At 39.5% G+C, this 144179-nt stretch overlaps 4 protein-coding genes across 8 annotated transcripts; 2 read left to right on the top strand and 2 right to left on the bottom strand.

Moving 5' to 3' along the window:
- Positions 1 to 5628: 5628 nt before the first annotated feature.
- Positions 5629 to 7108, bottom strand: LOC119915015 (liver-expressed antimicrobial peptide 2). The gene is made up of 3 exons (XM_038734553.1): positions 6627 to 7108; positions 6360 to 6499; positions 5629 to 6003 (listed from the first exon to the last, which is right to left on the bottom strand). Exons 1-3 carry the CDS (start codon positions 6690 to 6692, stop codon positions 5970 to 5972), a joined length of 240 nt encoding a protein of 79 aa, XP_038590481.1. The 5' UTR covers positions 6693 to 7108; the 3' UTR covers positions 5629 to 5969.
- Positions 7109 to 9312: 2204 nt separating this feature from the next.
- Positions 9313 to 24049, bottom strand: scarb2c (scavenger receptor class B, member 2c). The gene is made up of 12 exons (XM_038733561.1): positions 23793 to 24049; positions 22947 to 23104; positions 21710 to 21854; positions 20805 to 20996; positions 20532 to 20623; positions 20106 to 20225; positions 15641 to 15819; positions 15353 to 15471; positions 13676 to 13749; positions 12754 to 12805; positions 11114 to 11266; positions 9313 to 10925 (listed from the first exon to the last, which is right to left on the bottom strand). The coding sequence occupies exons 1-12, from the start codon at positions 23913 to 23915 to the stop codon at positions 10887 to 10889; spliced, it is 1446 nt and encodes a 481-aa protein (XP_038589489.1). The 5' UTR covers positions 23916 to 24049; the 3' UTR covers positions 9313 to 10886.
- Positions 24050 to 26581: 2532 nt separating this feature from the next.
- On the top strand, positions 26582 to 70490 carry rai14 (retinoic acid induced 14). 5 transcript variants are annotated; one of them, XM_038733552.1, is made up of 22 exons: positions 26582 to 26831; positions 27593 to 27681; positions 28232 to 28313; positions 53107 to 53237; positions 54931 to 55019; positions 55320 to 55384; positions 56592 to 56649; positions 57349 to 57419; positions 60996 to 61102; positions 61248 to 61423; positions 61684 to 61709; positions 62121 to 62207; positions 62568 to 62657; positions 63715 to 63840; positions 64385 to 64486; positions 65362 to 66078; positions 66266 to 66759; positions 67134 to 67302; positions 67384 to 67551; positions 67684 to 67842; positions 67966 to 68031; positions 68490 to 70490. In XM_038733552.1, the coding sequence occupies exons 3-22, from the start codon at positions 28278 to 28280 to the stop codon at positions 68574 to 68576; spliced, it is 3024 nt and encodes a 1007-aa protein (XP_038589480.1). In that variant the 5' UTR covers positions 26582 to 26831; positions 27593 to 27681; positions 28232 to 28277; the 3' UTR covers positions 68577 to 70490. The 5 variants fall into 5 exon arrangements, with proteins under 5 accessions (XP_038589480.1, XP_038589481.1, XP_038589479.1 ...); XM_038733553.1 differs by lacking the exon at positions 27593 to 27681 and having other exon boundaries at positions 26582 to 26859; XM_038733551.1 differs by lacking the exon at positions 27593 to 27681.
- Positions 70491 to 105095: 34605 nt separating this feature from the next.
- Positions 105096 to 124494, top strand: fgf10a (fibroblast growth factor 10a). Its single transcript, XM_038734572.1, has 3 exons — positions 105096 to 106583; positions 120201 to 120304; positions 123265 to 124494. Exons 1-3 carry the CDS (start codon positions 106133 to 106135, stop codon positions 123463 to 123465), a joined length of 756 nt encoding a protein of 251 aa, XP_038590500.1. The 5' UTR covers positions 105096 to 106132; the 3' UTR covers positions 123466 to 124494.
- The last annotated feature ends 19685 nt before the right edge of the window (positions 124495 to 144179 follow it).

The following is a 144179-nucleotide window of genomic DNA, read 5'->3' on the forward strand; positions in this document are numbered from 1 at the left end:
TAACTTAGTTATAGTTTTATTAAATTACATTATACAAAAAAATCATTCCTGTTAACTTTAGCTCAAGTTACAGTACATTCTTTGATGCAACACTTCTTTGAAGGGTTAATGAACAGTAGAAGCTCTGGTGTACTAGACATTCTCTGGATCCCAGTTTGTACTTTGTATCCCACTATAACTTTTGCTAGGAAACAACAAACTTCTCCACATTCACCCCTGTTATTAGTCCTGATGTGAAGTATACACAAAATTAAATACTTAGGCCATCATTATAGCATATAAAGGGGGATACATATTTTGGTAGACTGCATGTCCAGCCTGGTAGGACCAGTAGGCTACTGTTATTGCTTTTTGCATATTAAAAGTGCTGTTTAAATGCAATGCATTATTAAATTGTTATGATAATAATTTACCCTTTAAGGAGGGGGACTCAGAACAATTTCCAGCAGTATCCAAAGGAAACATGGAGTACAAGGAGAAAATATTGTCTACAGTTTAATGTACATTTCGTCGCAAGGAAGATATATTACTATGATCACTGCAGACCAGGGCTATTCAATTACAGATTCAAGTGGGCCGGATTTTAAAACCAGGACACAGAGATGGGCCGGACATTTTCTCAGGAGTTGGGATTATTAGGATTTTATTGACACACTTGTATTGGTAATGCTTATTGGTTCAGTTATTTATCGATGCTCTTATCAGTCCTATTTATTACTAAATAATTGCATATATTATTTAAAAAAGTAATTTAACATTTTTTATGAACTAAATGTTGCTTCTAGAGCAGCAACAGGATTTACAACAGCAAAGTCACTAATAGCTCACTGGAAACAAATCTTACATGTCAGTAAAATAAATCATATTCCTGACATCAACATACTGAGTGAAGATCAGAAAGAATGAAGAGCTCCGTCCCTCCTCCTCCTCCCTCTGCTGCTGCTGGAAGAGAGGAGGGTCTATCTCAGTCACCAGCTCAGTTTATAATGTGCCATATTTTAATGTAAGTGGCAAACTAAGCTGAAAAGTCACTAAAGACAAAACTTTCACTTTAGCTTGTTTGTAACAATAAGCTATTATCTGAACTAGCACTGTGCTTGTGTAAAACCAAAACACAGCTGCGGTGGATGAGAGACTGAGCGTTTTTATGCTTATTAAACAGGAGTGTTGGTAAAGAATTGGGTTTTTACTGGCTAAGTCTTTAGTGCATGTAGGCCTACATACACAAACGTTCAGGCGTTCAGCAGGCAAAGATGGGAGCGGCCCAGTTGCATGGGTCAGAGAGCACCTATGCTGTATAAGCCTGAGCATCAAGGTCAGGGCCATCCTCAACCCTTGCAGGATTTGATGTGGGAAGGCGAAAGTGGCTGAAAGGTAATGAGTGTTTGGTCCTGTCTCTCACACAGGCAGTTGTCTTAATTGTGAGTGGACAAGATAGTCAAAATTTGAGGGTTTATCTTGTGCTGCTAGTTCATACTGAAGTTGTAAAGCATTTACAAATACCCCACCTAGAGTAGTAGTTCTACCCGGAATCCACTGCCAGCACGTGGAACTCCACAGAAAGTCAAGTCAATTTTATTAATGTAGCACATTTCATACAGCAAGTACACTTAATTTGCTTCAAAACAACAAAACAGGTGCATTACATGACTAATCCTAAGTAGAAGTTTGAGTTAGGAGTATGTATATGTGAACTGATGAGAAGATAAAAGCAGAAACATAAAATCATCAATGAACGTAATTGCAAAAAACATACATATAGAAACAGATGACACAAATACAATTAAAACAGAAATATAAAATAAAATAAAAAATCAATAAAAATAAAAGCAGAAATATAAAAAACTGATCAGAGATAAAAACATTAACATAAACACACAATAAAAGGTGGATGCTAAAATAAAGTCAATCAAAGCAATTAAAATAAGAGGGTATTACAATAAAAGGGAATCAGATGGAGAAATAAGCTTGCAAGAAGAGATATGTTTTAAGACTGCTTTTAAAAGAGAATAGACCTCTGCTCAGGTGGTAGAGAACTTCAGAGAGTGGGAGCATAATGACTGAAAGCACCATAGGCAAGTAGAGTTTAGAGTTTCCTATGGTGTGGAGACCTTTGACTGATGATCTAAGGGATCTGACTGGTATGGATTCAGTCAGCATGTCGGTAAAATAAGAGGGAGCTGAGCCAATCGTGAGAGTAATGTGATCAATATTTTTGGTCCTAGTCAAAACTCTGGCTGCAGCATTCTGAATGAGCTGGAGTTTATTAAACATTTGCTTCTAGTGAAAAGAACATTTCAGAATTTCTGGGAAATGAAGCATCTAACTTTAGCCATGTTTCTAAGATGATAAAAATGCAGCACTATATGCTTCTGAAAGTCAAGATCTGCATCTAAAAACGTACACAGTTTTTTGGCATGCTCACAAGGTTGTAAAGAGTGGGGGCTAACAATTCTTGAATCTGGCCATCCAGATTTTTATATCAGCAGTGCACTGGATGAGGTCACTCATTGGGCTGAAGTTATTCGTTAAAACAGATACATATATATAACTCATCAGCATAGGAGTGATAAGATATGTTATGTTGCTGAATGATGGATTCAAGTCTAAGCATATACAAATTGAACAGGAGTGGACCAAGAATTGACCCCTGGGGGACGCCAAACAGTACAACAACTTCATCAGATCTGAAGTTGCCAATAGAAACAAAAGTATGATTTTCCGGTAAGATAGGAAGAGAGCAATTTAAGAGTTGTACCTCTGAGGCCTAAAAAGGTGTTCATGCAAGGACAAGGAGAATATTGTGGTCAACTGTGTCAAAGGCTCCACTAAGGTCCAGAAGCACCAAAACAGACTTCATGGTTGCAGTTAATTTTAAGATCATTAGGGATTCTGACTTGACCACAGTTTCTGTACTGTTGTTAGCTCTTAAACCTGACTGACAGTTTATTATGGCATAGAAACATGTGCAGTTGCTGGTATGCAACTTTTTCAAGAGTTGTTCCCAGAAACAGAAGTTTTGAGATTGTTTGTAGTTCTCGCAAGCGAATGGGTCAAGGTTTTTTTAACAGTGGAGTTACTCAGCAATCACTTTATTGGGTACACCCGTTAACACAAATAGCTAATCAGATAATCACATGGCAACAACTCAATGCATTTAGACTTGGTCGAGACAACTTGACTTTGCACAGGCTCACCAACATTGGAAAACAGAAGATTGGAAAAACATTGCCTGGTTTGATGAGCATTTGATTTCTGCTTCGGCATTCAGATGGTAGAGTAGGGAATTTGGCGTAAACATAGAACACCTTTGGGATGTGGTGGAATGGGAGATTTGCATGGATGTGTAGCCGACAAATCTGCAGCAACTGCGTGATGCTATCATGTCAATATGAACCAAAGTTTCTTAATGGAATGTTTCCAACACCTTGTTAAAAGTATGCCACCAAGAATTAAGGCAGTTCTGAAGGCAAAAGGTACTTGCAAGGTGTACCTAATAAAGTGGCCAGTGAGATTATAATGGCATGTTCAAGACAAGAAGGGAAGATTCCAGTGAGTAAAGCAATTGTCATACTTTCTGCGTTCGAGTACATGAGGGATGTCTAGGGTCCGCATGAAGAAAAAAACGTCATCAGAGGGTGTATCTGTAGGGTCTGTGCAGACATCTGCATGCCTCCCATTCTTTGTGACCGCATGGACTTGCACACCCACTACGCTACCAGGGCACCAACCAATCTACTGCACATGTGTAGAATGAGAATAAGAAGTAGTAAATAAGTAAATAAATAATTAACACAAATGTGAATAAATAAAGAAGCAAATTAAAAGAGATATAGCAATTTATGTCTTATTGTATCATTTTATTAATACCTATCAGGTAGGCTGAGTGTAAATAGCAAGGAAACAGGAGTGTGGACCCAAAATGCAGATAGTGGCGGGGTGGATGCAGTTCAAGACGGTTTATTAAGAAAAAAAAAACAGGCTTACTTCTTAGCTCACGGTGAGTCCAAACAAAAGGGAAAATCCTACAAAGGCAGAATACTAAGTCCAAACACGGGTTAAATCCAACAAAAGGTCAAGGCAATCCAAACACAGGGAAGATCCAAAAATCCAGGGAAAGCGAGCACGAGACAGAACACTCAACATACGAAGATAACACCATAAGGACTGAACACAACTGAGGGCAATATATACAAGGACACACCACACACACACACAGGCAGGCAGGGCAATCAATCACAGGTGAGACACATTAGGAATCAAGGTAGACAGGAAACAAAGTTAGACAAAAACACCAAAATTAGATAATAAAACAGGAAGTAACGCTACAGACAATACACAAGGATATATATAACTAAATACAACAGAGAACAAGGAAGCAATGATCAACTAATAAAACCTAAACAAGAACACAGAGGCAATGGGAAAAACAGAAATGTACATTTAACAAAATAACAGAAAAACACCACACATAAATCCAAGGTCGTGACAATAACTACATTTATTTTTTATGTATTTATGTTGCATTTAATAGGATGTTTATTTATTTATTGAAAATGTATTCATTTCAGGATTCATTTTCAGTTGTGGCAGACACAGTCCTCCATACAGATCGCCCCTCAGTGGCGAAAATGAGCAGTTAGTGTTCATCTATTGATGCATCCATTTCCAAGAACAGTCTTACAATATGTACCATGTGGCCCCCGACTATTATATACTGTAGGTACGCTTCATATATAAATCTATAATCCACATGGTCGTAATGCTGTTCCATCGAAAAACGCATCCTCAGTAACCAAGAGTAAGAGTTTGTCTCCTTGTTAATAGCAAATGAGTGAAAGCTCCTTGAGGTCTTCTCTACCACTGAATGTCATACAGGAGCACTGGTGTCTTCCTCATCATTCAAAGTAGGCCACACTATCCACTTGCTTCCCTCTATTTGAGCTGCTCCACATCTGAGGGCCTCAAGGCCTCTTTGATGTGAACAAGGAGGTCTGAGAGCAGCCCTTCAACATGGAATATAATCCAGAGCTCATTGCATGTGAGCATACAGTATATACCAGCACGGGGAGAGGAAGCCTAACCACGTCTGCAATGTTAAACCTGTATATGTACTGAACTGAGCCACAAACACTGGTATTGCAGAGGACAGATATCAGAGGTCATCCATCTTTTTAAGTCTGATCAGCTCTCCTCATCAACACAAGACATTACAGAGTTGACAGCAGCTTTAACATTTGTTCTCTCCAAACCCACCACGAAGAATTTGACTTATTAACACGGTCAAAAAATCCTCACAATTCCCAACTCTACTATAAATTCCAGGACCTTTGACACAGTCACTGTGTCATTTTTCATTTGAATTTCAACATTTTTTGTCCCGGAAGAGCTTTGGGTTGGTGAAGAATTAGGAAGGAATCACAGGATTACATGGCCTTGGATGAATAAATACAGAAAAATAAATTGATTGATAGAGCAGAAGGAACAGTGAGAAAATTTTTAATTTGTTCTGAACCTGTTGACAAACACAATTTGAGCGATAAAACCTCTTAAAAATATTTAAAGTATATTTGAATATTTACATAGTTTACATTATGTACAAATAAATATATATATTAATAACATGAACCAATAAACTCAGAGCACCTCACAAACATTTCATGAACATTTATATTTTCTAATTAAAAACATGTGTTATAGTCAATAGTAAATATCACTATAGATAGAGATATTGACTGTTCATGCATACAGCATTTATGGCTTTGTTTTGCTGCAGTGCAGTGCCAGATCAGATTACTTTAACTGAATGTGTAAGTCTGATAAACGGCCAGCAGGTCTTCAATTCAGACCAGAATATCAGAGCTGTCATTTCATGCAGCGTTCGTTTTGAGACAGGTCACTTTGATCCATAAGGAAGATGTTTGTTGTGTAGAGTCACCCTGAGGGAGTTACGTTTGTGTATCCCTTTGTCAGACGGATTTCCAGAAGGAACAGATATTTCTCCTGTGAAGATAAGGAGCAACTTTATTGCAATGTCATTACTTTCTGACTTTGTCCACAGCATGCAACATGCATGTGGAACTACACAAACACAATGCAGCAATATTATTTCAAATAGTCTGTGAAAACTACATAAAGGAACATTATGTCTATTTAATATCATGTATTGTCATTTAAAGCACACATCTGGTTTCACATTTATGACAAAACATTACAGATTTTAATGTCAAAAGCCCCTAAAGTAATAGGTGATACCTATCAGAAACACAATCAGACTGTTTTCTGTGAATGTAGGCTGATGTGTTTGATAATATTTCTGATGAATTAGGTTTCAAGATCTATGAGCAGCTCTGCTGTACCTGCAGTATTTTGTGCCACACTCTAAGTCATCCCTGCAGCCGGCACCCACAGGCTTCATGCTGTTCCAGCGCCACAGAAGTGACCGTTTGGTCCGCTGGAGCAAACCTTTCCAGTCTTCAGGTACAGGCAGTGAATCAACCTGTAGAGGCAAATATAAGACTGTGATTGACTGACTGATCAAAAAGCCATGCTGTTCTCTATTAGCACAAAGGAAACTCTCCGGACATGAACAGTACCTGGTAATTGTTAACTGATAACTAACTTACCTGAATGGTGCAGATCAGAGACAGAAAAATGGAAAGCACAATGATTTTTTCCTGAAGAGTCCTCATTCTGTTTGCAGATCCAGACCAAGAGAGAAGCTGTTCTGTGCGTTATCTCGTGCCACCTGTATTAAAGGCTTTAATTGGGACAGGGAGGAGTTACTTTTTGACAGATATTAAAGATTAATTTTCCAATTTGTTACTTGACTAATGACTAATGAGTAAGGCTGACCTCAAGTCATAGCCAACAATGCAAACTTCTTTGGACAGTGGTACTTATCAGTTTTATAATGATGATCGAAGTCTGTCTGCAGGGAGCCAAAGTACACTTTAACCCAGTAGGACAATTCCACGTCAGAGGTACTTCAGTGAAACCTTAACATGTGTCATAGAGTGTAGAAATCTCTCCATCCACCCATTTACTTCAACCCTGTAGTCTCCAGCTCGGATCTGACCCCAGGACCTCCATGCTGAGATACCACTGAAGATACATGCATGTTCTTCTCGTGAAGGCTGGAGGTCCTCAGATAGCTTAAATTCTCAGAATGGATGAGGATTTCTGGTCTCCTCTGTGAAGATGCTTCTGGTGGGGGCTGTGCTCTAAGGGCAGTTTCAAAAAAATGTCCGTGTATCAACATATATGGATGGATAAAATCTACTAGAAACAGACATAAATGAAAAGAAAGTTAGGTGGAGCTTCCTGTCCTTCTCTTCCTGTGTTTTTCAAAAAACACACAGACTCATTCATATCTCCCTTTGAATAATAATATACTATTATTATACTACTGACATTTTACTGCAATCAGATGAATTTAATAGGAAAACCACAGAGCTGTGAGCATTTGATGTGACTCAAGAGCCAGTCACACAGACCCAGCTGAAATACAGGCAGCCAGTACTAGTTTGCAGTTCCAGGATTAATTGCCAGTCTTTATACTAAGCTACGCTGACCACCTCCTGGCTTTGACTTGTTATGTAGCATAACTTGTAGGCATGAGAGTGGCATCAAAATTTTCATCTGTCTGCAAGGAAGCAAATAGGCTTATTTCACAAAACAATTCTCCTATTTAACAAACTCCTATTTTGAGCCTTAAACATGGAGCAGAATGACCATAACTTGCATTTATTAATTTTTAAACAATTTCATCCTCAAAGTTTGTCCTACACAGTAATGGAAATGGGTAAACACAACTTTGAAAGTACTAGTGGTATTAAAAATGTAGGTATGACTCTTATAGGCCAGCAGCATCAACCCAGAACTGTGAACCCTAATCATAATAACCATGAGTGCATAAGTGCAAATGTAACTTGAGGCAGCTTTGATTGGGGTTAACCACAAGCAAAAAGTTTTGGAAAAAAAAATCCCATACCTCTGTAGTAGCTCCTCATCTCTGTTTGAGGCTAGTGAGGCTACATTAATCACTACTAGCATGACACATCTCCCATACATCTCAGACCGAATGGCAATCTGTCCAGCTGCATTATGGGTAATGTAGAATGCATGGAATAAGAAAGAAATCTCTTGTTCTGTTGCATTGATTTTTATGGCGGGCAGATGGGCTTACATTCTCCTGCAAAATTTCTTAATAAACCTTGGAATTAATTTTTCTGTTGATGATAGAAACTCTTCCAGGCCTTGAGGCAGCAAAGCCCCAGACCATGACCCCCTCCAACATACTTCACAGTTTGGATGAGGTTTTGATGCGATGTACCTTTTTTCTTACACACCTAGGGTTGTGTGTTCCTTCAAAACAACTGAACTTTGGTTTCATTTGTCCACAGGATATTTTGCCAGTACTGCTGAGGAACATCCAGGTGCTCTTTCCCAAACTTCAGATATAACAATTTTTTTTTTTTGTACAGCAGTGGCTTCCTCTGTGGTGTCTATTCTTGATTAGTGTTATTGTAGAGTCATCAACAGAGATGTAGGCATGTTCCAGAGATTTCTGTAAGCCTTTAGTTGACACTCTAGGACTCTTCTTAACCTCACTGAGCATTCTGTGCTGTGCTTGTGCAGTCATCTTTGCAGGATGGCCACTACTAGGGAGAGTAGTAACAGAGTTGAACTTTCTCCATTTATAGACAATATAATGAGAATAGCTAAATTAAAATTGATGTGTTTTTACAGGGCAGGGCAGTTCCAACCAACACCTCTAATCTCATCTCATTGACTCCATGTTTGCAGACTATTGACTCCATTTAGCTTTTGGAGAAGTCATTATCCTAGGGGTTCACATACTTTTTCCACCCTACACTTTGAATGTTTACATGGTATGTTACAAAAAAACATATAATTGTGTGCATGGTTTTTTTTAGCCAACTGTGTTTGTCTATTGTTATGTGTTTGTGTTTGTATGTATGTTATGATGAATTTATGCAGAAATCCAGATAATTCCAAAGGGTACACATACTTTCCCCTGCAACTGTATATGGCAGATTTAGGTTAGGTGTTCTTTCAAAATACTAAAGTGCTCTCTACAACTACTAGCTATAATTACAAAAGTTTTAATACCACCTTTCAACATCTGCAAATGATAAATTAGTCAGACCAACCCCTGAAGCTCATCATAAGAGAATTCATGATTTACTGATGACCTCTACACAAAAAGGAAAAAGTGTATGAAAGTAAGTGATAGTGCACTTTATCAAATCATTGTTCGATGTGTAATGGAAGAAATACAAACACGCCTTTGGTGAATATGAAGCAGGTTTATTGAATTTGTAAATGAAAAGATGCTGTGTAAATTGTTAGATATGTGACCTATTGAGAGTACGTAAACAGTCATTACAAATTGATTTTACTGTATGTATTGTAATGTAAACAAATTACTTTTACATATAAAATAAAGACAACAAAAACACAAGACAACCTGTCAGTAATGTGAGTGAAACAGTGGTTATTCAAATTACATTATTCAAACAAAAGTGACTATTATAGTGACATTCTGTGTAGTGTTGGACATAAAATCAATTGCATTTTAAGAACAGGTCAGCTCCAGCCCAATAAAAAAAACATGTTTTTAAATAAAGTCACAATAATGCTGATAACGCTGTTTTGAAGTGCAGACTTTAACCATGAGAACACGGACAACTCCTAGTGGTTGAAAGGCAAAACCTTTTTTTTGTATTTCAGCAAACATTTATCAGTAGTAGTGGCATGATCTTGTTCATCCACCGATTTTAGCATAATATCAGTAGAAATTCAATGAATGAATGAGGGGAAAGAAAACATCCTTCACACCATCATGAGGCAAGACATCATACACCACACCAGGAAAAAGCCTTGACTACTGCTGAAGTAATACTATTTGGATGTTATTCCACATTATACTAATGAGATGTATTGTGAGTAACAGGATTTCCACTGAAGGCTACGACACAGTACGTAGTTTTAAAAGGAAGCTGATCCGGTTCACTACAGAATCAGAGCTCCAGCCAGCCCAAGAGACTGAAAGGAATGTCTGAACAAAAACCATCAAATGTTATATTCTCACAAGATGCAACTCCTTAGACATTAAAATTACATGAGAAACGTTTTCTGACATTTAAGGAAACATAAATAATATTCATCACATTAAAATTAAAGCATTATGCCAGCAGTTGTTTTGCACACCTTGACTTTGTTATTCACTTTGCAACAATTCAGAAATGTCAAATGATGTTACAAAATTATTAAAAAGCATTTCTCTCTTGCAAAAGCTGTGTAAGCCTCCTTACTAACGCCTCAACAATCTCTCCAGATCGTATTGGCCCACTTTTAAAAACACATGCTGACGGTATTCTTTTGTCACTATTTCAGTTCTGTAGTCATTAGTCATTTGGATACAAACACAAACACACAGAAAAAATGGACTGTGTTCAAATAATGACACTTAAGAGTATTTAACTTAAATCCCCGGAGGTTAGTTCACTTCAATTCTGGCTCTCCAGATAATTCAAATTCAGATTTGGTAGTATTCAAATCATTCAGTAAAAAGCAAAATAGATTCAATTTAAGAATTCATTTTTTTAAAAATGGGGATTTTAGCATCATTTCTAGACTTGAAAGGAAGACATGACATTAACAACCCCAACTCTGTAAAGAGTCCTCTCCACTTTTTTTCCTAAAACTTTAGATAAAAAAAACCAGATTAAAAGGTGGAAAGGTTATCAATGGAAACTGTTACTTGGGGATTAATGGTAAATACTGCAGATCCATTGAAGCCTTGAAATATTGAATTATACTGCAAACATGGCAATTCTCCTTTCACATCCTGTTTGGTGCTATGACGAGAGCAGGGGCTGTCGTTCAGCAGCAGTGCTCTGGAAAATGAAACCAGACACAAAAATGTTACCTTAAGACAATGAAAAATATGCCTATGAATTGACACAGTTACATAAATATTTTTAATGTACAATCATACATATTTAACTTTAACATTGACCTTATTTATTTGCAACTATAACATTATCTCTGCAAGAAAAAGTACTCAAATTAAATAGGCATTCACCTCAGGCACCTTCTGTCGACACATCAGGAACATGAAGACTCCTCCCAGGACGATTCCTAGACCAATCAGCATGAACGGAATGTTCACCACGACATTCTCCTTGACACCAATCGCCTTCAGCTTCAGGACTGATGAGTCGTCGATGACAACGCTCTGAGAAGACGGCAGGAGGGCAAGATTAGAGATCAGCGTAACATAAACACGCTGCCCGTTAGTGGTGTTACACGGACATACACCACGTAAACACTACACCCATCATCACTTTAAAAAAACAAAAAAAAACATTTAGTTCATTTTTACTCATCAGCGCCTACGCTTATCAAACAAATTATAATTATAAGCTAAAAGTGTCTGCTCCATACAGCAGCAGCAACAGAGTAACAGGAGCATAGACAGAATATGAAGATTGATGATGTGTCTGCACTGTACAAAATGAAGCTAAAACATCGTAATACGAGCGCTGCCAACTTGCGCTGGTGACATAATTTGGAGCCAGAGTTTGCGCAGTAATGATCAGAGTTGGTCCGTGGTCTTGAGGTCCCACACATGCACCTAACCCCCTTTTTGCAGCATCAATTAACTAATTAAAACCTATCTGATGAAGGTGGCAGCATCTGGAAGCCACACCTCTAATCTACACACACACTGTGCGGTTTTAATATTGCAACCAGGTGTGTGCTTGAAATCATGAGCAAGCAAACCCCGTCACGTGGAGACAGATTCCCCGGAGACTGCTTCTCACAACATGCTAGAAACTCCCTGCAACATTATACTGATATTTTTATTAGCTTGAGGTTGAACTTATCCTTACTGGTTGAGGTGGAGTCTATGTTGTGCTGGGAGCCAGTTGTTTTGTGGTGTTAATGGCCTGCATTTCATTAGCTGCGGTGTTGTCACTGTAGTCAGAAAGAGACTCGGGAGCGAGCATGCAGCTAAATCCTGAACCGATACCTTCACATAAGAAGCAATATAGTGGCTGTTCCAAGCAACAAAGAAAACAGGCATGTGGTCCATTTCTAAGTGAGGCTATAGCCCACTGACAAATAGCCAGTAAAAAATGTAGTAATAATAATAAAAAATTTAATTGAAAAGCTACAAGTAGCCCCTTTAAATATCACAATTAGGCAATCAGTCAAATTATGTTGACCTTTCTTTGCTTTCATACTAGTTAGGTGTTTTCATAAGAGTGTGTGCTTCACATTAGCCGCTACTTACAAACTGTCAACTATCCAAAAAGTTTTATTCTCACATCTACAGTGTGTCTGATAAGACACAACAGCAATTAATTCCCAGCTAATCTAAACAATTTCAACATTATTATTATTGTTTACAGAATAAATGCATTTTGATGTGGGACAACTAGTGTAATGTTTAAAATGTGAAATTCAGTAATGAGATGTGTCCCTTCAAAAACATGTTAATGATGCAGACATCATCACATGATATTAAGTGTCATTCCATAACACAGACACCGTTTGTGACAGACAGATGGAGGAACCAAGTGTGGAAAAGGTCAATGAAACTTAGGGTCAATGAAGAATATGCGTATTTTGATTTGATTTGGATTACGGGTGGTGTGTTTAGTCTATCGTAAAACTGTGTGTGTGTGTGTGTGTGTGTGTGTGTGTGTGTGTGTGTACCTCATTGAGATAAACCACAGGAAAGACCACTGTCCTCATGTTTCCTGTTTGACTGAAAGAAAAATGTAATTATTCACAATGTCTTACCTACTATCATAATAATGCATTTCATGGTCCTTATTAGTAATCTGCACATTCGCCTTTAAATTAATAAATAAATGCCAAAAAGACAAGTCTGCGAACGACTAAATCTTTCTGGGCATCCTGTTCACTATGTACATATATAGTGTACATTTAGTTTGTCTACCAATAGTTTAACAACATGTACATCTGTTCTTTGTCTGGACTCAAGACTATTATCGCCGTTTGTTCCTTCGGATACAAAATAGATGCATAACAACTGAGCCATGACTGGCCAAAAGTCCATTCAAAATGATGATGGTGGCATAACCACTTTACACTTATCTTACTGGCAACCCTTCCTAGACTGAGGTAGTCATACAGCTAGGACAACTTCATCAAAGCCCATAGGGCAGTGAGGTTTATGACAAAAGGTGCAGCACCCAGTGTCAGCGTCCATCATTTGGGGCCCTACCCAACCCTGTGGTAGGACTGGTTGGCTGTACAACATGACTAATGAGGAATCACCTAATTTTAGAAAACATGTGATACATTAAACCATATTTATTTACAGTAGATAGCTTAATCTTTCATGTGCTGCTGGTTAGAGTATTCTTATATAAATTATTCCAGAGAAATATGGCAGAAGGAAAAGTGCGGCAACCAACTCCAGCCTCCCCTTCACAGGAGAAGGTATTCATGTTTTTTTGAATGGCCAGGATAACATATATCTAATAGTTATTTACAAGAATTTGTCTGTCACTGTAAACAGAGACTCCAGTCTGCTCTGTAGTTCAGACACTTCACATAACAATGGCAGTATCTTCACTACAGAGATGGATGGAAGCGATGAGTTGATTACCTGAAGGTGGGGATTTTCTCAACAAACACGTTGACCTGGAGTCGCTTTGCTGCTTGCAGGATGATTCCTGTAAGCTGCAAAACAGAATTAAACTTTTTTTGGGAACCCGTGGTTTGAGGGAAACTTAACAGTGCTGACATGTGCGCAGGACTACACCACATCTGTCACTCCTGATGTTTGAACATCACCACCAATACCACATGTGGTCGAGACACTATGTATTATGTCCAAGATCTTTATGATATTGTAATATTTTATACTTTATGATATGAGAGCTAATACACTAGCCTACACATACCATCTATACACACACACACACACACACACACACACTAGTGAATTTTGCAACAGAGATGTATCAGAGTACATCTTTATTTTAGGCAGCCCAAGTGAAAATCACAGCCCTGAAGGTGGCAGTGAAGGCAGTTTTCTCCACTCATGAAGTTGCACAGGGCACTCCAACCCAGCATTTATGACAGAAGGCGCAGGACTTTGACCAAACTCAATAATCTCATGCAGTGGCACAAATTACAGTAGAGGAGGGACGATGAAACAGACAAAACAGTAGCTTGTTTACTGGTTTCCAAATTGATTTCAACGTATAAAGCCACCAACCTTACACGCTGGTGTTAAAGTGTACGTGACTAAAATGAAAGAGTGTGTGTCACATTTGCATGCTGGGTTAGGCAAAGGTTCTTGTCAACATATTTTTTAATAACCTCAAGACTCAAACAGAGCTCTGTCTAATAAATAGACTTTAATTTATTTATGTCTTCAACTGTCTGTCTTTGTAGTCCATCTGATTTTTATTTACTTATTCTTATTACTTATTCATTTCTCAAATGTACTACATTATAGTAATAGTAACACCACTTCCAAATTGCCCTAACTCAAAGTATAAGGCTGAACAACAAATCTCCAGCGACATATTGTGCTCCTGAAAGTGTCTGCTTCCCTTTATCAAGGATTTACTACAGGCTCAGCCAGGTTATTACAGTATTTCACATGATAAGAGCTGTTAGAGCTTATCTTTGGTGACAGCTCCGTTCCATGTACTGCTTTAATTTTTAACCATTGTAAAAAAAGAAATAAAACTTGCTGTTTTGTGGGTAACAAAGCTGAGAAAGTTCACCATCTAGTGGTAAACGTGAATATCACTGTCACCAACGTTTTCTACATGGAAAAAATTAACATGCGAGTATAATGTAGAGAAAGGCTCAACAAATGAGTCTCCCTTTGCTCAGAAACATGTTGCTTATCGTTTCTTAACGTGGATGTTTGACCTTCACTGTGCAGAATGACGTATGTGCACAGTCTAACACTAGAAGGCTGTTTTCCCATTCATCTGCTAAAGAGGGAAAGTTTGAAAGAGGGAAGTAGAAACTTGAACTCTTCCAGGTCACAAACACAGAGTGGTCTTTTCAGTGATGTAAGAGACATCTTATTCCAGCAGTTCAACTTTTAAAATGCAAAACACATTACCATATTCTTAGATTGTGGATTTTTCAATGTGTGAGAAAAATAGATGTAACATTAAGAATCTTTAACTAGCTCATTTAATTTTTTTGAGGGTAAAAAAAAATATCAGATACAAATTATTATTCCAAGTAAAGTATTTTCGTATGTCTTAAAACATGTCTGGGGATGCTCTTTAAGAATTAAAGTTGTAATTCCTACCGGATTGATATCAATCAAAGTCTGGTGCTGCTCCTTGTTAGGCCTCATGCCAAATACATCCTGAACAAATTTCTCATCTGCCTGGTAGAAGTGTGGCGAGGACATTATGATGGGAGCTCCTGATCACGCAAAAAAAGATTCAGTTAGAATAACGTTATGAAAGATATTCAGCAGAGCAGATTTAAAAAAACAACAGTTCTGATGAAGATCCAGGACTGAAACAGCTTCCCATGTGACAGGATGATACCTTTTTTTGTGTGTTTTTCTATCCAAACCAGCTGTTCTCACCTTGTTTACATGTGCTGACATTCAGAAGGCCAGAGCCCAGGCAATTTCCAGCAGGGACACAGAAGCCCGCGTTGGCTGGGTTCACGGTCATATTAGCAAACACCATGCTAGGGGGACTGAAGCGATACCCAGGGATCCCCTTCACTGTCACGTCCTCCTCATACTTGGCGTACAGAGACCTTGGAAACAGAGTCAGATGCAGGTTAATCTTTGCAGGCCCAAATGAATTCTGTAAAGCTGAAAGTGCAACAAAAAGGGTTTGCATAAATGTTGCACATGAGCTCTGTGGTAAGCTGATTTAGGGAAAACCTGGAAAAAACAGGTTTAAAAGTGTCTAAAAGGTTCTGCTGGTCTTTGACAGGCTACTGCCTCATGAACCTTGGCTGCCTTTCCACAATCTCAATTGAAATCCACATGCTGCACTATCAGTTCTGATTTCAAAGAGAGCTGATATTAGTTGTTTAAAGCAGCACTAAATACAGTAGGTAGTAAGCTAACAGTGAGCCTTTTCCAAGAGGCCAACACTGGCCAGCAAAGCAAACAGCCGGGCTAAATTGGTATCATTAATCCCATTACCAGACATGAATAATGCTGTGGAAAAAAGCTTAGGAAGACATTCTTAGGACGACTGAGGGGAGAATCAGTTCACTAACCAACTCAAGCCGGTCAGGTAAGATCAGAAAACTGACAGCTCAGCAAAAGAGGAAGCAGAAAACCATCCTTTGTTGCTTTATGGTCAACTGTGCTCAACAGAAATGAATGACAAAATTCAATGAAGTGTCCAAAGCTGTTGTTGAACATGAGCACATCCATACGATTTGGAAATACTAATGGCTACAACAACACATAAAATATATATACTGTATATAATGATGTTAGTTCATGCCCAATTACCTTCGTGGATACGTTTGATCTGACTGCAATCATTTTGTATAATTGTTAGATTCCACAGTCAAAGGAAGTTTTGCAGTTTTGCAATTATTTACATGTTTATATTTAATCATATGTGCTTCTATTCTTAATACATTATGTTTAATTCAGGTCTACTAAAAATTACAATTACATTTTTTTTGTTTGTTACCTGTAATGCGAAATGAAGAAATACACACATCACTTTCAGCACTGACTGCCGACACTCAACAACACTAGTTCAGGGCTATGAGTAGCTGCAGGTGCACAGTGGAGCTGCACAGTTTTCCAACTGTGTTGTGGACTTTTGGAATATACAGATACAAAGAGGCCTTTTGTGTTGAAATGGGATGAGGCAAATCAACTTTCAACCTAAGCAAAAGGTACAATAATGAATAAAAGTCCATGGCTATCTAGACCAGTTGTTGAATTCTGTCACTTCCATTCAGCTTTTCGAATGAGATCATTTGCATACAAATTAGAGCCCGACCGATATGGGATTTGTAAGTCCGATACCGATTTTAATATTTGAGGATTTCAAAATCCGATAGCCAATATATCACCCAAAATTATTTTTCTCCATTATTTTAAGAAACACATAACATAAACAAAGATTATCCCTAACATTTGTTATATTGAGACCTCTCCAAGATACCATGACATAATGCAGTTTAAAAATAAACTTTTATTGTTAGAAATAGAACTTTGAACAAAAGTACAAAAATATATATTAAAGTTTTGATAAATAAGAGTCAAATGTATAAAACTACAGAAAGCATTTTTAAAATATATGATTTTTTATAAATAATAGAGTACTACTACAAATGAACATTAAATTAAATATTGTATGTATTGTGGGGGGCAGCGAAACAGAAACAATAAAAAATACCAATATAGTACTACTACTGAAAATAATAATGAAACCATATATCATCTCTCATGTCATTGCTACCATAATAATGATAAACAGGGCTCTCCTATATAGGCAAATCATTTTTTGTCTTGCAGTAGTTACCTTACATATAATCTGCCATGATGACTACTTTCTACATCTAGTTTATCACCTGCACTCTGTTAATTCCATCCAATGCTACAGAAACCATTTCCTAACAACCTTCTGGCTCTATGATACAGAGACACAGAGGAAATGCTGCCCTTGAATTAATCTATTACTACATGATTACATGTCTTCAACGAGGACCTGCAACTGTGTGTAAGATACTTGTTCAGCTCATGTTTATTCACAAGTCCCCTCTGGTTTAATAATTTCTGACACACCGACTGTAACTAGAGACACTACAGTTTAATCGCTCATTAACGTTAGCGGTACTTCATTGATAAGCACGGCATTAGCTTTGTGGCAAATTTAGCAACAGGCAGCATTTGCTTCTATTGGTGATAATATTTAGAAGTAATAAATTAGAAAGAAATGAGGACTGGTTGCTAGTACTGCCCAACTGTTTCAGAAATAAATCTACAATCACGTCTGTCAGCAGCGTAGCCTCCTCCGTAACATTAAACACACTGCTGTGAGCCCAGAGAGGGCAATGAAAAACAGGATGGTTAGCAAGTCTGGTCTTTGAAGAGGAGAAGTGATGAGGGCTATTTTTATTACTAATTAAGTTATGTAATTGGCGTGACAACTCACCGGGAACACTGAGTGTGAGGGCTACCAGCAGCTACTCACTGTAGCTCCGGCAGAGCTGGTTTTCTGATGATTTATGCTGCCTTGTCAAAAAATGCTACCTTAGCGCAATAAGTCTATTGAGTTACTCTGCCCTATCGAAAAATGCTACCTTATGTGTTCCCATTTCCAGTCCCATAAAGGTATAACTCTCACAGTATTATGACATCTTCTGTTTTTTGATTACATTGTAACATCCTTTCAGGGGTAGCGTATTCTGATCGACTAATATCCCCTATCAAATAATGCTCCCACAACAGAATCATTTTATATTGCACCACTGCTCACTCCATGTGTGCTGTAAGGAGATAAGCAGTATGTTCAAACCTTATATTATGCCATCTTTATTTAAGATTTCAGGGGTAGCATATTCTGATAGACTAATAATTATTTTTTGCTTTGATATTGCTGACGACCAGCCACTGTCTCGATGGCATGTCCAACAGCAAGGTTGCACAGATTTATGGGCGTGGAAACAGACCACGCTTATGGGTCATGCGCATGCGTAGAACCACTAAGTAGCACATCTCGATTGTATGAATGCACCGATTGTTTGGTCACCGAAATTTATTTGCCAAAAATAGCAAAAAACAGCACTTTCGGTGTTCGGCCTAATAAGTCAAAAGACCTTTTACCGATCAATTACATTGACATGTCGGCAGTGTGGAAGCATTCCAAAGTGTCAGAGAAAGACGCAAAAATCGCTGTTTGCAGACACATCCACACCATCTGTGGCTGACTTCTTAGAAAAGGCAAAAAACGTTCTGACCCTCTTTGAGTGTTTCTGTCACTCATTTCTGAGAAGGCGATTAAGCTAGCCGCACCTAAACTTGGAGTGCACACATATTCGAGCGTTTATGGTAACTGAAACGGACCACTGCGAGCTGACAGGCAGGTTAGCGACTTTATCATGTCAATTTCTCTCTTTACAAAGACAAGTGTTGCAGTATGAGAGTTCTACCTGAAGAGAGGCTGTGAAGCCTCCATGCTGCGCGATACGAGAACCACATACGACATTATTTATCAAATTGGTTCGGACTTGATGAATTTAGCGCGAAATACACATGTGACAACGTACAGTTTTCAAAATAAGGTGTCTGTACGGTATGGAAATAAGATTAATTGGATTATATTCACAGAAAGTATAAAACATATAACATGTGTACATTAAAAGTGCATGGACACATGTAATTTACTTTACCGGACCCTCTTGGGCCTCGGACCCACTCACCATAGTCTCTCCAAATCCTGTGGGAAACACTGAGTAAAAATCACATTTTGACTATTTAATTTATACAATGGTAAAAAAAAAAATAAAATTGTATAATGTGAATGTACTTGTTCGGCAAATTTTTTCATTATATTCTGTTTCGGCCAAGAATTTTCATTTGAGTGCATCCCTACTCTGATGGAGATATATCTGTAAGTAGCTTACATCGGCCGATAATATCTGCAAAACGATAAACTGGTCGGGCCATAATAAAAATGTTTGGCTTTGTGTTTCCCTGTTGCATATTAATGTTTAAAAATAAAAACCAAACATCCTTCAACATTAATTAACTGTCTTCACTAAACTTTATCGTTACAATATGTAAGCCTACACGACACTGTTAGAACAAGCTATTTAAAATAAATCTATGTGCAGCAGAGCAAGAGGTGAAACACTGTTTCATAAAGTGCACGTGCAAATTTTTTTAAGATTGACAGTCCTTTGCCAAAGACCGCATCATTTCGATGAGCAGCCACTGAAATTAACATTGATTGAAATTGTTAATCGCATTTGTATGTATGTATGTATGATTGTATATATATCTTCAAGTAACATTTCATGAGTGCGACAGACCTAGACGTATGTAGTCTTCGTCTACTCACCTGCAAAGATCGGAGATGAACATGTAGAGTGTCTCGTTCTTGGTGACGATTGGATGGAAAGACGCTCCATTGGTTCCATTGATCATATTGCACTCATCAGATGTCCACCAATTCAGTGAACTGCATGAGTACACACAAATATTTTCTTTTTTTATCAGTAATATATCATCTATGTATTTAAAAACCCAGGAGTTTCAGGCAATTTAAATGCACAGCACACACCCACTGAATATTTTTTTATGTGTCTATGCTTTTAATCATCATATATAGTGTGGGCTTGTAATATATTAAAACCGAATATCTTTGTAGGTCCGAAAAAAGCTGCAGCTGCTGTTGCAAGTCCATTTAAATTGCATGTAATCAGTGATTTACACAGATTGGTTCAGTCATTGTCGTTTTGTGCTGGAGGTGAGTGGAAACAATTACCTTTCACCGTTCCATGTATCCACTCTTGCAAAGTCCTTGTAGTTTTGCTGTCCAGTGAAAAACACATATTCACCGTCATTGGAAGCATTGTTCTGAAAGAAAGAAAAGGAATATTTTCAACTAACAGCTATCCAAAAAACAAAACACAGACTCTTTACAATAATCAGAAACTTTGGATTTGATGTAATTCTAATAATGTTTCTGTTTTTATGAATAAACACACTTCAGTCTGTACAAAGTACACAATAACATATTCCTAAGCTTAAATAAGACCTTGTAGAAGAGCCCGAAAACATCATCCAGATCAGGTTGTATAACTCTGAGGGCTTTGAGCAGGCCGTCTTCATATCCCCACAGCAGCTCCCCCACTGTGCGGGTGGTGAACAGGCGTTCACCTGTGCCCCTCATGTAGGCAGAGATCACATTGGCCACAACAGAGTGATCCTTGAATTTCTCCATCACAGTCTACCAGGAAAAATAAGGGAAGCACTAAATTGTATAAGTTCTATAAAGAAGACTAGGTAATAGAATTAATCATTAACTAATTAAAATGTAAAAAAAAAACAAATAAAAAACCCACACACACAGTATAGGGTAGTTTTTGTAACAGTAAAAGGAAATCACGTGTAATAAAGCAAAATAAATATTAACGCTGAAGAGTACAGAATAGGATTACTAGATAAAACCGACTCAATTACATGTACTAAACTTTAAAGGGTACAATTTCTGTGCCAAGTAAAGTTTAATTGTTATCAGCGGAAGATAGAAAAAAAAAAAGAGACAAAACATGAATCATTTGAATAACACACAATATAAATGTAACAACACTTTTTAGACAATCCCTTTATTCTTTTGTGGATACCAAAATCATCTCATAACCTTTAGGGAAGGCAAAATGCCTACTTATGTTATAAATAGCTATTATGTTGTGTGTTGTTACTCCATGGCATGAAGTACTTCTTATTTGATTAACAAGTACTTGTTGTTCCATAGAAAACATATTAATTTATTGATCTCTGAACTTAAAAGGATTACTTAAAATATTAATAAAACACAACGTCCTTGTCTGTATGTTGCTGCCCAATAAAATAAATTAATTAAGTGAAATAAAGTGAAAATAACACTACTGTGACTCAATGGTGTATTTTCAAACAACTTCGTAGATTTCTGAAGCTCACCATTGCAGGGATGTTGACTGTCCTGATGAGGTCACTCTCTGGACCTCGGGACATGTTAAGCTGGAATATGTAAGTCTTAGTGTTGACAGCTGTTACTTTAGTGCCATTATCTTGGAAGTTTACTTGCTCCATAGGCCGGTACTCTCTATGTAGAAAAAAACAGAAGAACTGGGTTAAGGTTGAAAGAAGTTAGTTGTGTGATAGTTCCTCAAAAAAAAATCTTAAAAATGTTTGTTCGGGATGGCCTTATATCGCTATTTTTCTAGATATAGTATCAAGCCCCATTCACAACAATAACAAAATGTTGCATTAGCAACATATAATACACAAAATTAGGAATGGTATGATTCATCACCTTTTACAACAAACAAGGATCTCACATTAACTATACATGCAGTATCAGCACCTCAGACTGCAGAGAATTGGAAGTTCTGTATTAAAAATCATAAACATATATGTATATATACACATTTTTTCAGCATAAATGTAAAAAGTTCAGAAGTGAGTAATAATGGCTGCATGAGGTGACTAAAACTGGCAGAGTTTAACTGATCAGTGGTTCAGAGTAGAACATGTGTTACTGTTGCTCAATGCCAAAAAAACATAAGAAACCCATCTCAGGTGTGTGGTACGAAATCTACCAAAGTTGGGTTTATACAATAATATGAACTTCAAGATTCTACACACATGTAAATGACCGACAGGGGTATTTTAACTATTGGATTGGCAAATGAAAACTTGTGCCACTGTTACAATATGTTAGGGACCTGCCTGCTGGCACAGTAGAATTCTTATTGGCAGATAAGAGGGAGGTAAAAATAGACGTAACTCAGTGATGCAGTTCTTATTTCTCAGCGAGACAAACTGGCAGCTGTACAAAGCTACTGTGTCTGTCATTGCTGAGAGTGAAGAGGCAAGCTGCCTCAAGCTAGCCAGAGACAGGGCAGCACTATGATCTCTCTGCTTCTGCATTCTGTCTTTTTTGAAAAGACAATACTTTAGTGATGGCAGAAACATATTGTCCCCTATTTACAGTATATACTTTATCTTACTGCAAAATGGAACAAAATGCAAAAAAACATTCTGAGTGATACCATTTGCACTGTTGGGTCCTGTTTTTCCTCTTGTTTCAGTTAACCCTAACCCTAACCTAGTCATCAGCTTTGTGGCACCTTTATACATTAAGTGATGACAGAAAATGTTTCCATAGCAAGTCGTTCTCCTATTCCTCTCTCACCTATATGTATATGGTCCAATCTCCACCACCGCGGGCCTGTCCCCATCCAGCACCTCCAGGGGATTGGTCAGATTAAAGAAGTAAAACTGCATGTAAATCGGGGCTGGTGGATTCTCCCAGGCCTCAAACGCCTCTGTGCCATTCTCCAAAACTATTTCCTATGTGGGACAAGGGGCAGTGGGTTACTTGTCCTGCAGAGTTGAGAAAAACGACTTCAGACAAACAGTTAGTCTGCTGCTGACTAATCTATCATGGAATCATGTGACAAAATCAGCCGCTGCACAAATCTGCTGAATGTGGTGAAATCCTCGGGTTACATACAAGGACATATAATTTTTTTCACATTAAACTAACGTTAGGCTAATTAGCTGAGGACATCACGAAGCAGGGAGAGAGAGATATTTCATCCCCAGCAGCTAAAAGTATACATTAGCTCATTAAAATGACTAAATAATTGTCCATGTCTGTATCGGCAGCACCATTCACAACATGTCTAATTTAGTGAGTCGGTTGAAATAATATTCCCAAATGTGACTCATTAGTATAACATTCACCTTCACCTTCGTCAGCTAAAGGCCTTAACGTTACTTAAAGCTGTCCAGCAAACATTTTCATTATTAAACTCAGCGGCGAAATCCAAACAACTTTGCTGTTTTGTCAAAGCACGCTAGCTGACATTTACTGTCACCAATACAGTTTATGGTCTAACGTTAGATTATTAGCGACCAATACAGTTTATGGTCTAACGTTAGCTTATTAGCGACCAATACAGTTTATGGTCTAACGTTATTAGCTACCAGCTAACGCTAGCTATTGTAAAACATTAGGCTGAATAAGAATGCTCACCTTTTTAACCTCTGACTGTACGAAATGTGGAAACACATTAGACAACACCAAAGAAATACCCGCGATCAAAGTCAGCATGGAAAAAAGTCCGACACTGTAAATACAACAGGATTTTAGTTGCATGATGAAACAGCAGCCTGATATCTGATAATTTATTAATCTGATAATTTATTAATCTGATAACAGCAGTTGTGGCATTAGCTACTGTGTCTACGCTGTGTTTGTTTTGTTTTCATCGACCAGGAACTTGCTCGACGGCACAAAGACACACATCCGGAATGAAATAGTGGCATACAAACACTTCCGCTTTCCCTCGAGAGTCGACGGCTTCCTGGAGCATGCAGCCGTGACGAATACACCACAGTGATATATTTAGAGTAGCCAAATTAGTGTAAGTTGTAATTTATTATGCTAAAATGTGACTGTGCTCTAACGCTCACCAGATGTGGGCAGAATAATATTTTTCCACATTAGCTGGACGTTGAAGGTCAAATGCAGGGAAAATATCTGTCTTGCAGATAACAACTCTTTGTTTTAATCACATGGGCGTAACGTCATTAATGAAACAGCCCTTTGTGGACCATTTTGTTACAAACAGACACTATTGATTTGAGTATACTGTGTAGTTATGTAGTATTTACGTGTGAGATACATCACTGGCTTTAATTCATTTGTCGATGTACTAAAGTAAACATAAGGCAAAAGCTGAGCTACAATGCTTGCATGTTTGCTGGAAGTCTGTTGGAGAATATTTAACATAAAAACATAAAACTTGGGTAGAATTAAATATTTCATTCAACAACATAACATCTGAGCTTTAATATGTGGCAGGTTAACAAAGTCCAACAGTATGAATGTTAGCATGTTTTAACCCTGAAAGGCCTTTCAGGTGGTCGCATAAAATTGAAAATCCTATAACACATCTTTTTCATACTCCTTTGCATATTTAAACAATGGTGGTGATATATATTACATAATCCTATTCACCTTTAGTGTCTTGAAAGATGTGTGGAATTTCACAACACATTTAAAATCTGTTTAATCAAAATTAGTTTTGGGTTTTTTTTCTTTATCACACTATTAACCAGAAATTTCCAGTAGCACAAACATTCCAGTTTTATTCCCGTCAAATATTCTGAAGGTTTTTACAGAGGGGTTTGTTCAGAAATCATTCATTTAAAATAATATATATAATATATATATAAACAAAACATTTTTTATGGCTGTTGATACCTATTTTCTGATTTATGGAGTGATAAAAAGAAATATCCAAAATTCCCTCTGTAAAACCCTTGAGGCTAATAAGTCAACAAGATGAATCAAGAATTGTGAACCATCAGTTTTGCTTAGAGTTCTTAATAACCATGCACCTAGAATGAGGTATTTTGTCACTTACAATAAGTGAAGCGTGTGTGCTATGCATGCATGCACTACATATTTCAACATAAACAGGAGTATACCAAGTCAAATGTTTTCTCACATATGCAAAAAAGCCCATGTTTCTATGGTTTGTGTGGAGCTAAACAGTTTTATTACATACTTTTTATTTGGCTATTAAATATAGCATTCATATTGCAGACCAATAATGTATTAAATAACCCCTCCACTAGATGTCACTGTCTTAACATGTAGTAAGACCTCATGCCACTGCCTACATTCTTTGTTGAACTATAAATGGGCGTCATGGCACTTGTTGAGTCAAAATTTCATATAAAAGGGGGCCACGCCTTGGCGAAGCACACTAACCATTAAGCAGGCGTGTGTTTCTCTGCCTCACACTTTTACTTTTTCTGATAGTTTACACAGAAATGACCAAATGACATAATTTCAAAGATAGGCATAGGCCTACAGCTCATACTCATTTTGGAAATAGTAGTCTACTTTCAGATCTGCTAGGGCAATCTGAGCAGATCATCATAGACTGTGTGATACTGAACATTTGCTTTGAATGGATGGTTTTGGCATTATGACAGACACACAGACAGTGAGGCAGCCTTGGTATTCCATCTTAACAAATAGCATTAACATTACAAGGTTACAGCTCAGACACGTTCTTACCTGCGTTAATGTGTTTCATCGCAGTGCTGTTGCAACATAGACCCATTTCATCAGCATGACTTCTCTGACTGGCTATTTCTCAACCATAGAGATGATACACACTGATTTACACTTGAAGACCAGTGAACACATTATGCCAAGCCTAATACAAACCCCGTAAAGACAATTGAGAAATGTGTTCCTTGGATCTGGAGGAGCTTTGTGAAGTCTAAGGTGCAATATGGGAAAAGTATAATCCAACTTTTTGGAGCTTGGCTCATAAGGAACAAACATCAGAATATATTGCCCCCTGCTGCATTAGGTTTTTTTTTAATTCTGTCTCTTGTAATGCTATGCTTGAATACCACTTTATGCAAATACAACCATTCACTCAGTTTAAATTGAAAACACATTAAATGTTTTGAAATATGTCATAGTTGTATTAGAACTTCTTCAACTCACCACTCGCCAGTTATTTGGGGGTGGGGGTGGGGGGGGGGGTGTTCAGGAGTGGCCCTGTGGTGAATTAACAAAAGGGTATGTCAGTAAAAGAGTAAAATGGATTCTATTCTATTATAATTTATTCTATTCTAGCTGTGTGAGTGTGTTTTTGAGGGAAATACCCATGTAACCAGAACATGAATGGGAATGGGGCACACTGGAGAACACAAGAGGGCTCGCTCGCCGCGGTCACGAGAGCATTGGGAGAGTGACGTCACTTTCCTAAACCGGGCAACAGCAGTTGAGCTGAGTCCCGAGCGAGAGGCAGGCAGTAGTCGGCGAGGAGCTCAACTTTTAATGTATGCGGGCCGAGTCGGGCCAGTGTGTCGGCGCGCACTGCTTTCTCCTCCTTTATGCATCCTCCTGTTCGACTTGGCTCAACAACTGCTTGCTGGTTTCTCACCGGCTCGGTAGCTAAAGCTGTTTTTGGCACAAAAAGCGGTTTTGTGTCAGTTTCTTTTATGTTGTCCAGCCCTCCTGCGACTCCCAGCACGTAACAGGGTGAGTGTGTCCAGCAATTTCATATCATGTAAGTAGTTGTTGGTGGGAATTATGGCTGGTCATTTTGACAAATAGCCTCAGAAGTAACTGTTTGTAAGCCTCAGTGGCAAATGAAACTGCTTGTATGTACGGCAAAGCGTCCAATCTGATATTCAGGGGTTTCATGATAGGCGTCGCGCGCATTTGATGTGCTGAACGAGTTTTACTCATGTTTGTGCATGCATTCATGCATAACTTCCATTTTCTAAAGGAGCAGTATACACATATGCATAGCTAGCTGTTAAAAAACCGTGCACTGAACTGTTTGTTGGTAGCAGTTGACTTAATTTGTGCTTTAACAGTGGATTCAGTAAGTGAAGTTTGCTGTCCCAACAGTGAGACAACAGATTTATATGATATCTCTGTTCATTTTTCTGATACCTGTAGAGATTTTCACATTCCACTACCACTTCATAATTGTTTTTTGGATCTGATTTGCCTTTGATAGACTGTTGATATTCTACAGCAAGTCACATCAGGGGTCCCCAGAAAATAAATATTCTCCTTATGAATGTTGTAGGCAATTATTGGCGAATGATCTGAATGGCTTGAATGTTGCCAGAGGACCCCAGACATGGCTGTCCTTGATGCACCCACATACAGCACACCCTCTCTAACACACCACTATTTGCCCATGTAAACAGTTAAAAACTCTTTGAAATCTGAACAACTCTTCCTAACAACCTATTATGAATACATAGTATAAACTATTATTCCTTCAGGAACTGCCAGTAATCATTGCAAAGAGGCTCAGCTTGCTTACATGGTGCTCCTGGTATACACAGAAGACCCTGGAAATATTAATAATAAAGTAAGTAGACTTATTTTGACTGGAATGCTCACAAGGGTATTTAGGGAGTAAATCACTGACAAGGTCATTTCAGGAATGGAAAAACTGGAAATCGTCAGAGACAGTTAAGGCACAAAAATACAGTCACCAGAAATCCCCAAGGGTTCTGTGGTGATTTAAAACATCCTTATAGGAAACAATACAATTCCGGATACCATTTCCAGGTTTAAATTAGAATCACATGTGGTATGCAAAGTTCATTCCCAAAACTACCAATTAATTGGAGAGGGACTGATACTAGAAGTCATGATGATGATGAGGCTTTGATAAGCAGCATCTTTTAGTTTTTATAAGGAAAATGTAGATTTACTATGGCTATAGACTATTGCCACTGTAAATACCTGCTGCTGCACTGGTTATTTACGCCTCATTGATTGTAACGTGTGTGGGGAGACACAAAATACCTGAAGAGTCAGGTAGTTTTGTCTTCTCCGAAGCACTAAATCAAATTTGAAATGAAAGCAAACGTCACTGATGCCGAGTTTAAACATCTGTGTTCTTTTCTTCACAGCCTTGACTGAGTGATTGAGTGAGTGACTGCATGGACCGGACTGAACATGAAGAGCCTTAAAGCCAAGTTTAGAAAAACTGATGTAAGTACTGCAACATATGTTCCTGGCTATGTAATGTGTGTGTGTGTGTGTGTGTGTGTGTGTGTGTGTGTGTGTGTATGCCTCCATGGCTGAGTCAGTGTCTGTGTATGTATGGCTGTAGCAGTCGGGGATGATTTCTGATAGGTTTCTTCAACCTCGGGGTCAGCAGCACCCCGTGGCTTGTTCATATTTTGCAATTCAAGAATTTTTTTGAATTCTTGAAGATTTTTGAAAAATATAATAAATAGGTTTGAATCATGATGTCGGTGTAATCCATTTAGAGCTTCCCCAATGCCCTTTTCAACTGAAGGAGTATGCCATGGACCATTTTACATGACAACTTGTCAGCTGTAATTGCGGGTGTCATGAGATCTTCAGGACCTAAAAACAGGATCGTGAGGTTCAGAAACCATGATTTATGGTGTTAGCGATATGACACAGACTTTTATTCAGACATGTTGAGTCAATTTGGAAGGTTTCTGTAGAGTATTATGCACTTTTTTTTATTATTATCACTCCTACATAGACCACAAATGTCTTCAGAGACTCTGCGTCGCTCCTGATCGTGGTTTGATCTTGCTGACTATGAATCAGTCTTTAGGGAGGAATTTTTTTATGGCTGTTCAGTCATTCATTCATTCGGTCTAAGATACTCTACACTCAGGAAGTGAGGCTCTCCACAGCGTCTGACTCATCTGTTGTCACAGTGACCGTAATGACACAGAGCCAGACGCCAGACAGGAAAAATCTGGAGGGTTGCTGGATGAATGGGATAAGTTTTAGGGGATGGAGGGAGTGTCCAAAGTAGAGAAGTTGGCGAGTGGAGAGAAGAATGCCAATTATATGAGACACTTGGTTTATGTAGACAGTTTCCATGAGATTAAGTGTGTGTGGCAGGGCGGGATGATGATCTTTGGTTAAATGCCATGCTCTGTTGAGAAAGAAACTGTACTGCGGAGGAAGAATTAGGTGGAGTACATCCCTGATTTTACTCAATTATAGCCACAAGATACTGCAAGGCATAACTACTGCATGGATTGTAGAGAGCAAAATCAAATCATCAGGAACCCACCTGTATCTCATATTGAAGAACTTTTAAATGTAAAGTTAAAACCGTTCATAAGGAATACAGACGCAAATTGATGTAAATAGAAAATTGAAAAACAACCAATTCTTCCTAGTGTTGATTTAATCACTGCACTTTTACATGGCCCCACTGTGTAATATTAGTAAATTATTGCAAATAATGTCAGCTGTGTGGGGGAGTACAATAGTGTCCATTGTTCTAGAAAATTTTGAGGCGAGCACTGGGCTGCAAGGTCACAATAGTCCCACCCATAGTGCGTAAAATGGTAGTGGCTGTCTCACCTTTACTGGGTGTTCTCCAGTCAAAACCCGCACTGTTACAGTAAGAGATGTGAATTGTGTGAGATAGATGCTTTTGGAGTGAAATGCACGTCCTCACTGAAATAGCCAGTCGTAGGCGGCATGAGAGAAGAAAGGGAAGAGCAGTGGATGGTGAATGTTGCTTAGAAACACGACTGAAGCCACTTGCAGTCATGCATGCCTTTGTAGACCTCACACCCACATACAGTGTCACACTTTGATCGCTTGGATGTCTGAAAATCTTCCAGTTTTTTTTGTTTTTTTTTTTAATTGTAGTAAATTGTATAAAATTTGGGAAACGAAACAACAGAACTGTGGTGCTGCACTTGTCACAGACTGCTGACAGCAGTTTGGACTGATGTACCAACTCTTGCACTCACACACATCAGTAATGATGCATTATTGTTTTGCTGTAGAGAATTACATAGTTGAATAACTGATCTGACTGCAAAAGCATGTTTATTTCTGTGTATTTTGTGTTTCCTGCAAAGCCCTGCCTGTTGTCCACCTCAATACCCTTAGTGTGTGTCACGCTGTGTGTATTGATTATGTACTATAATCAGAAAACAGTGTATTTCAAAAAGCCTATTAGATATATAATTTACACATTACAGTAAAATAATACACTCTTTTAATTATAAGAAAGATCCACTGATGTACTTTTAAAGACAAGGTATGTGTAATCCCTTCTTTTTTTTTATGCACAGGAATCCTGGGTTAAAGAGTGCCAGCACTGTATTGCCCACATGGTGATTAAAATTAGTGTTCATGATTAATATATGCAGAGAAAAAACATTTCATAGGCCAACATGTTTATCCTCTGAGCCAGTAGTCATTCCATTGTTTTTTATAGTAACCCAGAACAACCGTAATAGAAAGAAAATATCTCCTTGGTTCTATTTTAGGCTGTGTGTGTCAGTGACGGATTACCCAGGAATGTCCCCCCCCCCCCATTTTTTAAACAAAATAACAGAAACTTAATGCCTCTGTAAATAGCTTTTCTATGAAGTCAAGATATTTCCAGATAATGTGTAATGGAATCTGTGTTTTAAGTGTCAACTCTTTACTGAATGCTTAATGTTGAGGATCCTCCTCCAACTGAATGCATCAGGCTGCCAAACCTTTACTGAAACACCTCCACAACTTGAGGCCTAAATAAGGTAGAAATGTTAAAAATGGGACTGGAGGAGAAAATAAGATGTATTATAATACTGTAATATAACACAGGCAGTATAAGGGCTAAATGTTGATCTGGATGAAATGGGCTTATAATAATACCTTGATTGTATCATTTTCAAATTCCTGGCTGGCTAATGTTTTTAAGAGGTGTTTTTGTTTCTCTACTCTTTAAAGACCACAACATAATTCTAACACATATACAAATCTTCATCAACCAGATCTACCCCTTTAAAAACAGCAGTATAAGAAAATAATCCACGTGTTTGTCCACGTCATAGATAGATACTGTGGATGGCTTGCTAGCTTGCTGACAGGACTGGGGCATTGTTTGTTTGACATTGCACAGAAAAAGATAACTAAGGCTTTTTCACAGCAGACCTTTTGACTTGTCATAGCAGGGAAAGCACAGGTCTTACTTAAAACATTAACAATGGCTTTGTGTCATAGTAAGCAATGACAGTGAGCCATCAAGCACGTACGAGACTGTGCAGAAAAACTGAGCTCACTTTTAAATTCTATTGCACATCATGAATTTTCCTAATGAAAAATATTTAATGCTGAACTGTAGGAAATGTGTAACTAATTATGTACAAGACACCTAAAACCTTCTATTTGATGTAGTAAAACAGCCATAAATTATATATTGTGGTTGGAATATTAAACTTAATATACAGTAAGGGTGAGAGTTACTAATAGGGAGCTAAAGAACATGCATACAACACCAGGTTGTCCTTTTATACCATTAGCTAACAAAAGTCAAGTTTATTGTGTAAAAGTGTTTTATCTGACTTTATAGGCACACAGAGTATTTACTGTAAGGTTAGGAGGTAAATTTAGCTTTCCCCACACTATACTTTATGTCATGAGGTGATCTATTATTGATAAGACTACTGTACTAGATTGTATCAGAAGCTCGCAGCTTCAGAAGTTTAGCAAACACAATGTCTGAGAGCAACCACCAGCAATGAAAGAACTGCCCATCCCTCCTTTGCATCTACCAGCAACAACAGTGTATAGTACAAAACACGTGTGTGATCACATCCCGACTCCACACAGAGCTTTGGGATCTTTGTGTTTGAAGCCATGGCGCTCATATCGACAAGTGGCAAAGAGGCATGATGACAAACAGTGGGGAATAAGTTTTTAGGGGGGACAGAGGTGTGCTAGCCTCTCATCCCACTGTTAGACATTGTTGCAGCTGCCTATGAAGCCTGGGTTGCTCTGCTCTGGGCTGCGAAGCGTTGGAGGGGCGTCTTCGAGAAGACTAGTCAAAACGAGAGGGGCCGCAGTCTTAGCGCCAGGGAAACCAAGCCCAACGCGGGATGAGGTTTTGAAGGGCAACCAGCTCCTTCTGTTGCGGTACAATTTTCATTTGTTATAGACTGCAGCTTTAACTTTGACTGACAGTCTGGCTTCTTACCAAACTGCTACATGAAAGGAGGCTTTTTGATACCAAAGATGTGAAGGTCAGGTTGTGTATAGATTAGTGTGATCAGTGTGATCCTCTGAGACTCACAAGGGAAAGAAAATTTATCGCACACCATACATGCACCCATTTGCTGTTGAATGTGGAATACTTTAGTTTTTGTGATGTAAGGGATGATTGAGGCAGTAGGCTGCAGAATGCAAACTTAATCATCAATATGCATTGAAATTAAAGTGGCAGTTTACGCAGTGCTTAAATGACCTTCCACTTCACAACATTAATTTGCCATTCTCCACCATGACTTTACTAACTTGATGCAGAGCAGCTAAAATGTATCTCCTCATTTTACCTTCCTTATCACAATATGTTTTGGTGAGCTTTTTGACCATTCTGTATATTTAATTGTTATGAAAATATGTTTTGCTGTAGAAATACCTTGCAGACTAGCTTACAGCCAGACACTCAGCACAATGTGTCACCAGGTTAAGTAGATCGGCTTTCTCAAATGCTGCACTGTGAATGCACTGTAAGGCTAAGCAGTGTGAAAACACCGCCTACGCTTAAGGTGCTCATGCATTTCCAACCTTACATATTAAAAAGCTGAATTGCTGCACAAAAGATGAACCTAGAACACCACCGAATGTGTGATTTTCTTCACAGATCACACAGCATTGGTAAAAGCACTGGGATCATCACGGCTGTGTTGCGGTCTGACGGTTTTCCACATTAAATTTCTCCATCAGAAGGCTGTACATGTCAGTACCCAAAAGTTGAGTAACACCAGTGTTGCTTTATCAGACACTGTGAGCAGGTGTATAGTTAATGCAAGGTCAAACTGAAATGGAGGAATTCTGAAAGTGTGTGTGTTCGAAAATGTTTGCATTTCTGTGTGCTAGACATAAGTGTCTGTTTGACGGTGTCATGTCGTGCGTGAATATCTGTCTTTTGGGATACATCATCGACATTTCTGGGTTTTGTTTGGGGATAATTTTGGCTAAGCCTATTTGACCAAACAGTCAGTATGGTGTGTGTGTGTGTGTGTGTGTGTGAGAGAGAGAGCAGTGTTTAAGACAAGCACACGGTGCAGTCTGGTTTCTGGGAATAGGGTTGGCAAACAGCCACAGAGAGAAGTGCCGGCATTCTGCTTCAGCCATTAGCTATCAGAAATGGGTTAGACGTGTGACCTGCACATGATGTCAATCAGAATGATTCTCTTGTGTTCAAGCTACACCTTATTTATTAAATATGAATGTCTGTTCAGCCAGTTCACGATCAATTTCACTTTGTTTTGATACGTGAGAAACTGAGGTGTGCACACAACCTTTGCAAAGTAAGACAGTGTAAGACTGCAAATGATACTGTATGGTGTCTAACGATTGATCACCAATTCTTCCCCTGTAATTATACTAATTTAAAAAATTCATATCCCGATATAGGCCATTTCATATCCCAATCACAATATATCCCGATATAGAACTTTTTGTAAATTCAATTAAATATGGCATTTCCAACTGTAACACAGAATATTTCTCTGCATTATAAAGGTGGGGTAAGTGAGAACTTAGAAGGGAGAAATCCAACACCATGACAAATACCATGATAGTGAACGAACCCACAGCAAGTAATGTAACTAATGTTAGGTAGGTTGTGGATTAACACACTGATGCTACTTGCTGCTGCAAAGCAAACATGAGAGGACGAGACGGTCCCAGAGCAGCACAGCAGCTCCAGACAGCGACACTCACTACTCTCATGCTACTACATCTAAGATCACAACTTGGTGAACTATACAGTAAGCTGAATGTGGGCAAGTCATTTAATGTTATGTTAAATTTGACGTTAACGATATCGCACACCCCTAAAACTAATATGAGCATAATTGTAGGAGATTGCAGTTATTATTATGGGAATATATTGTGTAGGCCAAACAGCACCATCTGTATTTATGTGAACATTTTTTATTAGATTTAATTGGAATACAAGGCTAAGATTTAGTGTAGTTTTAGTACTACTAGATAGGGTATATTATTACAATACCATATGAGTTTCGGTACTGATACCAAAATGAAAGTTTTTTTCGACTCATAAAAATGTAAAGAAATATAAAGTTCTCGAATGTTCAGCTGTGCAAGTAGTAACGAGCAGCCTAAAGTTGACATGAATTTTGATTTAAATCAGGAAGTATCTGATCAAAGAACAAATTTCAAAGCTTTCAATACTTGATAGTTTTCAATACTTGGTACTAAAGACACATTTTGGTTGAGAATAAGAAGTTATTAAAGTTTAATAACCAGACCTAAATATTACTCAGTATACATAGTATACAGTAAAACAATGCAAAAACCATTCTAAAATGTAGAAAGCCTTTTAAAAACATAATAGCTTTTCTTGAGGGCTTCTTGAAATGACCTTAATGTGAAATGTAATGAAAAACAGTCATGCGTAATTAGTTTGAGAAATGTTAATTAAATCCTGTAGTGTGCATCGACCCTTTGAAACCACATTAACGACTCTGTCCCTGCTGTTTGAGCAGAGCTGCTCTAAATTAGTTAATTTGCTTAGACTTTTATCTTACTGTCAGCCTTTTACTACCACCCCACAGTAACTGAGTGGCTGCGTTGGTGTTCACACATGCACACAGATGCTTACATGTACACCTTTGTTGGTTATTGTGTGTGTATTCCTGTGTTGACATTGGTTCTGAGATTAAACCCTCAAGCAGCCGTTCAAACTGTCCCATTACTTAAACCTGCTCCCCCAGCTGCTAGACTAAGCAGGATTACTCAAAGCTTTCACATCCATGTGTATAGACCAGTGTCCACAGCGTATGCACAGACACACACCCTCCCTTTGTCATCCAGTCTCTCTGCGTGTAATTGATGTGTGAATTATGTTGTCTCCTCTCACTCCACACAGCTGTTTCATAGCTTCAATTCATCCGAGCTACATGACACTGGAGACTAAACTGTACATGTACTGTGCATTTACTGGTTGCTGCGTTTTTGGCACATATTCAAATCTATAGTCTGAATTTAGCTTTGTAAGTAGTAGAGGAATGGAGTCCCTCTTATCAGGAGTTATGAAATGTGTCTGCTGTGTTAACTGGAGCAGCACTCCAAAGAAAATCACATGCCGGTCATCTGAAAACATTTCTGAATAGTGCATTGTGTGGTTGAAAATATTTAATTGATAGTCCTTGCTTTTTAGTATACCAAGGGAAATATGACCAAAAACCTGAAAAGATGTTGCACCCTACTTTTATCCATGAAAGTCAAAACACACTGCAGTCACAAAGTAAAACACAATAATGCAGCAGTCCTTCAATTATAGTAGGATTCTTTTTTAACTGAGGCACAGCCTGAAGTATCCACTTGGCTGTGTTTGATTTGGCACAGTCTGACTTGGTTTGGCATGGAATGGTTTGCTCTGGCTGGGTGTAGTGAAAGGGTATTAGTACTGTGAGAGACTGTAAAACCTCAGGGGCGACCCAGCATTAATCTGGGGGAGGAGGTGGAGGAAGGGTGTACGTCTGTGTATGTGTTGTCAGCAGGAGATAATACAGCAGTCCAAGGGATAACTATGGCCTTGTTCACACTTAACGTAGTATTTTATCTCTAGATATACAGAAAAAAAAATAGCTACGTCATCCAGCTAGGGCTGGGCAATATGGCCAAATCAATATGGTGTGTATAAAAAAAAAAGTAAAATTAAGTAAAAAAAATTTCAAATAAATATCTTAATAGAAAAATTGAGTGCTGATTTAGTTGTTATTCAATTAAATTGAATATTTATTCAACATTGTTATATATTGCAATAATTATTGTTATAATTTTATGGCCCAGCTGAAAGATATTGCAGAAAGTGTCAACACTGATTCAAAAATACATGTGTAGCCGAGAAGGAACATTTTGGGGTGAAATGACCCACCAGCCAATCACATGGGTGTTAAGCAGTTTCATGGGTTTTAGAGCTGAAACGATTAGTTGAACTATATTAGTTGAGCAACAGAAAATTAATCAGCAACTGTTTTAATAATCAATCGTTTAAGTACATTTAAGCAAAAACATTCTCTAGATCCAGCTTCTCAAATGTAATTACTGGCTGCTTCTCTGTTTTACAGTGGGTACGGAAAGTATTCAGACCCCTTTAAATTTTTCACTCTTTGTTTCATTGCAGCCATTTTCCAAAAATCAAAAAAGTTCATTTTATTTCTCAGTAATGTACACTCAGCACCCCATCTTGACAGAAAAAAACAGAAATGTAGAAATTTTTGCAAATTTATTAAAAAAGAAAAACTGAAATATCACATGGTCATAAGTATTCAGACCCTTTGCTCAGTATTTAGTAGAAGCACCCTTTTGATCTAATACAGCCATGAGTCGTTTTGGGAAAGATGCAACAAGTTTTTCACATCTGGATTTGGGTATCCTCTGCCATTCCTCCTTGCAGATCCTCTCCAGTTCTGTCAGGTTGGATGGTAAACGTTGGTGGACAGCCATTTTCAGGTCTCTCCAGAGATGCTCAATTGGGTTTAAGTCAGGGCTCTGGCTGGGCCATTCAAGAACAGCCACGGAGTTGTTGTGAAGCCACTCCTTCGTTATTTTAGCGGTGTGCTTAGGCTCATTGTCTTGTTGGAAGGTAAACCTTCGGCCCAGTCTGAGGTCCAGAGCACTCTGGAAAAGGTTTTCGTCCAGGATATCCCTGTACTTGGCCGCATTCATCTTTCCCTCGATTGCAACCGGTCGTCCTGTCCCTGCAGCTGAAAAACACCCCCACAGCATGATGCTGCCACCACCATGCTTTACTGTTGAGACTGTATTGGACAGGTGATGAGCAGTGCCTGGTTTTCTCCACACATACCGCTTAGAATTAAGGCTAAAAAGTTCTATCTTGGTCTCATCAGACCAGAGGATCTTATTTATCACCATCTTGGAGTCCTTCAGGTGTTTTTTAGCAAACTCCATGCGGGCTTTCATGTGTCTTGCACTGAGGAGAGGCTTCCGTCGGACCACTCTGCCATAAAGCCCCGACTGGTGGATTGCTGCAGTGATGGCTGACTTACTACAACTTTCTCCCATCTCCCGACTGCATCTCTGGAGCTCAGCCACAGTGACCTTTGGGTTCTTCTTTACCTCTCTCACCAAGGCTCTTCTCCCCCGATAGCTCAGTTTGGCCGGACGGCCAGCTCTAGGAAGGGTTCTGGTCGTCCAAAACGTCTTCCATTTGAGGATTATGGAGGCCACTGTGCTCTGAACCTTAAGTGCAGCAGAAATGTTTTTGTAACCTTGGCCAGATCTGTGCCTTGCCACAATTCTGTCTCTGAGCTCTTCAGGCAGTTCCTTTGACCTCATGATTCTCATTTGCTCTGACATGCACTGTGAGCTGTAAGGTCTTATATAGACAGGTGTGTGGCTTTCCTAATCAAGTCCAATCAGTATAATCAAACACAGCTGGACTCAAATGAAGGTGTAGAACCATCTCAAGGATGATCAGAAGAAATAGACAGCACCTGAGTTAAAATATGAGTGTCACGGCAAAGGGTCTGAATACTTATGACCATGTGATATTTCAGTCTCTTTTTAATAAATTTGCAAAAATTTCTACATTTCTGTTTTTTTCTGTCAAGATGGGGTGCTGAGTGTACATTACTGAGAAATAAAATGAACTTTTTTGATTTTTGGAAAATGGCTGCAATGAAACAAAGAGTGAAAAATTTAAAGGGGTCTGAATACTTTCCGTACCCACTGTATATTCCATACCATTTGTAAACTGAACATCTTTGAGTTTTGGGCTGTTGGTTGAAGAAAAAAAAAAAGTCATGTTGAGCTTTAGGAATTTGTGTTGAGCATTTTTCCGTATTTTCTGATAATTTAGTTGTAGCCCTAAACAGAAATATCAACTACCCCACTTATCAAATTCACAATTTCAATTCAAGAAAAAAAGAGAAACAAGTTCAAAACTAAACAGTCAACAGTCCAAACTAAACTAAAATGAAATTATAAATGGGATTTCTTACTTTCCATTATTGATTTTATTAAAGGGGCTATATGGTAAGTTTTAGATTTTAATAAATCAAATTTTCATTGCATTGTCAATGGGCTCAAAACTCACTTGTGTGAAGCACACGTCTGTTTTCTCCATTGCTTGCATCAGCCACTATTCTGCTTTTTATGCGAGGTCTCCGGGTCGGATTCAGCCCTGTGTGCGCTCCCGAGTCTCTCTGACTACAGCGACAACACGGCAGCTAACGACATGCAGTCCTCTAACACCATAAAACACAGGCTCCACATAAGGATACAAAACAACAGTACAGGTTTATGTGCTGAAGCCCATCAGACCAAACAGGTTCAGATGATGTCGAGTAAGAACAAAATGAGTATTAATAAAGCTGGAGAAACACAAAGTCATGTTAGCTCACCAGCTAACGCCGAGCAGTTGCAAATGTTATCCGGTGCAAAGTTATATCGCTTTCCACATTAATTCACCAACTAACGTGACCCATGTTACTATCCTGTGTACCACAGATATTATTTCAAAGTGTCATAGCCTGCAAAAAAAGATGTAACGGTAAAAAGTAAATGTGGAACGATTTGTTTACTATCCTATAGTGATGCAGCCAGGAGCAGCCAGCTAATGCTACATTAGCTTGGCTCTGCCACTGTTTGCTTCCTAACATTCAATTCAGATTTATTGCCTTTTACCGATATTCAGGTACACAGCTTCTCCACCGCTCAGTCGCTGTAATTAACATGACCCACATAATATACAACCCAGAGGAAGAGCCATCCACTGACACTACAGTAAATTTTTCCTTACTGCGGTCTTATTATAATGTGCAACACAATCTCGTTAGAATATTCAGCCTAGCTCACTAACTGTTTCGTTATCATCCAATACATGTAGCTGTGCTGACATTGCTGAGCCTCCGGTGAAAGATTCACAGATAGTAAAGACAGTTACTGAAAGCTGCAGGCGAGCTAACGATGTAAATGTACCGTGATCATGTAACGAGCATGGATTAGTTCAACCTGCAGCAGATATTACTCTAATGTTGCAGTGGGAGTTTACCTGAGTTTCCAGCTCTGTCTGTTCTCTAGCCGCGGTCACTGCCTTTTTCCCTGGGAGAATTGTGCCGAAATGCGTCTGGCAGCGCTGAAAAAAGTAACGTTACGGCGCCGGTGTTGATCTGCCTCTGAGCCGGGAACGTTGAAGTAACAGAGCCTGAACATGTCTGTGTGAAAAGCCACAGCCTGCATGCTGGTGTTTCTGCGTTTATTGTAGGATTTCTGTATGAAAGTGGTTGTGTTTCGGATTATGCTCGCTCATGGGTTGGGGCAAGCACGCGTATTAGCACACACCTGGTTGCAATCTTAAAACCGCACCGCTAGTGGCCGCTGGAAACTACATAATGCCCCTTTAAATGGAAAATTAAATTGATAGGTGTTACACAGACTGATACAGCCCCACAAGGTAACCTGTAATCCTCTCAGTAGTGTATGACATTACATTATTACAGTTTGAAAATACATTCCTAACCCTTAAGCTTCTCACGTGCTTCATGTGGCACATTCAAAGGTATTAAAGCAGTCCTTGTCATAAGTACAGTTTGTCAATCTTGACATAAGGCGTATGCAGAAAGTAAATGTCAAATGTTATTTTTGTCTCCTTCGTTGAACACGCTAGATAGTCTCACCAAGGAGAGTATTTTCCTCTGTGTTTGTACTACCCTTGCTTACGGCAAGCATGGGAAAAAGCAGGCAGTCCTCCGCCGCTCACACCAGCGTCCAACACAAAATCTTCCCATGTACAGCCTCACTGACTGTTCTTCATATCACAGCATGCAGCAGACATCTGAGATCCAGCACACTACTGCATTTAGAGGGAGAACTTAATTACTGAATCAACAACAGCTGTGACAATTTGCTCTCCCTGGCTCTGCTCACCTGAGCCACCTCCCCCACTGCAGCTGAATGCAAACCATGCCCACCTCCACAGTGTTCATGTGAATTTGTTGCTGAAGGTTTATTTATCAGTTGGAGTTAAAGTTCTTTAGAAATCATCCTTGTAGCATGACTCACTAGACTGAAGTGTCTGTTTACATAGTTGATGTAGATGAAGTAAGGATGTGAGACACAGCTAATCACTGATGACGGCGGCACCAGAGAGACGGACAAAAGCAGATATGTTGGATGAAGGGGGGTTCAGTTGGAAGGTTGTGGAAAAGGGGGGAGGGGTTGTAAAGAATAATGAGAGAAGAGAAACAAACACGAAGGAATAATGAGGAACAAAAACCGGATAAAGAAAGAGAGATGTGGGAAGACCGTGAGCAGGAGAGAAACCCAAGTTTGGTGAGAAGGGCAGTCAGGCCCCTAGTTTGGTTTAGACGGGTTGTTTAGTTTGGCCTGCCCTGAACAACTGAAACAATATTCAAGCTAGGAGATGGATGGAGGGGGGTGGGGTTAGTCCCCGTTCACCTGAAAAAAATGAGATTTGATGCTTAATGAGATTTTGGAATTGCCCCTGCTAGATTTGCAGTATACTTCTGAGAAGTGTTTTTTTTTTCATTAGCAAAAGCTAATGAGGTGTGTTTTTAGTCCTTATGTGTATGAACTAACCTATCCTGACTGAAGTGAGGGATACAGTATATTTTTTTGCCCTACCCCACTGACTTTATGAGCGGACCTAGAGCATAATGAGGCTGGTTGCTTTCCAGCTCCAGCAGTTTTTTATTTATAGGGCAGGAAAGACTATTTTTGTCTGGAGGAAATGTTGCATGAGGGCTATTTTTGACTGGAGGTTGTCTTGGACCCATAAATGTCTTATGCCAGACGCCTGCATCAATTATTCAGCTTTAAAACACGTACATTCAATGAAAAGAACTGTGTAATAACTTCAATGTAAAGAGTACCAGCAGTAATATCATGTACATAGTTTCTTTTTGCATCTCTAACAAGGTGCAGCCCATAATGCAATGCTGGATATTGCCACAATGCCTGAAATCAAATTTTAATGTGGCTGTAATTTTACATATTTAATATCTGTGGAATGAGCACATGGGTACAATGGGTTTCACTTCCCAGAGTCACAGTGGCCTACAGTATTCCTGTAACTACACAAGTTGTTTATGAGAGGAGCACTAGAAAAGCAGTAAAGTAAGAGGTAATTAGAGAGGTCAAAGGGGAATGTAGACTAATGTGAGTTTTTCAAGCTCTGATAGTGTAGTGAAGATAGGGCGAGGGGAGGCTGATGGATGATGAGTTTTCTTATTTTTGTTTTTTTTTGCTTTCCTCTCTGTAAAATCTTAATGTTGATGTCCTGTCAACGCTGAGACAGAGGCTTTTAAATATCTTTAGTTTATTCAGTTAAATATTAGTTTTACCAGCTTTAGGACAGAACAATCTTCAAGTGCTTATTCTTTGAAATACTGTTTGTGTGAAGCGAAAACATTCTTCCATCTGAGAGGCATTTAGCATTCCAGGAAAAATGATTCTCAGTATTAATAAACACAACTGGAGGAAAGCTAAAAAATAACTGAAATGTAGGCTTAAAGGCACTATGCAAAGCACTACTTTATCTCACCTTAATCTAATCATAACATTCCCTTTTTTAAGTATTATGGCATGATCTGCTGTTAGCAAATTTCATACTAAAAAGCTCCCTTGGCAGACATTGGGTGCTAATAGAGGTGCCAATCAACTTGGTTCTCATTGATGCACAGGGGAGCTCCACCGATTTTACACATCAGAGTCTGTTTACAGGCCTTGGGGAGTACCACTGCTTATGTGAAAACAGTTGTATAATGCAATTTGTGTCTCCAGAGGAAGTGGAGGAAAGTCTGAAACAGTGCCTCATGTGACATCACTTAAGTCAGAGTTGGCTGGTGCTGAAGACCAGAAATTTGAAAATGTAAAAAAATCTGTTGGTGTGGAGTTAGAAAGAAGCGAGTTTACCAGACCTCTGTAGCCTGCTCCTCATCTCTGCTTGAGGTATACAGCTCAAGCCTACATTAGCCGGCTCGAACATAACACACCCAAACCTCTCAATTAACTTTTTGAGTTGCATTGTAGATAATGTAGGCACCAGGTTTTGACAAGGACGAAGAACGTGTGGCATAAAAAAGACAACTTCTCTGTTTCTGCTGCATTGATTTTGATACTTTTTTCAAACTGTCCATTGTGAGTCCGACAGTGTTATAGGAGTGCGATGCTAAATCAATGGAGTACTCTTACTTATACCATTGGCTAATTTTTTGTATATGGACCGTACCAATGTTCATTAGTTTTGAGAATAAAAATTGCCGTTAATCTAAAACAAAGTTGCCAAATGAGAAAATTGTCCTGATGATGTAAATTTATTTCATCATCTAAATGTGCGGCCCAAATTGGGCAGTACTGTGACATACATGGCAGCATCTTTCATTATGAGAGCGACCATCTGGTCTTTGTTTAATAGTTCTGTCTACTAACTCTCTTATTCTGGGTTTGAGTTTCAGACTCTAGTAAACTATTGTGGTGTGTGTGTGTGTGTGTGTGTGTGTGTATGCGTGCACGTGTTGATGTGTGTTTGTACTACAGAGGGCAGTAAGCGGTTTCAGCTGTGGCCCCAGAGAAAGGATGTATTGTTTGAGGACATTTGAGCATCTGCTTTGTTGCAGATAAGGGGTTTGAAGTTAACGTCCACTGCTGATCAAAGGGCAGAGATATTGTAGATGTGTCAGTCTCTGTCTTTCCTTCTTTTTTTATTTTCCTTTTTGTTTTGTACATTGTTCACTCTTCTATCCTCTCCTTTACTTCCCGTCTGTACTGCCCTCCTCTGTCTCTTAACTTCTCTCTCAAACAAAGAATATTCTTTTAACCTGTAGAGAGCTTAATCCCCTTGGGAATTAAATCTATGTTGCTTATGTGTTTTACCTCCTATCTAACCTACTTTTCTTTCTGCATTGATTTAGCTCTATCTTTCGTCTCTGCATGTAATCCCATAGACAGCATAATTCTCATTTAACACAAAAGACTAATCTGGTTTAGTGTTCGAATTGGAGCAGTGGATTGTTTTGGATTTCGTGTAATGTTCAGTGAAGAAAATGCTTTAATAGAGTTTCTCTGTATTTTCATCCTACTAATCTTGTGCTGCTTTGGTTGTTTTTTCCTTTTCTACTTGACATGACCTGGCTTGGTCTGTTTTATTTCCTTTCCATATTTTAGCATTTTAGTAAGTCAGTCTTTCTGGGAATTATATATAGAAATAAGACTTCCTCATAGGGTTGGCGATGTCTACAAAATTTCCATTGGACGATGTTGGTTTCTGTTGTTTGATAGGCTGCGTCATTAACAAGCCCACAAGCGGCTCACCTGCTGCCGTGATAACAGATTGCGGGTGGAAAAAGACGGAAAAAGACGAATTCTGTGTCTTTTAGGCGACTTTATAAAACGTAATGCTGATGGAGAAAGTGGAGTGGACAGGCAGGGGGGAGACAGAGAGGCGGGGCAAGCCGGTGTGTTTGAGGTGTAGGCCTCTTGTGGGGAGAAAGGTGATTTAAAATTTGTAATAATAATGTTTGTGGTGATTAAAATCTGCTTTCACATGTCGGTATTAAGTGAAAAATTTGGGGTTTTTTGCTGGGGGGGGGCGGGGTGTTACAATCCCGATGCCTGCTCAACCATCGACCATCTGTCAGCCATCACTGATGGACAATGGCATCGTCTATTGGCCCAGCCCTACTTCCTCACTCATTCTACTCTGTTTTCCCCCATCTATTTCCCTTCTGTTCTCTATTTATGTTAAAGGTTTTCAGTTTTTCTTGCCCAACTAACAGCAGGGCCTAGATGGTTGCTCTGTCTAACACTTCAGTCCAGAGCAAGATTTCCTGGCAATTACTGGCCAGATCACCATGAAATTTGTTAGGGATACTTTTCATCCCCAGAGTATGATTATTACCAGTGATTTTGGTGCCACCGTCAGGTCAAATTTCCTTTAAACAACATTTCAATCAATCACAAGGCATCTGGAAAAGTAATTTTACATTTCATTTCTGGAAAAGTCATATTACATTTGCTGTGGATATGTATAGTCCTGGTTTTGCCTTTTGCACATTTTTCTAATCTTTAGATTTCCTGGGAAAGGATTTGCTTAACATGAGTTTTCTTTTTCATTGTCACTACAGTTGTGACACAAAGTCTATTTTGGAGAGAATAATATAGGTTTTCTAAAGTAAATGTTCTCCAAATGTGATGCAGGAATTACTGCTTCCTGATCTCAGTTTGTTTTTCCTTCAGAGAACTGAGAAAGCTGAAAAAGCACTCTGGGCAGACATGTTTATGCAGAAACCATTAGGTTAACAAACAGTCACTAACACTTGATGAGCATCTGTTTTCTTTGCACTTTATTCTAAAACTGTAGTAATGACTGTATGTTTGAAGTTGTGATCCCATTATTTGTTTTCAAGACTTTACAAAAAGAGAGAAATTAAGGAAGAATATAAGTGTAATGCAACACACAGAAGATAAATATATAGAACAATTCTTCATACAGTCCAATATCTTCCTGTTTCTTTTTGTCTCTCAGCATGTCTCTACCAATTCATTAAGTTCTGTCTCTTTTTCTAACCTCTTTACCTCGCTTGCTCTCTACTCTCTGTCCTTGTCCTCACAGCCAGCCTCAGGCCTGGACAAACAGGAAACACTTAGTGTTATCAGCCGACTCTTTGTGTGTCTTAATGAGTGTCAGGCTAAAGACAGAGAGGGAACAAACCCTACCGTCCACACCCTGATCCCACTGTAAACACACTTATCGCAGCACAAGAAACAGAAAGAGAGGGAAAACCTGAAAAAGAGGCAGGCAGACAGAGACAGAGCCGGAGAGGACGGGGGCAGTCAGGGAAACACAACTGAAAGCAAGTGAGATCCTTTTCACTTCCCGGTGGTATGCGCAGACCAACATAGTGCTGCGTCGTTCAAGGAATGTTTCGTTCATTTGACCTAATCTTGTATATGACTCAGGAGGAACGAGTAGTCTGAGGGAGTAATTTGTTCATTTTCATGCATGTGGAAATAGTCTTGGACTCTTACGTTCACTCGTCACACAGCTGCTGCATGGGCTCCGTCAGCACAGGAAACAGAATTGATTAGTTCGCAACTCATAACTGTGGGTCTCTGGATTTGAGCTGTTCATTTGTCACGTGACAGCTCGGCTACAGGGCTGTGGTTAGCAGGCAGCACAGGAAACAGAAATGATTAGTTCACGACTGTCAACTGTGGGTCTCTATGTTTGAGTCGTTCGTCACATGACAGCTCGGCCACTGTGGAGCTGACATGAACTATTCATTCACCACTCAGATGGGTCCTCGGAGTCTTTCGTTCATTCGGCAGGCTGAGTTACTGCCAGCGTCGGAGAATGAGAGGCAAGTAGGTTGTAAGGTAACAGTCACTGGACTGACATTATATATCTATTTTGTTAATTATGTGACATTTTATAAAGCATAACGTTATTACAGCGTATGTTGTGCTATAGGTTTAACACAGCCGTTCTGTAACTTTATTCCTGCTAGTGTTTAGAGCTAACAGCTGATGAGAGTTGTTATGGGTCCGCTCCACTTCAGTGGAGCTGTGTTAATATATAGATTTTACTCATGGATAGGGACGTTAGGCTACTGTATAAATGAACACTTTAGAGATATAATGATAGTAATTATAATTATATATGGCTGGTCTGGTTGTAAACTAAAGATTGTGAAAATGGACGGATATAGCAACAGTAGTGGCGATTGAATATTTACAACATATTTCTGTAGTTTTTACATGGTTTGAATTTGGTTGTGGCCCTTGGGGCTTTATAGAACGATGATAGAGAATGAGAAAAAGATGAATTTGTGCATTATAATTTGTCAATTAAAGCAAACCAGGTAGCCTTCCGTGTTTGAGAACTGTGCTGTTTTTTTTACATCGGCCACTAGAGTGCTGCAGCACCGCAATAACCAGCCTTGTTCAAATGAACAAAATGACTCAAAAAAAGATAAGTTCATTTTAATGAATGAAATTTGAAGTTTTGAGTCAGTCAAAACAGTCAGTTTTCCCATCACTAGACTAACAGCAGTCGTACTGGTTTATAATCTTGAACTTTGATGTATTGCTGGTGCGAACCAATGTGGGCTAAACCCTTGCTGTCCAGTGCAAGTCAGTGTAAGCTAGCTAAGCCTACAGTATTCACTGTGATCAGAAATTATCCAAAGTCACTGAGTTCATGTGTTGCGCACATGTTCAGCAATTTTTAAATATGTGGTATTTGGGCAATATTTGACCTGTTGTATCCAGATTATTTATCACGAGAAGCAGGGCTGCAACTAATGATTATTTTAATTCAAATATAATCAATATTTTTTATAATAACACTGTCAAATGACATTGTGAAGACCATGTGAAAGGGGCCGCTCACATTGATAATGAACCTACAGAGAATTACTTTTCTACTAGTTTTTTACTTCCATAAATGGCTATTTTACATTGCAGGGTCTGAGGAATTCTTTCAAACCATGGCAGAGATACATTACATTAAACAAAACAAATTATTTCCACTGTGTACCTGATTTCATCTCTTGTTGTCGAGAGCTCGTATGCATACAAGCAAGCTCCACAAATTTTCATTTTCACTATTGGTGCACTGCAAAGTTATGGTACACTGTTTTCTCTCTCAGAACAGGAGACACTTACCTGCATTATGGCCCATGTTTGGTTTAGAAAACTTTTAAATACACTTTGTGTAATCACGTTTGTTGGAGTGGAGGCCCTCCCTGATTTTGCACCATCTCTGCCAGCACATGATTATTTCATCAGCTTCCCTGCGACGACACGATTTGTGTATGCGGCCGAAACTGGAGCAGTGCATTCCGCTCCACTTAAACCTGTCCATTACATTGTAGTCTAAAGCTATTGGTGTCATGCTGCTCTATCATGACAGCCCATCATTTTTTGTTCAGCCTATTAAAATCACAGAGGCCATTAGGCAGGGTCATGTGATACAGTACATCAGTGTTTCCCCTCTAATTTTTTCTATTAGTGCTGGTAGGGGGTATTTGTGTTGGTATGGGTTCAAAGTCCATTCCAGTTTTTCTCCCACACGTAGTTCTTGTTAATGAGTCCATGATATGAGCATTCACTGCACTTTGGTTTTTGGTTGGAGATGTTTCTTTTACTGTAATAAAAAGAAACCAAGTCAGATTGACCCACAAACTATTTACTTTGATAAATAAAAAAGTCAACCACCCAAATTGTAATTACTCCCTGGATATTTGTAGAGCTGCAACAGACAGAGTAATGATCGACACAGAAGGTTCCAGCTTCTCAAATTTGAGATTTTGCTGCTTTTCCTTGTCTTGCATTATAGTAATTTGAATTTCTTTGGGTTTTGGACTGTTTGTCGGACAAAACAAAACAATTTGATGACTTCACCTTTGGCTCTAGGAAACTGTGAGAGACATTTTTCACTATTTGTTGATGTTATATTGTCCAAACGTGTCGTTAATCAGGAAAAAATATCAGTAAATGAATTGATAATGAAAATAATAACTATTTGCAGCCCAAGATATATATTTTTGCTTTTGTTCCTTGCTGCAGTCGAGCATGACCAGTGTGACGCTTCAGTGCACATAGGGGAAGTCCTGCTCAATATGAAACAAATAATTCAAGAACACTGGAGTGCACTTCTAAGATGCAGATCTATGAAACTCTTTAAGTACACAAAGTTGTGCAGATGTTGTAAGACTGGTTTCTCCGTCACATATGTAAATTGCTTTGGGTAATAATAAATGGCATGGTGATAAACAATGACAGTACATATTTCTATTTGATAGAGAAAGGGACGGTTGACTCTACTCTGTAGACATAGTAGATGTTGACATGGGGTAAAAGCTTTTGAAGAGTTGCCTACTTTCAGAGTGAAACTTTTGCCATGGGCAGTGGGCCTTCCTACCCTTTTCTTTGCTCTAAATACTCAGTAGATTCAAAGCAACTGACATCCAGCGACAGCATGAAGAAATCTTTACTGAAGCGAGTATACACAGAGCTGGTTGTCTCTTGTTACTGATAGTGGTTTTAATGATTGTACAAAGGTCTGAACCCAGAAACTGTACATTATCCAGATCCCTGGATAATGTACATAATGAACGCCGCACTAGCTCATACCTTGTTTTTTCGTTTTCCATCTTAAATCCACACACTAAATTTCTAATTCCTCTCACTGCCCTTTTAGGTAGGACAGTTTTGTTTGTAAATCTTGGGTGGGTTACATCTTAAGGATACATTTTTTTAGTAGTTTCATTGCATGGTGTATTTAAACACCTGTATCTTCTCTCTGCGAGACATTTTTCATTTTGGAATTCTACCAGTGTTTTCTTTTATGGGATTAGGGTTGGGCCGATAGACGATGCCATCGTCCATCGGCAGTGGCTGACAGATGGTCGATGATTGAGCAGGCATCGTGATCGTAAAACCCCGCCCCCCTGGCAAAGAAATCAACATTTTTCACATAATACCGCCATGTGAAAGCTGGTTTTAATCACCACAAACATTATTATTATAAATTTTAAATTACACCTTTCTCCCCACACTCGGACATACAAGAGGCCTACACCTCAGGTAAACACAACGGCTTGCCCCGCCTCTCTCTGCCGCCCCCCGACCCCCCACTTTCTGTGCTGCTGTGCGCTAGTGTGTGGAAAGTGTCTCTGAGAAAAGCTTATTCAGCTATATGAACAGATTGACAGATTGGAATATATTTATAATAGTCTTTCAAACTGGAATAGCCAATGATGCAGGATTAAATTATTTAAAAAAGGTACAGAGTCTGGTTTAATCAGATGGGTAACAGGGAAGCTGGAACCAACCCAAGTGGCAAGTAAGTGAGGACTTCACATATACAAGCAATGTAGAGTTTACTTTCACGGTTAGATACAGGAAATCCATCTATTTTAATAAGCTGTGTTGGCAGACTTTTCATGCAAATATCAACAAGAGCGTCAGTTCCCTGTTATTTAATCTGTCATGTATAGGAGTCCGTTGTTTTGCTGCTGTTTCCGGATCACAAAGGCACTCAATTACAGCACCAAGTTCCACCCTTCCTGATGTCCACAAAGCATGATAAGAACAGTGCTGGGTAGATGGTAAATGGACTGTCATCAGATCACTCAAAGCGCTTTACACTGCAAGTCAACATTCACACACTGATGGCAGTGGTTACCAAGTAAGATGTTCATCAACAGAAATGAATAAATTCACATATACTCATAGCTTTCTGGAGCTATTTGAGGTTCACGATCTTGGACACACACAGACTGGATGAGCCAGGGATTTAACCGCCTACCTTCTGATAAGTAGACGACCCGCTCTACCTCTAAGGCACAGCCGTTCTGTACGGTGCTGAACAATATAAACAAACCACCCTTTAAGTTCCTTTTACATTTTCTTTGAAGACTGTGGTCAAACTCGGACAACGGACATATTTCTTTCCATTGTCTTCAGTTATTCCTCAGTTATATTCATCTTTTTTCTCAGTTCCTCTACCATCTCTTAGTGTACCTATTTTTAGTTTTGATTGCCTCAGTGCTCTTCACGCTGACTGAACAACTCATGACTGTCTGTATGAAAATCATGAGACTTTTCATACCAGCATACTGGGAGGTAAATCTAGCCCACCTTAGTGAAAACAAGGAATCCTAACCAGTAAACCATAGGTGATGTGTCCTTTTATAGCTTCAGCTATCTCCTGCTGTGTCAAGTTACACTGCACACCAATCATTGTGATGGACAGATTCACGTTCTCTGACATTTCTGTTCCACATTCACTTACCCTCCACCACAAACAGTACCTTTTGTGAATGTTTTGCTCCAGACCACAGGGTTTCCTCCTGGAAATGGCCTAGCAGAGGTGGTGAAGCCACCCAGTTCCTGATTCATCTTATCTAATGATCAGTTCTGTAGATTACATTTGTAAACATTTGCCACATTCATTAAAAATATGGCTTTTGCTGTTTGAAACAGCTCCCCCACTGAATTTCCTTGGCGTTAAGTGTTTGAATTCATAAAATTGTATTATTTTATTTGTTTTCTTTTTTATGCTTGCAGAGGTGCTCAGGTGGTTTGTGTATTTTTCCTGCACAATTTTTATTTATTTTTTTATTTTTTTAAGGATAAAAGTAAAGTGGTAGTTAGTCCTCAGTGCACTGCAACTTAAAGGAGTATGGTACTATGGAGTAGTAAATAATAGTCAAATATTCCCCATTATTGGCAGAATTCTTTTTTTTTTTGAAAATGGAATATGTCTCATTATCACAAATAGGGATGCACCAAATATTCGGCCACCAAAATAGCAAAAAAATATCACTTTCTGTGTGACCTAACAAGTCAAAAGACCAAATAAATTTTACCGATAAATTACGATGACATGTCGGCAGTATGAAAGCATTTTAAAGTTTCTGAGAGAGACGCAAAAATCGCCGTTTGCAGACACTGTTCTGCTGAATTGTCTCCTAGCACATCCACGCCATCTGTGGCTGCCTTCTTAGAAAAGGCAACAAACTGTCTGACCCGCTTTGAGTGTTTCTGTCAGTTGTTTCTGATAAGGCGATTAAGCTAGCCGCACCTAAATTAGGAGTGCACACGTATTCAAGCCTTTATGGTAAATCAACTGAAACGGACCACTGCGAGCTGACAGGCATGTTAGCGACAAGTGTTGCAGTATGAGAGTCCTACCTGAAGAGAGGCTGTGAAGTCTTCATGTTATGCGATACGAGAACCTCATACAACATTATTTATCAAATTGGGTCGGACTTGACATGTGACAAAGCCCGGTTTTCAAAATAAGGTGTCTGTATAGGATGGAAATAAGATGAATTAGATTATATTCACAGACAGTGTAAAACATATTACATGTGTCAAATAAAAGTAAATGGACATATGCAATTTACTTTACCCGACCCTCTCGGGCCTCGGTCCCACCCCCAATAGTCTTTCCAAATCACATTTTGGCTATTTAATTTATGCAATGGAAAAAAAGGCAAAATAAATGGATAAAATGTGAATGTATTGGTTGAGTATTCTGCTAATTTTTCATTATATTAGGTTTCAGCTTTAGCCAAGAATTTTCATATCGGTGCACCCTAATCACAAAAAATTAACTAAACTAAAATTATGACTAACTAAAATGATGACCCTGGTCTTCAAAATGAGTTGAGGAGTTTTCCTGTAAACAAGCTAAAGTATTCTTCCACATTGAATATTTAAAATTGTGCAACATTTACATCCATGTGTGGTAGCTTACTGTGTTGTTCTTTTGTGCCTTTGTTGGCTCATTGCTTTGCTTAGTTGTGCATTACTGTCACCAACCATCAATCAGTGGAATAGCGTGAAACCAGCGGCATGAATGTGTATCATGTTCCCATGAATCTCGTCTTACACTGCCTCCTAAATAGTGTCTCACCTCTTACTTTAGTAGTGCTTTGAAGCCTGGATCACAAGGGGTGTGTGTGGGTATTCTTATACTTTTTTTTTCCAGAGCTCCTTGCCAGAAAGCCAAAAGTGTTTCTCCGCTCTCAGTCATCTTAGACTTTATTTTCTTTATTAGTATTTTTCATATCCCCACTGGTCCACATTCATGACTCTGTGGCATAGGCTGCACAGCTCAATGGCATTAGCTGTTTCAGTGACAGAAGGGGTTTTTATAGCCCTGCATTTTTCCACCAGCTGTGCAAAATGTATTGCAGTGATTGCATCTGGGTGTGTGCCACAGAGTATCACCATGTTGGCTTATTGCTCTTAAAATAGGGTACAGTTTGTCACCACAAGTATTTATGGTCAGAGAGTTCACCCCCTTATCATGTGTAGGTCAGTAGGCTATCAGGTCAAATCTAATACTCAAGGGAGAGCTGACGAATGAGCTCGTGCTGCCAACATGTTTGGGGTGCACGGGTTCAGTTCTCCCCCTCACTCTGCTATCAGGTTATGGAAACAAATTGATTTACAACCTGGTCCTTTTCTTTAAAGACATTTTCTAATCCATCTTTAATATAATATGTTTTACTTCAAACTAACAGTTATACAGTTATATGTTTATGGCCAGGCTACCTCTTTGCTAGTTTGACGGTACTGATTTTGTCCATCGTCCCTTTTATATAGTTATTGTAGATGTGTGTTCATAATGTTTTTAGAAAATAGTCTTAGAATGTTGTTTTTGGCTAGAGGTAAACGCTGTAGCAGGCAGCTCTTAAAACCTACTGTGCTGTATTTTGTGCCCTCAGACTGCAGTGTAGCAAGACTGTCTGTATGAGATCATGTTTGAAGCTTTCAATAGCTGACTTTTCTCTATCTGAACAGCCTGTCAGTGATACAAGTGGGGCCATTTGGTGTGTGTGTGTGTGTGTGTGTGTTCCCACATATGGACACAGACGTTTTGTGTGGGCCATAGCAGAGCCAAAACAACATTCTCTCCCTCTGAGAAACATTACTCACATTAAGGACATCTCAGTCGTTTGGCTGCAGTATAAGATTTGATAATGAGTGTGTCAGTGATTAATGAGCTAATTGTTAGGAATGTATACATTATTAGAGACAAGGTACTTTCCTAAAACCAGGGATACATAGGCCTACCTCACAATGATAACAGCAGTATCTTAAAGAGATAAGATTTACATGGTATTGTCTTCCACCTGGTTCCTGAGTGCATTTGATATCAGCTTTTTACATCTCACTTATTTTCTCTGACCTTTGCTCCTTTTTTTTTTTTTTTTTCTTTTTACATATTACAAATCATCCCATATAGGTCAATGAGTGGAACAAAAACGACGAGCGTCTGCTTGCTGCGGTGGAGCATGGCGAGGTGGAGAAGGTGGCATCGCTTCTTTCCAAGAAAGGCGCCAGCACTGTGAAGCTGGACAGCGAGGGCAAATCAGCGTAAGCATTGTTACTATTATCTATACAGGAAAAAAGGCTACAGAAATTTACTTTTTAAGCACATGTTTGTGCTGTATATTGAATATAAACTGTATGCTTCCCAGTGGAGGCCAGTTTCCTCATGGGAACAATTGGGAATCAGAATCACAACATGCTTATAGCTAAAAATTACTTGTGCAGAGTAATTATTTGACAGGACAGACTACGAGGCTCCTGTAAGATGTGTACTGTATGACCACTGGGAAGCAGCTTCAATCAGAAAAAGACTAATTTACATCTGCTACACTGACAAGTCTGCAAACCAGAGTAGAATAAAATGTGCTAATCTCCATTTTGCTGCCTGGTTTAGTAATAGCTGACAAGGAAATACAAATGCAGCTACTTAGGCACTATCTGGGACTTTGCTCACACTTTAACAACAAAGGTGTGATAAGAAATGGTTTGACTGTGGTAAAATAAAAGTGTATCTTAAATGTCAGGGAAACATTATCCAGTCTTGGTGTTTTGCTTTCAGTTCAAGGATTTTATATATATATTATGAAACTACATCAACACACCACAGCACAATGTTAAAAATGAATGGCCAGTCTAAAAATACAGTATGGCTGTTTCGACATTTCTCAACCAGTCATTCAGCCTCCCTGACTTTTGAGAGCCAGTTCATTTCTACAGAGGCGGTGGAGCTTGTTGCTTCACTAGCTGAAATTGTTGATAACACAGAGGCTCAGTGTTAATATTTGACCTCTTTCTTTTTCTGAAACACAACACCCGCTGACCTCGATGTGTTAAGAAGCTCACGCAGAACCCGGACCATCAAAACACAGGAACAAATGCAAGGAGAAACAAATGTGCAAATTCTCACATGCCGACACAAACACAGGCCTTTTTTGTTCCACCAGTATGTCAAATCCTTGACCCTTTTGTGTGTGTGTGTGTGTGTGTGTGTGTGTGTGTGTGTGGTGTGTGTATCTGTGACTGTGTGTTTGTGACTAGAAGGCAGAAACACATATGCAGATGCATACTCAGGGATCTCAACTCTCCAATCTTTTCAGGATCCACAAAGGAGGAGTCTACAGTATCTCTATGGCGATAAAACCTGATTGAAAGGCATGCGGGCATAGTTGTGTGCGTGTGTGAGTGTGTATCCTACACACACCAGGGGAAGGCTGGGCATGTGTAGAGTTTTTTTTTTCATTCTGCTTACTGAGCTGGAAAGGGCTTGTATTGATTGCCTACTGCACATTTACACACAAACAGACAATGAAGTGTAAAAATGGCAAGTTGTTGTTGACTTTTGTCTCCCCCTTCTGACAGTGAGAGTAATTACACAACACTGCCGACGTGCTTATGACGTATAGGCTCGACCATATTGAGCTGCTGCTATGGCTAAGGTTGCTCCCCCCTTCAGCTCTGACAAACCAATCATTGCTGGTTGATGTAAATTGCATCACTACCGGTTTGCCAATAGTATTTAAAAACTCCAGTATACTGCGAAAAACAGAGATTTACCTGGCGGTGAGAGGCTGTGAACTTGTTTGGCAAGGACTGTAACGGATGATCATTTATATGTAAAAGTCCTACACTCTAGCTTTAAATGTTAAAGATAGGGTAGTTGCAAAGTTGTTGTCCTTCAAACATCTCTATTACAATTACTGCGTTTCTGATTTGTTCTTTGCTTTGGGTTTGTGTATAGCCTTCATGTGGCAGCTACACGCGGCCAGACAGACTGCCTTTCCGTCATTTTGGCCCATGGAGCTGACCTGTCAGTCACTGATGCTGCAGGTATGTACTGTAGTTATACACAGTAGTGACAGAACATGTGGGACTTGTTTAGAATCTTTTTGTATTTCTGTATAAATGTGAATTTTTTTTCTGAATAAATACTATGAATAGGAAAGTATACTGTTGTTGTGTTACTTGTTTAACTGGTGGGGGGGGGATCTGTTTTCGGCAACAAAGGTCTGATAAGATTTGATCAAATACAGAAAATTCAAAAGCATTCTTTCTTCTAAGATGCTTTATTTGTCATTCAATTCTGTGATCTGAAGATCTTAACTAAGTCTTTTCTTAATTTATATCCAGGTTTGAATCCGTTGCACCTTGCTGCAAAAAACAGTCACATCGAGTGCTGCAAAAAACTCATTCAGGTAAGGTGGATCAAGTAAAGGAGGCTTTTATAAATATGGTCCCACAGTGATAAGCTACTACATGATATTTGATTCAATATAATGGCTGTACAGTATTTTAGGTCCAGTTAAATGTTTTCAAGATGTGTTGTACAACACAAATATGGAAGCAAGAATCTTTTAATGGCAGAGCATCTAGACACCCAGCAGGACTTCTTTTTGGATGCATTACTTGGTGTCGCAAACAAGGAACGTGTTAAAGCAGGAGCATGAACTGTATGAAACGTACTGTCTGAATAGGCTTACTGTTCTGTTAAGATGTCTGGAAGCAGACCATTTCACTGCTTCAGTTCTTCAGTCTGCTGATTTTGTGTATATGTGTGCACAGATCAGCAGATCTCAGCAGCAGGAGACACACACACACACACACTCCCTGCTTTGATCTGCTGACCTAACTATCCCATGACAATCTGCAGCATCTCGGCAACACACATCTGCCTGGTCAAACATCTACGTTAATCTACTGGTACATGGCAACATTTTTAAAGCTCTAAAATCCTTTTTGCCCTTGTGCCATAAATTGTTTTGTACTGTAAAGTAACTGAAAAACCCATTGGTCTGTGCTATTCATGAAGCCAAATAATGTAACTTTGCTGCTTGCAAAATGTAAACTACTAACAACAAATAATGCTATTATTCCTAGGAAAATATGGGGAGAAAAGACCAAAAACACATTTAAATGCAGTTATATATTATTTGCTGCTAATGTGTATATTCCCAGTGCATTTACAGTGTTGTCTAAATCTAATTACAATAATCTAAATTTGATAAACATTTAATCTAAAGCACGACTGTCAGACAGGGTTCAGTTCCTCAGAAAATAAACACCTCTAAAATTATTGCTGATACTCAAGCCACAAGCCACTGCAACCACAAGGCTTTTTGACTTTTGATAATTATTAGGACACATTTTGGGACATAGTCAGGCACATTCCCTGAAAAGTTTTTGAAAGTAATTTAGGGAAATGTAAGAATTAATTAAATTAGCAGCACACAGGGCAGAAAGATAGAGAGTGGAGATTAAATGTAATCACAGCAGTTCATCACATAAAAAGCACAGAAATGTATTTACATTGTATTTTAACAATGGAACTTTCCTTTCATAATCATTCATAATTTATGTGTGACATTGATCTGCACGTCTAATATGTTTCTGTTTCCCCTTCAGAGTAAATGTCCTATCGATGCTGTAGACAGCTCAGGAAAGGCTGCTCTGCATCATGCTGGTAAGTGTCTCAGTGTTCTGACAGTTAAAAAAAAAAGTGCTTTTAATGACGATTACTCTGCTTAGACAAGGACGTGGGAAAAATATTGCGATTGCGATTAAGTTTAAGCTCTATTTGTTGTGGGATGAAATCATTACCATATTTGGAATTAAGCGATTAAATGTGATTTCAGCCCTGTTTGTTTCAATCAAAAGTTCATAATACTCTTACAGGTTTTCATTCAAACCAAACACTTCACTGTCTCTGAGTAATGGGAAGATTTTCAGACTTCACATTGGTTGTTATTTCATGAGGCTGCCACTTTCTACCCCCGAAAAGAGTGCATTTCAATGTCTGCCATCACTGACCATATCGCATCTCTTTTGAGCTTCTTTACAGTTTGTGTTACAATGCTGGTGTTAGTTGACACGGCTGTTTGGGTAAATTATTGGACGTTTTAATCAGTGTTGGACTACAGTACTGCTACCATAAGCCTGCCAATGTTTTTTTGATGAAAAAGAAAGTCGACAGTCGAGTCATGTTTAACTCATCTTATTTTTGTGATTAATTTGGTCTTTTGGAAATCAGAGAGGGAAACAAAGGAGAGACATTTCCTGCTAAATTCAGTCCTGGACCAAACTGATCTAGGCCACACTGATGATCTCTAGACCCCTGTGTGCTTCTTTTCATTGTTTGACTGTTGTTTTATTTTATCCTCAGCTGTCAGTGGGAACATCCAGACCGTCCAACTGCTGTGTGAACTCAAAAGTCCCATCAACTTGAAAGATGCAGTATGTACTTTCATTATTACTTCCACTCTTTCTTTACCAGACTTATTTTTCCTGGCAGGAAAGTAAGGGGCTATGAAACAAAATAAAAACCACATAAATGTTCCATTCAGTCTCATTTATACTGCTTCCTACTGCGTTATTTCCAGAGGAATTTGTTCAAGGAAGAGTAATCACTGTTTGTACGCTTTGGATTTCCTTTAAGATTTACCTGTCTCTTGTTCCAGTGTTTGCAGCAGGATGTTCTCTGTATTTATCTGCTGTCAAATATTTTATTTGCCTTATTATAGTTTTGTCTGCTGCATCCCTTTTTATGTTTAAGAAAGCAGAGGAATAACTATTATTATATAATATTTTAAAACATAAATTAACTGTAGTTGCCTCTAACAGTTTACAATATTGAGGATCCCCCTTATTTAACTGACATATCCTTTCGTTTGTCTTTCTCTTTTTAAAGATTGATATTGTACATTGTGTGTGTGTGTGAGTTGGAGGGTCAGTGTACTGTGGGAACTCTGCTCTCAAGCTCCAGACATGTGGTCTCCATTGCAGTGACGCTCCATGCCTGTGGTTTTTACCCAAGTGGGGTGTGTGAGCATGATATTTTGTGAGTGTGAAAGAAAAAGAAATGGAGAATGTGTTGCCAATTTATTTCCCTTTTTATTGTCACGCCACAGGTGGCTTGGAGATAAAAACACACACACACACACACACACACACACACACACACACACACAGTGGTCTCTTACCCTGCATGTTAAGATGTTGTGTTATTTCTACTTAAAATGTATTGCCGCCTCGTGCTTGTTTAAGCCTGTGACAAGTTGTATGTTGTGGCTTTTGGAACTGGTTCATGCTACCACTTTGTACCAGTGGCTGTAAGGATTTTAATGCTAAAGTATAGGATTTATGAAGTCCTGTTACAAGCAGACCCAACCAGACATTTTAGGTTTAAGCAAACATTTAAGCAAAATGATTTCACTCAAATGTGTTAACAATTAGAACTTTGATTTACGTGTTCTCCACAAAGGTTTTATACTAGTGAGACGACAAACCATGTTGTCGCAGCTGTTTTCTGTTGACAGGGAGACGAGTCATTTTCATCGAACATCATTGACTTTTCCAGCCATAATCATCTGCACGTGTGTGTGTGTGTGTGTGTGTGTGAGAGAGACATGAGCAGCTCTGTCTGCTTTTAGTCAACATAAAGAAAGAGAACCACAAAGTTGTCTGGGACATATTGCTGTTTCTGTGCTGAGCAGAATGTACCAGCTTGTTCCCTTAAGGTATACATCATGGCTGTAATATCTGTACTTGATCTATATTTACTTAAATAAACACACACGCAATATAGAACAAAAACAGAGATACATCTGCCAGGTCTTACATATGCTGGACAAAGAATGTTTATAGAAAATCAAGTAAATGTAAACTTTAATTCCGCTCAGAGACAGTTGTACTATGTAGTATAACAGCTTCCTTATGTTGTCAGTTGGAAAGAAATATATTTTTACTTAACAGAAAATATATGTATATTCGCCTGGATGATTTATCTGCCTAGCTCTACTACAGAGGGTTGAATAAAGTATTGCAATAAAATATAACCATTTAAGCTGCTGAAAATGTGATAAGGTATTATGTGAGCTTCTAGTATAAAGTGCAGCACTAAATTCTACTAATCAAAATGTTAGCAGTCACGTTAGCTTAGCAGTTCATGGCATACAGTGCTCAGTAAGAACATCTCTGTTGGAGTGTTGATTTCATTGGTGCACATATATGCTACACAAAGCTCTCCAATCTTTTTTTGTATTAGTGATAGTTTGACCTCTGCAGGCCTTATTTAAATGACACAATCTAATGGCTCTTTGTTTCAACAGTCCACAACCCATTGACATATGTAACATGTTTAGGGGTCCCAAATAGACATTGCTTCTTTTTACAAAGCTGGATGTTTGCAGCCGGATCCCTCACCCTACTCCTCATTCAGCAGCACATGAAGTGATGAACTAGCACCACTTCAGTAATTTCTCCTCTCATTTTTCATGAGTAAGAGGTGGTATGAAAAAAATGCCCTTTCTAAAGTAGTCATTCTCAAGGCCAGTACGCCCACACAGACCTGTGTGTGACTGTCTGCATCATGTAGCAACCACCACAGCTGAGAGTTACTGAGAAATGATGGTCAGGTTTTATTAGGTCATAAGTGTCTAGTTTACATGTTGGGCTCTTTTCCATCCATCTTCAGCACAATAATGCACGGTCAGAGGACAACATTTTATTGCACTCCACACAAGGTGAAACATCACACAATTAACACTATCATTTCTGTTATGTTAGACCATGAAGATCCAGTTGTTCACATATACAAAAGACACAGTACTTTCTTATAGGTGTCCAATACATGTTTAGGTGTTTTGATAATTATTGTCCCATTAATGTACGAAGCTTTAAACAGGGTCTTTTTTTGTGTGTGTTTGTCTTGATTTACAGGCCTCTCAAATTATCACACTTAGCTGTGATGGTTGCCTGTTCCACTTCAGCTCTGCTGAACAGTTTCAGGCTTTACCTTGCCGCCCAAATGTGGTATCCCGGCTTTAATCTGACAAGTCTGACAAATTGTAAACATAAGTTAACAAGTGTGTACAAACACATTTTATACACCTGTGCTCTCACATTCATCCGCACAGACACTGAATCTAATACCGAGAAGAAAAAAATGGTTTCTGTCTTTTAGATACCAGAGAAAAAAACAGTTCTGTGTAAACCCAGACTGAGCAGAGCAGACGCAGGGCTGTTAAAGCCTTTAGCAGAACCCAGAGGAACCCACAACATAGTTTTGTTCTCTGTGGCGTGTGGAAGCAGCAGCCTTGTAATATAAAACACAAAGCTGTGCTGACACACTTGACCGTTTATTGACATTCTTTTATTCTTTTTTCCAGTTGGACATGACTTTTTTATTTTGTTTTAAACTTTGTTTCACTTTTAATAACACGAACGACGTGTGAAAATATGTATTCATATAGTTTAATATTGAGTTCCTTATCTGTTGTCCTAATGTCATCTTAGTGAAGGAGCCTTCTGGGCAGCAGCTCCTTCCAGACTCCACAAGCCCAGCCAATGAAATGTTTGTTAGATGTAGGTCATAGATGGTTGAGGTTAGGGTAAATGTCATGCTTGGGATTAGGATCTGTCAATCCTAGTGAAAAATGTGGGACCTCTATGTTGCATGAAGTACTGACGCAGTCGCCCAACTCGGGGCAATAAACTCTACTGAGCCAGGCCATTCATTTCGAAATGTAAATATATAATTTGGGGGATTTTACCAAAATCTACGCCACTCTAGAAAGTGGAACAACTTTTGGCTTTTCTATTTATCTGCTTGGAAATTCCTTAGATCCATGTGAAAAAGGAGTGAATGTCTCCTGAGATTTCTCTCACCACACAGACACACACCATATTTCATGTATAGGCCCACGTCCTGATGTCACTCCAGATAAGTTATGTAGGTGTGTTATGTTGGTTTGCGGTCCCTCCATTGGATGATTTCTGTCATATCTAATGTTTATAATGTCTGTCTCAAAGGATGGGCTCACCCCCTTGCTGTTGTCAGCCAAACACGCTCATGCTGAAGTATGCAGCACTTTGCTAGACTGCGGCGCTGAAGTAAATGCAACTGACAACAGTGGCAGGTACAAACACAGTCAAGACACACAAAAAGGAAATTCAGTAACCACACGTGCAACAGTAGTGATGACTGATTAAAAACACATATATTCTTCGATGATGGATAGATGTCGCGTCGATGATCAAGTTTTGTACTTTTCCGTGTCGCAGGACAGCCTTGATGCTGGCCAGCGAGTCCAACAGCGTTTCTGTTGTTGAAGTCTTGGTTCAGCGAGGAGCAGATCTGTCGGCTGTAGATTCACAAGGCCACGATGTCGCACAGTACGCGGCCAACTCTGACATCAAAGCTGCCCTCACTGCTGCCCTGAAGAGACAACAGGTCTCAGGTAAGAGTGATGCGCGCGCACACACACACACACACACACACATAAATGTATGGCCTCTGTGTGGTAAAGATTCATACTGCTCTGGTTTCAGCACACAGGTAACACTGCCATCTAGAGTTCTCTCGTCAGTATTACTTCTCTTTACATGTTTGGTGAAAGCTGTTCTCTATGAATGAGATATGTTACCTGTAGTAGAAAAAGGAATGCTGTAATTATCACTTTTATTTGATTTGTGATGTTCTTCATGTTTCCTTTGACAGATACAAAGTCTCCTAGAAGTCCTCAGGTAAGACACTAGTCTCGTTCTTCAATACTTTTCTTCCTCGCAAACAGGCAATCAAAGATTCTAAAACACCTGAACTTACAACAACCAATCAACTATTAATGACTGTGAATTACTTTTTAGTACTTAAATGTGATTCACAGTGACAAAGAGATAAAAATAATGAACAAAAGTTTCTGTTGTGTAGCTAAACCTCATGGACAGTGGTGTCAGCTTTTCTAATGTGTCAAGATCAAATTTCTCAGCTTTGTCAGAGATCTTTTAGTTGTTATTTTTGGAAAACAAAACTTAAATCTTAGTGTAGCACTCATTGATCGACTCTCCTTTCACTAACCAGCACTGAATCCCACCTTTCTTTTTCTCTCTTTCTCTCGTTCCGTTTTTTTTTCTTCCAAACTTTTGCTGGCTCCTCAGCATGATCAAGTAGCTAAGCTAAGTGATGAACGGATCACAACTCCCAAAAAACGAAAAGCACCTCCACCTCCTATTAGCCCACTGCAGGTAAATGCATGTTTCTCTGTGTGTCTGTCTGCATGGATCAGTATGCCACTCTTTATATTAATGCATGTCTGAAGTATATTCATTAAATGAGTGTTTGCCTGTTTACATATTATCTGTTATATTATTGCTCTCTCTGTCAGCGAGTCTTCAGTTAATGAATGTACCAATCTGTCTTCCAGAGTGTAGGAATTAAAAATGTACTTTATATAAACATATTTAATTGTTGTAACAGGACTAATATTTTGAATCTTACTTCCTGTAAGATTTCTGTACAAACAGATTAGAAAAACAATTTACTCATTTGACAAGGGTTTATGACGAAAACAAATCCAAAAACTAATCAACTTAATCCTTCTTCAGAGCTCTGGACCCTCTTCTCCTGCCACTGTTATCTCCACTGGGACCCCTGCATCCAACAAAAGTGACACTCCCAAAAGATTCACCTACAAGGTAATATAAAAACAAGTCAACATAAAAAATATAATAACTTGAACAGGAGTATTTATGACAGATATGCAGAATAGACTTAATCCACAAGCTGAGGTTTCAACAATGTGCCTTTATTGCTGCAGGAACATCCAGAAGTACCAAGTTATAAAAAAGTGAAAATTCAGTTATATACAATTATTTAATGCTTTTACACAAGGCATTTAATAACCCCCAAACTTGCAGTAAATACGTTCGACCCTGAATGGTGTTAATATTAATGGGAATAAGAAGACCCACAGAATCCATAGAAAAAAAGCATACAGCATATTATGTGGTTATGTGGAAATAAAAAGCCTTAAATACACAATTAAGTATGATCCATCTGGAGCGCAGGTGGCTCAGTCAGTGGCCCATGTACAAGGCAGTCCTTAAAGTTGCGGCCCTGGGTTCGATTCCAGTCCTGTGCCCATGTCATCCCCTGTATTCTCCCTCATTTCCTGCTTATCTCTATCCTTAAAAAAAGCCCAAAAATATCTTTTGAAAAAAGTATGATCCAATTATAAATAGGTTAAATCTCATTACACAGTTAGAAGTGTATCAGACAAAAAATAAATAAATAATAAGCTATAAAAGAGGGGGTGTATGGAGGTTAACTATTCCTGACACTAAAAATATATAAATATAAAAGTATTAATAATATAAAAACAGGTGGAGCAGCATTAACATTTTGTATATAATTAATTTAGATGTATCATATAGTAGCATCTCATGCTACTGAGCTTAGGCTTCGGCCTACACCATTCAGATATTGTTTTATTTTTTTATATGATTCATGTTTTATTATAGTATTTATTTGACATTCATAACTGTATGGTCAATTTGTTGTTACGATGTATAATTGACCAAAAACAATAAAAATAAACTAACTAATGGTACCAGTTAGCTAAATTCTTGCCCTCATACCGTTTTCTCCACCTCCCCTCACCTTTTACTTTCTCTCTCTTTGCCTTATCCATCTTTTGCTCGTCTCCCCTCCCACTTCTCTTTCCCGCCACTCCTCCCCTTTGTCATTTCAAAGGAGGATGAAGTTCAAGGAATGGCACTGAAAGAGGAGGTTGACAAGCTCCATGAGGAGAGAAACATGTTGCTGGAGACCATCGAGGACCTGAAGCAGACGGTGTCTGTTCCTGAACTGGATACAAAGGTGATTAACGACGCTATAGTGATGTGTTTATATTACATATGAGCAGATCTGAAAACAGATGTGGTGAAACAGAACACTGTGTGAGTTAATAAGGTCTTTTAGTTTGAAAAGTAGAGCATTAAAATGCTTGGTAGAGTACATCACATGTATTGAATATAGTCATTGGTGGGTAAATGAATCATCTACCATCCAATTAAAAACTTTTTGAGGAGAATTAAAAAAACATTCAGACATTTTTACAAGCTGTCTTTTGTGACTTTGGTAAATTTTTATGTTGACTTATGTCTCACGAGTTTACTAAACGTCTTTCTGGTTATTAAAAACGTAAATCAAAACTACTTTTCTTAGTTTAATACTCTGACAACAAACAGCTTTGTACTGCTGAACTTTTTCACCTTGGGCATTTTTGAAGGAGGTCTAACCTCTTTAGACGTGTCACAACTCGTTTTTGTTTTTCAGTAGAGAGCTAGTGGTCCTTAACGTTGCTGTTATGTGTGTGTGTGTGTGTGTGTGTGTGTGTGTTTGTGTGTGTGTGTGTTGACAGGTCGAGCACAGTTTTACAGCATCTGCAGCTCTGGTTTCCGCTCTGCAAGCCAAGATTAATGCTCTTACTTTGGAGAACCAGCAACTTGCAAGCAAACTCAAGGTATAGAACCCATTCATTCATGCTCATGAGATAAACCATAAACCAGCCAATGAACACACTCAAGGTGATGGCAGCATACTGTGTATATAGGGTAAGAACTTAAACAACAGAAATAATTTACATAAGAATTGGATGGTGTTTTTGAAATTCCGTTTATATTTGTACATAACAAGGCAATCTAGTAGTGTAGTTATTATATATTAATACAACAATACTTCACATGCCCATATGTACATTTAAGGCCTCTGTTATAACTCATTCTGTCCATATTGGCTGTGAGCTTCAAATTATCTTTAGTTAAACTTAAGAATGCAATTTTACACAGAAGGAGAACTGTGGATTTTGTCCTCTATCGCTTACATTTGCATCCTGTTTGGAAATGATCTCTTCACGGCCAGTATGGACAGGAGGATCAATCTACAGCAACCTAAAACTTCCAGTGGGTAGATGGGTAGATGAGCAGTGTATAAAAGTCATGATTAAAATGTGTAGGACAATTAATCATTGATTATCGTTAAGTCTTTGTTTTAAGCAAATACACTGAACACAATTATAACCACTTTTGTTTTTGCCCCACTTTCAGCATGAGCTGAACTCAAAGATCTAAGACTTTCTCTATGTACACAAAAGGCACATTTTCAAGTGGCCTTTTATTGTGGCCAGCCTCAGGCACACCTGTGCAATAAACATGCTGTCTGTTCAGCATGTTGATATGCCACATGTGAGGATTTGCTGTTGTCTTGGCCCCCTCCATGAAATGGCAGACTCACTCATTCAAGTGGTCTGTGCTTTGCTAGTTAGATTTAAATTTTTCAGTCCCTTGACCTCACTCTAAACCCTTTTTCCTCTTCACCCTGCACCCTCTCACCTCACAGAAATATCCGTTCCTCCAAGGAAGCGAGGACCTGAAAGAGACCAGTCGTCCAAACAGCATGGCCTCCAACTCCTCCTTCCACTCCACCAGGGATGAGTTTGATTCACTTCCGCCACAAGTCCCTTCCACCACCCAGGTGGAAAGAGAAGACGGTTCAGGCGTCAGACGGGAGGAAGAAGAGAGTGAAGGGAGCAAAGAGGAGATCAGACTGTTGAGACAGGCGCTAGAGGGCGTTCAAATGAAACTGTTAGAAACCAGAAAGGAAAACCGCTCGCTGCAGGCCCAGCTGAAACCTGAGCGAGACAGGGAAAGAGAGGAATATGAAAGTGTGCGGGAGAAAGGAAGAGAGGAAGAGTTGATGGAAAGTCTAGCAGAGCTTCAGGCCAAGCTGACAGATACTCAGGAGAGATACCACCAAGCTGTGGAGGACGTGGAGGAGCTGAGAGCGCAGATGGGAAGGGGAGGAGGTGAGCTGATGGAGGAACAGGAGGTCCTGAGACGCGCATCATCCGAACTCGAACGTGAAGTAAAACAGCTGAAGGCCCAGCTCGCCCAATCAGGACCCGAGCAAGAGAAAGCAGCAGAACGAATCAGACAGCTGGAGGAGGTGCTGAGGAGGGTAGAGGAGGAAAGACACAGTGTAAAGGAGAAAGAACAGAGGACTGCACAGATTGAAGAGCTGTACAAGGAAGCGCAGGAGGAGATTAGGATGCTCCAGGTATTCTGTCTATTTCTGCTGTATTGATTTTGACTCCCCCACCTCCCCTTTTTTTTTACTGTCCATGAGTCTGACAGTGATATTTTTAAATTCTACTTTTTGTGTCAAATCCTAACTTTGCTCTGTAATGTGTCATATTTCCTTTTATTTAACCCATTCAACCTTTCACTTATTGCCTTTTGTTTAGGAGGCTCTAAGGGGTACAGTGCCAGTTGAAGCTGCAGCCAAAGACTTTGAAGAAATGAAGGCTGAGCTAAACGAGGTAATTGCTGGGATGCAGCGGCGCTTGCTGGAACTCTCGCACTCCTACAGTGAAACAAAGAGTCAGCTAAGTGCTGTGCAGAAACAGCTGGCTGAGGCCCGAGCTGAGAGCAGCGCAGCCTCATCTCCCTCCTCCGAACAACAGCAGCAACAACAACAGGTCCCGCTGCTAAACAGCAAGGTGGAGGAGCTGCAGACGACGCTAGCTGAGACGGAGAAGAAGTACTCTGCTGCTCAAGAGGAGATTTCACTGCTGAGGCAGGAGGCGGAAGCTCAGGCACAGAGCTCTGTGGCACTCGCGGACCACACACAGGTGATGTCATCTCTGGGAAATGCCATCAAAGAGTTGGAAAGCCAGTCAGAAGCCCTGAAGGAACAGCTGCACCAGAAAACACTGCAGGTGGAGGCTCTTCAGAACAGGTGAGAAAGAAAACTGTGATGCCACATCTCTTCCTGCTTTTACTAGAGACGACAGCTGGACACTGGGGTGGAGGTGGGGCTCATGAAATGGTACGTGAGCAATTAGAAAAGCAGTGGAGGAATGTAACAAAGTACATATATGCTACTGGATACTGTATACTCCACTATTGGATACTGTATACTACACTACAAAAATATTCAAAAACAGTCCAGCTTGTGGAGGCTAAAAGGCAATCAATTCGATTGTTTCTCCTGTATTGGTAAGCTGCTCAAGTTGACCATGCATCAGAACTTTGTGGTCACTAGTCCAACTGCTTTATGTTACTCCAACACTAGTTGTCTTCATGTGGTTCTCATGTCTATTTCACAAAAAGGCTGACAGTAGAGAAGGACGTCACACCAGATGATTCAGTCTCCCGTGTGGAATATGAGACCACGAGAGAGCAACTGGAGGGCGAGGTGAACCACCTGACGCAGCTCCTCCAGGGGGCCCTCAGGAAGCAGGACGAGATGGCTCTGGAGGCTGCTGATGCATGGCAGAAGGTGAGATGAAAGATGAGCCTGAGAGGGGACAAACAATATCTTTCTCTTCTTTTTTTTATTTACAACCCCTTCATCCATCAGGCACGGGAGAATCGTGCAGAGCGGGAGGCCCTGCAGGAGCTGGTGATGTCAAGGGAGAAGGAAAATCAGGCACTGACCTCTAGGCTGGCTGAGTCTCAGGATTCTGTGTGTCAACTCAAACAGCTTGTGGAGAATCACGTTGCCTCAGAGAGAGAGAAGAATAAGAGAGTCAGTAATAATCTGATCACTTGAGACATGTATTTATCCACTCTAACTAGATTGTTTAATTTTTTAGACAAAGAAAATCTCCTTAAAGTTCATTATTTCATTAACTGCAAGTGTTCTGTTTTTCCCTCTCAGATAGACGACCTGTCACGAGAGGTGGGGAAGCTGAAAGACGCCTTAAACAGCCTATCACAGCTCTCCTACAGCTCTGGCTCTCCCTCCAAGAGGCTGCAGCAAAACCAGCAGCTGGAGACGATGCAGCAACAAATCAAACAACTCCAGTACCAGCTCGCTGTAAGATTTATTTAACTGTTTTTTATTTTTTAGATTGTTCACAAGAGAGTGCATTGTACTTTGAATACTCAAATGTGATTCTTGAACACTACCTTTAGTATTTACCTCTTGTTTTCTTTGTAGGAGTCAAAGAAGCAGCACAATGAGATCGTGTCAGTCTACAGGATGCACCTCCTCTATGCTGTCCAGGTAAACCCCTCCATTAGTTTGACCAAAGCTTGCAGCTTAAGTTTTCACCTTAAATTTTAAAGGACTGATTTGCCCAAATTATGAAAAAAAAATTCTCACTTACTAGTTGTGTTATCTAGTCATGCAGATTGTTATGGTGTTTATTTGATATATTTCCAATACTATAGAAGTACATGGAATTGTGTTTTGGGGCACTCACAAGACTGAAAAATGACTTTCCACAACATAAGGGATTATTTCTTTGGTACAAAGTAGTTCCATTATGGGGACACTGTAATTTTACAATTCTATTCCCCATTGTAGTGGATTGGTGGCAGAAATCTTAGACAAAAATCTTAAATCTGGACAAATCAACCCAAAAATGCCCGTGTGAGTAGATACCACCAGATGTGAAAAAATGGCCAGTCAAATCCCTGTAATTTTAGTTATTTAACTGAACCTGTGGCATGTGCCTTCAGGGTCAGATGGACGAGGATGTCCAGAAAGCCTTGAAGCAGATCCTGATGATGTGCAAGATGCCAAGCCAAGCCAAGGAGGCCTGCTGAGACTCACCGGGCCTGGTTTCACAAACGCATGGCGTGAACAAAAGTGTAGCGAGCTGCTGCCTGTCCTCCCATCTGAATTCACACAGTGCTTGTACATAACAAGCAGGGCCAACACATGGTGCCTCTGGATAAATCTTGAGTATTTGTTAATGAGGAACAGGTTTACAATCATTATGTTCATTGCCTTTGCTTGTTTTGATCTAAAGGTCGTCAATGTTGCGGTGGATGATGTTTTTGGGAAACCCAAACCCGAGCATACAGATACTGTGCATCGGCCAATTGACCATTCATTTGAATGGTATCTTCTGTCTACCAGCCAAACTTATAATCTCAGTATGTGCACGCTAACACTACACTGTCGATGTGCAGTAACCTTAAATCACATGCAGTTGGACAAGTGCGATAATGCAAACATACGTGTGTATTCTGACATAAACATGTAGGTTGGCACTAATCAGTCCAATGTAAACGGTAAGATTGATGTGGTTTGTTCCTGTTACAATGTGCGCTTTCGGAAATAAAGCCTCAGTTAGCGCTGCTTTTAATAGTATCTATTTTATGATACAGCTGTGTTTTTACTTGTCTAAATGTTTCATGGTTGCCAACATTTTCCTGATACAATCTAAATTATTTGTGCCCTCGTAACAATGCATGTGACTTTTGCTCAACGCCAGCCCAAAAATCACAGAAATCTTTTTTGGCCGCACTTCTTGGAAGGAAAAGCACGATACTGTTTGTATTGCTATTTTCCTATTAGCACAAAAATGTATTTTACTGAAATGTATTATCATGCCATGTTTTCTAAGTTACTGTACCTTATTGAAGAGGTTTGATAGCTGTATTTTTGATGGCCTTGTTTTGTGTCTGCGTGTCTGTTGTGTGAATGAGATTTCGTGGAGTAAAAGAACGCACTATTTGGTCTAGTAACACCGTAATTAGTTTATTTTCCAGTTAAAGTCATTTTACATTTAAGGGTTTGAATATAATTGTTTACTCTAATGGAGAAAAAAAAAAAATTCAATTGTAACAAATGCAACAGTATGGTATTTTTGAGTCAGGATAGTTAGGAGGTATGATTTTTAGTTCTTACATTTCCTCTGCTCTTGTCTACTCTTATACTTTGGTTGTTTGTTTCTTGAAAAGCATGCAAAATGTGTTTTATGAAAGGAAAGTGGTTGAGTTTGTCGTCACGTGCCTCTAATCAGACAGTATTTTTCTGGCTCGGCAGTACTTTCAACTGAGTGTTACCATCATTAATCACTAATTCTGGATTTATCATGAATGACAAATTCACCAGGTTTCCTTGTACCATCTTATTAATTTATTTACATTTACCAGGAATGCTTTTTTCTGTCTTCCTGTTTGTGATACTCCCAATCTCTTTTCAGTGTTTCTGCGTAGGTACGGATATACACTCTGTTTCAGAATACATTTCTTTTAACATGTCTTCTAGAGGCTTCTGAACTGTTTTCACATCACACTCCTTTGCCTTAGTACTGTACTTATAGCCATACGCCCTGAGATATCACCTTTCTTCTGAACAGATTGACAATATACCTAACACTAATGGGTCTTTTTAACTGTAGTCAGATGAAATTAAAGTGATATCTGACTGACTGAAGCTCATTTGTCACTCAGGAACGTTTTTACTGAGCATGATTTACACCTGACTGACATTTGTTCGACCCTGAGTTGAGCTTCCGCTTTATTTCATAGGTTGTAGGATATCCTAAATTACTTTTCTCTCCTTTTCTCTCTAGGCCTTGACTGAAATGTTTTGTAATGAAAAAGGGAAAAGAAAGGAACACCTTTTCTGCTGGTTGTTTCTTAACTAACAGTTTTGTAGCGACATGAAAAATGCTTGTTTGCCAACTGCTTTTTCTGCCCACATTAATAAATTTCCAAGATACTGAACCATCGTATGTTTTATATTCACATCTTATATATCAAAATGTGTGAAAATTACCTAATTGTTGTAAGAAAGAAAATGTTACTTTATGTGAAACCTTAATAGCCTTTTAGCAGAAAATGGGAAGTTACTGAATGAAATAAGTTTTCATTTTTGTTTCATATGTACACCTACAGTAGGCACAGCCTGCATGGGTTTACAAGCCACCACAGATTAATATAAGCCAGATTCAGGTTACCAGATATACATTTTTCCGGGCTGTAGATATGAAGGCGGCAAACATTAACACATAAAACTTAGAACTGAACTATCTGTCAACTCAGTGTCCACAGGAAGAATACCAGATCAGTTATCAACTGTGCAGCTACATTTATAGAAATGAAATATAACATACAGTAGAGGAACTAAGGCCAATAGAAGTTAAGATAGACTACCCTTATGCGAGATAGAACAAAGCTTTTTTTCATTACTTTAATAGTTTAGTTTTTGAAATGGATGGTTGTATGAAATATTTACTGCAAAATTAATTTATTTGGTTGATGTTGGGATCCTCCCCAAAAACTGAAAGTACAGGCCTCTCTTTAAAAGGGACAGCGTCTGCTTTATCACATGTATCTCTGGAAATAATAATCAGAATGTCACCAGATTTGAACTTGATCTTGATACACAGTTATTGCATAAAAGAAAGCAAATACTTTATAAATCCATTCATCCATCTTTGAAATTTAAACACTTAAATATGCATGAATTGTAGGTGGAAATTGAATGGGAAATTAAAAATTCACTATTAAAGTCAGGAGGCCAATCACCACAAAATTTTACCTACTTTTATGGAAAGTTATCTTATCATAACCAGCCAGCACAGTACAGCTATTCTAAATACATTTTTTATATTTATTTTATCTTCGAATAGCATGTGGTATGATGATACTATGAGTTTATGATTAAATACAACCATCCATTCAAAGAAACTGGACAAATTAAAGTTATGAAATAACATGGTTGTGCTTTGTTCTACCTCAGGAAATGGTATCTCAAAAACTAAAGCCTTTTGGGGGGATTTGTTCCTCTACTAATATGATTCAGGGCTTTTTGTCAGATAGGGATTGTTTAAGGCCTGTTGAATGTTCAGTGTCATTAAGCCTTTACTAGCACAGATAGAAGCTGTTCCTCTCTTATCCCAAAATGGGCCACAAGGTGTCTTTCCTCCTTTGAGGGTCGTTGTAAAGTCAACGCAAAATGTATTTAAGCATACTTGTGGAAAATGTTAAGTGAAGCAAGAGCAGGATAAGACCGAACAGGGGATAAATGACCACTAGATGGCAGCCTATGTCAAAAGTGGATCTCATATCGCTCCCATAGGGCCGTCCCGCTCACACAATTTACAGATGAGTGACAAATTATAAGGTAAAAGCTGAATAAATGATGCAAAATTAAATGAAATGTAAGAAACAAAATGGTTTGATGATGGGGATGAAAATTACATTAGTCATTCTCTGTGGCCTTCACTAGATCTCAACCTAATTCTCCTCCTATGGGACATCTGGGACAGATGACCATCATTTAAATGCCAAATAAGGGGATTTATTTTTTTTAGAATGCTGTTTTATCCCTCCAATAACATACTAGGTCACTTTATGCGGTTTTTCTTCTTTTAATTTGTCCCTCATCTGTACATACATACATACACAAGATATAGTGTCTCCAATTTCTGTGGTCATCAAACTCTAAGCACATTCTGCTTGACGTTACTCTGACTTCTTCCAGTATCAGAGTTAGAAATAAACACTTTGAGTCTGAAATACTGGTAGAATTTTTAAAAATCAGATGCATTGTTTATCTTCCTGTTGGGTTAGGCACACCATCCTCCATGTCAACACTCTGTCCTCTCTCAATGTCCACTCAGCTTTGGCTCTCAGAAGTCCTGCCAGCCCAACTCTGGGTAATTTATCTGCCATTCTGCTTCCTCTAACCGGTGGCACAACCGCTTCGTTTCCTGCCCTGGCCCTGTGTTCTGCCCGCTAGTCAAACACACATGCACGCAAGACACACGTCTGCCTTTACACGACAACTTCCTGTCAATCTTGCTTTCCCACACGTTCTGCCCTCAGGCCTCGGGGTTTAGTGGAGAGAGATCTAGCGCTGTGATCCTAATCCAGCCAAGGCCCATATTTGTCAAGCATCCCAGCCTGCAGTAAAAACTCTGTGAATGGCAGGATGAACTCTGCTCGACTTGACTGAAATATTCAATTTGATGTTATTTTGCGAAGATGTTCAAACATGGGACCTTTTTCTTTTTTGTATTTCTCTTTCATTTCTCTTGGTTATTTAATGTCAATTTAAGTTTCATTCATATAAGGCCAATTTATAACTGAAGTTATCTCAATGCACTTTTCATATAGAGCAGGTCTAATCCGTATTCTGTTATATTATTTGCAGAGACCCAACAATTTCTACTTTCTTCTATGAGCAAGCACTTGGCTACAAGTAAAAACTCCCTTTTGGGCAGCTTTGGGGGAGAGAGTGAGGGACAGTAGTCCAACAGAATATCCATATAGAGATGTAAAGCAATAGTAATGGTGGTTGTGGTACGGATTTAAAGATTAAATTGACCTTTTCAACATATTCTCTCTCCGCTTAGTCCAATGGGAGGAGAAATTAAACAATTAGCCAACTGATTATTAATGAAAAAAAATGAATCGTCAAAAATGTTCATAATTAATTGTTTAAATCATTAGTCAAGCTAAAATCCTTGATTGCAGATCCACAAATGTGAAGATTAGCAGCTTTCGAATTTGAGTTTTGGACTGTTGGTTCAGGTTATTTTTCAGACAAAACAAATAACTGAATTCATGACAAAACAATCTGCAGATTAATCTGTGATGAAAATAATCATTAGTTGCTGCCCTATGAAGCAATAGTGTCTTGATTTAAATGTTTGAAACCTGATGTTGTGATTTGTATTACACCCAATCGAGAATTGTAAATATCTTGCATGTAATTTTATGAGGGGACCCAGAATTGAACCCTGAGCACAGGTATTTTGTGATTCAGATGGATTTTTTTTAAAGGACAAAGAAAGACAGCTTATATTATATGAATGCACCAAAAGCACATGCATTGATTCTCCCTTTTGAATTATAAGGTTAAACCAAGGATAGTGGACAGTTCTGTGTAAAGAAAAAGAGTGGAGAGTTCAGACGATGTGAAGAAGTCCTAACAGAAGGTCAAAGCCCAGGAGAGGAAGAGTGCGGCTGCAGGAGCCCATTCGGGGAGGAAATGAGAAGAGGTTGTGGCCAAGAGAAAAAAAAACATGGAGAAGCATTAGTAGCAGCTCAGGAGAGAGGGACAAGTGTATATGTTGAATCACTGGAAGGGTGACTAATCTGCGACTAAGAGACTCCTCTGAAGTAGTGTACAAGCCTGTTTCAGCTGCCAGAAGCGTGAGGGGAACATGCTGAGGAACCGAACAGAAGAAGAGCTCATGAAGAGGTTACTTTTCTTTGGAGGTTTTTTGAGAGCCATGGCTCATTAGTGATTGAACACTGGAGCAATAAAGTAGTGCAGTTTCAGCTGCCACTTTTAGAACATGTTTTAAATTTTCCCTCCATGTCTTTGCTCACTATTTGTATATACTGGGTATTTCCTAGTAATCAAGGTTTGTGTGCTTAGTAAATACTGTTGAATGGTTTCTCACTAATGTGCGTCATAGCCGTGTTCTCAGTCCCAGGCCTGCGTTATCTGCTCAAGTGTTGGTACTTGTGTCTTCCAGAAGCGTGTATGTGTTGTTGTTTCTGTTGTTGTTTTAATGAAGTATTTCCTATTATTTTTGGCTGCTATTAAATGACATCTGGACTGGGAATCTCTCTTAGCTAACTTTAGCACATTTACAGAAATATTTATCAACATGCAGAGCTGACTTCCAACCAGCTGCTCCAACCTACATCTCAAGCCTTAAAAGCTGAGAGGTTCCTCTGCCTGGTGACCGCCGTCAACATATCTGGGCTGCAGCAGAACTCTGCCCCATGACTGATCAAACTGTGGTTAGTTGCAACCACAATTAAATGTAGTGTCAAAAAGACTGTTGAGCGCATCGCTCCGCTGTGGCTTGCATTTTTTCACCCACCATGGGAAATACACAGATAGACATCTGTGCATAAAAAGACACACACACCAACTCATGTCTCTGTGCTGTATGTCTGTGATTTTACAGGACTCAAAAACATTTAACTCTGGTGAATAGGTGGACTCATCTCACATTGTGTGTAAATTTGTACAGTGTGTCACTGTCCACAATTCCTATATCATGGACCAGTGTCAACAGACTGACACTTTAGATGTGCAATATTTTTTCGGATTCCAAAAAATGTGCACGCTCAGGCATTTAAACCTACACACACCCCAACGAGAATTAGCGAGGAAATCCTTTTTGATTTCTTTACTTCGGCTGCTGTTTTTCCCCAGTCCAATCACTTCCCCCAATTGCCATCGTAACCTTCTACGCACTAGGATCACCTGAGCGAGTTCATGCTGCTCACAACATGCAAGATGTGCTTACTGAAGTAAACTGTGTATTCTACCAGATCTGCCACTCCTATCAGAGTGCCGGATATTATTACCATCTTTTTAAAGATCTGTAGCTGACATTTGAGACTTGAAATTTACTTTCAAATGTCACATGTCTGCACTTGGCCTCCTTCATTCGTGTATTTACTACAAATTAAAAATAACAAACCCCAGTGCGAAAAAAAAATCTCTAGTGCAGGCTCTACGGAGCCAGGCCTTACTGCCCAACATCAGTGCCTGACCTCACTAACACTCCTGAATTTGAGCAAACCCCTTTAGCCAGGTAACACAATCATGTGGAAAACTGTCCCAGGAAAGTGGAGGCCGTTATAGAGGCATATCAATGCCAATGTTTTAGAATCAGATATTCAACGACACATGGGTTGTGCTCTTCAGGTGTCCACATACTTTTGGCCGTGTAGTGTAGCTCATAGTGCATCAGTGTGTGCAGAGAGCTAGCAGAGGCCATTTCAGTGCCCTCATTGTCCCCATAAACAATACTTGTGTGAGACTACATCTACAAGAGATTATTTTGTTTATTCTTGTTGAACTACAGTTAAGAATAATCATATTGTGACATGTAGCTGTGCTAAGTGCCTTTCGGCAATGTTTAAGGGACAATTGGTCTTTGGCATCCGGGCCCCTGTAAACAGGGGGAGGTTTCAGTAATCAGTAATCTCTGCCATGACATCTACTTGCATGGTTACAGTTATGTTGTCGTTGGGGAACTCGATGTTGGAAAAAGAGAGTGATTGTCACTGACCCGTGGTTCTCTCCTTGGCAGAACATCAAGACCACAGGGGTGTTTGCGTATGTATTTTGATGGGAGGTCTGATGGTAATGAACACTGTGGAAGCAAAGGAATGAAACCGAGAAATGAAATCAGCAACTGTCACACATATTACAGCCTTCACCTAATCTCTCACTTCACCTATACCCTTTACTCCCCTTTGCTTTCCCTCCTCCTCTCCCTCTTCCTTTTAATCTCCTCCTTCTGCTGCTTTATCAACACTGTTAACATGCTGTTACGTTCCATCTAATACAACCACATTTTATTGTCAAGTAATTAGCTGATGTGTGCAACATGTTGTTGCTGTGTTCGCCCATCCAGCCCCAGCCACCAAGCAGTCAAATGCTCTCGGTTTGTCTAACGCAGGCTGGCCTTGAAACAAGACCCTGCACGACGAATAGACGAATGGAGGGGCGTAAGAGACGCATGCAGCTTAATTGCTGCAAGATGTAACCTCGCCTGCAGCCTACTGTGGCCCACAAGCCCACAAACACATTCATGTACATGAAAGCATGCACATGCACACATAGAACAGCATGCAAACACAAAATCAAACATGTGTACACATGGTATATGCAGTAAAGAAAACACAAACTGTTGCAAGTGTATTACTAAATTACAACGGGCCAGGATTTTTTCACTCTGCGTCACAGCACCGGCCCAAACTTCATAGACATATTTTTTGTTTGTTTGTTGGTGAAAAACAAGGTTTGAATTCTACTACAAGGGTTTCCTTTGATGGAGAACATTCAAAAGTCCTTCTCTCTGAAGCAAACCAAATGGAAGCAAACCAAATCAAAATGACTCAAAATCTACTGGTTTCGTTTCCTTAAGGCATCTTAAGACGGTCTTTGAACCAAAGTCTAATGGATAAAAGATGATTGATGCAAAGATGCTTTTGAGTAATCTGCATTTGGCTCTTAGAAGCACTGGTGAATAGAAATGATGAGAGGGAAGAGAGACAGAAGAGAGGCTCTGGCCTGATTTGGTCTTATATAGGAGGAGCGTTCTGAAGCCACAAAGGGAGCTCCTCTGAATTCCACCATTACGATATAATATTGCTGGGACTGCTGAATCTAATACTGCATGTGAACACTTAATGCAGTCAGAAACGATAAAGAATCTGTGACCAGCGCATGGGTCCATAAAGAATCAATTGGAAAAGTTGGAAAAGGTGGCTGTAACAGTATGCTGGAAAATCCCCTCTAGGCAAAAAAACATACATTTTATGACTCAAATCTAACATCCCAGAAAGATCACAAAAACAATGCACCCTCATCTTGATTGTCTTTCTAGGCGGCACCCCAGGATGACATCACAGATTACAGCCTCAGCTCTCTGGTTTCCTGTTTTGGGAGAAAGGCAATTCGGGTCCCTAAATAAAAAGAGATCTGACGGTGCTACGCCGTTGACCATGGCAGATGTGATTTCTTGAAATTTAGTGGTATTCCCCTACAACCACTACACCATCTCCAGACACACTGGTGCTTTTCCCTGACTGCTGGCCTGGGTTACCGAGATACAGTTACAATCATGACTCTGGAAGACCACAACACAGCAGACCACAGAGAGGTTCATCGGTCCTACACAGAAACACTTCAAGTGGTGTACTGTGAATAAGCCATGCTTATGATAATATGATTTAAAATAGTTAAATTGGGAATGTGTCTGTGTCGATTTAGGATGGAGGGAAGTTAGAGACAGGTGTTTAAATGTGATTTCAGGTTGCATAATTCTTCGTTCCTTAACATGATTCATGACCCACTGTCATCTTTCTTTTTTCCAATTTTTGCATACGCACTGCTGGTATTCAAGAATACACAATCATGTGTTGCATCCCGGATCAGAAGTGCTCCTTCCTCTGCATAGATGTGGGATAGTTGGATAAAATCCCTGATCTGAGAGAGTTTTGGCTACAGATCCAAACCCCAGAGATGTTTATTTCTGCATCTGATTTAGCACAGAATGATTGCAGCAATACTGTCTGGAGGTGGGGTAATAGTGGTGGGTAGAACAAGGCCTTTGATCAGGCTATTTTCTTGTTTGTGCTTTACATTATGGCATCTCACAAATATGTTGAGTGATGTCAATTTACTCGTGTCCCAGGGCACCTACACTTTACCTTGTAAACCAATCATGTAAAAAAAAAAAAAGGCATTTATGTAAACATTTGGTCCATGAAACAAAAGACTCTGGAAGGAAAAATGTTTTGTACAGTGTGTCCATGTTAGATCATGTGAAAGATGTCAGGAAAAAACAACTTTATTTGGCAATTTATTGTTCGAGCTGGAGAGCAACTTTTTTGTGGGTCATACTATCTTTCCCATGAGTCCTTCTTATTCCAAACAGACTCAGTGAATTTCCATATATCACCGATGTGTATACCTGAGCGCTGAAATAGCTGAGACCCTGTGATTTAATTACCCTACCCTGTGTTGCCGTTCCCACTCTAGGCCAAGCATCCCCGTTGCAGTCCCTTTCGTTCACTCCAGGCTCCCCACATCAGGTTCTGATGAGCTTAACTGGAAACACGTGCTCCACGCTGGCTCCCCTCGACAGATGGGACAATATCATATTATTAATGACAGAAAGAGAGAGATGGAGGGAGGGAGAGAGAGAAGTGGGGAAGGAAAACCCTCCCTCCTCAAAGGCTTGCTGGTCTTAAATAGCTCAACACTGAGCTGCCGTTGCTTCTGAGGAAGTTATTATGGGAAGGCAGCACGTCTGTGTTTGCAAATGGAATATCCTCTCAATCTAATTCAATCCTCTGCAGGCTTAGCCCCATGTCACTCCTCTCCGAGCCGATGAACTCTGGACCTTCATGCACACTAGAGAAAAGATGCATACTACATGCCCGAAACTATGTGGACAAGCCGTTTGGGTGCTTTTGGTGTGGGTCTGTTTTCAGTTTAGCTTAGTACTAATTAAGGGAAATCAAAATATCATAGCTTCCAAAGACATTTTAACAACAGTGTGGTTCCAACTTGGTGACGGCAGGTTGGAGAAGGGCGTCTCCTTTTTCAACATGACAAGGTCTGCCTGCACAAACTATGCCTTGGAAGAACTTGACAGGGCCTCACAGAATCCTGAGCTCATCCCCATCCCAGCACCTCTGGGACGAAGTGGAACGCAGACTGCAGCCAGGGTTTGCTTTCTTTCAAAAAGATATTTTAGACTGGTCGGTCATATTAGGCCAGTCATTATTTTGTTCATAGATTAGTCTAATGTAAGTTAGACAGTTTCACAAAAACAAAGATTGACTTATTCTAAGCCAAAAAAGACATTATCCAAATAATGATATATCAACATGCAGATTCAGCCACCTGGCTTGTTACAAAACCACCGTCTGAGTCTCTGAAATGTAGCAATCTCCTGCTAGCAATGTTAGCTAAGGCGGCATGCCCAGAAACGAGGAACACACAGTGCAAGACCCTTGTTCTTCCACTGTGATGGGAATACACTTTGGCATTCTTGTTTGCCCAAAGAAACTATCCTGACTGACAAGTTAGCAGAAGTACTGCTCAGACCTATTCGCACAGGTCTGAGCATGCACTGAGAGTTTATGTAACTGGAAGGTTTTTTGTATTGTGATGCTGTTGTGCTGACTTTTCTGACTCTGAGTAAACAGGGCTCAGCAGTTTGATACGGATGCTCAGTCAGCCATGTTCTTTAGTTTGAAAATGTTTTAATATACTTAGAAGTCATATGAAATTACACCTACTTAAGATGTTTAAGAGCAAGACAGCTTTGCGCAACAGATGAATTCAGATGTCTGACTATTCATTTAATCAAAGCAATAGTAAAAACATCAGTCCCTTAACATCAGTGCTCAACCTCATTTATGCTCTTATGTTTGTACTGGAGCTAGGGCTGGGCGATAGAGCCAAAAATGTTATCACGCTAAAAATGTTTGTATCAGTGGATAAATGTCAAATCATTACTCCAGTTTGAAGGCTGATTTTTGCTCCTGTGTGAAAGTTGAAGAAACTTGTTGTATATATTTGTGGTAATTGTGGTAACTATTCTTTATTGTCAGAACATGATAAGCAATTGCCAAACAGTGGATCATTTCACAAATCTGAGGTAGAACATTCAAAACAATTATAATGATAAAATATTTTTTCACTAAACGTGCATGAGGAGAATTAAGAAAAATCTTTTTTCAGAAAATTATATCGCAATAATTATTGTTTTATTGCACAACCCTAATTGGAGCAAAGGTTTCGACTACTTTGATGCAGCAAAGTTTGAGCATTAGAGACAATCATTTTGGCTTTTGGACAAATCACTGCCTACGACGAGTTTTATCTTCCACAAAGACAAAATCAAGATGAAGCGGAGAAGCGATTTCATTATCATTTCATGACTGCTATCAGGCAATATTCATCAGCACCCTGTGCTAACAGCTTGCAGCAAATTACTCCATGAACCAGAGGTCATGCCAATTTGAGCTCTAGTGGCTGAAAGGGAGCAACTCTCTAATAATGGCTATTAATTAATTTTGTAATACGGCTCGCTCGCCCACATATGTGTATGTTGGTGCAATAAACAGACAAATATTTTCTCTCGAACTGAACTGCACAAAAGCGCACATTCCGAGCGACAATTATGGGGTCTACTGCTTTAATGGCTTTTTTTCACGCACAGTCACCACTGATTCACTTTGTATCAAAGTACTGGAAACTACATTAACACTGAGTCAAACCAACAGAAACCACCTCTGTCTTTCTCTTTCATTTGCCCTGTCTTTCGCACACACACACGTGTACCATGCCACAGCACATACACAGGAAGGGGTCTCTGAGTTTGCAGCCAAGTGACAAAGAATTTACAGGCGTGTTGTAAGAACCTGTAGAAGTGTGCATGTGAGTGTGTGTGAGAGAGAGAGAGAAAGAAAGAAAGAAAGCAAGAAAGAAAAAGGTCAGACACTTGTCTATGAGAGCCTTATTAAAAAGGTGAGAAGTGAGTGCAGTGTCTGGAGGAGAGGGTTAATTGTGCTCTTAAAAGAGGACTTCAAAGGGAGGCTGGTGTCAGGGCTGAGGGGCATGAGAGCAAGAATGGATGAAGAGGAAGAGGAGGAGGAGGAAGAAAAGATACTGCGGCTGATGTTGGGGGATCAGGGGAATGGTGGGGAAAAGGGCAAGACTCAGGGGAAGGGAGTGTTGGGGTTATACCAATGATTTTGAGATGCTATGAAGGCAAAGTAGAAGTTAAAGAAAATGAGCAGGGAGACCAGGTAAGAGCACATGCTGTGAAGTAAGAGCTGATTTAGTAGGAGTAGGGGCAGAAGTGTGCTGGGACAAAAGAGGTTGTATGAGTATTATAAATGACTATAAAATGACTACTAATCAACAAACAATCATCTCAGCACTAATTTAGACTTTATTTCACTACAGATACTTGAACGGCCAGAAATGTGCAGTGTGAGAATCACACACTAAACAAACTGAAGTATCTTCTGGTCATTGGATCAGTATTTATTAGCAAAGGCTGCTCTCTATGATTGCAAACAAAACTTTTCTATTGTTTAACATTGGTTATGTTACAAATCTTAACCGAATCATTCATTTAAACTCTGACAGTAACAGCTCCTCCCATGAGCTTTGAGCCCTCATGCTCCCTGACCTCCTGATTGGTTGCGTTAGATGTTAGCTTAATGTAGCATAGATGATTGGACATTATCATTGTTCTAATTAGACCCTCTAACAGGCAGCTGTAAAGCAGATGGGGGAGTGCAGCTCTCAGACTAAACACTCCAGAGCCAGAGGAGACGGATTCACATTCTCCGATATCCCTGCTGTCGGGTGAAAACCTCCCATCTCCAATGCCTAAACTTTTTAGTAAGTAAGACACACAGCTGTGCTTCTGCCCTGATGCCCATATGCTGGATATTTCTGTATATCCAACAGCTTTTAAACATAAATTAGATTATAAAAATTTAAGTAACATGAAAGTAGCAAAGAAGATACAAGGTTTTATGCTCAGCAGAATTGATAATAATACTTTTCTAAGCGGCAGAAGGATTGCAGATAAGGAATTACTAAAGCACATGTTGTTATTAGTCACTAGTTTGCTCTTTCCAAGTATGCATCTGTTTAATTTTTCGGAAGTTCTTGGCAAACTTCCTCCCTTCCCTTAAAATATTACATTTCAAAAAAAGAGCTGTTTGGTATATGTGACAAGGCTTCTTAGAAAATTGATGACATATAATATACTAATAATATAATAAACTAAGCAAGAGAGACGCAGATGCACACTTGAAGACTTTCAACTGATTACTATTCCCTTTAAAAATTGTACAAATAATGCATAGTTATAATCAGATAATATTATGGGAACGTAAAAGCAAAACAATAAAAGGAACCGGTTACATTAAATCTCTTAATGTTCTGGTGCTACAAGCCAGCAACCAAAATCCCCTGTATATTGCAAATTGTGTCTTGCAATCACAATTGAGCAAAGCCCACAATGTCTGTATGTGTACTGTTACCGTTTATCAGTGACAAAATGTAAGTACATTTACTTAAGCACTGTACTAAAGTAAAATTTTGAGACAAGTGTTACTTCACCAATAATAATTATCTCCAATAATATGTGTATGAAAATGTAAATAACATGCTGCAAGGGGCCATTCAGCATAATGAGTATTTGTTGCTTTTGATACTTAAAGCTGCAATAGCAGATTTTTTGGCTTTCAGGGCGGACATGACCTTATAAAGTTGATATAGTACATATTTAGCAAACAGATGTGTATTTACACATGCAGCAGTTACAGAGCTACATTAACAAGTCCAATATAAATCTCCTTTCAGCTCTGGTTTCGGGAAATGTCTGTTTCTTTATATGCTAAATGCTCCACTATGTATCCCGGCTAGTTGCTAACTTTGTATGCTGTTTGGTGCTGAGAAAGATTTTTTACATTATAGTATGGCTTTTTTTCATGTAAGTAAAGAAAACACTTTTTTAAATGCATGAAGAAAATTTATGCATGCCTAAATGTACCTTTAAAAAAAAATATATATATATATTACCAGATAAATCAGCAGCTCATCTTCATCATGTCAGGGAAAACCAGTAAAATCACATGTTGATGTGTTTATTAGAGTGACATTCATTACAAAGCAGTGTGTTGACAATGAGGGGACAAAAGACTGTGTTTGTATCCATGACTTTCTGTAGACCAGTGAGGAAGTGTGCTTTGTTTAGGTCTCCAGCAGCAGATTTATTATAGAATGTAAACTCTATCATTAACCATTCAAATCACAACCATTTGAACCACACAAGCAAGACAAACAAATAAAAGCTGCAAATTTATGGCTGAAAAATAACACATGTAATTCGTATCCATTAAGAAAATTATGAAACCCTCTCAAGCTTATGTGAACCACCTTGTGCGCCACATAAATTGAAAGAAACCCTGGCAGGCTCAAAAAACTCCAGGTGTTAGACCTATAAACTGTCATATTCTATACAAAACGGCACACAGTGGCAGGTAGAAATTTCCAAATACCAAAAACTGAGTCACATGAGTAAGAAAAAAAATCCTGAAAAACAGAACCCTTTCTCCTAAGAACTGCCCAAAGCAATGCTTAAGATTTCCAATACAAATTTTTAATCAGCATTAGAACTTTTCCAGTGATTCATGGTCCATCCATGTTATTTCACCTGACACTGATTACTTTCCTCTTAGACAGATGGTTCTGCAGCAGTTGCGTTAAGGGATTTGACCCAACTGCAGCGGCGAAAAATGAAAATGAAAATATCATTTGTAGCTGAATCAACTTGGTGTCTTGTGTCTTTTTCTATCTTTGAAAAAGTATTTCATCACTGTTTAAGCCATTTGTCTCGTAGAATGATTATGTTAAGCAGGTATGTTATCAAATATCTAGAGACTTTCTTGGAGCGCAGATCATATTATGAGGATAATTACTGTTCATATTCTTTATTTGCCATTTGCTTGACACCTGCATCTAGAGCACGTCATTGCTTTAATAGCTTTTCTTTATACTGTATAAACACACACACTGAGCTTTAAAACTACAGCGATGCCTGTGCTTACATGACACTGTAATGTTGGCCTCTGAGGTATTTCCTTCCAGCACCCGTCTGACAATAATTACAATGATTCATTTAGTTTTATTATACAACAGACATCTCTCTTTGTGTGTGTCTTGGCCTGGGGAAACCTAAGTGTCTGTAAGTGACAGGTCTTTAATTATAAGCGCAAACAAGCAACACCACATACATATAGTCTGGTTTACTGTAATGAGGGAGACACCAGCATGAAAATAATGTTGTCATCGCACAAGGATTACTGAGAAAGAGATATCAAATTCTCTTTTTTTATCTTCCCCTGCCTATTTCTCTCCATCTCACTGTAAAAAGCAATCATCATTACTGTAAGTTCGGTAATCTAATCTGCTGATATTACTTTGATCCATTGATGTTGCTGAGGCAATGCATCTACATGTACTTACAATAATGAATTTGTTATAGAGTATCTGGCCCTTAGATTCACTTCTCATCAGGGACTTACAGTTCAACCATGTGTTTCTGATCAGTTAAATTAATAACAGTTTGTCTGGCTAAGGTTAATTTCTCACTGGGAAAAAGAAACAACAACAAGACTCCAGCTTTTCATACCGCGTCATGCTCTCTGTCTCTGTCACCTGCTGGAGCTTTGCTTGTCAAATGTTCAGAGGAGAGAGGAGTTGAATTACAAACCAAACTTGGTCTGCGAGCTACAGTCAGATAACAGGCCAAAGGGGCCTGAGAGCTGTGTGCGCAAATGCACAATCTCTAAGCAGTGCTTTTGTGCATGAGGGTATGCATGTTTTTCCGTAAGTGTGTGCACCGCCGCGCACTGTGTGTCAGTGTGTGACCAGAAACACCAAGCAGTGTGAGTAATTCCTTAGCCTTTGGATGTCTCTCATATGAAGCGACGTCAGAGCCTGTTAGCAAATGATTAATCAACAACGTTATTTGGGCTAATGCTGTCTGATAGCATTTTTCCTGGAAGCTCTGGAATTCGTCTTCACAGCTGGACTTTTACAAGCGCTCTCTGCTCTGTAAGGGAGTGACAAAGGAAGAAACACAAGAGCGCTGCAGTATTGCAACAGTCAAGAAACCTCTTAGACAGAAGAATTAAGCGGATACACAATCAAAAACTAAAGACATCGTTTGATCTTAGCTCCCAAACTTTGTAGAACACTGTCACTGTCATTAATAAAACTAAATGATAAAAATGCCAAAAATAAGCATTTTGTCACACAAAACAAAATGAAATGCGGCTTTTAATCGGTTTAACGATGCATGACAAGCACATGTTTTTTCTGCCTCAGCTGAAATCAAGCTAGTGCAAATGCTGGTTTGATGTATCTTATAATGTATCTAAGTGGTGATATATTTTGTGTCATTTAACCTCTCTCTCCCTCTCCATCTTTCTTAGATAACAACTTCACCACTCGTCTTTATCTCCCAGACAAATTGTTCCCATGACATCATGGCTTGTTGCATATATCACAGCCCACCCACTCTTCTCAGTACTCCCCCTCCTAACGCACATCTACCTCAGAAGTGTATTTGAGCATAAAATCTATTGAAGATGTTTCAAAATGTGATTACCCAGACTTTTGCTTAAAACAAATTCTAAATCTGGGTCAGTTCAAAGTTGTGTTCATAGACGTATGAGAGTTGGGGAAATTGTGAATATTTTTGTGGTAAAGCAGTGCATTCCAGTTTGTGGTTTTAAGCTACTGTTGGGACAAAAAAAACATGTTCCATTCCATCACAAGCTGGCACCCTTTTTCTACCTCCCAACATCAAGTAGACTCCTCTTGATTTCACGCTGGTGGCTGGATATGCTAGATGTAAGGGACAGACATATATAACATCAGACATATTGACAGATTTACCACCTCAAGGATCCCTTCATCTGCTGGGTTAACAGAGGACAACATGAACAGGCTAAGAATTGCCGTTTAGGGTCGCTTTATGATTTGACAGGACCAAACTATTTTAGGAAATGAAGACTTTTGTAACTTTTTAGGAACATGACAAAAATTTAACAATTTTGTGTTTGTGCATGTGCATGAATGAGAAAAAAGGAACAAAAATGATGGAGGCAGGCTGACAGATATGCTGTAGGCACAAATGACCAAACAAAATTCAGATTTTGATAGATAATAAAGAAACATAACACTTCTGTGCAATTTCCAGGCTTCATTTCAAGGCACTACAAGCCGGACACTTATAATAAAGCTCAACCCATGCTTGTATTAACAACACTATCTACTTAGTCAGGAGTAAATTGCCTTTTACTGTAAAAAACAAATCACATTTTCAGGGCTGACTGTTACACAAGGAACAATAACAGTAAGGTATAGAAATGCACACATTTCTGCTGAAAACCATCTGAAAATACTCAAAAGAACAAAACTGACATGAAGGCAACTAGAAAGACATACAAAATGTGGGTCACCCTTTCCTACTGAGCTGATCAGGGTGGTATGACCCACTGCTGGAGGTGCTGGAAAAGTGTTATGTTATTAGTAACCTAAATCAAAATAAGAGGTAATATTTACCATTGGACATGTAAAGACATTGATTTAGCAGATGCTAAGTATATCTTCTTAAATAAAGTATATCTTCTTCTATGAAATGTTTGCTCAGCACAAACAGAGGAAATAGACATTAATATGTCTATTTTATGTAACTAACAGTAAACTGGAATGGGATCAGATAGAGCAACTTTTACCAGGATCAGCTGGGTTTGTAATAGGTAGAACTTGTCAATGGGGCTGCTCCATTACAAATCATTTATTTTGGTCAATATTGACATGATTATTTAACACAATTAGGCTACTTACTGACATGAAACATCATGCATTTATTGAACTTTTAAAAATGAATTAGCTTCATTTAAAAAAAAAAGATGATTACATATGCATTACCCCCCAAATACCAAATATTACATTATTAACTTTAAACAGCATCTTAGAGGGCAAGAGGATGACAACAATGCAGTATTTGCCCAGGTTGACTGCTTTGGGGGGTGGATAGGCCACCAAGGGCACACACTGAGGAGAGACTGGTGAACTACCTAGTAGACGTCAACTCGTTTCATTATGCTGGGAGATATAAGTATAAATAAGTATAAATAATATGTCATTTGTAAAGCTATGAGCAGAAGAAAAGTCTGTTATCCACTGGGCTATTGCATGCAGTGTAAAATGCCGTAGGCTTAAACTAACAATGGTGACTAGAAACTTATGTCAGTTATAACCCCCGGTCATCTTGGCTCGAGTTGAACTAAACAAGCCTGGCTGCGAGTGAGTTTGGGCTTTTAGGGAGGTGCAAGAGCCACTGCTGTAAAGAAAAGGGGTGCGCTGGATTTATAACACAAGACAAAACAAGAGCATCATTGCGAAACAGAATGCAGCACAATATTGTTTTATAGTTGTTTTTATAATCGTTGTAAGACAGAAATGATAACTGAAGATTAAATATGATAAATCGCCCAGCCCTACCTACCAAAAGAGAGTGTAGAAAATTCCCCCATCATGAGACTTTAGTAGTCAAACCACAATGGTCTTCCACCATTACGGAAATAATGTGCAGCTCTAGGCAGCCAACACCTACAATGCTTAACTATTAAATGTTATTGTAACTGACCTTCTAAACGACACTTACAAGCATGTGTCTGACTTCCACATATGTCTGGTACCTGACATCGCTATGGTTAAGGATCGCAAAAGCCATTTGGTTAAAGTTGAGAAAACATTGTGGTTTGGGTTAGAATTACAACTTTGTTAAGGTTAGGGGACCTTTGTCGTCATGGCTGCAATAATAACCATGTGGTTCAGGTCAGGGAACCATCATGGTTATGCTAACAAGAAACCAAATGTTGACTGTCAGAAAGAAACAGGAACCAAACAGTTGACTCCCATGCCGTTTGGTTGACCCATTCATTCACCCCTCCCTCTGCATACTTTATTGTCTGTGATAACATATATAAAAGCTATTTCCTCCTTTGCTCCTGACTGACAAGTCATAGTTCCTATTGCCGCTAGAAGGCCTTGCTGAAACAACTGCTGTTATTTTTTCACTTGAAAGGACAGACCTAAAATGTTCGATTACAGGAAGTCCCAGTTCGATTACAGGAAGTCCCAGACGAATTTTCAGGATTGGCACTCTAATGCCTGGATTCCAACGGGCACAGCTCTTTAACATCACATCTGCAATCTGGTTTTGTTCCCTCTTCTGCATGGCTTCATAACCTGCTGGGAGCGTTTTGGAAGGGGAGCTTTTTGCCTACCTGGTTTTGCTGACTTGTTTAGCTTTTGTTGATTTTGTCATTTTTCCTGGATTTATGTATTTCTACCCTGGGTAAATTGGCTACGTAGATCATGCGGTTTCTCTTTTTGTCTGTTTTAATGTGATTATTGTTGATTTACAATCGAGTCTGCATAGGGTGTTTTATTTTGAAAATTGACCAGATTCTCTATGCCGTTTCTGTGTCCAGTTCGATCTGCTCTGTACAGCTTGACGTGGCTTCCGTCAAAAAATAGACTAGCTGTGTATTCTCTGCAGAGCAGAGAGGAGAGCTGCTTCTGGGACACTTCTGAATCGTGCTATGGCGCATCTGGTGGAATCACAAGCATGGTCTTGCAAGGCCCTGATCAGCTGCGGCAGCTGGAACGCGACACAGCTGTGCTTGGTGAAATCCATGGGTTCAGGATTGAGCCATTCAGCACCTGCTGTCAGAGTGTCACTGCACCTGCAGGCAACAGGTAGGAATTATGGTTGGGTTTCTCTATAAGACATCAGAGACTTCATGTAGCGAGCATAAAGATGTATGTTATGCACTATTATGTGTGCAAATGTAGTATTTAGTATAATTTTTGCTATAAAAAAGGCAAACTTTTGTGCAAGAGTGGTGGTGGAGAAAATGTCTATGATGACTTTCCTCAGCCAGTGTCTTTCACTGCCTCTACTTTTCTGATTTAACTTCCCTCAATCAATGCCTGATTTTACACTTCAAACACTTCACTGTAAAACCCCTTAGGGATCTGTCTTTGGGCTGAATTTGTGAACAGTGGTAAAACATTAGGATTATTTTTAAGAATTTTGTGCATTCTTCCTAAAATGCTAAATTATTTAATCAGCAGCACGTTTGTCATCTTGACAGGCGAGAGACGACTGATTTTGAGAACTCGGTTCGAGATGAAGTTTCAGTGGACCATGATCCAGGTCCCTCCTGTTGAGAGAGCGGATGTCTTGTCTCGGCCCAGTGGACCAGTCAATGTCAGGTCCAGGATTAAATCCATAATTAGACACGATATAATGAGGTTTCAAAGTACTGTAATCCCCACCAGTGAAAGGTTGAGTAATCATCGAATCATGCGTGTTTGTTTTAGGCTCAGCGGGAAATGGCTGAGTGTTCCAAAAATGTTATTTCTCAGATTGGTTTGTTGCTTCTCGACAAGCAAATGTCATTAATGCAATGTTCAAAAACTTACGGCCCTATTTAAACGATCTATAGTGCATGGCACAAGTGCATTTAGGGCATGTCCAACTCCACTTTTGCTAGTTATGTGGTGCATAATCTGGGTGCAAAGTAAGATGCAAGGCATAAAAGGGTTGGATTTTACTCCCTTAATTAATCATTGGGGTGTTTTGGGCATAAGATAATGTCATTGCATGTATGGATGAACTTACAGTAGATTGTGACATACCTCAAAAAGAGCAGCAGTGACTTTGACAGCAACAGGGAGTACATAGGGACAGCTGGCACTAGTCTCCAAATCACCTGTCAGGAGATTACAGATGCCTGTTACAGCCTGGCGGGATAAGTGAAATGTTACCCTACAGTTCTGTGGTTTATCAGTAAAGTATATGAACTACAGAGCAGACTGGAGTCCTTGTTAACAGTGACAGACAGACCACGTTATATATGCTCATCTCCTGTAAGAAAAGTCTGTATCCTTACTGCACTGCATTATTATAAACTTTAATGAACTGGTCGTGGGTCACATCTCTCTCTCGTCCAGGCGCTGTCTCTCCCTCTTCATCTCCTTGCAGTTCCTATGCATCAGTTCCTGTTGGTGACTGTGTAGTTGCTATAGCTGTTTTGACATACATTATGTTGTTGTTCAAGTTTGCAGTCTGCTGTAGTGTAAAACATCAAATTGTTGTAAATTGTAAACTATTAGATATAAGTTATCCTGGCCATTCAAATGAATACGATAAACATTAATATTGCGCACCATTTAGTATGACGTCGGCACCCCTGACTTACAGCCACCTTGGTGAATGGTCAAATATTGACAAACATTATCAAATTCAAAAAAGTGTAATAAAAATGAAATCAGCCTAAACACTTAAGATAAATTCATAATGTCTGTGTTTTATTTAATGGCTTTGCTGCACTGGCATTTGGCCTCAAAGAATTGACAACATCAAAATGCTAAGTGCTCTAGCAACAAAAATAATTAAATTCTAGGCCTGGACGTAATATACCGACATTGTGTCCCAGTGTTTTCTCCTCAGTCTTTGTCTATTCCACCAACCACATTCACATCCAAAACAACCCAAGTGACATAAATGCACCCAATAAAACTTAGAAGCAGAATTCTTCTACAGGATTCTCGCTTCCGCCTCCTGTAAGTGGTACATTTCCCACCAATCCACAGCTTGCTTGCACATTAGCAGGAAATTCTGCCTTCACTAGAGGCCTATGATAGGTGTGAAAATGCACACATGCACATGTCTCTTGGCAGCAAGATTACAAGTGTTCCTGTTGAGCACGCTGAGCTGCTGGAGAATGACAAACAGCAACGGTTATGAAGAAGAAGGAATCCACTTCGTCTGCAGAGTTTGTTGTTGAAGAAAAGACCTGTCCACGACAGCAGCAGGTGGTTAATGTGTCTCTGATGAGTTTAATTTTGTAGCCCGCTCAGCTGTCTCAGTCTGTCAGTCCACATGGATAACAAAGATGCTAAGCTAATACTGGCTTGGTAGTCTCCCCATGACATGCCTTACTTTCACCAGATGCTTGACAGATCACATCAAAGATACACTGCTGACTGCGTCCAAGCTGTTGTTTTATCGATATCCTGCCACATCTTAACAGAACATGTTGAGCTGATGTAGCAGACTGAGGCAACAGTACAGTATTTCTCCATTATCTGTGTCAGAGGCCAGAGGATCCTAAGTACTTGGCTGCTTTTTTTTCACCACAACAACAGATCTGTTGTGTTTTTTTAAAGTGTTTTTTTAAATATCACATTCAGTTGTCAGATCAGTTGTCTTATATGGGTGTATGTCAGTTAAACAAGCCTGGATACAAAATGGATACAAAGGGCCATGTGCAATTCAGGTAAAGATGCAAAAACTAAGAATGAATGGGAGGTAGGGCTGAACGATTTTGAAAAAAATACCTAAGTGCCTAATTATTTTGACTGATGTTGCAGTATGATATGGTCATTTTTACATCATTATGCTCATTTTCATTTTAACATTTTTAAATGATTATGGTGTGAGTTTTGCATGTATCTGTACCTGTAGAATATCATGTGTAGGCCAGGACGTCTCAGCAGCATGACAATATTTAATTTGAAATGTTATTTTGACACACATTTTGACTTTAACAAATATTGCACCTCCTGCAATTTGAAAACCATATATACATACGATATTGTGATTTTGGTAAGATTAATATTATTATACGATCGATTAATTGTTCAACCCTAATGGGAGAGCTAAGTTTTTTCACACAGGGCTCAAGTTGGTCTGAACCATAGACTGTTTATAAAAAGGTCTGAACGCAGCCTTACATGACAAGAATAAAGCATACAAATAACCTGATGACCTTAGTTTCTGTGAAGATGAACAAGGATTGTGAGGGTGTAAATGAAAGGTTATATAATGATGTAGCCCATTAGTCCTAAGATTTCTGTATTGTATTGTCATTTTGTTGCCTTAAAATTAGTTACAGGTGCTTGGTAATGTATTACTGGTTTGGCAAAGTATGCCATAGTCCCTTGTGAAGAGCCCACCGGTGATGTGAGTTACCTAACTTTGCTGATATAACACACAAATGCGAGCTCTACTGTACCAACAACACGGTTTTCCTCCCTGGAAGCTCCCATGTTGCCTCACCATTCATCAACATCTCAGACATAACCAACAATCAAAACCACTATACAAACAAATGTGACATGTTTTTTTTGTTGTGTATAAAGTTCATGACCTGTTGTGGTGATGTTTGTTAATGCTTTTCTGTTCTATTAGCCATTACTCATCTCTTTGGGAAACATGTGGACTCAGCTGGGTCTGCATCCAAAACATCAAAGACATTTGTGTTGTTGCCTCCATATGAGGGAGTTGGCCCCAGCAGACACTTCTTTCACACACTGCAAAAGGGTACTGCAGACTCAATGTGTGTCTGTGTGTGAGACAGTGCAAGAGAGAGAGCGAGAGTGAATAGTTAATCTAAAGTTGACACATCCTGATAATGATGACAGAGAAGTCAACATGCCGGTTGCACTGGCCACCACATGGAGAAGACCCTTTGAAGATATGTCATAGCTCCAAACACTGTATGTCAATGTCATATCTATAAAAGAAAACGTGCAGATCTGTAACAGCTCACAATCCTCAAACTGCTCCAATAGCTTCACATAGATTAGTAAAGGTATAGTGAGGAAAAGCATTGGAATACATTGTTCACTGTTTTGAATCCTAGCTGACTACAGCTGCTGTCCCGAAAGAGCAAGAGCACAAGTTTCACATGTACTCAAAAGAAAGTTTATTCGTGAAGTGTTACTTTACGCCCTACCTCCTGAGCCACAGCTGCCCCAAAATGTTAGCAGGTGGCTCATTTATGTGTTTATGTACTGTACTGTTAGTAGTTTTTTACTTTTAGTTTGGACAACAATGGAGGTCTCTGGCACAGAGGAACATGCTCTATCAGGCTTTGGCTACACAGACAAAACGTTTTTTTACCCCCACAGGATTTGTTGACAATAAGTAAAATATACATATAGAATATCACCAGACATTTCCCAAATGAGCAAAATCCCAATTTCAATGCTTTGAAATTATATTATTGAATAGAGAAATGTTTAAAATGACTATACTTAAACTCCAACTTTCTTTTGGCTCATTTGATGCATTCAAACAAGGCAATGTCCCCTTGAGGCCCCTCACACGGTATTTTTTGATCCAATAAATCACAACATAAAAGCAAAGATGAGATGCAAGTCTGGAAAATTTAACTTAATTTTGTGTTTTTCTGCTTTTCTTTGGTAATAAACATCTTGAGATCTTTCTGGCTCCTTGTGGGGGTCCTGAAGCCCAACTTGAGTACCAATAAGAGACAGTATAGTGCGATTTACCGTTAGTCAGGACAATGTGAGAGACAACCGCTGTGGGAACCCATGAGTCAAGACATCAACATCTATACAAGGGGAAGCCCAGACTCACTGTCCTCATTACAAGCAACAGACCGTTGTGATGATGAAACGTGATGGCTCCTTTTATGTGAGACCAAGTCTCATGTCTAATAGCCCTATCATTACTGAGGAGTGTAAACAGAAGAAAACACTACATACAGACACGGGATTAGTCCTGGAGTAAGTGTTTGTTGTGGTTTTGAAAACCGCATGCTCATGTGTGTGTTTTACGTGTGTCTGTGCAAATGTGTACCATCTCTGGTAGCCGCGCTTCTTCTAACGCTGTAAATGCATTTGTTGTTGTGAGCCCCAGCGTGGAATCAAAGTGAGGTAGAGCCCATGGTCGCAGGTGTTCATACTGGCCTTGTAAAAACTTGCAACACAGTTATTACAGACACATGACAACTTATATCATCAGTCAACCAGCGCAAAACAATTAGAAATGAAGCATTATAGGTAAATAAACGTCAATATAAAAATACGTCACTTCTCTACAAAAGTTATTTAGACAGGAGAGGTTATTGTAGACAGCTTACACGTCTTACATGTCTTGAGGTGCACAGTGCAGTTCAGTAAGCAGTGTTACAAAGTTTATATTAGGATTAATATTTCCAGTGATGCCATACCTTGATTTACAAATGCAAAAAAATAAATATTGCGCTGAATATCCACTCGCCTCACTTGTAACCGTGGAAGGTGGCTTTGAAAAGATTATAGCTTACTCTTTTGAGAAGGAAGGCAGCTGTAGTGAGTTTGAAATCACAACAGTTGCAATGAGTTCCAATCACAGCGGGACGCCCTGTCAAAATGTTTTGAAAACATCCATGCAAACCCAATAATCCACTCCTGTCCGTATGTTCTAAACAATCCTCGTTGCACCAGTAAATTAATTCAGGGGAGCTTCACAACTATGAGTGGAAAATACTGTGGCATGGAATTAGTTTATTTGACTTTGTTGTAGAAAAACTCCGTCAGAAGAAGTGGATTTATTGGTGAAGCAACAGACAGCATATATTGAAAATATGGATTAGCATGGGAGTGGTTTGAGGAGTTACTGTGGACACTGATATTATTTGACCATTTTTTCGCTGTGGCTTCGGCACCACAGAGCCATTTTTCAATCCCACAGGCAAGCAGTGGAGAAGGTGGAGCATGTGTGCGCTAAGTTAACCATTTTACTTCTGAGGGCCTGTACAAAGCAGGATTTGCTTCAAAACTGAAGCTCAAAGATGCCAACTTCAAACTTTGAAGCTATAAATTTTGCTATTTTTAACTTGCTGTACGCTTTATTTTGCAGGTTATCCTGTTGAATTTGGTATTAGCATGCTGCAGGGCTAATGTGGCTTCTACCACAGTGTCGGGCAATGTTGGACTAATGTTGTTATATTGAGAGACAGTTGAGAGAAAAAGTGTGAGCATTAAGCCTCAGTTGAAGCCAACTATATAACCAGTAGCAGGCTGAATGACAAAAACTGTTTTTTCATGTTGCTTTTTGTGGAACTTCAATTTCTGATTATTTTTTTGTCGACTGACTGATCGATTAATTGACTTATCATTTGGTAGTCCAATATGGGAAGTAATTTGCATCCCCCTATTTTTGCCATGTCAGTGGTTTGCGGGTGCAGTTTTGGCTCCTGTAATCCAGATGGACATGTCAAAATCTATGAGTCTTCTTTGTATCTTAGAAGAAAATAACATGTTTTAAATACCTCCTCTCAACATCAAGAGCCCTGTAAAATAATCATTCTTGATTGATCTTTAAAGTGGAGTGCCCACTGCTGAGACAAGTGCTTAACAGTTTAATGTAAGTGCATTTCAAGTGCTTCAAAGTTCTTTCAAAGCATTTTCTGCCTTTTTTGGCTCCTCTTCTTCTAATTAATGTCTTCATCAGTCTGTATGGACTTCTTTTACTTTGGTTTGTTTGCATGTCTAGACAGAATGCATTTTGTGGGGCTTTGAGTTGGCTGTCTATTGTCAACCTGTGTACCTGGTGATGGTTGGATGGCTTTGCCACATCACAGGGCTTTGTCTACCCGAGTTTGTTCTCTCATCAGAGACTAGACATAATTGCCTTTCAACTCCTGTCGCCCTCTCTTCTCCTCACTAATGTATTGTGTGGGGGAGGTGGAACGTCTATACCTGCCGAGGATTGCTGCAGGTACACTGGTCACCTGCTAACTGAGCGTGTGCACAAAGGTTAGAAAGGGGAGGGAGTGGGTTATTGGCCAACTTAAACCTGATACCTGAAATCCACCCTCAGAACATGGAACAGGACAGGTGTCTAGTTCCAACTATGGCCAAAGTAATGGAGGTGAGTGGTGGCAGGGGGTGGGTTAGTGGGTGTTAGGTTGGTGTGGGAGGTTACAAAATCCTCTGTAACATTAGGAAGGAGCTGATAGAACTTCCCATGTCTCACTCTTTCCTCTGACCTCTCAACCTTATCTGACCTTTATGCGAATGTGTGTGTATGTGCGTGTGTGTTCATGACCGTGACGGTGTGTTTGTGTTTATGTGTCAGAAAGTGTGTAAGGTTGAAGGTGGGTGTATTCGTGATAACATGGGGACAAGGGAGCACTGAAAACTATCTTTAGTGCCATGCTGTGATGTCTAAAGCAGGATTTTCTTTGTGCTTGAAAGGTCTGGGAGCATTTTGGCCAAATAACTCTCGAGCCTCGGCTCACACCTGGCCTCCATTTTACCTCCTGCCTGACGCATTCTTGCACGTCATGACAGTTGCTCCATAGAAGTGTGCCGTACAGAGGATTTCTCAAGTGAACTTTAGTTACTGCGACGCATGTGCGCAGGATCGAACCTGAAGAGACAAGCTCATAGCACTGGATCTGTTTGTTAAAGTATCCGTTAATAGATTAGTAGATCTACAGAAACTTAATGGCTACTGTTTTGATAAATCACCGTTTCAGTTTTTTCTTTTTCAAGGAAAGCTTCTCTACTGTGATGATTCTGATGCTTTTTTTGTCATATATAATAGTAAACTGAATATTTTTTGGTTTTGGACATTTGGTCTGATATTTAATAGGTATACTGTTTACTGCCCTAATTTAGCATGAAGCATGCTAGCATTTGTAGTACAGCTGAGGCTGATGGGAATGCCATTAGTTTTAAGTATTGGAGAAATTTAAATTTTGACTTGATGATGGCGTTAGGCGCCAACATTGCTACAGTTCATCCTAAGGGGAACAGGTCTGTACTCATTTTTGCATTATTCCATCCAATGGTTGTCGAGACCTTTCACACAAAACCTTACTCATGAAGTCCTCCGAGTCCGGCTGCGTTGCGTTACTGCTGAGCCTCGGTTTTGTTCCTTCCTCTGCATGGCGTCAACTTCCACTGGAAGTGTCTCAGACGTGTTTCAGCAGTGCAGGATTGTTGCCTTTGCGTTCAGTCCTGCACCCTCTGCTTTTGATTGGCTACCTGAACCTAACTAATAAAGGCAATGAGTACTATCCAATCAGAGGCAGCGTTGTCAAAACTCCGGATGGAAAAAGCACTGCAGAGACGCGGAGTCTGCAGGGGGTGTTTTATTTTTAAAATTGGCCGGATTCTCTATACCGTTCTGTGTCTGACTTCTTGCCCAGTTAGATCTACTCTGTGCTGCTTCACGTGACTTCTGTTAAAAATAGACTCACTGCATATTCTCCGCAGAGCAGAGAGCAGCTTCTGGGACGCTTCTGGGATGCGTTTGGTGGATTCACAAGCATTGCCTAGAATGGCAACAATCAGTTCCGGTAGATGCAGCACAGCCTTAACGAGATGTAGCCGGACTCAGTGGACTTCAGGCTTTACGGTGGCACCAGAGGAAAAGAGATCACTAAAGGGATTAGGCTCAATCCTCTCAGAACCATGAATGTCTGTACAAAATCTGATGCCAATCCATCTAGTAGTTGTTGAGATATTTCACAGGCTAATATTTGAGTCTGAACCAAGGCGACAGACCACCAATGCCATCCATAGAACCAAGCATTAAACATTAACTACCTCTTTCGCAAATGCTGTACTGTACACTAATGCACTTGACATGTACACACTGCAAGTGTAAAGATGCGTTTAAAGAGGAGTTTTACAGACTTAAACCTTTCATCTGTTTGCCTACTTTCAGACAACATGACTGCCGTGTTCTTATCCCGCCCTCTAATGAACCAAACTTTGATTGGTGCTGGCACTCATCCACCTTTTAATGATGACCACTGATTGGTCACAGGCCTACTTTGCTTTCAACTTCCCGCCTGGTGAAATAAACAAGAAAGCCGTGAGAATAATCACTCATCAAAGACAATTACCTCTCTCTTTTTCCCTCTCTCCCTTCCACAGTCCCCCCCCCCAAACCTCCTTACTGCTTACCCATGTAGTATACCTCTTTCTTTCTGTCTCTCTTTAACTACATACATGTCTGAACTGTGACTCGTGCCAGTTTATGCTGAATGTCAAACTTCATCATCGTCACATTAAACGTGCTCACTTAAGTCTGTTAAATGTAATGTAGCAAATTATTGCTGGGCCTTAGACTACAATGGATTTAAGAATAGGAAACTGCATGATAATAAAGCATACATACAAAGTGCCAAGGACAAGTCACGCTAGTTATACATGCTTTCAAAGAAAGATGCAGAAGTCCTTGAATGTTTCCTATTAAATTAACCCCACAAAGCCAGGATACGTGTAGATTCTGAAGAGTTACGTTGATGAAGAATATTTTTGTCATCATCATAACGTTCAAGTGAGGAAGTGAATGCAAATATGTGTGACGAGCATTTTTTTCTTCTTCTCTTTCTGTCTTTTTGCCTTTAATTATTTCAGAAAGGTGGATGGAAGGAGCTGTAATCATTAATTTATCAATCCGCTCGCTTTCTCTGAAACCAGAACTAATCCACCTGTTGCATTATTCACCCGGAACCAACACTCCTGGGCCCTACATCAATATTTCAGTGAAGACCATGCCCCTCCACTGGGCAGTATGATGAGATAGATGAAGAACAAGATTGAAACGAGTAGTCCCCTGTTTAGCATTTAAAAGCACTTTAATAAATGGTTTATAACACTCTATAATGTAATTAAGGACATTTTAAGTGTTTATTAATATAAACTGTTATTACTGTTTATAAAATAGTAAAATAATATAAAATAAATGGTTATAGAAAAGCATTGCCCCAAAGTCTCAAATTAGAGATATGCTTTACCATTGTGCTTTGTGTCCCTTTATAAGCAAATTACTGACTACATTTTTACTGTGTAAATAAAAGTTGAGATGAGATGAAATGCACTGTAACTACTCTCTTCAGCTGAATGGTTCTAAAAGATTTTTTATTTTTTTAAATGTTTTTTAGGTATAGAAGATATTTCAGACAGTGAAGAGGGCTACAAATTAGGAATATGAGGATCAATCATAGATCTGACAGGAGCTATCCAGGTCAGTGAGTTCATTTCCTCAACACTAAGGTGGCTGCCAGTAAGTTAACAGCCAATTAACAACGCCTTGCTGAAATGTAATTTGTTACAGTTGTACAGTTGTGTTTAACTTTTCAGCATTTTAGTCTTGTGTATGGGCCACACAGTAATTACTTCCATGTAGTTGACATTATTAAAATATGGAAGCTATCTCAACACTATTACACGAAGCAGTCAGTGGTGCATTGTGCAGCATTTTAACTTTATATTTACATTTCCAAATGTAAACTCAGTTGTAGAAGCGGCAACATCTGATATCTGAATCACGGTTTGAAATTTAAGCCAGTATTTCACAAAGTATGAAACTGGCTGCAGGTTGAGCCGGTTTTGCGATGTCAGACTTTGAACTTAGGTCGAATATAGAGTTCATTCTTTGCTTAAACATCAACGGTTACTGCTTCTCCACTACCTCTTGCACCATAAAGATTTGGCAGTAAGAAACCAGGGCTGGTTTAATCTATTAAACTTCGGCCTTGTTGGTGGCCTGTGTTTCCACTGACATAATTCTTTATCCTAAACCACATCCAGCATTAATGATGATGCTAGTTTTGTCCTGATCTTACCGAGCCAGCACACAATTGAAGCAATAAATATTTCCAATCGAGGAGGTCCACGGCCATTAATAAAATCAACACCTGCAGCAAACACTTCCTATGTGCTCTGTGAAGTTTATGTTTTTGAGTGTTGTTTGTTTGACTGTATGGCTCATTATGGCATCAGTGCTTGGTGTATGTATGGATCTGCAAGGCAGATGTCAGAGGGTTATGTCTGTTTCACAGATGCAAGGTTTGGTGCCTAAAAGCCAAAATATGGCAGCACTTTCATTCAAATGTATAATTAGCTCCGTTATGACTTCATATTGAGTCATAATTTTCAGCATGGCCCTAAGTTATAAACTTGACTTTATATTTATAAAAAGGACACTTGTGTATGAAGAAGAACAGCAGACGGCTCTCTGTTGTGTTTGTTTCCTTTGGTAATGATGCTTTAGTCCTCTGACCTAGGTGCATTTATTCTGATGGATCAGACAGTCTATTTCAAGAATTCCCCTAAGAAAGACTGGCTGTAATATAATGACCCAATAATCATCTGGATCAGCCCTTGAAAACAAAAATGCTCGTCCCACAGGAAAATACTCATGTGTGGCTCATATGATGTTGCATAATTTAATTTCTAAACAACAAAACATTCCTGTGAATGACAGAAACCAGATCGTCAAGACTCTAATCTGTGACGATGGTGACATTAACCAAAATACATTATTACTTGGAAGACAGTGCTGCCTTTATGTGGTGTTTGTAGCTGTAGGAAAGATTTGTTCGTGATTATAAACCTGGCTCTTTTTTTTTTGAAAATCAGCATGAGGAGACCATCGGAAATACTGCGGTGTGTGAATCATAAAACATCCTTCAACCATAGCACCAGTCTTATTGTTCTATGTCTCCATCTCAGAACATCTTTGTTTATGCGATCTGAAGGTCGTGTCTCTTCGCTCTGGAGTCTGGCATACCTTCTGAGGCTGCCAAAGAAAGAGGTGTTTACTCGTGTTTCTATTATTGCTGCAGTTAACACGCTGATCCGTGTTTGTTTCCCTTTCAAGTGCGTATAGTGCATTCCAGGGGAATTACAAGTATTCACTCAGTGGGAAGGGCAACAAAACAGCTTTAAAAGGACTCCACTATTAATTTAAATTAAATTAAATTAAAATTTTTGCTTTAAATTGAAAAGCTTGTTCAAAATAATTTGTAATCAAAGTGCTCTTTGTTGTCACTGATGTTTTGTATTGACTGAGAGGGATCTACTCAGCAGCTTGACCGTAACTGTAGTGTACAGTATCTGTAAGTTAGCTTATCGTAAGACCTCCTTTTTGTCTATAAGTGCTTTAATGTGTCTGTAATTAAAGTTAACTGCCAGGGCCATTTCGGCAGAGCTGGTTTGAAGACCATAATGCATCCAAAGCCACCAGCTCAACCGCAATGAAACAATTAGAATCACTGAGCCAAACTGCTGGCCCCTAATGGCGTTCTCCTCCTAGGCATGCGCAATCAAGACCTATCCAAGGCATGACCAACGGAGCCAGAGGGGACCTGTTTCAGCTCATCTGGGCTGGAATCCGCAAAGCCGCTCACATTTACTGATCCAAAATCTGCAGAGCTCCGCGTAGGGAATCTATAAGATCATGGCCGTTTTGCTTTGGGTGCTGACCCTAGATCAGCACTTCCATTCTGCTTTGACTTTGAAGTTTGGCCTCAGATTGCAACAGCAGTTTAAGCCAAAACCACGAGACAATGAGGCTGACTCATTTCTTTCCTACGAGGGAGAAAAACAGATTTTGAGAAATGTGGCCACATCTAAAAAAATTATTTATTCATCATTAGAGAGGCATCGCTAAATGTACAAGACTTACAACTGTAAGTTTTTATCACCGCCCTCACAGCAAGTCAGATTTGTTATATATTTTTCATAAATTTAATTTTACGTGTCACTTTTTAAACTGCTAAAAAGTAAACTTTTGTAAATCATGTAAATCTATTTTACTTACTGTAAAGCATTTGAATTTGAATTTGAATGACATTCCCTTTCAGAGAGGGAAGCCCCTACAGCCTTCTGAAGTAGTTCAGGGGGGGAACCCAAATATGTGGTGCTTCACTGAATCAAACAAATTGTTTTCTGGTGTGACGAAACATTTTTTCCCTTACGGGAGACAGACTTCCAACATCTGAGTCTTGTTAGGACTGTAACACAGAACAAAAAGATTACAGTGCGAGGCAATGAAGAGATCAGTCGGCAATTGATCAGTAACTGATAATTATTCAATAGTAATTCGTGCTCCCAATTTCACACAGTCATGATTAAACAGCTTGAATTGAAACAGCAAATTTCGGTGCAATAAAAAGATCTGAGACGCACCGTGTATCTGGTTGTGTGTTTGTCCATGTGTGTTGTGTGTGTTGTCATTCTACACCCCACATTCAAGCCACAGAGCCACTGACCAGATGTTTTTTTTTCCTCTTTCTCCCTCTCAATCTGTCTCTTCTTCCCACTCCTTTGTTCTTTTCCTAAAACTTTCCATTTTTAGTTATCATTCATTCATTCACTCAGCCAGTGTTCTGCCTTTATATCCACAATTCAAAACTTAAGGGCTGTGACAAATTAGTATTTTCATTGTTAATATATATAATTTATGTGCATCTATAAAATGTCAGGAAACTATTAGCTGATTATCTTAATAGTTTGAGCGCTCAATACATCAACTTATTGGATCAGCTCTATGAGACTAAGAGTGAATGAAAAGATATAAATAAGATATACTATATATATATATAAAAGATATACAGATATTATTTTAAGTAATAAAGGTAGATCATCCGGCGTTTATTACCATGCCCCGCTGCGGTTGTTTTTTCTACCTGTCACAGAGATGTGTATCAACACTTTGCTGGTTTCTTCCTCAGAGAGGATCAGGTCTGCACATGTCTTGCCTTAGAGAATCTCCACACTCAATTAAAAAAATTGACATTAAGACATAAAGAAGAGTTTATGATATCAAAGGCAGGGATGTTTAATTATATACAGCATTATGAAGAACTTCGTAAAGTGCTGTCCATGGTGCTGAATTTTGTCTGCAGGTGTTCTCTTACCTGAACATATAGGCATATGTGTAAAGTGTAGCACAGATGGTCATGTGGACAGTTTGTCCTAATAGTACAGCAACTAACAATTCTTTTCATGTTTTAAAAGTCTGCACATTGTTTCAAATAGTCGTTTGCTTTATAAAATGAATGAAAATAATGACGCCTAAGGTGACTTCTACAATGCTTGTTTTGTCAAACCAAAGAGTTTAAAACTCAAAGATATCCAGTTTACATATCACGCAAGAAACAGCAAATACAATTCTGAACTAGGGAATGCTTGATATTTTAACTTAAAAACTGACTTAAAAACTGAATCAGTAATCAAAATAGTAGTAGATGGGTCCGTATATATATATATATATATATATATATATATATATATACACACACACATATATATTTATATATATATATACATACATACATACATACTCATATATATATTGACTACCTTTTTAAAATAAATTAATTCAGAGGGGATACATATGTGGGAATTTTAATTTTTTTTCTATAAGACTGTTGGTAGCACCTGTACAATCTCAGTTAGCGTTAAACACCTTATAGGGAAATGCTGGCTGACTGAAAGTCTGTACAGGTCTGTGCATCGCCAAAAGGAATTGTTTGAAAATCCTTAAGTGCTAATGCATGATGGATTAACACCAAGGGGCTAAATGAAGGAAGAAAGTAGTAGAACATGATAACTCAAATCCACCTGCTGCATACTTCGGACCATATGTAGCTCCAGTAAAAACTGAGAAACTTATAAGGAAAGAGAAGAGGCAGATACGGAGATATGGCTGTTGTCTGACAATGTGAAAAGGAAATTAAACCACGCTGAAACCAGACAGTAGACCGAGATTCTTGAAAGGTGAAGCACAGCAACACACGTAAGGTACAATTTCTGTCATCCAAACACAGAGAGATGTTTATCTAAAGATTAAGCTCCGAGTAAAGAAATCACTTGATAGTATCTGTCAAAACAGCTGAGGGGAACTTGACTCGGCTCAGAACTGTCCTGTGCATCTTCAAACGAGAAAAAGAAACTCTTGGCCATTATCAGATACAGGCAATTATGTGTCATGGAGGGCAGAGAATTCACAGGTTTTTAACTCCATCATGAACACTAAAGGAGGTAATTTTACTAATAAGCATCCCTTCAACCGGAGAAGGAAACATTAGCACACATCTTCAGTCAGAAACACTTATGTCAATGAACTGAACATTTATATAAAATTAAAAAAATTAATCCGGCAGAAACGGCTTTGCTCTTGAGGTTATCAAAGAATCCAAGCAGCATCTGCTTGGTGAACACCCCATCCCCCCTTAAACATACGTATACATCAAAATTAAATCAAAAACACCAGGAGGTTGGCGTGGTGCAGGTAGTAATAGTGTGAGGCATCAGGTTATAATGCCACTGCTGTACACCTGCCTGAATATGATTGGATGTTACAAGCCAGCTGGTATCCACACAGCTGTGAATGAGTTATTGTGAAGAGTGAATGAAACAGTGGCTGATGCCAATCAGCAAATGCAAGCAACGCCTGAACCAACGCTATGCTTCATCTTTTACTTATAGGTGAGCTTAGTGTAATTTATTTAAGTTACGTTCCAAGTAATTAATATTTACTGAAAAACTGGTAGAGATTATGATATGCAGCTTGCAATGAGTACGACGGTATGTTGGAGTTCAATATTGTTTTGGTACTGACCAAAAAGTGTCCCGGCCCAGAGTATAAAAAACTGTCAAGTAATGAATGCATCAGGCGCTGGAGTACATGTACAAATGCTTAGTTCCTTACCGCAGTGGCCCAGGTTCGAGTCCGACCCGAGGCTCTTTGCATGTAACCCTCTCTCTCTCCCACATGTCCTTCCTCTCAACTGCCCTGTCATAAAATTAAAGGCCAAAAAGCCCCTAAAAATATAGATATATATAAAAAAGTGGTCATAATCTAAGCCAACTTCTTCTCTTTTTCTTCTAGTTTCTGATTTAAAATGAAATTTTTGCCAGTATTAGGCTATCGTATTTCGGCAGAGTTCTCGTGCTGCTGCTTGAGTTTAAACATTTAACATTTCAGAACTTTGGCTTCTTTTGTAGTTTTGTAAAAAAAAAAAGTTTTTTGTAGGGAAACATATTGAATATTTCTCAAATTAGAGAATTAAAAATTGCACTATTTAGTTCCAAGTAAGTACCAAAACTCAGGTATCTTATGAGGGCTGGTATTGAACATCTTGAAAAAGTACCCAGTGCTAATCAACAGACACAGACTCTAAAAGAGAGAGATATGAAGGAAAGGTTCTTTTCCTCTTTCGGACCTGCTCTGCTCAACTGGTGGGATTTTGTCTGAGAAGGAGACAAAGAAAAAGAGAGAGGGAAAGAGAAAATGGGGTGGGACTGATCCCCCGCACATACACATACACATACACATACACATACACATACACACACACGTGCAGACACACATGCAGACACACATGCACGCACACACAAAAGCACACAGCTCTTCAAAGCCAAGTGGTTTTCATAGACATCCAATTACACTAAGAGATGACATCTGGGGAGCTGCAGCAGATAAATAAGGTGAAAGGAAAGACAAGATTCAGTCACCTCAGAGAAACTCCAGATAACCAGAGAGAGCTCCACTGATAGAGATAGGAGAGAGGGAGAGGCAAAGGAAAGAGGGAGGGGTCCAAAGGAGAGGGAGCCACACGCAGGAGGAAAGAAGAGAGGCAGCGCACAGCTCCAGCGCTCAGACTCCTAGAGGCAAGGACAGAAGAGAGATAGGGAGCTCAGCTCACTAACAAGACGCACCAACAAGAGAGGGGAGAAAGACGAGAGCTCAGTTACACACTCAAGTAACTTCAAACCAGTGCCGACAAAACCAAGAGAAACAAAGACAGAAACAAAGAGAGAAAAGAAGAAAGTCTGGATTCTGTGACTTTTTTTTTGGTGGCCTGCCTTGCGTGGATTTCTCTGGACATTTTATGAGAAGCCGCATTAATCCCATTTTGGACTTTTTGTGTTTATTTATTCATTTTGTACTGAGCAGTTCGGCATCTTTTATCCGGACCTCCTCCACCTTCCTGTTACCCACCTCCCTGGACTGGAAAAGATAAATGGTTTGGGACGTGCGTGGGGCAGAGTTTTAGCAGTGTGCATGAATGACCTGATAATGTGTGTTTGTGTCTTTGGATGTGAGAGTGTAAGTGTATAATCAAACTTTAAAAAGAGATTTTGATTGTGCGTGTGTTTGTATGTGTATGTGTGTGTGTATGTGAGAGAGAGCAACTGAAGCAAAGAGCAGCAGTCTTGGGAGGAGAGGGTGGAGGTGGTGAGAGGTCTTTAAGGCGGTGAACCCCCAGTTGTTCCAGTTTCGAGATGATCTGAGTTATGGATGTTGACGCATTCCTGCGGCGCAGCTGAGGAATAAACAGCACAGGGGACTACAGCAGAGTCAGCCACCACGCTGCAGGCTTCACCACCACCAGCAGCTACATCACCATCACCATCAGTACTACCGATAACGCTACATCTGCTGCCATAATCACATCGACTGCAGTCAGATTGTCTTCACCCCGGCCATTCTACAGTCCCAGTGAGGTTGTGGGTCCCCAGAGAGAGGACGTGTAGTCGGTCAGTCAGGGGGAGTTTCTCCCACTCTCATTTCCTCTCCCTGTACCCAGCTCAGCATGCCCCAGCCCCTGAGCATCTCCACAGCTCTCCCAGCTCCACTACCATGTGTAGATGGACAGTGACACAAGGTGCACCGGTCGCCTGGTTCTCCTCCTGCCCCTGCTGCAGACCTCCTCCACTAATCCTGTCCCTCACCTTCCTCCTCCTGCTTCTCCTGTTCGGACCCTCCACATCCTCACCCCTGTCCGCTTTATCACCAGACTCTGAAAAGAACCACAATGCACCCGGAGGCCCTCCACCTCACATCTTCTTCACCTCACACCCGCCGCCTTCCCCGTCAGCTGCACCGCTGCACGCATCCTCTGCGAGGTTGCCACGGGCGACCAATGTGTCATCGTCCTCCGCGACGGTCATCGGGCGCCACGTGCGGAGCAGCTACAATCATCTGCAAGGAGATGTGCGCAGGAGGAAACTGTTCTCCTACCAGAAATTCTTCCTTCGCATTGACAGGAAAGGAAAAGTTAATGGCACCAAAAATGAGGACGATCCTTACAGTAAGTCAACTTTGTTTATGTGCTTCATTGGTTCTTTACATTTTAAGTTTAAGTATGAAATCTGCAACTTGTGAGAATTAGAAAGCAATCTAGGAATTTCTTAAGCTTTTACTGATACTGAGCTGTTTAATTTCCTCTTAGACTTTTTAATTGCACTGAAAATTGAAAACTGATTGGAAAGGGAAGTTCACTTTATGAACTCTATTGAGCATTTTTATATCGCACTGGTTTTCGCCCGCTGCATCTCGAAGAGAGATGATTCTGTTTTTCCACACTTGGCAAACCGTGCACATTCCCACAGGTGACTGGGCAAAAGAACAAATCACAGAGCTACATGATTTTCAGCCTTTTTCAACCATCTGTACAGGCGGGCACATTCACCAGACCACAGAAAGTTTGGGGAAGGGAGAGCATGACAGTGTCAGAGGAGGGAAGACAGGAAAAAAACAAAATGAGTAAGCCAGGAAGATAAAAAAGAGAGATGATCCACTGGAACCAATTAGAAAGTGCCCAGAGAAAGTTCTTCTTCTTTGAGGAAATATCTAAAACACAGCTATTACCAAACCCCTGGGGAGAATGACAAGTACACTTCATGCTTGCTGTTATTGTGCTACAGCTATAATAGCAGTGGGCATATGCTAAGTATGAGGTTAGGCGGACTGAGATGTAAAGTTATAACCATGCAGTTCCTGCTCATTTTTCTGCTTGTGCATTTTGAGGGCTGTGAAATATGATTTTAACCTTTATTTATCCCGAGAAGGGTCACTGAGCACACATGCTCTTTTGTCAGCACCACTCAGCCTGACATTCACACAGTTACACTCTTTCCCATTGGGTAGACTCCCGACTCTTAGTCCTCCACTGAGGGAGGAAAGGGGATGATTGCATGATTGAATGCAAACTGCACTCATTTTGTGGAATCTTTTGTTGTAGGATAATTGGACTGAAGATGCACGTTAAGAATGTAAGCTGTCCCACAATAGCTACATGGTAGCATGCAAACCTCAACAAACCATCTAGTCTAGCATATATAAATACTTTTAACGACTTGTAAGGGTCATCATAATCATTTATGACTGATCCAGGACAGAAAATAAGCTGTTATCATTCTCTAGCCCACATCTTTATCTTCTAGTTAAACACATCTGGAAGTTCTCCAGGACTGCCACAGTCTTTTGGTCTCAGTTGTTGAGAGAGAACAGAACATTACTCCCACATTTACCTGCCCAGAGTTTTCCTGCCCGTTCACTGAATTTGATGGGCGATGTCCAAAAACACTAATACTAACTAACTAATTTCTTAAATATTATACAAGGGGGTCTCGCTGCATTATGTTTACTGTATGCGTATAAATGTGTCACAGCATGTCAAGTGTGTGTGCCTGGGAATGTAACCTTCATTAAAGCTGGATCTTTATCACTCACACACCTTCATGCACATGTCATAGGGTTTCTGTGCATCTGTCTGTGGGTTTGCGGTGCTGTACAAGCCTCTCCTAAGAGCACACACACACACACACACACACACACATTAGAGCACAGAGAGGCCAGTCTTGCACATGGCCTCCATATGGCAAAGCCCACTTTTATTAGGGCCAGTGTGAATATGTGTGTGCGTGCATGTGCGTCTGTGTGTGTGTGTGTGTGTGTGTGTGTGTGTGTGTGTGTGTGCCACTCAGACACCAAGGCTCTGCCAGACATGGCTGAAGGAATTTCAATTAGCGTCTCTTCCTCCCTCCCCTTTCCTGCAGTCCTCTTTGACACACACATGCACATGTGCGCACACACACACAAACACACACACATACACACACACACACTTTTACACATATGCACATAAAGAGCTCAACCATTAGGGTGCAACGTGTCACTAACTATAATGGCATCAGGTCATGGCATTAGAAGCGCAATCCATCAATTTCAACAGCTCTTGTTGCCACTTGATTGTGGTGAGAAATCCGTACATTTTCTAGAAAAAAAAAAATCTTAAATTAAAGGTTTGGCCTCCGTGGCCAAGTCCTCGGCCTTAGCAAGTGCAGATGTTTAATGTGTTTGAGTTTAAAAGACGACAAGTGGAAATTTTGGAGATTTGGCAGTGATAAAATAATGATTAAATATCCTATTATATGTTTAGGTGCCTGCGCACTTACAGCAGTTTGCATGCTTATGTGCCACCCACTGCTATTTTGTATGTGTCCCAAAATCAGCACAGAACAACCTCTACCCTTCAAACTAAACCAAACAGAACATGATTCAATTCTCTTCTGCTAGCTGAGAACATGGATGTGGTATTTGACATACTAGACATCATGTTTTGTTGCATGACCATGCCTGCACAGATGTTTCCTGCACATCTATGTTTTGTATGAGCTTTTTGCTTATTTTTATATGCTACAGATTATAACATCATTTGTACTCTATGGTTTTAGAGCTGACAGAACCAAAACAACTGCTTCAAAGCTGCACACAGAGCTCCGGTCAAATTAGTTCTTTGATGCAGGTTTCTGGCCCTTATGATCTCATTAAAAACACACGGCTCTATTAAGATACTGCAAATCTAGCTTGCAAAAACCCTCTACATATAACAAACTATGTCATTTAACTCACCTACATAACACAAACTGGAGCAACTAAAATTGCCCCAGTTTGCTAGAACAAACTCAGCACATCTATCTATAAGTTGACCCAAGATCAAAAATGGACACTCACTTTTCAGAAAGTATCAAATCAAAAACTAGTTAAGGGGGCAGTTGTTAGTGATGTTATCATGGTCTAGCAGTCTGGAAATGTTCAGGAGATCAGATTGCAAATGAGTGTCATTAGATGGTGTCAGAGGTGATGAAGAAGTTTCAGCTGCAGCTCCGGGGTCGAAGCTCTCCTCCACAGCCCAGCCTTTCTAATCATCTTGTCAAAGCTGTATTGTGAATGTGTGCTCACTGGTGCACGTCAGTGTTTGTCTCTGCTCTCGTGATCGACGTTCCATCCAGCTCACCTCATAAGGCCCTCAAAATAAGGCGCTGAATCTGGAAATCCTGTACGGGCTGTGATGTGATTAGCATTGATCGCGCCACTGACCCTGAGCAACAGAGCTGTCCTTGTTTTCTTCCCTGATGTCGTCCACGGACTGTCACATCTTGTTTACAAACAAACGAATAAAGCAGTGAAACAAACGGACATGTGTTTGCATGTGGACCGCAGACTTGTGGTTGTGCGTAGCTCAATTAGCATTGAATGGTGCCAACTTGACCACAGTTGGAGCTTTGATTCTCACTGTGGCTGACCGGATTGTAAAAGCTGCCACACATACTTATTGTTAACATTAATCACAGCAGACACATTACCCATTGACATGAATTAATCTAAACGCGCCACACTTTATGGAGAATCTAATACACCGGACATTATTCTGATGTAGTGCAGCTTTTCCCACGTCCAGGGTAATTACACAGGTCTGCCCCCTCTGGTCTGACCTATATTGACCCAAGTCAGGAAGCTTTGTTTATGGGAAGGGCAACACTACACATAGTGCGTCACTTTTGGCTGTTCTGTTAGTTGATTCAACCATGTAAAGCGCTTTGGTTTTGAAAAGGGCCGTAAACATAAAGTTTATCATTGTTATTATTACCACTCTGCCACTGTTAGTAATGTGGCGTAGCTGTGGGATTTAGAAACATTCGTATTTCCAATAACACCTTTCTTTGCAAAGTCTGCTGAAGGAAATATATTCTCTTAAAGAGCATATTCTCCATTGTGCAAAGTAAATTTGTATGACGTGTTTTTTTAAAACAAGAGGGGGAAAACATCTGCCATCACTGTAATATTGGTTTAACCTCTCCAACACAAAGCTATTATTTTCATGACGTTTTTACACATGCCAGTATTTTGAAACGTGACAAAATAAGGCAGACCACTGCACTAAATTAAAGGAAAATTACACTTGATTCTAGAAAATTCATGAAACAAGTTGATCTGTATTGGAAATGTTACAACTATTTCACCTCATTGGCAGACTGTTCCACTTGTTTTGAGAAAAGTGGACTATTAGGACTCGATAAGATGACTTGGTAACATGGAGATTTTTGCAGTTTTGCAGTTAGTTAGCACAGTTGTGTTTCAGAAAGATTTGAATAAGGTCTTCAAAACCACAACCACTTCATCGTCTTTCTCCTCTGGGTCCACAAACCTCCGATGACTCAGCAAGGTTAGCGCAAAACAAAGATGTAGCAAGTGTTTGCCCTTCCTGAATGTTCTTAACATCTTTAAATTAGTTCCAGCCCCTTCCCATTTTTCCGTTTCCGTATGTCTTTATTTTTTCGGCCTTTCTGTCAGCGTCTCTCCCTGCTCTCTGCTTGATGAGCGTGTTCAGGGTTCTCTTGGGAAAAGGTAACGGTGTGGCCTATAAAAGAGAGTTATGAGGAAGTACTCGATGCACAGGAGGTTAGTGTCAGCGTTGCTTTTCATTCAAAGTTACTTTGACATCTTCATGGACTCTTCTGTCTAACGGCCGTAAATAAAAGTGGTGTGCAAACATTGCCGCACAAGCTTGTTCAGGAAATACTTGTCCTATCATTGAGTACTCCATAAGATGCCAGAGCCAAGTTTAACGTCAACAATTAAATACAGCTGGACTCTGAAAACATACAATAACATATACTACCTGTACACAATGACTGATGTGTTCCCTCTGATCTTCTCTCCAGCTACACCAACATCTATCTTGCTTGTTGAAAAAAAAAGAAGCGCACCCGATAGTAACAAAATTCATGGAAAACCACGAGTGAAACTAGTCAGGCTCTTATAACATTTTATAAGCCATAATGTACCTATATTGATGGACAAATAAAATATTTTTCACATTTTTCATATGGCATTCTTCATGGTGATGTTTTGTTAATATCTAAAACGCAGCGAGAGTCTGGATCAAATCATGTCAGTACTGATTCATGACTCCCTTAATGGAATCAACAGAGCAAACGCTGTCAATGTCGTGCAGAAACCTTACGTAATATTGATTATTATGTTTACAGTAGCTTGACAGAAAGCTTTGCCTTGCACTTTTAGAAATCATCGGATGGACAATGAAAACCACGCCAAAGCATTGATAACAAGTAGTAAACATTCAGAAAGACAACGCCAAACGAGCCGTTTGCTGGAAGTTTAACAGCACTTCACACACATTATTACATAATCTCTGACGCCTAGAGCCTGAAATGTCAGTTTGGGATTAAACTTAAAAAATCAGGCTGTCAAAGCCTGAAAAAGCAGAGACTCTTTGCACTGAGAAAACCTGGATGGAAGGACTGTTCATGTAGATCCATGCAGGTAAAACAAAAGCTGTGAAAAAGTAAGCATTACTGAATTTACCTGCTTTAGAAATTTACAAACTGTTGTCTTTTAAAAAGAAAACTGTCTGAAACTTTGGAAACTTTCAAAGGCTCCAAGTGTGAGTTGTTGCGCAAGAAATTCTCTGGCCCGTAACATAACAAGATATGCAGCGCTCATTGGCATTTGGCACTTTTATCTCACAACTGTGACAGCAAAGGGAAGTCTACATGTTATTGTGATTAACCACAGTAATAAAAAGACAACTGCCACCTAAAGCATTTGTTTGTAAAAACAGCCCCCGTTATTGACTTCCAGATTTGATTAGACTTGTGTAATGCAATGTTTCAGTCAAATGAAATCATTTCAGATGGTTAAAGTACAATTGCTTGGAATTAGAATGAAAAACTACCCAATTACCCAATTCATGGCTAAGGGGTTGAATCATCAGATGAAAAAACAACAAAACAATTACCATTTATGCAACTTCTCGCCTCTCCCTCCCCACCTTCATCAGCACTATTCTCTCCCACACAGGGGTGAGTGTGAAGGTCCAGAGGTCCAGATTTATGAGTGCCCTTTGACCCCGTAACCACCAGAACAGGGTAACTTACGGAGCATGTGTGTGTGCTCAAGATTTGCATGTGTCTGCAAGAAATGTGCAGTGCTGAAAATTATCGGAACTCTCCACAGATTGATACAAGTTTCCCAAAGCTCAGTGTTTTTTTTTGCCAAGAGTCACTGAGGACAATGACAGCAACCGTGTCTTTTTTCCAATGCTGTTTACATATTTCCTATCATCGCCACTTGATATTTTCCCATCAATTCACTCCCCTGTCCATTAATGTGTCAGCTACAACGAGACTGAAATAAGAGCCAGATTTCTGTAGGCAGACCAAGGAAGCGCTGCCACAAACCCCACTAGTCAGTCTTTCAGCAGGAAATCATGTTTCTGTATGATCTTTCGCTGCTTTGGAGCGCTTCGGCTCTTTCTGAAGAGAGAAATGGCTCCAAACATGAAGAGCCAATTACTATGGGCAAAGAATCTAAAGTTGGACATCTTTGTTTTGATGGACGGCCTTTTTCATTGTTTATGTTAGGTGGAGGATTCTTACAGAGTACAATCATAAATATCTTTGAGAATGGGGGTGCGGGGAGGGGGGCAAGAGATACTCTGACATACAACTACTTCTCAATGATTAAAATAACAGATTTCAAAACAACTTTTCATAATTTCTGTGTAACAAATCCATACACATCTGCTAGATGAGCAAATGTGTAATTCACTGATGCAGGTGAATTACACATTACACAGGTGTGAGGCATTTACTTTATGAATGCAAACATGTAGCCCATTCAGTTGAGTTTTGGGCTCATTTCACTGTCCTAACAATAATCCAACAATTTGTTGTTGTCTAAATAACAAATCATTACGGCTGGCAACAAACTGCAAAACAGAATCACTCTGGAGTAAACAGTGATGGGAAAGTTGTCAGCATCATTTACAGTCAAGACCTGAAATTTGCCATGTCAGCGAGACACTTTTCTTCATGGCTTAACGTTGTGTAATCTCAGCAGAGCTGGAGACAGCACTACTTGGTTCTAGAGGTGATTTCATTGTGAGGATAAAGAAAAAAGAAAAAATCAAGTAAAAAAATAGGATGCAAATGTCCATGTAAAATGTGAAACTCAGATCATAAAAATATAGTTTGCAGTAGAAATTTTGTGTTGTTGAATCACTTCATTTGCACCATTATCAGAAGTTCTTTTGGGTTTTAAGCGCACTAGATGACCCTTTATACTTTAAACAGGGCTAAACAGTGACCTCTTGCAGCCGGAAACAGAACTCTCTGACACATGTAAACTTTATATTCAGGTGGAAATTCAAATGAGTCTAGTCCTTTTTAGAGCTGAAACCATAGCAGATTCATTGATTGGGCAACAGAAAATTAATCAGAAACAATTTTATTACTAGTAACATTTTTCAAGCTGAAATGCCAAACCGTCTTTGGTTCCAGCTTGTATTAAACTGTAACTTAAAGTCACTGTATTACAGTACTTTGTTTTCAGACTTTCTCTACAAGCAGTTATGCTGACAAACGTACAGGAACCCTAATACTGAAAGTGTCATTTTGGTGTTAGCCTGGCGCATGTGGGCAGGCAGGATTCATGGTCAGTAAAGCAGTAGGAGATAAGGAATAGCATCTGTGACAGATAACATCCAGGGCTGCTGCCATATAGACACCATGCTTCAGGATAAGCCCCCCACGAAATACACACGCACACACAAACACACCTCATGTTCCTGCTCCTCTCTACTTTATCACTCACCCCTAACCTTGTAACACACAGACTGCATGAAAGTGAGGCTCTTAATGGAGTCATCAAAGGTAGAGCTGAGAGCTGAAAGTTGAGTCCAGAGAGGCATCTGGACAGCCTGGACGTTTGAACAGAGCAGCAAGGAATGCCAGCTAATTACCTTGTGTGTGTGTGTGTGTGTGTGTGTGTGTGTGTGTGTGTGTGCTATATATGTACAAACATCAATACAAGCATGTATATACAAGCATGTGTGAGGAGAAGCAGAGAAATTAAGAACGCTACAGAGACAGAGTGCATTATATTTGTGGTGTAAAATAACAAGATCTTCTGAAGCGTAAAGTCCAATGGCAACAACTCAAACCACAACAGTTGGGCAATGTCGCACTGGCAGCTGAACTGTAAATGAAAAATGTGCGAAATGCAGACGACCGTCATCACAGCACTTTGCCTGAAAACATAACTCCTGTCGTGTCAGGCCTGTGAAATGTTTTGACAGAAGCTGGCAGCTTTGGTACTTTATCATGTTACAAAGTCAACTGTGTTAAAAGGAATCACAATATCTCAGGTGTTTTTGTTCTTCTCTCGATCAAATCTCCATTAACATCGCTGTGAATTTCTTTTGGTTTCCTCCCAGCTGCTCTTAAACGTGTGTGACATAACTTGCTGTGGTCGGACTCCTGGTATTTCAAACTGGCGGTTTATACTCAGGTGATCCGTTTTGTTTAATAATCTGGAATTGTTTTCCTTTTCGTACCTCGGCCAGTTTTCAAATCACACACAGCTTGAACAGTGTGCGGTTTCTGCTATTTCTGTCCAACAAGAAAGACAGTGATGTGAGTGTTCCTGTCAGGGAAGGAAATAAAACCATTATGGGGTCAAGAATGAGCTGAAGAATACAGTGAGTACAGGTCAAATAAAACAATCCTGCTTATGAATAAAATACTTGAGAAGAAACCCATTTAATGTAGCACACGTGATATCTGTTTAATATGATTTATTACCCAGAAATTTAATACCAGCAAAATAAATTTAGAAAAATCAGTTTACCTTTAATTCTATTTGTGAAAAAACATCTCCCATATTGAAAATCTGAAACAGGCCTCTGTTTTCTCAGCTTTGGTCAAAATCGTCGGCCAGGCAGCGTTTGATGTGGCCACTTAGCACAGGATGATACTGTTGTCAACCACATCAGTCTAAACCAATACCTCAACACATAATATACAGCAGTTTTCACTCCAATCCAATATCTCCACCAGCACTCGCCAAGCAAACTGCACAACCAAGGGGTGTTTGTTCTTTCTCAGACTTTATAAAGAGCCGGAAATATTCAACCAAACTTTGCTGAACCACAGCAGCGGCCAAGTAGACTTGTTTGCATGCATTTTGCTCTTGTTTTTATATGTATATGGCCAAATACAGCCAAGTAGTTTCATATTGTCAATTGATATCTGATTTAAGTGGTATTTTAGTGGTCCATCTTTTTCTTTCAGAATTCCTCTATTCTTCCTTTGTATCTTTTAGCTTTTCTACTGGCATGAATTTTCTTTTCTTTGGCGGTTGCATGGATGTAAACACTTGTGTCACAATGAATACGAGACATCGTCAGTCACTGTTGCCATAGTCAAAGAGAAAAATGATCTTAGTGTTTAGACCTCAACTGATGCAAATCAGATAGTAAGTAAAATAAAATAAAAAAAATATAGGGCCAGTTTTGGGTCATGAAAATTTATTTTTATATATTTATATTTCACATCTAAAAAGAGCAAGAGAATTAATCGCTGCAGAAAAACACAGGGGTTCATCCAAATCTCGGAGTATTGGACCCAGAATAAAAGATCCAAAGCATTTACATTCTTCTCACTGAGGGGAGTTCATGACACAAGCTAGTCCGCAAGTGACAATATTTCACAATACAGAGCGAGACCTCTTCGGGCTGAAGGCACGCAGTAGACCCACTCACAGCTGGTCACCGTGTCGAGGTCAAATTGTGAACAACCGCTGTATAATCAGTATGAAAAAAAAAACCTGGATAAGCAGTGGAAGCATTTTCATAGCCTCCCTTAACCTTTAGGTTCAGATGGAGTCTCAATGACCGAGTCGACGGGAGGTCTGCGTACGCGTGTTCCTGTCTGTATGTGTTGCTGTTTGTGATTGTGTGTGGACCTGTGAGCATGCTGTTACGTATGTGTCTGGCTAAAGTAAAGGTGTCTGAAAAGTGATGACGAATGTGATTCATGTTAACTTGCAAGCAACGGTTACACTTTTAATGAGGTACAACTCCAGGTGATACAGAAACATTTGCTATATTTTCCCAAGCCTTTCTATTACTAATAATTCTTTTGGCTACTTATCCAGTGACTTTATTTTCTGTTATGTGAGGGCAAACACACATCAAAATGTAATGTACTACTTTTCAGCAACAATTTCAAACTTGCAGATCTTCTAACAGTATCATATAATCATAAAGTAACCTAAATCATTAAATAATGTAGGATATTGCTTGAGCGCTCGAGAATAACTCTCTTCTGAAACCTTTTGCAATGATGCTGACCATCTTTTCTTTATAGAAAGACTTTCCAAAGTGGTGTGCCCTGGTGGGACGGGGTATGAGTCTGGACCGAGACCTGGATTGCAACCCCCCCGCTCTCTTTTCCCTCATTTCCTGTCATCTCTCCTCTATTAGCTACAGGCAGAAAATACCCAAGGACATACTTTAAAAAACGAAAGATCTCCCAAAGAAGTGAAGTGAGTTTCATGTCAAACCATAACCGAATAACTGCAGGCTACTCCAACAGTGCTTTATTCAAATCTAGACTTTCTTTGCTAGCAAGCCCTCTGTTACAGTCTGCCATTGTGTGTTGTGATTCTACAGCTTCAGAAATCGTAATAAGGACTTGTGCCTAATGTCTGCTCAGTGAGATATAAACGCTGGAGTTTAATGGGAAGAGGGAGCAAAGCTGAAGTGTTCAAAAACTGGGGAAAACTTATGTTAAAGTACACAAAAATGGAGACATTTAAAGAGAATGATGGTGAGGACAAATGAGCAGGAAAACAGAAAATGAGGGAATATAGGTGATTAAGCAAGAAAGTGACACGAGAGACGATTGAGGAATTATTGTGAGAAAGTTGGAGAGAACCAGAAAACAAAGTGATAAAAACCATCTAATAACTGAATTTAACATGAAGAACATCACCAACTTATAACCCTCCTACGACCAATGAAAGCCATAGATAAAAACATGGCTTGAATCCATAAAATCTGCTGTTGTATATATGCAGTCTGCTTACACTTTCCACTCCATTCACGTTTATGGATTCGACAGGGTCCTATTGGAGTTAAGTTTTGGCTACAAAAGCCATGAAACGTAGTGGTCTTTATGAAGTGGTTAATGAACAGTTTCTTACTGTTCGAAGGCCAGGTTGTGTTTATTTGTACTTGTTGCTCCGTTAGTGTTATGGTTTGGATTTGACTGGCAATGACCCTTTTGGCTCGTTTTTATGAAAGTTGTAGTGTTGCCCTGTTACACACAGGTGTTTGCCCTTGGTAGCTGCTTAAAAAATTGTTGATAGCAGAAAATGTCCATGACTTTTATGTTATTATTATTACCCTGTGCTTTTTGTGCTTTCAGCATTGGATCATAAAAATGTTTCCCCTTAAAAACATAAATTCATAATTAAGATACTGGGCTGAGATCCAGGGAGCACAAGGAAGGAGAAAAACTGTTTTCACCTTTTCCAAAAAAAGGAGAAAAATATATTAACAGACTCAAGGCACCAATAAGACAAGACGCTGAATGAGGAAAATTATTAAATGAAAAACTAAAGGTTTAAGAGCAAAGTAGGTCTCATGCCAGAGTTTGAATCATTTGTTTGCACGTGTGTTTATCACAAAAACCTGATGTACGGGTCTGTGTTAAAAGCTCGGGTCCTGTTTTTCTCCGTCTCCTTGCCATAAACTCTGTTGTTGCAATCTAAGCCTTTTGTTGCAGCCTGGCCTTTTAACTCGCAGGCAGACAGGCTGCTTCTGGTAACTGGTAAAGGGGCCATAAAAGAGCCCTGTGCTTTGGTTTTTGACAAACCACATCAAACGGGAGGAGGGAAAAGGGTTTGAACAGGTGGACCAGCCTTTAGCGCGGCACAGACAGATCTTTTTTCTGACAGATCACAGCTAAGAAATGTCAGCTGTGGTGCAGTGAGATGGAACATTTTGAACCTGATAGATCAGTGCTGCGTTGTGGTACAAGTCTGCGTGAGTAATTGACTTAACATAACATAAAGTCAACATGATGCACTCTGAGCTACGGAAATCTTCTTAGAGTTTTAACAAGCCTTTATTGACCAAATAAGGGAACCGCGGGGATGAATTAATGCCAGAACTCTTAAGCAAGGACTACGTTTAACAAAAAGCAATGCAGAACACATAAAAGGGAACTTTGTTTGTGACTTCAAAACATCAAGTTAATTTTTAGGCCCTTTTTATACATTTCTGATTGCAAAGCAGTGAGAAATAACAGTAGCGAAAGATGTAAATGCAGCAGTTTCATGCCTATCTATAGCTACAACAAGCCTCCTAGCCTCATCCTGTCATCTCTCTGACCAACACAAAATCACACCACGGCTACAAGATGTTGCAAATTTCTGTCTGAGGATGAGAAGGAGAGGAGGAGTGGGGGGGCAGTAAAGTGGCATCTGGTAAAGACAGGTTTAAGACAGATATATTAGGTTTGAAGCTTAAAGAACAAAGTGAGTCATCCGCTAGATCTTTAACCCTCCCTCTTATACTGTATCTATTGTTACCTGCTGTTTGTTCCAGGATGCCTTTTTTCACCTCCCTGCCAAAGTTGGCAAAAATGTGAAAATATGTGCCTCGTCTTGAAAGAAACTATACATGAAAACAGTAATTAAATATTCTAGATTTTTTTCCTCTCTGGTCTTTCATGACAACCCTACTACTATATTCAGCAAATCTGATATTCATCAGAAATGTAAGATTGTCCATAACACTTTGCTGGAACAGGAATCTATTACTGACTCTTTAAATCAATAATAGATACTAGTCCCTGTTTCTCACTTCATCCTTTAAGTATTCCTGCAACCAGGCTCCACTTCCTATTGGCCCCTTTAGCTAATCCTCTCAAACCCCTGATAGTTTTATGGCTTGGTGTAACTGACTTTAGGATGAGAGAAGAAAGGGCCGGTGACCACAGCTTAAACCAGTAATTGGTTGAATGCTTGAAAACTGATACGGACGCCTTGACCTCTTGCCAGTCTGGCAGCCACGGAGCCTCTCCACCGTCCTGTCCGTGTACCCGCCTGCCTGAGCTCCCCTGGTCAGAAAAACAAACATTGAGCGGAGAAATGTTTTTTCCTGGCTTACACCTTGGTCCCAGGGCATGCAGCCCACGAGCTAAGCAGCAAATGAACAGGGGGCTATAGGCCGGTCTGAGGTCTGCCTGTCACACAAAAAAAAAAAAAAGAAAAAAGAGAGAAGGGGGAGACCGGACTGGGGTTCATTTGTGCAGAAGAAACTCAGATGATTCAGGTTTCTCCTGCAGTATTTGAAAACTAATGCTAATTCAGTCAAATATCTATTTTTTTTAGTGTTCCAGATCCCATAATCTCTCAAATGATTCTTCATATTTTCCTTGGTAACAATGCTCACACTTGCATGGCACGGTAAAAGCCATTGCGTGTTGAAGGGATCGGTCGGTTCATTGATTGATGGACAGGACAATAATAAAGTCTTTTATAAAGGAAAAATGTCAACATTTGTTGCAGCTTCTCAAAAGTGAGGATCACTTGTCTTTGGGTTTTGTACTGATGGTCAAACAAAACAAGCTATTTGAAGACGCCACCTTGGGCGCTGGAAATTTGTACTTCATATGTATTTATGTCCTTCACATGAATGCAACAATATCTGAGGATCCAATCCACACACCGTTTTGACATGTCTGTCTCTCTGTCCCCGCTGCACCAGGTATTTTGGAGATCAAGTCGGTGGATGTGGGAGTGGTGGCCATCAGGGGACTCAGCAGTAACTACTACCTGGCAATCAGCAGGAAGGGAGAGCTATACGGAGCGGTGAGTAGCAGTTTCAGTACCGCTCCTCATTGATCTGCCCCTTTAGAATATCAATTACTTCCTAACCCAGAATCTCCTCTACTTCAAGGTGTTCAGTTTCTTAACACTTGTGAAGTGTCATGATTGTTCAATTTTACTGGTGATGCGGTGTAAAATATGTCAACTGTAGAGAATCAATCCTTGCAAAAGAGAAACTTCTCCCTTAACTGGTGACTCTGCAACTTTGAACTTTCTTGAATGCTCTTTAAGACAATGGACAAGGCTGCAAGACTCTCTATTACAGAAAAAAAGGACCCACAGCTAGTCATAGTGAGCTCTCCTCTCCGCTACCTACCTCTCCTCTCCACTCCATTCAGAAACAGGAAACATAATCCTTCAGTTTCTCTATTCTGCTTCAGTCCCTCTGGAGGGGTGGTGGTGGGACAGCTCTTGTTTCATCTGTTTTCTCCCTCTCCCTCCATTTTTCTCTTTTTCTTACTTTGAAAGACCCAACTTTCAGCGTGTCTCTCTGGAGCCACACCACAGATGAAATGACACACGGTAGAAAAGACAGAGAGGCATTCTGTTGCATGGCCTGAAACTGAATTCCCATGACGTCTTCTGCTCAGCGCAACACAAGCAATAGTAGCACAGCGGTGTAATGCTGGCGATCGATTACACTTTTACACAGTGACTTCTTTATCCAGTGGTAATCAAATGAAATCATTGTTTCGTTACATTGCCAGATTAATACACGTAAGAGACACAAAGGATTATGATTATCTTTAGGTTTTACCATGATTCAATTTGTAAAGAATTATCAAAGAAATCAAACAATAAAGGATGGATGATAAATTCCCTGTGTGGCCAGGAAAAATTAATCATGTTCAACAGTTATTTCTCTATTAAAAGTAGAGCTTTACTTCTGATCTAGCCGGTAAGTCGCAGTAAGATGTCGAGTAAAATGGTACTGACATTATTATTCTTATGATTCATTACCCTCGTTTGATGTCAGTTACGAATACAGTTTCTTTTCTTTCTTTTTTTTATCCACTTCTAATCATTTTAATTGAAAGGCGGCCAGCACACACACACACACACACACACTGTTTGGTTGTACAGAGCAACAACGTTCATTAAAAAGCTGCACAGTGTCTGTAAAATATTCTCATTTTGCTTTGGGAACATTCAGTTTTACTTCTGGAACCAATTTGAACAGCTGTGGCCAGATACAGAGAGAGAGAGAGCGAGAGAGAGAGACTTTTTAGACACAGTTTTATTGTGTGTGTGTGTGTGTGTGTGTGTGTGTGTGTGTGTGTGTGTGTGTGTGTGTGTGTGTGTGTGTTCGGGGCAAGTACATTTTTGCTTGTGAATATCAACCGCATTCAGTTAACTGGCTGTTTAAGCGACATTAGCCTTAAGCACAAGGGCAGCTTCCAGTAAACTCACAAATGTTACTCTTTCAGATCATTTTCTCTTTATTTACCAGTGGGTGGTCACCGCAGTAACGCAAGCCACAAACATGGTGTCACAACGCTGTTTGCTGGCAGGGAGCCTAAACCTTTTAGAAGTCACATCACACACTGACCTTGCTGTACCCATCCCCTCAACCCCCCCCCCCCCCCCAACAATGTCTGCAACAATTTGAATTTCGTGTCCAGTTTTTACAATTGGCCGTGATTACGCTGGGGATTGTGCAGCAGATGCTTAAGCAATGGCTGACCATTTGTTGATCCATGTTGTCACAAGAAGTAAAATGTCAAAGTGTTGTTGCTGTGCTCAGACAAGGCCCAAAAGAACAGCTTTAACATTAATCAGCATGGAAACATCAACAAAAAGCAAGAAATACAACAGTCAAAGCATAAGATCGGACAACAATTTTCAACTAAAAGCTCTTAATAATGAATAATTTTATGGATCATACTGTATGAGGATGAGAAGAATAAGAAGTGGATAATGTGAAGATTAAATGCAGCATCAGCCAAGTTCTGAAAATGTACCTATTTTTACACCATGAGCTTTCAATGCATTTCAAGCATTAGGGCCGCAACCAACGATTATTTTGAATTAGTCATTAATCTGACAATTTCTTTCTTGATTAATCGATTGTCAGAAAGTATATTTAAAAATTACCATCACAACATCCTAAAACTCAAAGCGGTGCCATCAGGTTGCTTGTTTTGTTCAACCAAAGATATTCATTTTACTTACATACAAGATGAAGAAACACAGCAAATCCAGAAATCCAGAAGGTGGAATTAGAGAATGTTGGGAGATTCATTTTCTGCCAATCCACTAATTTATTAATCAATAGTTTAAGGTCTAAAAAATCTCAATCAGAAGCACTTTATTGATCCCCAAGGGGAAATTGGGTACCGTTAAATTTGCTCCTACTCTAGAGTAGAAATATATATATAAACATAGAGAAATTATGAGAAAAAGAAAAACTGAAAATGAGAAATATGTTTCAAAAAAATAGAAAAAAGGTGTATACTCCAATATATATCAACAGTGAAAAATAAACCATAATACTTAAAAATTAGATCTATTAGTGTGTTAAAATGCAAGAATAGTATAAATAGGATTACTTGAAATGTACCATATGAATGCAGTATATATTCTACAGTTGAAGAATTCATTGCCTGTTAACAATCTACTTTTATACTATGAAGTACCTTTGTATCTGTATTTGTATGTTTGCATCTGTAAAGCACTTTGAATCGCTGTCGTGTTTGGAAGGTGCTATATAAATAAACTTGAATGCCTTGCCTCATCTGCAACCACACATCCTGTGTCTCATTTATACAGCCAGTACCACATTGTGGCAAAATGGGAAGTTTAAAATCACTGTCAAGGTGGTGCCTTTCTCAGACAGAGTGGAAATTACATTCACTGCCTGAATGTAATCTGTAATCTTTGGCACTCTACATTGATTAATGTTTGCATATCTGACCTTTGCACTGCTTGTCTCTCCCCTTCAGAGGGACTTTGGTCCAGACTGTCGTCTGATTGAACGCATCGAGGAGAACAAGTACAACACCTACGCTTCAGCTGAGTGGCGCAACAAGAAGAAGCACATGTTTGTGGGACTGAACGCCAACGGCAAGCCAATGAAGGGGAAGAAGACACGGAGGAAAAACACAGCCTGTCACTTCCTGCCCATTGTGGTACCACCACGATGATTGGATATATCAGCCATGAGAGAGCTCTGCAGACTGCAGGCTATTGGGACTTTTATGGAGTTATGGCGATGGCTACATTGGACAGATCTGAATCAGATCTGAATGATGCACTGAGTAGGAAAAGAATGGAAACCTATGGACATTTTATCTCTGTTTGACAAAGACATTTCTATTTTTAAAGAAAGAAATAAGATATATTGATATACAATGGATATATTATTTTCTGTTTTAAATTATCAAGTACATCTGGCACAGTAGAAAATATGAAAAGAAATGACTTCTGTGCCAAAATGCGACCAGAAACTCACATTTCTAGATCATGTGAAGCGCTTGACTGGGAGGAAATAAAATGACAGGAGACAACATGTGTAAGGGAGGGAAAAGAAAGAGAACAGAAAGTATTGATAGAAAAGGAGAAGACAAGAAAATCCGAAAAAGAAAAGTATGAGAAAGAGTTAGTCAAGAACACAACAGCAAGTCTAACACTATCATGTTTTCTTTCTTTAAAATTTATTTATTTTGTGTAATATTTAACAAAAAAGAACAAAAACGCAAAAAGGACAAATTCTTGTCTTTTTTCACCATTTATGCTTCTCTTTTGAATACTAATCATTTAAACCTGAATAAATATAAAAAATATATTTGTCTTTAAGTTGTTTGACTGACTTTGAATCATTTTAGATATTTTCACAGTTCAATTATCAGTTGTTCATACTGTAAATACACAGCAAAGAGATAGAAATAAATATCTATGTAAATCAGTTGACCTAGGTAATTGATTCACTGTATTCTTTTATCATGCAAAGTGCTGCGAATTAAAAGATAAAAGATGAAAGATAATGTGACGATGCTGTAATGTAGTAGTGGTTGCATGGAGTTAACTTCTGATCATGACCATGAGATAAGAATTACGATGCTTTTTCCCAAATCATCCCAAGTATTTGGTAGAGATGCAACAATCAGTTTTTCGATAATCTATAAATCATTTGTCATTTTTTTATGTACTAAATCCAGCTTCTTAAATGTGAATATTTTCTGGGTTTCTAATGAAGTGAATATCTTCATACATTTGAGTCATCTTGTGATTTGGGAAACACTAATTGACATTTTTGACCATTTTCTTGCATTGTGCCCTCAAAACAATTAATTGATTCATTGATAAAATAATCAACAGATTAATCGACAATAACCAAACCACTAACTATCTTTTTCTGAAGCTTTCAACTACATCTCATGGTCTTCACTGACAAATGTTTGTCTGGATGGAGCAAACGCCTTTCAATGACGAATAGAGTGAGGTTGAAAGCTTCAGAGCTAAGTGGACCATGACTTAAGATTAATTTCTCAAACTACTATTTCAAAAGGTCAAGAATGACCCCTCATTATCAAAGACGCAAACATTTTGGCAACTCAAAAGCATCACAATCAGGTTTATCCAAGTAATCAGTATCTATAACAAACCGTGACTAAGTCAGCTGAGAAACTTTTACAAAACCAAGAGGTGAATCAGGAATCTGTAAGAGATTAGACTTTTGAAAGAAGCCCAGCAGACAACCTGGTTGATGAGTTCAGGGGTTTTCATTTCTCACTGCAAAAAACGCACAAGTACACATGGCAAACAGGGCTTCCTGGAGGATAAACACTGTCTTTTACGTGATAACAACAAAGACAAAACAGGCTTTAGAAATGGCCGACATGCACGCACACACTAACACATACACACACACACTTGGGCGGCTGGGTAATGAGGTGGGTGCATCAGTGTGGTCTAGCAGCTGGGGAAAGCCTCCTCCTTGACCTTACTTGTCTGAAACCTGTTGCTGTGCCCCCCGAGACAGAAAGACACATGGAGCGCAGCATATGGTATAACGTAAATATCACTCCCTTGTTTATCACCTGATTCTCATTAACTATGATGTCATGTTTTCTTTATTCTTCTCTTGCTTTCCCTCTCTTTCTCTTAAACTCCCTCTCTTGTGTCGTTGCTCTCTGGGTCCTGCAATTTTGTGCATAATTCACCTTTTTTTAAAATTTTTTCTCCCCATTGTTTTTTCAAACTTTTGTCATGTCTTTGTAAAGTTCAGATTGATTCCAGCAATTAGCGGGATCAGACCTAGAGCAAGGTTATCACACAAACACACACACACACACACACACACACACACACACACACTCGTCCGCTGCCCAGGGCTGCAGCAGTTGTAATTTGTTCATTGCACTTTCAACTCTCTGCCATCTGTTTCTGTGTGTGTGTGTATGACTGTGTGTTAGTTAATTTGGAGTATGATGGAATCCACGAGAGTCTGTCCATCCCGCTGTGTTTATTACAGAAAGGTCCTAGATCAGGAATCCTCAGTGCCTAACACTCATGTCAAAATGTGATAAGTATGATGCATCAGAGCGAGATTCAAATTTCCTTTCATCCTCCCAGGGCATCTAGTCCTTTGTTTATATGATTACTTGGGTGTTCTGTAAACGACATATCAAGTACAATTACTTTGAAATGTGTTCAAGACACTGATCCCCCCCCCCCCCCCCCCTTCTCTCCCTCGTAAAGTTCAAGGGCTGGCATTCCTATGCCAAGATGTCTTTATTATTTGGTGATGCAACTTCAGAGATCTACATATGTAAAACTTCCCATTTAAGTCATTATTAGAAATCTCATATATATATATATATATCTGTATGATGTATAGGCGTGTTGGAATAGCTTGATGTATTTTTATTGCAACTTTAACATGACTTAATGTGCTCTTGCCTTTACCCATAATGCATAACGAGGCCAGACTTTAAAAGCAGGGCATTTATCCAAGACAGATGTTCCACACTGATTATCAACCCAATGACATTGGACTTAAGTCTGCTCGGCGGCACCAGGCCATGCATCGTTTCTCCCATTTCTAAAGTGCGCCTAACATGTTTCTAAAAACTGTTTGGCAATGTCACTTTTTTAGTGTTGTGCTTGGGTATGTTTGGTTAGTGTTTGGTTTGTTGAGGCATGTGGCGAGGCTCAGTATGCGGTTTCTGTTTTGACTACATCAGGATCTATCGGACCTGTGTCGGACCTCAAATGAAACGTACACCATCAGCTTCACACGTTCACAGCTCCTCTGTTTGTTCAGAGAGTCTTGTGGCCGTGCGACCTGACCGCAGCAGCTGTGAATATTTTACTTCCCGGGGACAGGGTGAGAGAGAGACAGAGAAGAGGGGAGAGAGAGAGAGAGAGTTTGCGAGCTTTAAATCGGAGAGGGGGTGCGGGTTTGGAAGAGAGGTGAATAACTGAAAGAACCACAGTCCTGGGGGCATTTACAGCAGTTGGGGGGGGGGGGTGTTTGCTGAGAGGGCAGCATATTGGACGGGATGCCAGAGGGTGAAAGGAGGGGTGAGTGGTTGAGAGGAAGAACGGGTGATGGGGGCGATTAAAGGAGTTGCCAGAAAATTTGGGGTCGGAGGGGGGGGGGGGGTGGCTTGAAGGGGTATTTGCAGAGGTAAAGAGGTTGGGGGTGGGAGGCTCGGGGGCAATCATTGGAAGCAGACCAAGGGAGTTCCTGGAACCCAGGAGGTGAACCAGGAGTCCTCCTCCTCCTCCCATGTTCAGCTCCTTTTAAACTTAACTTTTTTGTTTCTTAACTATTTTTCACTATTTAGTCCGTCATAGCTCAACTCTTTGTCATTGTCTTTCTTGTCCTTGGTGATGTAATGAATAAAAAAACTTTTGAGATTTATTTAGATGATAAATAAATGTATTATTATCATTACAATATTTTTCATACTTGTCATCTGATAACCCACCCTCTCGCTGTTATTGTGAAAATGGTACGGTCAAAACATTTGGCCATTCAGATGTGCAGGACCTGCAAACGTAAAGCGAGTCGCTTCAAGAGAACACTGCAGCCTGTCAGGGGCTCAAAAAAAGAGAAGCCAAAACACACAGAGAAAAATAAAATCATAGGGAGGCAATAGGAAGGCCAAATTTCTGGGGGGAAAAAGTGTTAAGAAGCACCATGTAGCCTATGTATGACAGGCGAAGGTGAGGAGCTAACAGTTAACATCAGGACAGACTAGAAAAGCTTTAGCTTGCTTAACCTTTAAGTAATAACATCAGAGCTGCCAACTCTCAGGCACTGAGCATTAGACTCACGCAATTGACAATTTTCACATGCTCTCACGCTACACATCAATTTTCTCCCAAAGTGAAAAACAAATGTATAACTGATAATAGTCGGGGCGAGTCAACTCCACCCAGCTGATGTGACACCAGCGTCTCATGCTAAATCAACATCTAAAATCTGAGGCGCAGATTTCCTCTGTTTGGGACTGTGAACTGCAATTTATCTGAGGTGCTGCTGATTTCCTCCTCTCATCCAGCAGTAGTACAGTCCCAAACGGTTCTGTGTCTGCAGACGGTCTGAAGGGGCCAAATCAGCAAATCAGGCTTATGCACAGCAGAGCAGGTAGACTGTTTAAAAATATTATGAATTCTCATTAAATGATGATGTTATTCTTACAGTATAATATTCCGACTTTTTTCTCAACATGTCAGAGAACACAGATAGTCTATGTGGGAGAGATTCTGTATGTGCAGAACGTTTCAACATGGGCAGAAAAACTGCTGAAGCACAGGAGCTATTAAAGTCCAGGAGTTTCTGACAGAATTAAAATTAATTAATTTATCATTGAGGTGAGAAAAGGTGCCACAGTCATATTTTAAGAAGTTACTTCCCCAAACAAAGGCAAAGACAGAAGGGAAGACCAAATCTAAATCATACATGTTTGTTGACTCAGCAAAGATGATATTACATGAGAAAATATTTTTATACACATTGTATGTGTATTCAAATATTAATATATTAATCTGTTAAGTTCTGTGTGTGTAGCATGAAGGGACTACAGCAACCTTGTGTTGTATAATGACAAATAACCCATCTTGGAACCTTGTAAAGGTATACATATCTAAAAGCAACACAGAATGCCTGAGAGCTTTACTGCATTATATTCTATTATTGTCACCTGAATTTTGTTTATATTAATAAAGATTAATACCCACAAGTTTGCCCTGTAACAGCCTCAAGAGTAAAAACTAGTCAGCAGCATTTCACAAGTCATTGGATGCATAGGGGGTGGTGATGTATCAGTGGATAAGACACATGCCTTTGGTGTGAGAGACTCAGGTTCGAATCCACTGTGAGACACCAATGTGTCATTGAGCAAGATACTTAACCCCTAGTTGCTCCAGAGGTGTGCGACCTTTGACATACAGTGCCTTGCGAAAGTATTCGGCCCCCTTGAACTTTTCGACCTTTTGCCACATTGCAGGCTTCAAACATAAAGATATAAAACTGTAATTTTTTGTGAAGAACCAACAACAAGTGGGACACAATCATGAAGTGGAACGAAATTTATTGGATATTTCAAACTTTTTTAACAAATAAAAAACTGAAAAATTGGGCGTGCAAAATTATTCTGCCCCTTTACTTTCAGTGCAGCAAACTCTCTCCAGAAGTTCAGTGAGGATCTCTGAATGATCCAATGTTGACCTAAATGACTAATGATGATAAATAGAATCCACCTGTGTGAAATCAAGTCTCCGTATAAATGCAGACTCTGTGATAGTCTCAGAGGTCCGTTTAAAGTGCAGAGAGCATCATGAAGAACAAGAAACACACCAGGCAGGTCCGAGATACTGTTGTGGAGAAGTTTAAAGCCGGATTTGGATACAAAAAGATTTCCCAAGCTTTAAACATCCCAAGGAGCACTGTGCAAGCGATAATATTGAAATGAAAGGAGTATCAGACCACTGCAAATCTACGAAGACCCGGCCGTCCCTCTAAACTTTCAGCTCTTACAAGGAGAAGACTGATCAGAGATGCAGCCAAGAGGCCCATGATCACTCTGGATGAACTGCAGAGATCTACAGCTGAGGTGGGAGACTCAACAATCAGTCGTATACTGCACAAATCTGGCCTTTATGGAAGAGTGGCAAGAAGAAAGCCATTTCTTAAAGATATCCATAAAAAGTCTCGTTTAAAGTTTGCCAAAAGCCACCTGGGAGACACACCAAACATGTGGAAGAAGGTGCTCTGGTCAGATGAAACCAAAATCGAACTTTTTGGCAACAATGCAAAACGTTATGTTTGGCGTAAAGGCAACACAGCTCATCACCCTGAACACACCATCCCCACTGTCAAACATGGTGGTGGCAGCATCATGGTTTGGGCCTGCTTTTCTTCAGCAGGGACAGGGAAGATGGTTAAAATTGATGGGAAGATGGATGGAGCCAAATACAGGACCATTCTGGAAGAAAACCTGATGGAGTCTGCAAAAGACCTGAGACTGGGACGGAGATTTGTCTTCCAACAAGACAATGATCCAAAATATAAAGCAAAATCTACACTGGAATGGTTCACAAATAAACATATCCAGGTGTTAGAATGGCCAAGTCAAAGTCCAGACCTGAATCCAATCGAGAATCTGTGGAAAGAACTGAAAACTGCTGTTCACAAACGCTCTCCATCCAACCTCACTGAGCTCGAGCTGTTTTGCAAGGAGGAATAGGCAAAAAATTCAGTCTCTCGATGTGCAAAACTGATAGAGACGTACCCCAAGCGACTTACAGCTGTAGCAGCAAAAGGTGGCGCTACAAAGTATTAACTTAACAATAATAATGGGGCAGAATAATTTTGCACGCCCAATTTTTCAGTTTTTTATTTGTTAAAAAGGTTTGAAATATCCAATAAATTTCATTCCACTTCATAATTGTGTCCCACTTGTTGTTGATTCTTCACAAAAAATTACAGTTTTATATCTTTATGTTTGAAGCCTGCAATGTGGCAAAAGGTCGAAAGGTTCAAGGAGGCCGAATACTTTCGCAAGGCACTGTATATAGCAATTGTAAGCTGCTTTGGATAAAAACGTCAGCTAAAAATGAATAAATGTAAATATATTAATACAGCTGCAAATATGGTTACAATAAGCTATAGGCCTACATAACAAAGCCTCTGTTTATATTATTATAATCATCATTTAGGCTGATACAGCCATATACTCTATACAGTATTTCAGTTCTGCACATAATTTGACCAGTGCTTTGATTAATCTTGCTCTCAACATTGAATTTGATAGATGAAGTATGTTTATTTGTTCACTCATAATTCGATTTTATGATTTACTGCTTTGCAGAAATTTCTTCAATGTTTGATTTTACTTTTCTCTAATCACTCAAGAATTGAAGGGCATTTTTTTCTCTCCTTGTCTTTTTTAAGTTAAAATGAGGAACATAACTGTCACAGTCTAATTTTAAAAAAACAAACTGTATGGACCTTTTGTGCTTTATAATCATACTGAGTAATTGAATATGTATGCGAGCATGGCCTGGATGAGTCAATAACACTGAATTTGGTTGTTAGGGACTCCGTCTGTGTCACTATAGAGAGCTATAGAGTCACTCGCTCGCCCATGGGACCTTATTTCAGTTAAAATATGTACAGTAGTCAAAGAGACAACTTATTTTTTTATCCTATTTGAACTGTGCCTTGAATTACAAATATAAAGTTTGTCAATTTAAAATAAAATGTTGTCCATTAAGAAAGTTTCAGTTTGTCGTAAATCAGTAAAGTTACATGTCGTTTTGTGTGAGAACCGTTCAACGAACTACATTTCTCATCTCGCGCAATATACGTCACAAACATGTTAGCATGGTAGTGCTAGCTAATGTTCATTGCTTGGATGCTGCCATAGACTGCATATAAGAAGTGGACGTAGTCATTGTAACGTCACCTGTTGGTTTGTGGACTGCCGTTTTGAAGCCCCGAGTTTGGCTGATCGGCCGCTGCCATTTGTGTTGTAGACCGCCCAAACCGATACCAAGTCAAGACCAAGATCAGAGTTTACCGAGACAAGACCAAGACTTTAGGGGCTGAGACGAAGTTGAGACCAAGACACGAGGGAGGGCGAGACCGAGTTAAAACCAAGACCAGCTTCCAGCATTAGATGACACACAATAAAATGTGGAACGAAATCGTAGGTACTTCTCAAATTGATCTGAAAAATTCACATTCTCATTAAAACACCCACGTACAAACACTTAGAGCTGAAATCAATGTAAGCATCTTTATTCAACACTCCTTTTCCAAGCTTACCATCGCCGGGAGGTGGGACAGTCGTTAACGGTAACAACACATTTTTATTTATGGTTATTTGTTGCATTTGAAGCAATACGTTTTACATCCAAAGTTATGATGTTAACAAATATTTCAGACAATGCAAAAGCAATTTATTGATATTCCCAAAGTTATGGTCTTGACTTGTCTTGAAATAAAATCCCGAGTCCTTAATGTCTGAGACCGAGACGAGACCGAGAACAAATGTGGTTGAGTCCGAGACAGACCAAGACCATCAAAAAGTGGTCTTAAGACCGGACTCGAGACCTAGACCGGTCTCGAGTACTACAACAATAGCTGCCATGTTGATTTTTTGCAACCAGAGGCCCTGGACGTGACCATTTTTGGATGAGACAGTGGAGCTAGCTAGCTTGCTTAACTAGGTGCATCTGGAGTTTTACGTTAACTGTCATTTTAACAGGGCTGACTTAAAACTTAATATACTCAACAGAGAAAGTGAACAGCCAACTCCTAATACGCTTTTTCAACGGTGCTGGTTAAATTTACACAGTGCCGTGGGTACGAGTCACTCTAGCCTGATTGACAGATCGCCATGGTAACAACTTGTCAATCATAGATAATCCCGCCCTGAAGCATACTCTCTTTATGGTCTATTTTCTTCTAAATGGGACCATAATTTACTAAATGAACATCATGTTGTATTGAAGAAGACATGAAACTAGCGATTGCTAGTTTGCTGACCGGAAGCTTCCTGCTTGATTGCAGCTAGATAACTTAGCTATATAATATTTAATTATATATCTCACCTTATGTGTTTAATTCAACAAGTCTCAGTCTTTTATCACATCATCTACACATGGACGTTCTTTGACATTAGCTTCAGTAACGTTAGCTTCAGTCACAGAGAGAAAAAGTTACGACGTCACATATGCGATTTCTGGGTTTGTGGTCTTTATAACCTCCGTGAAGCTAGGAGGCTCAGAAAGAATGTCAAACCAACCAGAATTATGCATCTAGGCCTAATGATTGAGGAGTTATTACTGATTCATTTTGGGCATGTTATTTTAGGCGTTTTTCCTGGAAATAGGTGTCTGTTCCCCAGAGGTTAAAACCTCTAAAAGGAAGTTCTTTGCAGATACAGTGGTATAATAAGAAGTTAAACGCTTATTAATCCAAATCCTCTGGGATTCTTTTTTCCTCTTTTTAGTGACTTAAAGTCTAAATATAGAAATTAGGATCATTCCATCTCATTTGTAAATGTGCTTTCACACACACACTTTCACATCAAGTGGCTCACCCCCTGCCTGTCCCATGACACAAACACACTGCACTGCGTTTTCTGCCTCCCTTTCGGTTCCGGTTCAGAGCAGACCTGTACCTGGAGCACAGCCTCAGCTCCAGCTCCATCTTCACATCTCCTGAGGGCTTCAAGTTTCCTGCAACAGGTGGCTCAAACATTTGCTTTGGCCTGCACTGAGGTGAGGCCTCTGTTTATCGATTCGGAAAGAGTGAGGAGAGGGGGGGAAAGACAGAAATAAAAAGAAAAGGGGGGGGGGGGTAAAGTGAAAGTGTGTCAGCAGGAGAGAAAAACATTCGGGAAAAGTCACACTGACACCAGAGTCATAAAATGTGAGTCACTCAAGTCGAGTGTTTCATCGTAATACATTTTCTACATGGAGATAAAGACAAGAATGTAAACATGTATTTTGTACTAATATTTTTGTCAACGCTTTCATAAACCTATGAAACATTTTCCAGATCCTGTGCCAGAGCAGGGCCAAAACCTCAGAATTAGTCTCGTCTCGCAGTTTTTCTCATCTCATTCCTGCCTCTCTTAATTCATTTTGTTTCTCCTTTCTTTCCTCTGCTCTGCTTTACGTCTTCTCTCCTCACCTTTACTCCCCCACCCTCCTTCACCCCCCCTTCCACTCTCCAGAATATGTCTGCAGTCTAAATGAAAATATATTTGTTATTTTTGTTGGCTATCTATCCTCTAACTCCTCTGGCGTGATTTAGCCTTAGACCCAGGGTCGCTGAAGGCGGCTGTGGCAGCAGAAAGCCTCTATTAGTCCTTGATCACTGGCTGCCTGACAGCAGAGTCAACATGCAGGGCATTAGGGCCTGACATGGGATCAAATAAAGACTAATTTACTGGGTGTCTGTATATAGCTAAACCACATTAACCAATCCCTTTCCTGGTTTTATAATTAAATCAGCAATACACTGATTAAATGAGCAAGAGCGGTGGTTATTTTTACTTAAGCAAAACACAAAAAAAGGAAGAAAAAGCTTCTTTTTTTTTTCAATGTTAGAGCTGACTAAATATTTTTTTTTAATTTTTTTGGTTTTGGTTCAAAACTGGTTTATTTAAAGGCAACATAACTGCCAACAAGGTTTTCATTCCACTGGACGCCATTTGCTAATTTAAAAGAGGATTTGCTTGAATGTCGTGTTTACGTTGAAGGGTAAAGACTTTGATAAAAAGCACTATAAGCTGTTATGATAGAGAATACCTTTACCATCTGCAAATGATCCATGTGGATTTCCATGAACAAAAGTGTCATCAAATAGATTAAAATCAGAACGTCACTCTCCCTGAGGGAACTTTTTAATTGCACAGACCTCCAAACTTGACGTGAAGGTGTTTGTAGGATGGATTGAAGGCATTTAGACAGCACTGCTGTCAAACTTATTGCAAGCTTGCAAAGTGATAATAGCAAGCTTCCACAAGGTCACTGTAATACAGTCTCTGTTCTTCATCATGTACCAGGTGATCCAAACATAAGTACCTCCAGGGAACCTTATGGTTTCAACAAACGGCTAAACTTGTTACCTCCACCAAGGAGGTCAATATTTCAGAACTTTTTGTTTGTAAGCAGAATATTTTTTTTAAATTGCTTAAAGGGGCTGTATGTAGTTTTTCAATGAAATTACTTATTGATAAATCAAATTTTCACTGCCTTCTTCTCAATGGGCTCAAACCTCACTTAGAAATTAAGCACACGGCTCACAGCAAAACACATACGGCTCCACATAAGGATAAAAACAACAATTAAGTTTCATGTGCTGAAGCCCATCAGACCAAACAGATTTAGATGATGCTGAGTGAAAACACAGTGAACATCAGAAAAGTTTGACAGAGTCACGTTAGCTTGCCGGCTAACACCGAGCAGTTGCTAACGTTATCTGGTGCAAAGTTGCATTGCTTTCCACATTACTTCACCAGCTAAGGCAACCCATATTACTATCCTGTGTACCATTGGTATTATATAGTGTTGATTTAGCCTGCAAGAAAGGATGTAACGGTAAAACGCAAAAGTGAAGCGATTTGTTACTAGCCTATAGTGATGCAGGCAGGGCAGACAGCTAACGCTACATTAGCTAGGATAGCTGTTTGCTTCGTAACGTTCAATATAGATTTATTGTTGTTTTACCAATACTCAGGTATACAGCTTCTCCACCTCTCAGTCGCTGTAACTAACGTGAGCCACATAATATACAATACTGCAACAAAAGGTTATTTAAGAGTTACTAGGTTTTGTTCAAACCCCCTGAACTGTAATGGGGCCTGAATGTCGAGTAGGGGGGCTGTTTCCAACAATTTTTCAAACTTATTGACAACGATGATCCCGTATTCTTCTCACTCAAGCGTCCCCTCCATCCTTTACTTTCAACCAAGTGCAACACTACATGATAAGAGAGGTTGTCTGGAATTGTGTGGCGTTATCCCAATATATAAATGATTATTGGCTTTTCACCAGACCTTCAAGTGTGTCCGTTCAGAACAGCTATAAACACTACTATATATAATGGCTCATCTGTGGTCAGAGAGTTATTTTCGAGTATACCCCAACTACAACAAATTTGTTGAGTTTTCTTGAACCAGCACATAATGTAACTTTCCATATATGGTAGGCTACACCTTTTTTGTCAAAAAAAGGAAAAATAGATTCTTCTGTGTAGAATGTTTGCTTCCCTGCTTCACTACTAATTTTATCCAATCTTCACCAAATCTGGTAGAAAACATATTTAAATGGCATTTTGGCCGTTAGTGCTAAAATCACTTCAATTAAGATAATTAATCTTACTAAGATTTTAGTTTTGCAGTGCAATAACATTTTATATTGTAATATTTTTAGTTCTTAGCTTTTTTGACACAGTTTTATAGCCACCCATTCGCCTTTTTGGTCAGGTCATTGGTAATATGAGGGGTTGCAGCTGAGGTTGGTGTGTTACATGTGTGAGAGCGTGCATAAAGTAAGAACAGACTGAATGTGCTTCACATGAGGCAAAAGGAGTGAGTGGGTTTTTTGTGGTGGTGTGGGGAGATTGGCCTACAACAGGATTGTGGCAGGAGTGAGCTATTTAAGTGGTATTTGTGTGTGTGTGTGTGTGTGTGTGTGTAACTGGACCGTTATAACTGGAAAATGCAAATACATATGTGTGAACTGTAAATGGGAAGTAAGAGAAAAACTGTATGTTCTGTTTTAAAATATAGAAAATTTGCATAAACAGTATTAGACACTCAGCCTTTTTTGAGTCTGAAATCTATCTTTCCATGCAGAGATTCTCTGGAAAGGGTCTGTTTGCATTCCGATCAACACAGAAGAGCTTTTTAATGTTTATCATTAGCAAGAATAATTATCACTCAATAAAAAAAAACACTGCTGTGAAATCTCTAGGTCTTACTGAACCTATTCCAGTTAATTTCTTGGTGTCTGACCAAACAGTAAATGTAATATATTAAGGTTCCCCATCACACATTTTGCTACATCATGTACTTGGGAATCTCTGCTACTTACTAATGTCTATGTGAGTGTGAGTTATTGAAAGTGATTCCTGTTTTCAGTCTGTTCTCGTTTACTCCCCCTTGAGCTAAACTCCTGCAGGCTGTTGCTACAATTGAGCTCATTCTTGGAGACTCTTGGACTACTTCATGCCACAAGCCAAGAAAATCAACACATTTGAAAAAAAACGAGAGAGAGAGAGACTCAAGATCCGAGTCTTGAAACCTGTCACATATGATGATTTGCACAAACTGTTTGGCCCAAGTGTCCCTCGATCCCAGATTCATCTCAATGGTTGGAATGTCTCATTCAGCTTTGGGATCAGCGTGAAAATAGTCTGGTATGGCAGAGTGTTAGAATGTGTGGTAATAAGCAATATGTGGTTTTGTACTAAGAGGGGTCTGTGTTGGTGAACCACACTGTCGAGGCCTGTGATGCATTGCACTGTATATTCACAAAGCTATGAATACCAGAGGGACGCCTCATGAATTAAGTTCAACATAGTTTCACAATAAAACTGTATTTCCGGTCAATGCAAGGTGTTCACGGGAGTCCCAAAGTGTTGAACTTGTTGTGCTGGATGTGTAGCTGTTGTAGGTAACGGCGTTACCCCTTAATGCAGAAGCATCAATGAAGCTTAAGTGGTGACAAAATTTTTTAGGAAGATAATCTGGAACCTCTAACGTCAACTCAGGATTAACAGTAGAAACAGGTTTTAGGTTTGTCCCTGGTAGAATTATTCCTGATGCTTTTCTTTCAGTTACTTATTTAAATTAATTATTATTCCAGCTCTCGTGGCTGTGCTGTGTTGCTTATTTAGTGTGTGTGACTGTTTCTTGTTTTAATTTTTCTGTTAGTTGTCTTACTATGTCAGCTGTTCATTGCTGCTGTTCGGCTGGTTGTCTTTTACTATTATTATTATTTTTATTGTTTGTTTTTGTTTTTGTTTGTGTTTGTTTGTTGTGTTTTTCTCCTCCCCAAGCCCCCCTCTCTGTTCTATTGCAGGTTTCGTTGCTTTCTGCAACAGCTTTTCCCTGTTGTCCCCACCCTCCATCCCCCTTCTCTTACAGGTGTTGTCCTTTCTCTGTGCTGTCTGTTTGTGCCCCCCCATCCCCGTGTCTGCCCACCTGTCCGGCCCGGTGACAAATCAATACATAATTAAATAAATAATAAAACAGACAAAGGAGTATTTTAATACTCTCTTGTTAAAGTAAAATCTGTCTGGCACAATATGGTATCCAGGTCATTATACTCTATACCAGGCTGCTGGGCAGGACAGGTTTAAAAAAAAAAAAAAAAAAAACTGTAGAAACAGGTGATTTTCCATTTCACAGCCTTTATTTCAATGCTAATACAAATTGTAATTGAGATATAACCCTATTTCAGGTTAAAGTCCTTTGGAATAGAATTTAGAAGAGCTGACTGGATTAAGGCTGCACAACAAAAGTACCTCACACAGTGGAAGTTCTGTCAGTGCTGTCAAAAAAAAGTTATTTGTGAATTTCTTAAAGTATAAATAAAATAAATAAATAATACTACTATACTACTACTCAGAGGTAGGTAATTGGAAGGTACTCCTGGCAAGTTTATTTTTATTTATAATATATAATATAATTCAATTGGATTTGGGACTCTAAGTAACACAGTTTAAGTTCACAGGTAGTTTGAAAAGTGACTTTCCCTAACTGACTGTTAAACTAATTAAAATATATAGTATATATAATATTGAGTTTATAGTTAAAAACTCAATCTTTTAAATACACTTTCTTCAGCGGAGGCTTTCAGTAAATCTGGATCCAATAGTCTCAACACAAACTGCTTGGGAGCAGGTTCGTTCGTTCATGATTATACGATCCACTTCAGCATGAAGCACTACTTTACAAACCAAAAGGTCGGGGTTAAGTCGTTAGTTAAGTTGCTAACCCACTAATCTTACTTGGTGAGAGCAGATGGGCCCCTTACAAAATAATTTCACCCACCCTCTCTCCCCTCCTCTCTTGCTCTCTCTCTGCTTCAGAACAAAACAATGCCTGCTTCATTTCAACCGAGCGTGCTACAGCTGGGCCTCACAAAAGGGTAATCATGGAGAAGATGAGTCCTGTGATGGTTTGGTTGTGGTGTATGTGAACGCACACACATGTGCGTACATGCATGATGTGGTCCTGCAGCACAGAGCCCGCAGGAACACTGATGAGGTTTTCAGTGATGCACTTTGGTTTTCAGCACAGTAGAAGACGTCCCATTGATGTCATATTCTGCAAGTGCTCCATGCCAGCGTTTCATCGCTGGACAGCAGAAACCATCTCTAACTTTTCTGCATTATAATACAGGTTTAACATGCTAAGACAAACAAAACAGGGGCCTTCATAGGACTCAAAATCTGTAATAGTCGAGGAAAGAATGTTTTGGCTATTTTGGGGGATTTGTTTACACTGAAATGATATTCAAACCGCTGCTAAATCTACTAATCAAAAGCAGCCAAATAGATGTTCTTGATGAATTATAAACAAACCGCAGCCATTCTCATGCAGGTGATGCAGGACTGTAACTCCAAGCTTCATTTTGTTTTCGTTTACATTTTACTTGTATCAAAGTGCAGCTAATTTAAGACAAGCTTTCGTTTTCATTTCTTAGTTCTAGTATTAGTTTTACTAACAAATGATGCAGTGTGGTGACGGTAAGAGAACCCTGAGTGAGTATACATATTACAGTAAAAAAAACCATCTCATGGCAAATGTAAAACACATGTTGGCTCCATATGAAAGCAATAAACAGCTTCTGGCCCCATGTCCCCAATTCCAGCCGTCATACAGGGCGAATGTAGATAATAGCAACGATGACTGCCCAAAACACATTTATTGCATTTAATTATGTAGTATAGTGCTTTCAAGCCCCCAAGGTTGTATGAGACACAATCATTTGCCATTAATCACACAGCTTGAATTCCTAATCAAAGTCATGAGTGAAAGCTTAGTGTAATCTTATTAATAATTTCTGTTACATGACATGTCAAACTGGCGTATGATGAGAAATGCAATATTTTAATTTCATCTTTTCATATTGGATATATTGTTTTACTTTATTAATTCAATAATGCTTTGTTCACAACAACTTATAGTTGATCTTAACAGTCTCCCTTTCTAATAGCAGTGAGATATTGACTTGCATACAAGATACTGTAAAAATCCATGTTCAAGTTCATGCAGGTGACTTCACTATAGCTAATGTGCTTGCTTGCTACAGTAGCTATATTGTGTCCTTAGCAGACACTGGCTGGCTCCTGCCCTGAGGGTGTCCCTACAGTCTGGCAACCTGATTCACACATGGACACACAAATCATCACTGCTACAGCTTTAACAAATAAAACTAAAGACAAACCGTTCCACAGTACATTCTTGCTCATATTTTTCTAGACACTGTGGACAATAGTACCAGACGTTAACTTCAAAACTAAAGCTCAAAACAAGAGAAAACAAAAGGAAAAAGCCCTTCCTGAAAAGACTTGGCTTTATTAGACTGTCAAAAATGATGGCCGGCTAATAGGAACCGCAGGTCGCTGGAGACTTTGCGGCCTGAGTCTAATGCTGTCAGCCTTACATCCATTTTTTTTTTTTTTTTTAACTATGGAGGGAACAGTGGTTATGGCAGAACAAGAATAGGACAGGCAACCACAACGTCACTCATAATACTGTGCCCAGACTCTGTGTGGGTACATGTGTGAGTGTGAGCAAGAAGGCATTCATGCGTGTTGTAAAAGCGCCATTGCTGCATGTACTGTTAGCGGTTAGGATCGACAGTATGTGTGCATCAGAGTGTTTTGTCTCTAGTGCATCACGGGGAGCTGCAATTGGACAACTAACCACCCCGGCGTTTGCTCACTGTAGTTAAGAGACTGTACGAGGACAGTGGTGGTTTTGACTGGCATTCTTCATCTGATCCCCTCAAGTCACCTACAGATCCAGATGTGAGATAGCTCGTGACCCACAGTGCCTCTGGTGGCGTTTGGTGGGGACCTCCAGCAGTTCAAAGTGTTTTGAGTTTGCAGCTGCTGAATTTGGCGGGAAGTGTTGTTTGGCTGGAATTGGTTAACCCCTGTTGTACTTGTATGTCAAAAATTGAGTTGTTGTTGGGGTTTTACTTGTGTGTGCGTTTGTGTGTGTCCCATAAGGGATGTCAGACTATTTCATAAAAGGGCTCCTAAACGCTGTGCTGCTGCCGGGTGTTTGTTTAGAGAGAAAACAAGCCAAATGAGACGGGGGGAAGAGACAATTTCCTTATCTCTGAGTCTCTCTGGTAACTGTCCAATATCCTTGTTGTGTGTGTGTGTGCGTGTGTGTGTGTGAGCCGTCTGTCTTCTCCAGAGGCCAGCATGTGCGACCTGCATTCACAAGCAGCTTCTTTTGCTTTTTCTTTCCATAGTAACAATCTCCACATGGCGGGCGTTATGATGTTGTGCCTTTTCTTGCATAAAAATGGATTGGATAGAAGGCCCAAGCTTTTTTAAAAAGCTTTCACAGTACTTTCCGTCACACACACACACACACACGCACACACACACACAAGCACACATAGTTTTGATATGCTTATAGCCATACAAACATTTGCAAATGTTCAATAAACTGTACACACATAATTACAAAATTTAAGAACTTCTTTAAAATTAACAATGAGACTTTTGTGAGAAAGCTCTCTTTAAGAAAACAATAGAAAGATTTTAAACTAAAAAAAACTTGTTGTGCATTCTGAAACACTTACCTTTTCTTTTTTCTTTTACCTATATTTAACCAGTAAAGACTCATTAATGTCAGGGGCCCCTTTTGTCAAGTGAACCTGGCCAAGACGGCAGCATAAAAAGTCACAGATTAAACCCTACAAAGTCAAATTTGCACAAAAAAATGATAAGGAAGCTAATAGCCAGAGTTCTCAGCTTCCTAAATTTGCTCCCACAGACTATTTCAAAGTGACAGATTGTGAGATGAACTATGATATAAGTACACATAGATAGAGGATTAGCACATATGAGGATACCACATCTGTGCTCTCACAGCGACCATATAAAATACTGTATATTATCTCTGCTGTTGCTACACAGCTTTTGTTTATCTGGCGTTCTTTGTTCCACCTCGGCTTATTTTTGGTGGAGAATATGCAGCCGTACAGCTATGCTCTCAGAAGCAATGGGACGTACAATTTTTAACCCTCTTAACTCATATTTACAGTTTTTCATTCACTCCTTCATCCTGCTTCCTAGCTCTCTACTCTATACCCTTCTCACTGCGCAACTGTCTTGATCACCCTGCTCTGCCTGTAGCTCTCTTCACCCTGACATCTTACTGGCTCTCTCTCTTTCTTTCTCTCTCCCGTTGTTTTACTAGCAGCGCTCTCCCAGCCAGATGTAGTCTTTAGTCAGAGTTTATCTTACCTTGGCTTTAAAACACAGGTCCTCCACTTGATTAAAAAGAGTCAGGGACTGACTTCAAAAGAGGGGGATGAGGGACCGCAGGGAGAGAAGGAGAGCGGGAAGGATGGACGGACTACTTAATTATGATGATACATTTATTTTCATGTGCGTATTCACTTGCTGCACTGATGCTACTTCCCATTACCGTCAAGAAAAAATAGCAAATCTCACTTTGGAAATACAGCACAGATGCAAGAAGGACAAGTATTTACAGTACACTCAGTTGCCAGTTTATTAGGTAAACCATGCTACAACCAATGCAGTATTAACATTCCTGCAATAAATCCAATCTTTATGCCATTTATTACAGATGCACCCATTGCATATTACCTGGCCGATTCAGATTTCCAATTTCTCCTAGTCTGGTCTGCCGATTTATACTTTGGCAAATTTAGATTTTCTTCTTTCTAAGATCTGTAATTGACAGGATTCACAAACATAACTTTTCTTTAATGAAAAATTCTTTATTTATCCGGATCCCCATCAACACCATCTTATGCACTGGCTATTCTTCCTGGGGTCCATTTAATATGTTTATATAATAAAACACAGTTTACTAAATAACTTTTCCCCCAAAACTGCAACAGGTTACATGAACTTCACTCACTCAATTTCAAAATAAAAATGTGTCCCATGTTTGGGCTACTGGACAGAGCTTGTTTATACAAATAAATTTCTGCATAACACGGCTCAGTGTTTACCACAAAATGGCAGAGTAACAGTGGTGGGGCATATATTAGTATTTTTTATTTGAAAATATCTGAAAGAATACATTCCCCTATTTCTAGTAGGTTCTTTCTTATCTCACCATTTTAATTCTATTTAATTCTCCACCTTATTTTAGAGTTTACTCACAAAGTCACCCAAAAAACAAAAAAACACATTTTGGATTTGTTTTCACCCACGATTCCATTTTCACAGCAGCAGGTGAGCCTCATGTGGAGGCTTGTTTTTAATTACATTAACATGGTACCCAATGACATCGGCACCAAAAAATGTGTCCACTCTTGCTTTTCCTGGTCTGTGCTTGTAAAATATTCTCTGCGTCGTGGGTTAAAATGGCTAAAATGAGTCGCCAAATACTATTGCGAATCTTAATATACCTGGGCGGTCCGCCCAAGTCTGCATAGGGAAACATGGCTTGTTTTGGCTTTACAGGTATTACAAATTACAAGCACTGTGTCTTCATGATGGGTCTTTACGGACAGGACATGTGAGGCAGATCGGCCCCGGTCACCTGTTATGGCTGATTTAGCTGAAAACTGGCCGATTCCAGTCACTGGCTGATCAATCGGTGCATCTCTTGCAGTTATTTTTAGTTTTCGTTTAAACTTCGGTAGGATGTAGTTTGTGTTGATTATCTTGTGCACTTCATTTATATCAGTGAGAATGTGCTAAATATGTATAATGCAATACAGACATCTTATTGTTTGACTAGGAAGATACTGAAGACAGTAAGTGATGATACTGTGAGGGAAGTTGCTGCTTCTCGGTAGCTGTTGAAATGCTTCTGGGAGATAGATCACAACCTGATGTCCGATCACCTACTGTATAAGACAGGATAAGACATTCCTGTTCCTGCTGGATACCACTGAATAACATCTGAATGTCTGTTTTACATCATCACGCCACAAACTGTACAGAATATTATATGTCAGATTACTTCGTACAAGTGTTTCCCACCCCCAGAGGTGAAGGAGTGCTTTAACAACACACTCCACAAAACAATTTATGAATCACTAGAGTGATCCATAAATCCATGCACAAGGACAGCCATAGACAAATGGCAGGATCTTGTTATTCACAGTGCGGGAGGTACCCTCCAGGGGTTCCCCTCTTTGAACTCTTACATGTATGTATGGCCACAAACCTTGAGGCATCTTTAACCTATAATTAATCAAAGCTGGGTGAATGAATGGACCGAGCACCGCCAACACATTGAAACTCCCCACAGGGTTATGATGTGGTCTTGCTCCTCAATCCTGTTTGGGCACAAGTTCAGGCGGAATGGAAGCAAAGCAGAAAATGGGGAGTAATTGATGAATCCCACAGTGAGTGCTGCAGCTCTGTTTATGTGCTCCAGCGTGATTGCTCTACATTCTGCTGTGTGGACTTCAGCGTGGAAATCCTGTCCCAATCTTGCTCAAGGTTGATGACCCACTGAATATTCGACAATGGATTTGACTAAAAGTACCACATGGCTTGTACTAATTCGTCAGATGTTGCTGCTGGAGGATATGCTAAGTCACATGGACATATTTATCTACAAAAATCAAAGAAAGGTAGAAAAAAACATTGATACAACATAGAACTAAACATTGACAGACCGCGAATAGCACCTTGAAT

Source organism: Micropterus salmoides, unplaced genomic scaffold (assembly GCF_014851395.1).
Source record: "Micropterus salmoides isolate LMB-PRFRI ecotype aquatic unplaced genomic scaffold, ASM1485139v1 Ms_hic_scaffold_20, whole genome shotgun sequence".
Lineage (NCBI taxonomy): Eukaryota > Metazoa > Chordata > Actinopteri > Centrarchiformes > Centrarchidae > Micropterus > Micropterus salmoides.

Excerpts from the sequence above, each read along its gene's own strand:
- LOC119915015 (XM_038734553.1), bottom strand. The coding sequence starts at position 6,692 with ATGAGGACTCTTCAGGAAAAAATCATTGTGCTTTCCATTTTTCTGTCT. Across the intron at positions 6,500-6,626 it reads CTCTGATCTGCACCATTCAG|GTTGATTCACTGCCTGTACC; the intron begins GTAAGTTAGTTA and ends TTGCCTCTACAG. Across the intron at positions 6,004-6,359 it reads TGTGGCACAAAATACTGCAG|GAGAAATATCTGTTCCTTCT; the intron begins GTACAGCAGAGC and ends TTATCTTCACAG.
- scarb2c (XM_038733561.1), bottom strand. The coding sequence starts at position 23,915 with ATGCAACTAAAATCCTGTTGTATTTACAGTGTCGGACTTTTTTCCATG. Across the intron at positions 13,750-15,352 it reads CTTTGATTGATATCAATCCG|CTTACAGGAATCATCCTGCA; the intron begins GTAGGAATTACA and ends TCTGTTTTGCAG. Across the intron at positions 12,806-13,675 it reads GAGAAAATCCCCACCTTCAG|TCAAACAGGAAACATGAGGA; the intron begins GTAATCAACTCA and ends TTTTTCTTTCAG.
- rai14 (XM_038733553.1), top strand. The coding sequence starts at position 28,278 with ATGAAGAGCCTTAAAGCCAAGTTTAGAAAAACTGAT. Across the intron at positions 66,079-66,265 it reads AGGAGATTAGGATGCTCCAG|GAGGCTCTAAGGGGTACAGT; the intron begins GTATTCTGTCTA and ends CCTTTTGTTTAG. Across the intron at positions 67,552-67,683 it reads AGAGAGAGAAGAATAAGAGA|ATAGACGACCTGTCACGAGA; the intron begins GTCAGTAATAAT and ends TTTCCCTCTCAG.
- fgf10a (XM_038734572.1), top strand. The coding sequence starts at position 106,133 with ATGTGTAGATGGACAGTGACACAAGGTGCACCGGTCGCCTGGTTCTCC. Across the intron at positions 106,584-120,200 it reads AAATGAGGACGATCCTTACA|GTATTTTGGAGATCAAGTCG; the intron begins GTAAGTCAACTT and ends CCGCTGCACCAG. Across the intron at positions 120,305-123,264 it reads AGGGAGAGCTATACGGAGCG|AGGGACTTTGGTCCAGACTG; the intron begins GTGAGTAGCAGT and ends TCTCCCCTTCAG.